This window comes from Microplitis mediator, chromosome 7 (genome assembly GCF_029852145.1).
Source record: "Microplitis mediator isolate UGA2020A chromosome 7, iyMicMedi2.1, whole genome shotgun sequence".
In the NCBI taxonomy this organism is placed as follows: domain Eukaryota; kingdom Metazoa; phylum Arthropoda; class Insecta; order Hymenoptera; family Braconidae; genus Microplitis; species Microplitis mediator.
In genome coordinates this window covers 245074-346203 of record NC_079975.1, presented here as the reverse complement: position 1 = coordinate 346203, position 101130 = coordinate 245074, and the positions used below count along the sequence as shown (strand labels likewise).

The 101130-nt window shown below is 30.2% G+C and overlaps 1 protein-coding gene and 1 long non-coding RNA gene across 4 annotated transcripts; one reads left to right on the top strand and one right to left on the bottom strand.

Annotated features, from left to right (window-relative positions):
• Nucleotides 1–11922: 11922 nt before the first annotated feature.
• On the bottom strand, nucleotides 11923–100443 carry LOC130671671 (acetylcholine receptor subunit alpha-like 1). 2 transcript variants are annotated; one of them, XM_057475718.1, is made up of 7 exons: nucleotides 98742–100443; nucleotides 69788–70063; nucleotides 50756–50800; nucleotides 43817–43926; nucleotides 28750–28930; nucleotides 20961–22004; nucleotides 11923–18633 (listed from the first exon to the last, which is right to left on the bottom strand). In XM_057475718.1, the coding sequence occupies exons 2-7, from the start codon at nucleotides 70043–70045 to the stop codon at nucleotides 18427–18429; spliced, it is 1845 nt and encodes a 614-aa protein (XP_057331701.1). In that variant the 5' UTR covers nucleotides 70046–70063; nucleotides 98742–100443; the 3' UTR covers nucleotides 11923–18426. The 2 variants fall into 2 exon arrangements, with proteins under 2 accessions (XP_057331701.1, XP_057331702.1); XM_057475719.1 differs by lacking the exon at nucleotides 98742–100443 and adding an exon at nucleotides 78541–78822.
• Nucleotides 50918–51934, top strand: LOC130671684 (uncharacterized). 2 transcript variants are annotated; one of them, XR_008990555.1, is made up of 4 exons: nucleotides 50918–51096; nucleotides 51204–51289; nucleotides 51472–51615; nucleotides 51738–51934. It is a non-coding gene; the product is annotated as an uncharacterized LOC130671684 (long non-coding RNA). The 2 variants fall into 2 exon arrangements; XR_008990554.1 differs by having other exon boundaries at nucleotides 51472–51934.
• Nucleotides 100444–101130: the final 687 nt, after the last annotated feature.

Sequence of the window (101130 nt, the reverse complement as noted above, 5' to 3'; positions counted from 1 at the left end):
TGTGTGTGTGTGTGTGTGTGTGTGTGTGTGTGTGTGTGTGTGTGTGTGTGTGTGTGTGTGTGTGTGAAATTAATCACTTCCCCAGTTAATCAAATTAATAGTATATATATATATATATATATAAAATGGTGTATTACCGTAAGAAGGACGGTGTGGCTCAATAAGTTATAGATCAAATTGAACGGAATATAGTATAGGGCCGGATAGCTCAACTGGTAGAGCACTCGGCGCGTTACCGAATTGGTCTGGGTTCGATTCCCAGTTCGGGCTATCTATATTTTTCTCAATTTATCTATAAATTGTCTTATTAAGAGGTTTGCATGTTTTAGGTTTCCACTATATAAAATGGTGTATTACCGTAAGAAGGACGGTGTGGCTCAATAAGTTATAGATCAAATTGAACGGAATATAGTATAGGGCCGGATAGCTCAACTGGTAGAGCACTCGGCGCGTTACCGAATTGGTCTGGGTTCGATTCCCAGTTCGGGCTATCTATATTTTTCTCATAGTAATACCATATAAATTATATATAAAATCTATACCCTGAGTAATACCATATAAATTATATATAAAATCTATACCCTGAGTAATACCATATAAATTATATATAAAATCTATACCCTGAGTAATACCATATAAATTATATATAAAATCTATACCCTGAGTAATACCATATAAATTATATATAAAATCTATACCCTGAGTAATACCATATAAATTATATATAAAATCTATACCCTGAGTAATACCATATAAATTATATATAAAATCTATACCCTGAGTAATACCATATAAATTATATATAAAATCTATACCCTGAGTAATACCATATAAATTATATATAAAATCTATACCCTGAGTAATACCATATAAATTATATATAAAATCTATACCCTGAGTAATACCATATAAATTATATATAAAATCTATACCCTGAGTAATACCATATAAATTATATATAAAATCTATACCCTGAGTAATACCATATAAATTATATATAAAATCTATACCCTGAGTAATACCATATAAATTATATATAAAATCTATACCCTGAGTAATACCATATAAATTATATATAAAATCTATACCCTGAGTAATACCATATAAATTATATATAAAATCTATACCCTGAGTAATACCATATAAATTATATATAAAATCTATACCCTGAGTAATACCATATAAATTATATATAAAATCTATACCCTGAGTAATACCATATAAATTATATATAAAATCTATACCCTGAGTAATACCATATAAATTATATATAAAATCTATACCCTGAGTAATACCATATAAATTATATATAAAATCTATACCCTGAGTAATACCATATAAATTATATATAAAATCTATACCCTGAGTAATACCATATAAATTATATATAAAATCTATACCCTGAGTAATACCATATAAATTATATATAAAATCTATACCCTGAGTAATACCATATAAATTATATATAAAATCTATACCCTGAGTAATACCATATAAATTATATATAAAATCTATACCCTGAGTAATACCATATAAATTATATATAAAATCTATACCCTGAGTAATACCATATAAATTATATATAAAATCTATACCCTGAGTAATACCATATAAATTATATATAAAATCTATACCCTGAGTAATACCATATAAATTATATATAAAATCTATACCCTGAGTAATACCATATAAATTATATATAAAATCTATACCCTGAGTAATACCATATAAATTATATATAAAATCTATACCCTGAGTAATACCATATAAATTATATATAAAATCTATACCCTGAGTAATACCATATAAATTATATATAAAATCTATACCCTGAGTAATACCATATAAATTATATATAAAATCTATACCCTGAGTAATACCATATAAATTATATATAAAATCTATACCCTGAGTAATACCATATAAATTATATATAAAATCTATACCCTGAGTAATACCATATAAATTATATATAAAATCTATACCCTGAGTAATACCATATAAATTATATATAAAATCTATACCCTGAGTAATACCATATAAATTATATATAAAATCTATACCCTGAGTAATACCATATAAATTATATATAAAATCTATACCCTGAGTAATACCATATAAATTATATATAAAATCTATACCCTGAGTAATACCATATAAATTATATATAAAATCTATACCCTGAGTAATACCATATAAATTATATATAAAATCTATACCCTGAGTAATACCATATAAATTATATATAAAATCTATACCCTGAGTAATACCATATAAATTATATATAAAATCTATACCCTGAGTAATACCATATAAATTATATATAAAATCTATACCCTGAGTAATACCATATAAATTATATATAAAATCTATACCCTGAGTAATACCATATAAATTATATATAAAATCTATACCCTGAGTAATACCATATAAATTATATATAAAATCTATACCCTGAGTAATACCATATAAATTATATATAAAATCTATACCCTGAGTAATACCATATAAATTATATATAAAATCTATACCCTGAGTAATACCATATAAATTATATATAAAATCTATACCCTGAGTAATACCATATAAATTATATATAAAATCTATACCCTGAGTAATACCATATAAATTATATATAAAATCTATACCCTGAGTAATACCATATAAATTATATATAAAATCTATACCCTGAGTAATACCATATAAATTATATATAAAATCTATACCCTGAGTAATACCATATAAATTATATATAAAATCTATACCCTGAGTAATACCATATAAATTATATATAAAATCTATACCCTGAGTAATACCATATAAATTATATATAAAATCTATACCCTGAGTAATACCATATAAATTATATATAAAATCTATACCCTGAGTAATACCATATAAATTATATATAAAATCTATACCCTGAGTAATACCATATAAATTATATATAAAATCTATACCCTGAGTAATACCATATAAATTATATATAAAATCTATACCCTGAGTAATACCATATAAATTATATATAAAATCTATACCCTGAGTAATACCATATAAATTATATATAAAATCTATACCCTGAGTAATACCATATAAATTATATATAAAATCTATACCCTGAGTAATACCATATAAATTATATATAAAATCTATACCCTGAGTAATACCATATAAATTATATATAAAATCTATACCCTGAGTAATACCATATAAATTATATATAAAATCTATACCCTGAGTAATACCATATAAATTATATATAAAATCTATACCCTGAGTAATACCATATAAATTATATATAAAATCTATACCCTGAGTAATACCATATAAATTATATATAAAATCTATACCCTGAGTAATACCATATAAATTATATATAAAATCTATACCCTGAGTAATACCATATAAATTATATATAAAATCTATACCCTGAGTAATACCATATAAATTATATATAAAATCTATACCCTGAGTAATACCATATAAATTATATATAAAATCTATACCCTGAGTAATACCATATAAATTATATATAAAATCTATACCCTGAGTAATACCATATAAATTATATATAAAATCTATACCCTGAGTAATACCATATAAATTATATATAAAATCTATACCCTGAGTAATACCATATAAATTATATATAAAATCTATACCCTGAGTAATACCATATAAATTATATATAAAATCTATACCCTGAGTAATACCATATAAATTATATATAAAATCTATACCCTGAGTAATACCATATAAATTATATATAAAATCTATACCCTGAGTAATACCATATAAATTATATATAAAATCTATACCCTGAGTAATACCATATAAATTATATATAAAATCTATACCCTGAGTAATACCATATAAATTATATATAAAATCTATACCCTGAGTAATACCATATAAATTATATATAAAATCTATACCCTGAGTAATACCATATAAATTATATATAAAATCTATACCCTGAGTAATACCATATAAATTATATATAAAATCTATACCCTGAGTAATACCATATAAATTATATATAAAATCTATACCCTGAGTAATACCATATAAATTATATATAAAATCTATACCCTGAGTAATACCATATAAATTATATATAAAATCTATACCCTGAGTAATACCATATAAATTATATATAAAATCTATACCCTGAGTAATACCATATAAATTATATATAAAATCTATACCCTGAGTAATACCATATAAATTATATATAAAATCTATACCCTGAGTAATACCATATAAATTATATATAAAATCTATACCCTGAGTAATACCATATAAATTATATATAAAATCTATACCCTGAGTAATACCATATAAATTATATATAAAATCTATACCCTGAGTAATACCATATAAATTATATATAAAATCTATACCCTGAGTAATATCATATAAATTATATATAAAATCTATACCCTGAGTAATATCATATAAATTATATATAAAATCTATACCCTGAGTAATACCATATAAATTATATATAAAATCTATACCCTGAGTAATATCATATAAATTATATATAAAATCTATACCCTGAGTAATATCATATAAATTATATATAAAATCTATACCCTGAGTAATACCATATAAATTATATATAAAATCTATACCCTGAGTAATACCATATAAATTATATATAAAATCTATACCCTGAGTAATATCATATAAATTATATATAAAATCTATACCCTGAGTAATATCATATAAATTATATATAAAATCTATACCCTGAGTAATACCATATAAATTATATATAAAATCTATACCCTGAGTAATACCATATAAATTATATATAAAATCTATACCCTGAGTAATACCATATAAATTATATATAAAATCTATACCCTGAGTAATATCATATAAATTATATATAAAATCTATACCCTGAGTAATATCATATAAATTATATATAAAATCTATACCCTGAGTAATACCATATAAATTATATATAAAATCTATACCCTGAGTAATATCATATAAATTATATATAAAATCTATACCCTGAGTAATATCATATAAATTATATATAAAATCTATACCCTGAGTAATATCATATAAATTATATATAAAATCTATACCCTGAGTAATACCATATAAATTATATATAAAATCTATACCCTGAGTAATATCATATAAATTATATATAAAATCTATACCCTGAGTAATACCATATAAATTATATATAAAATCTATACCCTGAGTAATACCATATAAATTATATATAAAATCTATACCCTGAGTAATATCATATAAATTATATATAAAATCTATACCCTGAGTAATACCATATAAATTATATATAAAATCTATACCCTGAGTAATACCATATAAATTATATATAAAATCTATACCCTGAGTAATACCATATAAATTATATATAAAATCTATACCCTGAGTAATACCATATAAATTATATATAAAATCTATACCCTGAGTAATACCATATAAATTATATATAAAATCTATACCCTGAGTAATACCATATAAATTATATATAAAATCTATACCCTGAGTAATACCATATAAATTATATATAAAATCTATACCCTGAGTAATACCATATAAATTATATATAAAATCTATACCCTGAGTAATACCATATAAATTATATATAAAATCTATACCCTGAGTAATACCATATAAATTATATATAAAATCTATACCCTGAGTAATACCATATAAATTATATATAAAATCTATACCCTGAGTAATACCATATAAATTATATATAAAATCTATACCCTGAGTAATACCATATAAATTATATATAAAATCTATACCCTGAGTAATACCATATAAATTATATATAAAATCTATACCCTGAGTAATATCATATAAATTATATATAAAATCTATACCCTGAGTAATATCATATAAATTATATATAAAATCTATACCCTGAGTAATATCATATAAATTATATATAAAATCTATACCCTGAGTAATATCATATAAATTATATATAAAATCTATACCCTGAGTAATACCATATAAATTATATATAAAATCTATACCCTGAGTAATACCATATAAATTATATATAAAATCTATACCCTGAGTAATACCATATAAATTATATATAAAATCTATACCCTGAGTAATATCATATAAATTATATATAAAATCTATACCCTGAGTAATATCATATAAATTATATATAAAATCTATACCCTGAGTAATACCATATAAATTATATATAAAATCTATACCCTGAGTAATATCATATAAATTATATATAAAATCTATACCCTGAGTAATATCATATAAATTATATATAAAATCTATACCCTGAGTAATACCATATAAATTATATATAAAATCTATACCCTGAGTAATACCATATAAATTATATATAAAATCTATACCCTGAGTAATACCATATAAATTATATATAAAATCTATACCCTGAGTAATACCATATAAATTATATATAAAATCTATACCCTGAGTAATATCATATAAATTATATATAAAATCTATACCCTGAGTAATACCATATAAATTATATATAAAATCTATACCCTGAGTAATATCATATAAATTATATATAAAATCTATACCCTGAGTAATACCATATAAATTATATATAAAATCTATACCCTGAGTAATACCATATAAATTATATATAAAATCTATACCCTGAGTAATACCATATAAATTATATATAAAATCTATACCCTGAGTAATACCATATAAATTATATATAAAATCTATACCCTGAGTAATACCATATAAATTATATATAAAATCTATACCCTGAGTAATACCATATAAATTATATATAAAATCTATACCCTGAGTAATACCATATAAATTATATATAAAATCTATACCCTGAGTAATACCATATAAATTATATATAAAATCTATACCCTGAGTAATACCATATAAATTATATATAAAATCTATACCCTGAGTAATACCATATAAATTATATATAAAATCTATACCCTGAGTAATACCATATAAATTATATATAAAATCTATACCCTGAGTAATACCATATAAATTATATATAAAATCTATACCCTGAGTAATACCATATAAATTATATATAAAATCTATACCCTGAGTAATACCATATAAATTATATATAAAATCTATACCCTGAGTAATACCATATAAATTATATATAAAATCTATACCCTGAGTAATACCATATAAATTATATATAAAATCTATACCCTGAGTAATACCATATAAATTATATATAAAATCTATACCCTGAGTAATACCATATAAATTATATATAAAATCTATACCCTGAGTAATACCATATAAATTATATATAAAATCTATACCCTGAGTAATACCATATAAATTATATATAAAATCTATACCCTGAGTAATACCATATAAATTATATATAAAATCTATACCCTGAGTAATACCATATAAATTATATATAAAATCTATACCCTGAGTAATACCATATAAATTATATATAAAATCTATACCCTGAGTAATACCATATAAATTATATATAAAATCTATACCCTGAGTAATACCATATAAATTATATATAAAATCTATACCCTGAGTAATACCATATAAATTATATATAAAATCTATACCCTGAGTAATACCATATAAATTATATATAAAATCTATACCCTGAGTAATACCATATAAATTATATATAAAATCTATACCCTGAGTAATACCATATAAATTATATATAAAATCTATACCCTGAGTAATACCATATAAATTATATATAAAATCTATACCCTGAGTAATACCATATAAATTATATATAAAATCTATACCCTGAGTAATACCATATAAATTATATATAAAATCTATACCCTGAGATGGTAGACACTACCATTCAGATTGTTTATTTAATAATTTAAATGATATTATCAATCATATAATTCCTTTAAAAAATTGTACTATAACTTGATGGTAACTTTTACCATAAAATTTTCTCCGTGTAGATACCGTAATAAAAGAAATGGATATATGTCTAAAGATCTGTTTATTTTTTTTTTTTTTTTTTTTTTTTCTTCATTAGAAAATGAGTAAAAAGCGGCAAAGTGAATTTAAAATTAACGAATCGTTCGTTTTTTAATTTTTTAGCAACACAAAGCCTGCTAGTCTATAGGTTTATCTAGATATACATATACATATGTCTATCTATCTATCTATCTATCCAGAGAAAATGTATATTCGCGTATTATACGATAGAGAATAGAATATAAAGGTTTTTATTAAAATTTCCTCTCGTTTTTACGGTACACCCAGACGAAAGAAATATTCAAATAAATTCTCTTGTGACCGGTGCAACCGATGCAAATACATTTGGAACCGTGAACTCGCTCTGCTGGCCATTTTTTTTATTTTTTAACTGTATACAAATTTTTTTCCTATTTTTGTTTCAACCCTGCGCCATATGTCGCTCCAATGTTCCTCTTCTCACTCTCACTGCGTGTCGACTTTTTGTTTTCACATTTTTTTTTTTATTCTCAGTTATCTCTGTTACTAAACTATTATTTTTTTATTTTTTTATTTTGATTCTTTTTTTGAAATTTATATTTTCTAGGCCGCACTCGAGTGTGCTTGCGGGTCACAACGTATATGGAGATTGCGGGCGACTGTGTTTGGGCAAACGGTTTTAATCAAGTGAGCTGCGTAAACGATCGAAATTTAATTGATCAAACGGTTCGAGATTTTCGTCCCGCCGTCGAAATACAAATAATATATATATATAGTTTTATAAAAGACTTTTGTGGTTATGAAAATAAATTGCTTTCACAATAATATTATTGTTATTATTAACATTTTGAGATAAAAGTTTTTATGGATAAAATTAAAAAAAAAGTATGGACTACTGTGAAAGAATACACGTGAATTTAATCATACCGTTCATAGCTATTCTTAAAATCAAATTTTTTTAATTTCCACGGTAGATTTTCATACTTACGCATTGTTATAGCACGACAATGGACTCACCAGCAAGTAGTTCTCGGTTAGTCTCAGGACTTTAATTCCTTTTCTAGCTTCAGCTCTAGCTCCTTTTAAATTTTTTCCAATCTCTTCGTACCTTTACACTCTTATCACTCTTTTGCTCCCTCAATGCCCGAGAAAGAGAGAAAATAAAAGTTGTAATCGTCGACGCAAGGGAGCGATGAAGTGGGGACAATGCTAGAAAAAAAGTATAAGTAAAAAAGGAAAATAATGGAAGAAAAAAGTATAAAATGTCTTTCGAGCTCTTTTTCTTCTCTTTATTCTCCATATTTTTCATTCTCAATCCGCGTACATACATACACCAATGAACACTCCTCAGTGTTTATTCTCGTCTCGTATTTTAAATCATCGGGAGCTAAATCAAAAGGTTGAGATGTTTGTCAATGAATACGTTTTTTTTATTCAGATTTTCTTTATTGTTTTGGATACTTAAATATCAGTGTGGGATCTCTGGGAACAAATAAAAGATGACAATAACAAAAAAAGGATATTGATTTTGATATTTTTTTTCCTATTTTGTCTATAGATCAACTAATTAATAAATTTACTAATGAATGAAATAAAAAAAAATTAGCAGTGAGGGTTTAAATAAAACAGCGAGTAAAATAGATATACTTTTTTAAACAATATTTTTAACCACTCGTTTATTTGTTTGTTTTTCAAATTGTTTTACATACGATGGATAATTGCGTGTAGAATGTGTAGACGTTAGCTTATAAATATGTTTATTTTAAATTTATCTTTATCTCATGTTATTTTTATCCATACACAATATATTGTTGTCGTTTATTTTTTTAGTCGTTAATTATTGTTGTCTGTCCTCAATTTAATAAATGTCTCAATATCGTTTCTCCTCGTGTACTCCTGAAATTATTTATTTAATTCAATAATACATATATAAGTAATTAATACTTTACAAATGGCACATACTAGTGCTACAATTCAATTTAATTAGTTAATCTGCCGATTAATCCTCACCATTACCAATATCATTATTATTATTATTCAATTATACATTATTAATATTAGGTTTATAATTAATTATTATATTATTATTTATTATTTTTTTCTTTCTCTATTATTTTCAACACTTCACGGCAGATCTTATTCACATTGGGAGCGGAATCACGTGTGAGGAATAGACGGATTTAGGTGATGTCCGCCGTCTGATTTTTTATATTATATTATTATACTTTAATTGACTTAATTAATTTATATATCAAATAAATAATATTATATTATTGATAAAAAATTATATTAATAAGTATAAAAAGTTTCAGATGAATAATATGTTTTATGTAATATTTTATAATAATCGAAGGCTGACATCACTTGTTCGGGCTTTCCTCAATTTTTTTTTTTCTTTTTAATGTTTTCTTTTATTATTATTATTAGTAGTTTATTGTTATTATTATTATTATTACTAATATTATTATTAAATCTCATGAGACACGACAGCGGACAACAGATACATTCTCACTCATACAAACAGACAATTGGGTCAGATAAACGAATAGTTGTTGAGATACAGAGGGCGACGTAATATAAATCAAGAGTATACAGAAATAGTAAGAGATCGATACTTTGTTCTTGTATAATTATTATTATTATTGTTATTGTTATTATTATTATTATTATATAAATAATGCTCCACGATTATTTCGTTGTTTAGTACAAAGAATTTTTTTTAAAAGTAAAGTTGGAAATTTTTTTTTTCTAATCTTGTCACTAGTTGAAATGGGATTGAGATGGGCTGTAGTTTGTCTCATTGATTTATCGTATTTATTGTGTCAATATTATTAGAGACACTGAAATCGACCCAAGACAATATTTCATTTGTTTTTTTGTATTATCAATCTCTTTTTATTTACAATATTTATAATAAATTTAACCAGTTGTCTGAATGGAAATTAATTGGATGAAAATTATTATAAAAAAAAAAAAAAAAAAAAAATCGATAATTTATGTGGTTAAATAAATTAACCAGCTGACCTTATTTTAATATAACTAATTTAATTATTTATTTCATATCAAATTAATTTCCAATTAGACAATATAATTGTGGTTAAAATCAACATGCATACAATTAACGAACTCGAGAGGGACAAATTTATTTTATTTATAATTATTGCTACTAATTAATTTAATTACAAGAGGAGTAAAAATAAGGGCGCATTTATAACGATGATGAGTATAAATATTACATAAATAATTAACAGGCTATTTTTTAACAAATTGTGAAAATCAATAAAATATTATAAAATTTGATCGACCAACTAAATATTCCAGATGTACGTTAATATTTCAGAGACATGTTACGAGTGTGGATAATTTAAAAAATATAATTATGTCACTTAGAATTTTTTGTCAGTAAATTAACAAAAAAAAAACAAAGACTCATTTATCTAAAAATAAATAGCCCAGCGACTATTTAAATTTTATTCAAATTTTCATTTCAATTTATTTTTACTTTACCCAGTTTATTTTCCTTTGTGTTAATTTTATATTTTACCTTTTACTGTTATATTTAAATTCATTTTCACGCGGTAAATTATCACGGTAAGGGATATATCGAATTAATTTAAATGAATTTTTCAGAGGCATTGGGTTTTATGTAATTTTTATTTTTATTTATACTTTTTTTAATTACAATATTTTTAGCACATCAATGAGTCACTATTCATCGGATCTCTGTTTACTCGATGTCAATAAATCTGTAGTACCATCTATTGGAATCCGATTAATATTTTAAATAATTTATCAACAGCGACACTCGTTTTGTTGCTTTACAGTAATTAAATATTTATTAAAAAAATAACCACCAACAAAAAGACCTGAATTATTAGTGATAATTTCCATAAAAATAATTACAAGTTAAATAATAAAATATAATTTTTTAGTCAAAGGATTTATTTAAAATTACAAAATTTTTATTCCCTCTCCAGTTTGTTTGAATGCCTTAGGTCGTTATTATATACTTATGTCTACGAGTCCACTCTTAATAATAATAATAACAATTAATAACAATAATAATAATAATGATAATAAATTGATTAGTTAGAAAAATTCTAATTTCTTAATAATTACCCGTAATTTTATATCGTAAACATTTAAACTGTATACATTTCGATACCGATTTATTTTAATTAATTATAATTATTATTAATATTTAATCAATTTATTACTGCACTTTAAACTAATTATTAATTCTATATTTATAATTTTTTATTTCATTATTTTATTGATGTCCTTTTCCATTTGCAGGATAACAAAACACTCATTAATGTTTTTTTATATATATGTCATTATCGTTAATTACTTATAATTACATATATGTATATATATAATTATGATTATAAATATTTATCAACACACTTTCACCCAATTTTTAAAATTATATTATTTTCTATTAAATATCATCTAAGAGCGTGCTATTTTTATTATTTCTTGAGCTTGCCTTTATTTTTATTCATATGACTTTATTTTTCACTACTTGTTTTTTTTTATTTATTAAATTTACTTCAAATCCTGTTTATTTATCGATGATTATCGACTAAGTATGTTTAAATATGTGGATTTTGAATGTAGAAAAAATTAGGCGTACAAAAAATTTTGCCGTCATTTTTTTTTTCCTTTTATCATTATTATTATTATTTTATTAATAATAATTTATTATATTTTACATCATTTTTACGTATTTTCTGAATTCTACTGAATAATTTATGTGTTTATTTATTATTCGGCTTTTTGTTAAAAGATCGCGGGGGCGAAGACTCGGGGATTTTTAATTTAAAAGAAAACAAAAAGAAATTTCTGTCATTTATTTAATTTCTAAGGGATTTTATCTATGAGCCAGATATATTATCAGTTAATCAATTAACAGCGATGGTGCTAATTTTTGCGGTAATCTATAAGTCAACGTTATCTGATAATTTTTTTTTTTTTATTTATTAATAAACGATGACCAGGAGCAATAAAAGTCTGATTGTCTTAACAATACTATCAGTTTTATGTGAATTTATTTTTTAATTGTCAACAAAATCATCAATGTTTTTTTTTTTTAATTATTAATTTAGTTATTACGGTAATTAATTTGAATATTATGCAATTAATATCTGTCAATTTCGTCCTTGAACTTTTCCGTCTATGCACAAAAATTTATTTATTCAAATTGAATTTTTTTTAACCTTACGTTCAAAGAATGCCTTCGGTAAGATTATTAGAGCATATTCTTTGAGCATTTAATACAAAAACTATTAATACGTCTAATAGGAATATTAGGAATGAGTTCAAAAGCATGTTGGTTCACAAGCCGGAGGCTCGGGCAGCAAACACGACACCTATTGTCATCCCACGAAAAGAATGCACCTCGGGTGTCGTCGGTTTTTACTCCCACTCTAGATGTTTTATGTGCTAAATGTTCTCCCACTTTTCTGTGCGCATGCGCAGTTCATAAATGTTTGGTAGTGGGAGCAATTTCCGAAGTGCATTCTCTTACTGGGACCACTTTAGAACTTACACTCAATCAAGATGTTTTGTCACTATGAAAAAGTTATTTCTGAGCATAAAAATCTGGAATTTTTTTTTTAAATAATTAAAAATTTTTGATGGGTTATTTATTTATGGTATGATTTCTATGGTTGAAAAATAGGTCATAAGGGCGTGTACGCGTAAACAGACGTGTATAGGAGAGGTTAGAAAAGCTCAGTTGTAAAAGGGCGGGCTAATAAATCCCTCGCTCGATCCGTCGGTTTTGTCGACTCGCTCAGTTTATTTAAGAGGAACGAGCGTCAAGTCTTACGACGTAGGCTACTCCCAGGAAGACATGCGATAGTTTCTTGTTTCTGTTTATTTTAATTTTAAATTTTAAATTTCCTCTTTTTATTATTATTATTATTACATTTTTATTTAAATAATTATCATTTTCACTTGAATCAAATTTACATTTGACCTTTGACTCGATTGATTGGCTTTTATTTTACATTTGTATCAAATTTAACTCAATAATTTAATTTATTATATAATTGCTACAATAATTAAAGCCTCCGGTTATAAATAAGTAGAACAAAAATAATAACAACTCAATTATTACGAACGTTGAATTTTTTATTTTGAAATTTTCATTTAAATTGAGCTTTGAGTTTGTCTGTTGAGCTTTTTTATTTTTTATAAAAAATTTATTTATCGTTTATTAAATACTATATCGAACAGTATTTTAATATTATTAATTAAAAAATTTTTAAATTAAATAAACTACAGGAAAATTCATTTTTATTTTTTTTTGTTATAAAATTTTTTAATTTGAACTTATGTAAGTATCTATTTATTTATTTTCATTTGGCTTTGTCGTTTTGTTTAACTGACAAGATGATCGATCGACCTGAAGTACTCGCCGAGTTGGAAAGGATAAACAGTAAACACTTGACTATCAGTTAAATACGTACAAACGCGGTTTATATACTAGTATATATCTATATATCTGAACGACGATTTCCGCAATTGAAACAAACAAGTGAGAAAAAGTTTTGTTACGTAAAAAAAAAATTAAACGTTCATATTTTAAAATTGAGCGTTGGTGTCTTTTAAATAAAAGTCGATCAATCGATAGTCAAAATTAAATCAACAACACAATTAATTTTTAACAATGATTAATTATTGTAAATTAAAATTATTTAATTACACGCGTTCAAATTTAAATTTATTACATAATTACATATGTGTGTTATATATTTTTTAAACATAGGTACACTTTATAATCCATTTATTTATCATTTCCAAATACTATATTACTGCTTATTATATTATTACGACAATAATAATATTATTTAAATAACTAATGTATTAATTTATTATTGTTGCAGTTGCTGTCACGATGAGTTTTACTTAACGTTACTCTATACATTCATGCACTCATTCGCTCTGTCGCGTCTATTTTTTCATAATTTCCAACAAATAATCTATTTAAATCCAATTTTATTTATTTTTTACTTTTATTTACTTATAATTATTATTTAATAGAATTTTAATTACAATTAAATAAATTATAATTATATTTTTACAATAAAAAATTTTTATATACACTTTAATTAATTGTAATTAATAATTTTAAATAATTTAATAATATTGTTATTATGATTATTATATTAAAATTATCAATAAATGTTAACATTATATATATTTATATGTTATTAAGCAGTTAAAAAATTTATTTTTATGTTTAACTAGTGCTCTATACAATTGAAAAATTTTTTTGCTTCAATTTATCTAACGGAATTAGTTTTATGTGAAAAAAATTTTTTTTATAGTTTAATTATATCTGATACAAATTTCTGTTACTCAAAATTTGGATCTATTTAAAACTATAAACTATTAAAAATTAGCAGAGTGAACGTGGAGTAAATCCGGAGTGAATGCAGATTTAAATAACATCCAGATCACCCTGAAATTAGTCAGCTAAAAAAATAAACTCCCTATTTACTCTGTATGCAGTGATTTTTTTGAAACTTCGGAACTCACGGAACTTAAATTATGATTTTTTATCTGATCATTAGTGGCCCTTAATTTATATAAGAGCAAAATAAATTTATTTTCAAGTTTTAGCTGATTTTATAGTAAAAACAAAAATTTGTCTAGCTTCGATTTAAAAAAAGCCTGTATCAGATATCATCAATAAATATAACTAATGATTCTTAGACTAAAATCAAATACTATAGTTAGATAATTTAAAAAAAATACCAATGCCCTCTCATAATTCAAAATCATCTACTAAACATACCGAGTAATAATAACAATAATAATAAATTTTATCTACTAATTAATTTTGTTTAATTTCACATAGTTATTCAAATAACCAATTCCTGATTAGCCAATCACTGTATCAATAATAATAATAATAATTACTATTACCATACAACTTTCTATTCAAGTTATACTTTATCGTTATAATTATCATTACATAATATATATATATATGCACATTAACATTAATAATTAATCATTATCATTAGATGAGCAAACAAATTGATTATTAAAACCGCAGCGAGGGGGTAGGGGGTTGGAAGCACCGTAGTCCACCAATTGTTAATTTTATGTTTATTTTTCTTTTTTTTATAATAAAAACTTAATAAACAACTCTCGTAAGTTCCCAAAAACGATATTATATTAAACTTGTATCTATTTATTTATACATATAGATATACAATTGATAATAAAACATTGAAATCTATAATTTTGTTTAAAGAAATTAATTTATCTCTGAATCCCCTCGCGCAAATAACTACTCGTATATTTTTCAATACCAAGTCTAAAATAAAATATCAAGTATCTCGAGCACGATATCAAGGTCCAAAGTATGCAGTTTTGGCTTCTGTTCGTCGATATCGCACTTCGAACACCACAAGAAATTCATTTTAACCTTTCAATCTTTTCCTCAGTTGGTTCCGCTTCCTCTATATCATTTTTTATTCTTTTAAGTTGGTGTCTGTGTGCTTATATATATAAAACAACTCTGTCTCTTCTATTTTACCGTCATAAGAATCAAGACTTTGGCACGGTCATGCGACATCTCGAAGACCGAATTTTTTGGTAACGCTCCAAAGAGTTTTCTCTCGGTCAAACTCGAATATCCACGCCCTGCTATATATTTTTTATTTTTTCATTCCTTTTACCTCTTTCTCATCTCTTTTATCCCTTTTACAGTCAACTCCGTTCTATCGCCAGCTCCTTTTCTCAACCCCGGCCTTCCGTCCCCGTTATATACCCTATATATATATATATATATATATGAATACATAGCCCCTCACCCTTTTCCTCGACCCTAGTGGGTTTTCTCGCCTCCCAACTACGATGGAATAAGAGGCCATTTTTAAATTGGCAGTTGTTTTTACAAGCGATGTATTTGTCTAATTTTTTTTATTTTTATACAATTTTCCGATAGTTATTATTTACATCATCAGATATAATCAGATATCATTATTATTGTAACTATTTTCAAGCCATAGATAATTTTTTCACAAACTAATTGTGTGACCACATAAAATCATAGGCAAGGGCAGTTTTCAAATAGTCGTTTTTTTAACGACATCTGTTTCTGTGATCACTGTATTTGACAAGAAAATACAATTATTCATTGAAATTTCATGATTTTCTGATACTTAATTATGATTTGATAAGCGAATAATGCAAATTCTATATTTACTATACATGACTATTTCGTGATCACATATAACGATATTAGAAAATAATTTGAAAAAAATTGAAATAAAGATATCATAATTATGCCTGATAATTTAACCTCAGGACTCGATCTTCTCGTCCTTATTTATTTATTTTTGACGAAGAGAAGAGCGAGGGTGACTACCCCCCATATTGTGCGTGTACTAATGCTGTGTCTTAGGTGAAAGTTATTCGTCATTCTTAATTTTAATTATGCAAATAATTAATTATCAATTATTATTATTATTATTATTTTATCATTAACTTATTATTTATTACTAATATTACATATTTGTTTAAGATAACTCATTCAATTATAAAATGCGGCAGTTCGGCAAGTCTCCCGACAAAATCGCTCGTCGCGGTGGCTCTAGCCTTTACGTATGAAACCTGGTTTTACAAAAATACGGCTCACTTATCATTTTTTATTTTTATTATTTATTATTTGGATAATTGGCACTTTCTTTATTACCACCGCCGTCGTCGCCCCAAGTCTTTCAATCATCATAATTCTTTATTTTTTACCCTCTTTTTTGTTTTCATTTCTTCAAATTCAATTAATCATCAATCAATTAACGTGATTATGATTATCATTTATTTATTTTTAATTTTTAATTTTTTTTTTTTTTTATTAAAGAACAATGGACGGCAACGACGCAGTCGTTTTTTTTTTTTTTATTATTTTCGTTCGTGATTTATCACGCGAACGTGCCGTTCTCCAAGTGTCTGTTCACGATTTTCACGACTCACCATTGTATTATAATTATAAATTATTTTTTAAACAATTATTATTATTATTATTAATTGTCTTTTTTAGTATAATTTTTAAAACTGTTATTTGGCGGTTTTTCAGCAGTAGTAATAATAGTAATAAAATTAATGATGAAACTGGATCGAGATGTCTGTTGAATTATGTAAGAACCGTTGGATCTCGAGACGTGAACTTTGGTGCACAAGGAGTGACGACAGTCGACGACGACACTGCCTCGTGCCTGCGTGCAAGAATTTATAAGAGTGGGTATAGTAACGTGTGTTATTATTTCAATATTTATTAATTTTTTTCGTTAAATGGATGTTTATGTGTGTGGTACCACAGTTAATACTTGACCACGAGGCACGAGTGTGATTTCATTATTATTTAAATTTATTAATTATTAATAATATTAATTCAATAATTATAAAAACCACGGCACTGTGGCCGGGTGTTATCGTCGACTAGTCGTCCTCCTCAGGACCCATGTTCTTCAGCATCATCTTCCTCTGGGCGATTTTGCTATAAATAATGTCAATCGGTTTGGTCTCGTCGTACAGGCTCGGGGCCCGTAGGATTATGAGTCCCGTACCGATAACACAAGCAATCGTAAATATCCAGAGGAAAATTCTGTCAAGAACCATTGCTACGTACTTCCAGTCTTCTTCCACCTGAAAGAAAAAAAAACATACATCTAAATTGTTTTACTTCCCATGATTTAATATTTTCGCACTAAAAATAAACTAGAAATGGGTAAAAAACAAATTTTCTGACCACTTTATCCCATCTTCTTTTAACATAAATTAAATTCCATCGTAAAAATAAGCATAGAGAAGCACGAGTTTGTAAAATAAAATTTAGTGAAAAAAAAAAAAAAAAACTAAACAGAATCTATTTCACAAATCTAATTCGGTCTTTGCCAAGAACTTGCTCCAGCAACCCAACTGTACTATACACTCCTATACAATCCCGAGCAGCCTCCAGCTTCTGAAGGCTTCGAGACTCGAAGAAACTTAATCCGAGACATCTTAGACTTAACTTGAAGATGTTATCTAGGATCGCCATTTCCAACTCAACTAAATTTTCTCATTCTTCATTTCATTTTTTTATCTTCTACTGGAACTATTTTTCCCCGTGGCCTCCCTAGCTTCCCACAGATGTTAGCTAACTCTCTATGAGCGCTAGTTCTGAGGCCAAATTACAAGTTTGCCTTAAGGCCAACTAACCTTGCTGCAAATAATATCACGTGCATTTCAATGTGAAAACAAGATCTACCAAAGACAATGCAAATTATGTATATATGTATATAGAGAAGAAACTTATACACGAAACATTTAATCCCAATGTCTAAAGCGAACCAAAAGATGCATTCACCAAGTTGGCAAAATGCAAATAGCCGTTCTCTACACTGTCTAAGTAATAATATGATACTATATAACAACAACAATAGCAACAACAACAACAACAACAACAACAACAACAACAATATATAAAGTATAGAAGAACAAGTACACAGAATAAGTATTCGCGTATGACATGATACTTTCAAAGATGAGTTTACTTGGCAACCTGGTAAAGTGTTGCCTTGCCGCAGTGCGTTACTTCTTCTACTACTCCACCACTACCGATATTATATACATATACATTTTTATATACTTCGTCCACGGTAATTTATTCCTATACTGTATTACATTATTCCAGTACTACCAAGACCACCAACCAACAGAGAGCCCCGTACAGGGAATAGATAAAACGAATACTGCTTCCGTAAAGCTCTCAGTCACTTCTCTGATCCAACGACACTTTCGGTAAATCGAAAAAATGAATAGCATATTTTTTTTAAATTTATTTCTCGAGGTAATATTTTGTCCGTATGCAATATCATATTTTCTATAAATTTTACGAAATTTTTCATCTCTGACTTTGTTTGAAATTGATCAAGTCGTCACTTATTTATTTTCTAATAATACCACAACAATTAAGAGCAATTAGCTTTTGTTAAAGAGAGAACGTTAATTTAAAAAAGAATATAACAAAAAAATAGTATATATCAAGTAGAATGAACAGAGTACAAGTATAGAAGTAAAAATCGTTAGTGAACTGTAAACTAGTACCTACTGCTATTGCCGGTAGACGGCAATGAATGCATTGAATTTGATCTAGGCTGAAAGCCAATTGGAATCAGCCAAGCATAAACCTACGGTTAAATTTGTGAGCGAAAATTTTTATATGAAAAATAATAATGAATTTGCATAAAGTAAAGTGTGTTCTATGGAAATTTAATAAAAATTTGTTCGAAACAATTATGAGAAACGATTTAAACGAAATATGGGATTTCCAGTCGCTAAACTTGTTAATTTACGAGAAAACTTTCGAGCTTATCAAATGTGCATCAATGGATCTTTGATCATTAATCATCTATTATAAGAATGCTTCTTCTCTTTTAGAGCAATGCATTCAGCGGCGATATTATATATTAGCTATTAGCTTATAACATAAAGGTTATCGTTATCAAAGAACCTGTCAAGCAGTGTATTCTCAAAAGATTGATGCTCTTTCACTTTAACCTTCAGCACAAGACGTTTTAAGCTGACAGTCTCCATATATATGCATAGATATAGACTGCCATAGACTGCCAGAGTCAGAGATAAACTATTACAAACTATGACATCGTCTGAAGCATCGTCACAACTGGAACACAAATTCGCATACATAATCACAAAGGATTATAATCGGTCTAATAATACGTGCAAAGGCTTTGAGAAGCCTACGTCACGTTCTGTCAAGAGGGCTTTGTCTTGTGTATCTGTAATAACCCTTGTGAATAATTGGTGGCTGTGATTTGTCAGCAAGTGAATACTGACAAAGTCTCGAAATTATAACGCTTTAAACAGTCAACTGTAAAATCGTAAATAGTCAACAGAAAAAAATCGGTTTACAGTAACGATAAACTTTTCTACTACCTAATAACAGAATCTCAATAAAAAACGATACTTACGCTTTCGAACTTATCCTTGTTCTTGGCGTGTTGAGCAATAAAACGTGCGTCTTCAATGGTTTTCTCGATTTCCCGTGCAAGTGGCCTCTCAAACGTCGGACTAGCATCTTCATGAACGTAACCCGGACTGGCGGGTACAAATAGTTCATCATCGCCACCGCCAGGTAGCGGTAGAGGTGGCAATGCAGATTCATCAAAACGTGGTGCCACAACAGGAATGGGTAAATCACCGTACCTCGAATTAGGTATTGTTGTAACTGATGGTGGAACTGGTACTGGTGGTATTGTTACTGGTAAACCAGGTAAATCTGTTATTTCATAATCCTCACTATACCTTTTACCGCCATAGGGCAATTCATACTTGTCAGTCTCATTAACATTTGGGAACACATCGGTGAGTATGAGCTCGGGCGCCTTGTCGTCGTCATCCTCGTCCTTATCGTCATCATTATTATTATCATTATCATTATTATCATTATCATCATCGTTGTCCTTTTTTGGTCTTTCGATGCGCAAAAATGGAGGTAATACTTGAATAAATACAACACGAACCCATTTAGCCATACGATGTGTTACCGGAGAACGAAAATTAACATTTAAAACGGCGATTGTCACCACCACGGATAATGTTACCAGCACCATAGTAAATAATAAATATTTACCTAAAAGCGGCACCGTTATTGATGTAGGAGGGATTATTTCGGCAAGCAATAGAAAGAATACTGTTAATGATAGTAATATTGAAATTGACAATGACACTTTTTCACCACTATCGCTTGGCAGGTAAAACACCAGCACTGATAAAAATGATATACCCACGCATGGTATTATTAAATTTACTGTGTAGAATAACGTTTTACGGCGTAAAGTTATGTAAAATATTATGTCGGGATAGGGCTCTTCACAGCAACTGTAAAATTTTTCGTTTCTCTTCGCAAGCACTTTTAATATGTCCCACTCGACGGAGATGTAGTAATCGGCCAAGTCGATTCCTACGTCTATTTCGTTCGAGTCTTCTGTTTGGCTCAAGTGACGCAGATCCACCTGAAATACAAAAAACACAAATTGCACAATTATTAGCAGAATAAATTTTTTTTTTTGAGATCATGATAAAAAAAGGTATTTTTTCTGCAGCTTTTTGCCAGCCCCTGTGGCAGTTACTTATTTTTTTTTGAATAGTATTTGTATGAAATCTTTCGAAATTTACTGTCTCTAACAATTGATAATGGAAGTAGTATGAAGCTCGTAAGCGCACTGAATCATAATTAGACTTTATTGTGGCAGCTACTATAGTGATTCAAATTTAAGAGGGGGAAATTAATTCAAGTATTTGCAAGATAATGGTGCGTTTGATAATAAAATGCAATTAAGTGGAATATTAATGCATAGGATACTTTTTGGTCTATAATTTGTGATAGTTAATTTAATTATTATTTTGAAATTAATTAAAAAATGTTCGAACTTATAGATAATTAGTAGAATAAATCAAGGAAAAATAGGCTTAAGATATATAAAATTACGACTCCATGACCACTTAAATTAATAAATAATAATAATAATAATAATAATAATAATAATAATAATAATAATAATAAAATATTAACAAACAAACAAAAAACTATCAGATAATTTTAAAAATTTTTATTTTTAATACAAAACTTATTTTATTTTTACATTTTTTTTGACAACATCAATATTATAAAATTTGTTGAGATTATTTTAATTTTTTAGTTGGTATTTACAGACTGTCAATAACAAAATGTTAGTTTAAAAACTTTTATAACCTTGGTGCACTTTTAAAAGTAATTTATATTACAGAAATGACATATAACAGTTTTATTTTTAATGCATCTACAATATGTATATTTTTCTTAATGGTATAATAATTTTCCCAAATTATCATTATCTAAATGAGTAAATAATTTCTGCACATTATTTCTTCGATTTTTAATGATTCTATCTTTAGTTGGATTTTCCACAAACGGTTATGAAGAATACCATGATACATTGGAAAACTGCGCCACAAAGATGTTGAGTAAAGATAATTTATAATTTCTGTACAAAATTTTAAGTCTAACGTCAATTGATCAATATTTTGGTGCAGAAGCATATAAAAAGTTACATCAGTGTTGCCCAGTTTAAGAGCCTTCAAAAATTCTAATTCTTGTTTGCACTGAACTCGCACATTATCAAACTCTTGGCCCATAACAGCTTCAATATTTTTTTCACAAACATAAAAACACTCAGCTTCGACTAATTTAACAATATGTCGCTTTATCAATGCAATTGATTTGTTAGAATTGATGCTGTTATCAAAATTTATTGCTAGTTTTCCATCGTGATTAACTACATTAACATCAACCCCAGCATTCAACAAACTTATGATAATCGTTGCATTGTGGAGATAACTTTTCACAGCGGTATGAAGAGCCGTCTCATTATTCTTCGTAACCGCGTTGACATTTATTTCTTCGTGGTTCAACAAACATAGAAAAACATGGCAATTTTTAAGTTGCGACGCGATGTGCAAAGGCGTCATGCCTTCATCAACTCCTTCCTTGATTGTGCTGTTGATGTCAGCTCCACAGCAGAGAAGTAATTTCATAACCATGATATTTTCTCTGGCAGTCGCGGCCATCAAAGGTGTCCCCATTGATACTTCGTAAGCATTAACGTTCATTTTACAGCCTATCAATAGTCTAACCATATCAAAGTTAGATCTCCATGCGGCGATGTGCAATAGAGTCCGACCGTTATTACTCTTACTGTGTAATTCTGCGCCCCTGACGATCAAAAATTGTGCAATTTCTTGATTGTTCATGTCAACAGCAGCATGCAGAGGACTCAATCCATATGGTCCGAGATCAATATTTATATCTGAGCCGTGAGGCAGCAATAACATCAGCATCATCAAATTTCCGGTCTTAATAGCTTCGAAGATTGACTTTTGTTGTAATTTTATTGACAAAATTTTGAAGCTTGCTTTCAAAATATTCATTCCTTCTTCATTATTATCGGGTGAAGTTTCGTTATGTGTTTTTGTTGAAAGGATTTTCTTGAGATACCAATATCCTACTTTGTTTATTCCTTTTACCAAAACTCGTTGGTCTTTTAATTTCAAAACACTATCAACATATTTTAGATTTTTCAACGGCTTACAAGACTTCTTCAAATATTCCATTGTATACTGGAGGCTGGTATTAATGTGCACGTCACTACACTGTGTTAATTCAGTTTCAATCCAAACACTCATTGTGAAAATGTTCAATTTTTTTTACTTTTCACTACTAAGAGAAACTACGATGTGTTCAACAAGACACTCAAGTGCTCACTGAGACTGAAGACAATTTTAAATTAGGACAGGACTCCAAATATTTAACTACAGAATGAAGAATATTTCTCCTACCCGCATAACTCTAATGTACGTAGGTAATTATATTGGGTCTATGGTGTTGGAGGCGTCATAAAATAGTCATTAAGTAATTATATATTATATAGAAAATGGATTCGATTATCCTTGGTTTTACCTGAGGCTCTATAGAAATTTGTTTTTAATTTTAAGTACTTGGACTCGTAATTAAGGGTAGATACTTATAAACACTCTTTTCTTAGGCTATTCAAAATTCTCACATTTAAAACTAATGTTAGTCCAAAAGGCGTTAAGTGAATAATGAGTGCAGGTAACAACTTCAATTATAATTTAAAATTTGTTCTTATTCATTTCAAAGGAATTATACTAAATGAGATAATGAATTATATTTTATTCATAGATTGGTTCATTAGTTAATGAGTTATTACAAAATATTATTTTGAAAGATAGTAGTTTCAGAGATCAATGAATAACAATAGCGTGAGAGATATCAAAATAAATAATATAAAATCAATAGTTTAAATAAGAGAATATCTCTTGTATAATTTTTTCTTTTTGCGTTTTCACTTTTCTTCACCACCCGACGTTTCACTTGAATCATGACGCAGCTGTTTTTTTTTTCTTTCTTTTTTTTTTTTTTATAAAAGCTTAGAAATGAATACCCGAACACGAACTCGGTACTATCATACCGCGAAAAAACGTCAAGAGCTCCAGATAATCGTCTATCTCTGAAAAAAGTCAGCAACGATTCACATCTACAATAATGCATAACTTCTTGCATGAATCAACTCGTCCTCCATACTCGTCGATCGATTTCACTCTTTCGCCATGATATCAGCGGCAAACCCTTCCCCGGTTTCTTCCTCTTCCATGTACATTTAGCTTGACTCTCAACTCTACCACTTGAAGTATCATTTAGTAAAGTCGACGTATGATAATGTATCACGATCATCATGCTGGAAAAGTACTTGCGCACATAAAAAAAATATATATATGCATATATACAGGAAAATATATTGAAAAACTCTACGTCTTATCTTTTTTTCTGAACCCAATACACAGGTTGCTATTTGATAAGTCGACATGCCAACGTTAAAAAAAAAGTTTTGTGGTACTGATAAGTTAGATGTTACGACGGTTTGTAACCATCCTTCATGAGCTTGTGACCTGCTTTCAGTTTATCACCTTCTTCGCTTTTTTTATCCTTCGGAAGTTGCAAAAAAGTAATGATAATAAACATCAGTAATAGTGATAAAACAAAATAATTATTCGTGTTGCAAAATATAGCGTATGAAAATAAAATAATTGTAAGATTAAATGACCAATGACTAAAATGAGATGAGATGAAGTATAGGGGAGGGTGGGGCAGAGCGGCCCCCCTGAAATTTTGACCAAAAAAAAAATTTTTTTTTTTTTCGACTAATTACTATAAATCCGATATGTTTGCGCATTTTTACCCCTACGCATGACATTTGGGGCAAAATGGACAAGCCCAAAATTTTGAAAAAGTGATTTTTTCATATTTTTATCGTCAAATTAAAAAAAAATGATTATAATTCCACATTTTTAGCCCTACGCATAACACCTGGGGCAAAATGGACCAGCCGAAACTTCCGAAAAAATTATTTTTTCATATTTTTCGGCCGTTTCTTTATGTAAGAGGCAAATTTGGTCACTAAAAATTTATAAAAATTAAATTTTTTTTTTTAGTTGATAAATTTTTGAAATAAAGTAAAATTATAGAATTGATTTTTTTTTTTATTAAATAACAATTAGTAATTAAGGTAATCGAGAGTGAACGATTTTTTACGCTTTAAAAAATTTTTTTCGAGTAATATAAAACCAAAAATAGTTGTCAAGAGAAAGAAATACATTCTTAATGATGAAAACAATTTAAAAAAAAAAGAAAACGAAAAAAAAAATTTTTTTTATCACTTTTTGAAGGGGGTCGCTCTGCCCCACAAAAAAAAAAAATTTTTTTCAGAATTTTGGCAAAATGTCCATAAGTTTGTTCGAAATAGGACAAAAGTAAAGTGATCTTATGGTTGAAAGCCACAAAAAATAATAATTGGCTTAGGGGGGCCGCTCTGCCCCACCCTCCCCTAGTAATTATCTCAGTTTTTTACCTTACATGTACAAAAATAAATTACTGCAATCACAGTTCTGATGAAAATGTTATAAAAAAATAATTTGAATGTTACTGAACTAGAAAAAAAAAGTTGACACGAGGAAAGAAAATTTTTTAATTTTTAATAAAGACAGCAGATAAGATATTGCAGGTATCCCAAGTGTATTTTATTACTATTTAATGTTTTAAGCAACAAATTTTAATAATTAATAGTTGAAATTATAATTTGCGTCATATTTTTATTTTAAAAATATTCAAAAACTTGAAATTTAAGTTCTTATAACTCGGTATATATACGTTAAAAAATATACTTATATATGGATACAGTGTAAGAGCCTTTAGCAAGTACGAGCAAGGAGTCGAGACAATTTAAAGTAAAATACTTTAGAAGGGTACACAAAGTAAAATGACGTTGACACAAAGCGAATAAAAGAGCCAACAGTTTTCTCTTTAGTGCACACCACCACTGCTATTATTAAATATATATATATATAAAAGAGGTACAACAAAACTATACTCCATGACCTACCTCGATGACCCGTAACTCTGTTTCCAAATGATGAAATATGCAAGTAAATCGAGAGTTCAATTATGCATTCGTGGCGGAGGCTCACTGAAGAGGACAAAGGATCCTTCTCTCTACTTGCTCGTAGTTGTCGTTACTCTCCTATCCTGTTTTCTCGTTCCCTCTTATATTACTATATAGTATATAAAATATATTCGCACACTTTTGATAGCCCGCACTGAGGCTACAATGTTGCCCATGAATATTCGAACCTTCGAAACTTTAGCGATTGTATTCACAATCTCTTTTGTCTTGATACCAGTTTCGAGAAAAAAAAAAAATGCTTTAAATTTTCCTTGGAAAGATAAAAAAGTTTTTCTAGTTTAACACAAATTCTTATGTCAACGACATTAAAAGACACACAAAACTACCATCCCAGTATGATAAGTAACTTGTTTTATAGACAATAAGGTTTACTGTGATGTATAACAATGACATCTGCGGTTATTTTTGTCCAACTTTCCTGAGAAAAGGTTCATTTGTATGCTCAAGATGTTTGAATTTTTAGTTCGCCAAGAATAAGAATTCTAGACTGGAAAAATGGAGTTGAGGTGGGAGAGTTACAGCACTCCTTAAAATCAATGTTATTTTAAATTATTGTTATCAAACGCTGACTTTTCCTTCCCTACGAAAATATTCTAATCAATTTTCAAACTCATTTCAGCAATTTTTTTTTTTTTTAATGCATGTTCACGGAATCGTTATACAAAATAATATCGTTTTCATTTTCACATTCGAAAACAAAACAAATATTGTTACTAATAATAATAATGTAACTACATTGTTGGCCAATGCGTAATCTCGTCATAGCTTAAAGGAAATTCATCATTTTTAAATGCATACTAAAAAAAACGGCGTTTTTTTTTGGTCCGGATTCGGAAATCGAGTTTTCATCGGTTGTCAAAATTTTGAGGTGTTAGAAAGCTATTCTGTATATTTTAAGAGTGATGTCTGTATGTGATAAAAATGAATGTTAACAACTGCGATTTTCACCTCAATAGTTTGATGGATAAAACCAATTTGAATGACTTTTTTTCTGTTTGCTAGATTTTAGTTAGAATGTGACTCTGATGGATTATTTAAGACTGGTTGAGCATTGTGTAGAGAGATAAAATGATGTTGAGATAAAATAAAAAGATCGAGCAATGTGTTTCGTGTAAAATTTATCCTTTAGACTTTAGAGTGTAGTATTGTATAGGGAGCAGCAGTGTATCTGTAGGTTACGGGCAGACAGGCGGATTTGTCTGGCAAGAACAAATCCGCCCTCGCTGCGAGCTCTCTTTATATATCAAGACACAGATGCATGAATGAGGAAAGGAGCTGAAAAGAGTTGGAAAGGTTAGAGAGAAGAGACTAAACTTATTTTTTTTTTACTTTCACAAATTCGCTTGGAATATTTTTCTTGTGCTTAGAAATGGAATAAGAACTGATGAATCGTAGGCAACATTGTATCGACAGTATTATTTACGGTCTATGAGCAAAACTCTTGAATTTTTGACGTCCCTCAGTTTACTCTCCTACTTATCAATTTATATGTTTAATATTTGTATTTGTATTTGTTTTTTTTCTTTCTTTAAATTCTTCAAGTGATTTGTTTTGTATAAATATTTCAATGGAACCATTAAGTGGGTGGTGTATGGTAATAAATTATAAAGACACTTCTGTTTATGAGGGGGAGGAGTTTATATAGAGAGCAGTAAACAACTATAAAGCATTATTAACTCACCGTATAACCGTCGTATGTCCACGAGCCGAACTTCATAAAGCAGGTTTGTTCGTCGAAGGGAAAATACTCGACGTTAATCTCACAAAAAGACTTGTAAATTGCCGGCGGTTTCCACTTTACCTTACCGGTATAATGCAGTATCGCTTTGGTCATTATCGTTACCTCGTAATTGCCGTCGGCACTGCAACAAAAAAGTAACAATAACAATAAAAGTAACAGTTACAGCAATACTTTACAAAATAAAAAAATATTTTCAAGTCTTTTTTATTTAAATTAAATTTTTATTAATTTTCGTACAATTCATTTTCAAGTTCCTTATAATAATCATTAGGGGAGGGTGGGGCAGAGCGGCCCCCCTGAAATTTTGATCAAAAAAAAAATTTTTTTTTTTTCGTCTGATTACTATAAATCCGATATAATTGCACATTTTTAGCCCTACGCATGACATTTGGGGCAAAATGGACAAGCCCAAAATTTTGAAAAAGTGATTTTTTCATATTTTTATTGTCAAATTAAAAAAAAATTATTATAATTCCACATTTCTAGCCCTACGCATAACACATGGGGCAAAATGGACCAGCCGAAACTTCCGAAAAAATTATTTTTTCATATTTTTCGGCCGTTTCTTTATGTAAGAGGCAAATTTGGTCACTAAAATTTATAAAAATAAAATTTTTTTTTTTAGTTGATAAATTTTTGAAATAAAGTAAAACTATAGAATTGTTTTTTTTTTTTTATTAAATAACAATTTGTAATTAAGGTAATCGAGGGTGAACGATTTATTACATCTTAAAAAATTTTTTTCGAGTAATATAAAACCAAAAATAGTTGTCAAGAGAAAGAAATACATTCTTAATGATGAAAACAATTTAAAAAAAAAAAAAAAACGAAAAAAAAAATTTTTTATTATTTTTTGGACGGGGGTCGCTCTGCCCCACAAAAAAAATTTTTTTTTTTTCAGAATTTTGGCAAAATGTCCATAAATTCGTTCGAAATAGGACAAAAGTAAAGTGATCTTATGGTTGAAAGCCACAAAAAATAATAATTGGCTTAGGGGGGCCGCTCTGCCCCACCCTCCCCTATATATTTTTTTCAATCTACAAATAGACTTTAGTAGCTGTTCCAAGTCAAAGATTATATTTTTTGAAATTGACTATGCTGTTAGGAGACATACATTTATAATCAATGTATTACACTATCTTTTTGAAACCTGCACAGTAAATAAAATCCATAAAATAACATGACCTTTAAAGAAAATTATCGGATAATGTTTACATGGTTGAAATTATTTATTTATTTTTTTTTTTTTTCATCAATTCGCATATGAGTGGATGCAATTTGTGAAAATAAATTTGAAAGAATGTTTATTTATTATTTATTTCCCAGGTTCTGTGCCTTTTATTTAATATATTTAAAAGTTATTTATTTTTTTAGTTATCGTATGTAGGTAGAGCGAGGATAAGGCGAGTAATATATCAATGTGAATGAGTAAAAGCAAAAAGAAAATAAAAAAGAAGGAGAAGCGGGTTAGATCGGTTGAAAGTTGTAAAATTTAGCGGCGTCGCCGTTGGAGAGAGTGAGGACTGGAAAGGGGTAAAAACCTGGGGTGTATGTACATATGTATATATAACCCATATAGAGTATAGTAACGGGGGTTCATGCTCCCTTAAAGCCCGTAGATTTAGTCTGGCATAGTTGTGTGTGACCCTGGGGTGGAGTCGTCGGGTGTGTCGCGTGGAAAGGGATGCGGCTGGCGCTTGGGCTGGATGGCTGGATGGCTGGCTGGTTGCCGACGGGAGTGCACGATCGATATAGAACACGAATGTGCTGCGATATGATTCCTCAAAAAGCTCCAACGCAAAGCTTTTTAGTTGCTCACTCTAATTGTCATTATTTTGAGCTTATGCGTCTCACAATTGAAATATATTTTATATATTAATGTTGCATTTCGTACTACGAATTACGTTTTTTTTTGCGAGATGAATATTAGTGGGTGAAAATGAGGATTTTTTTTACTGAGAAATATGAGTCAAAGTTTCGTGGTTCTTTTTATAACTTTAAATACCGTAGATATATGACGATTGCTGGTGATTTAGATTAATTTTATGAGGATTTAAATTGTAAAGGATTAATGGGGTCATTTTTTTTTAATTTATTACATTTGGGTAGATAATTTTGCGCAATATCACCGACTTTTGAAAAATTTTTCCTGCTTTATTTATATTTTTTTTAAACTAACAAGATCGCAGGGAACCTTTTGACATGGCGTCAAATCGGCTTATAGTTCAAAAAATATTTTTGTTAATTTGATGATTCCATTACACTTTAATGCAGCTGCTAAAATATTTCTTCATTTCAATCGTAAAATTAATACATGATACATTATTCAGCAGGCTCATTTGAAACTCATGTACATCGCTCAACATACTACCTCTTCCTTCATTTTATCACTATATCTATCAACAATACTCACACATATCAACTAACGAAATTCATCGCTACCTAACTTATCTAATAATCTCATTTATTAAACATTACATTAGACTATCTAGTTGAATTACAAATTATCAACTAACCCATGTTGAAAATTACACATCAAAACTTTTCGTTCCTACAAATAATTCAATTCCAAACAACATCTTAAACAGTAGCAGTAACATTTACAATAATTATAATAATAACTATAATTATAACCATGACTACAAACAATTCATACATATTTATCGCTTTCGTGATAAAGTAAACTTTTAAAAGTATGATTACATATAAAAGTTAGCACCGTTTGAAATTAGCATCGCTTGCGTGATAAAAGACAATGAGGTAAATAGCTCTCCCCAAACATAATATGCAAACATCCATCTAGTTTGTATATACTCCTCCTCACTATGTTTTACTTTACATCCTAAAAGTCCTTACACACATATATATATATCTATATATAGACATATATAAATAGTAACGTTGTCATGAGTGGTATCTTTGTGAGTGTACGGCGCCGCGACGCATCCGCATGGCAATGCCTTTATACATTGATTTCTCCTGGTTGCTGTTACTTCCTCATCTACTCTCTTCCTTTTTCACGGCCCCCTAACCACCCATTTCATTGCGCACTTTCCCTTGCCCCCTTTAACCCTTCTTCTATCCTTACGGCACATAACATTGGTTTAATATTCTCTGCATCCAACGTTCGTTGGTATTTCCGCCCTCCACATATAATATGTTACTACTCTACTCTCTTATACTCTACTGACTAATCTTCACTACTGTCTATGAAAACGTATAAATATATTTTTAAATTACTATTACATAGGTTATTGATATCAGCTAAAGCACTCGCCGTTAAAACTTGAATGATATTTAAAATTTTATAAAACTTGTCAGCATTTAAATTTAATTATTACGATTATTAGTTTGTTGACTACGTGCTCTAATACTTTGAGAAGGGGGTTATACTTGACGGTCAATTAATTTTTATAGCTTTTAATAACTCTTATTAATTAATTATTTATACCTCGATAATTATAATTGGATATTTTATATGATTTATTCAGAGTTAATATTTTAAGTGTAAACGTCATAAGATAAAATATAATTTCTAAACAATACTAAAAAAAAAATCGGTCTGTCAGTTGACCCTGCGGGCCAGCCCCAAAACTTCCCGCTGTTTTCGAGCTCGTTAAGCTCGAAAACATTATTGTGAATACATTTTTGAGCTCTTCGAGCTCGCAAATACTTTTGTATGCCATTGTTTTGTAAAAAACCATTTTTTAGCATTTCCTTCTCCCACGATATCTCGCGAACGAATTAACCGATTTTGATGGTTGAGGTGGTAATCGACGCGTTTTATCAAGTTCTGAAGCTGATCAAATTTTGAAATTGATTTATTTAGCCGTTTTTGAGAAATTTCAAAAAAACCAAGGAAAAAATTTTTTTTGAATTCTTTCGTCAACGGTTTCTCTTGAACGAATGAACCGATTTTGATGGTTGAGGTGGCATTCGACGCGGCTTATAAAGCTCTAGAGCCCAGTCCATTTTGGAATCAATCCATCGAGCACATTAGAAGTTATCCAAATAAAACATTTTCGAAAAAATTTTATTTTTGAAATATCTCTGAACGCACCCTACCGATTAAGTTCAAATTTTTACGGCTTCAAGACATTAACAAGCCGCGTCGAATGACACCTCAACGATCAAAATCGGTTCATCCGTTCAAGAGTTATGAATATTTACATACATACATACGTACGTACACACATACATACACTCGGACATCATCGTGAAATTAGTCACGATAGCTTCCTAGGACCTCGAAACATCGACATCTGATGGAAATTCGATTTTCGTAAATCGGACCGAAACCAATAACTTCCCGAATTTTTGAAAATTTACAATTTTCTTAGCGGGAAGTTAAAAAATGTTGATAGTAATTAAGTTCTATTTTTAATGGAAGTATTAATAAAAACCGTTTAATTTCCGGGCAAGTAAAGATTATCATCATCTTTATAAAACTTGATTTCCATGTAATGAATTAGTTAGTAGAGCAGCATTATTTAGAAGTAAAAATGAACAATGTGGTTGGGGTATTGGATGGATGATAATATTAGCTTGTACAACTCGATGAGCTAAGGGTTAGTTTGTGATCGTGATCATAAATGCCAGAGAGACAATATTATTTAGCTTACAGCCCCTTGAGAATTGGATTATTAATGGATCGGTAGATGGTCACATTACTACGACAGTTTGTACACTTCTCGACAGTTATATGTCACAATTCATTTATTTACCATCCCAAACCTTTCATCAAATAACTAAACAAATTACTTATCTCATTTAATAATACTCGCCGGTCTCATAAATCCATTAGTTACTTAAATATTAATCATTGAGATCTCCAAAGACCATGTCAGCATATCATCTCTGATAAAAACTATTAATCGTTTTATCAACCCGTTTTATCATTCACTAAAAATTCTCCATTATCGCGATACTCGTTTCAAAAAATTAAAAAATATTATTCAAATAATGTACAAGGGTTTTATTAAAATTTATAGAGCTTATGATCTTTTATGTGGAGCGTGGATTTTTAACCAAAAGCTGTCAATCTTTATATAATACTAGTACCTACATAAATATATATCAAGTATCTGAAAACACGAGTATAGAAAATGTGTATAGTACTTGGATTCTCGTGTTATCTGGCCCGTTTTCACCTTCACCGATAACCCTTTCAATGTAAACTCACAAATACATTTTTGTAAATGAACGCTGTTGACTTTTTCGTACAGAGATCGTGTGGTAGTTGAAGAAAAATATGTACGTTCGTGATGGTAAAATAAGTAAGAGTAAACGAATGAAGGTGTAAATGTAAAATGAAAATAGAGATATGCATTTTGTTTTTTTTTTTATTTTTTTCTAATGCCAGCCAGCTGTTGGAGTTTTAGTGCTCCATATTTTTCTTGCTTGTGAAATATATGCCGACGATGGAGAAGAGTGCATCGGGAGTGGGATTGATAGAGTAGGGAATATCTATATGCATAGACATTTTACATTTACATTTAGATGTATATATGTATTAACATATACATATTTATATATTTACATGTTAGTATGGATAAATAAATAGTGAGGCAGAAAAAAAGTTCTTTAATCCTAGTCGAACTGATCTCGCTAAAAATGGGAGTGGTCGCGTGGCTTTAAGACAGAGAAGGAAACTCATTTTTTTTTTTTTTTCTTTGTTGATGGCAAAAAACTTTTGAATATCACGCAGTTGTCTACCGTTTATACTTTGTTGTTTATTATTTTTTTTTTTTAGTTCATTGTTGGTGTGTGTGTGTGTGTGTGTGTGTGTGTAGTTATTTTTATGCTAACAGATACCAGAGGCATGCACGTACGCGCTCGTTTTACTTTATTTTCTTTATGATTATAGAGCTGTTTTTGTTTAGTAGTTTTTTTTTATGTAGATGGTTTAGTTTAGTTTAGTTGAGTTGGGCTTGGTTCGTATGTGTTCGCTGGGTAAAGAATTAACGAGAAATATTTTGGTATTTTCGCCAATGAATAAAAGTTATTTTTATGCTCATGGAATGGTTTAAAGTTTTATGAGAAAATTAAAAATTGATAAACGATAGTGTTAATATTTTAATTTACTTCAAACGTATTTTTTTTTTATTCGTTTACGAGAATTTTAACAGCTATGTTTTGCTAAAAATTACAAGTTTATTTCAGTCTACTCAAAGATTATTTTTATACCCGTTTTAAATTGCGGAATTTTATTAAAATTAATTATTATTACATATGATGATAATGTACAGTTTAGTAAACAAATTACTTTTATTATTATAGGAATTGCTGATTTTTAATGTTTTTAACAACTTCTACTGATAATAATAAAGATGTTAAATTCAATAAAGTTAAAAAAAAAACAGATTCAAAAGCAAACCGGTTTTTTTTGGTAATTACTCTAGGCTTGTATGAATTCAGGTTAGCTGTATCTATCTCATAGCTGAATGGATTTTTAAGATTTTTTTATTAGTGTGTTAAAAGTAAGAAGAAAAAATAAAAAATAAAAGTAAAAAAGCTTTCAAACTCTTTACCGCAAACAAGAAATGAAGCTAAGCCACATTCTCCGTGAATGCTTGGTTGCACATAGTAGCAGTGGTAGTAGTAAACGTAGAGGTAGTCACGGTAGTTGTGCCAGTGGTCGTTGTCAAACGCGAGTTAGTGTAGGATTCCAACGACCGCATGGAATTCTCTTACCACATCTATACACAAAGATGCGGAGACGAGACGAGGAAGATAAACCAGAGCTAGGGATAGCAAGACGAAAGGAATAACGGAATGGAAAGAAGAAAAAAGAAAGAAGAAAGAAAATAAGAGTATAAACGATAAAGAAAAGACTGGTTAGAGTTTGGATAGCGCGGGCATTTCGCCAGCCATCCATCTTTAAGGCGCGCCATCGCTTTATTACCGTGACGCGCTTTGGCTGCTTGTAAGTTCACCGACTTTAGTTTTCCGAGCTACAGACTACACTAGGCTAGATAGATACACAGTAACTGATGTAGAAAGCTAAGTACTGTACCTAGTACCACTACCCGGTGCCTGGTACCTTGTGCCAGCACCGAGGGTATGTACAACAATAACGACATGTATAAAGTTAAACAGTTACAGGAAGATACATATATCTTTCTACTGGTTAAAGAAATACGGCTACGAGATACAATATATTATATATATAGGGGAGGGTGGGGCAGAGCGGCCCCCCTGAAATTTTGACCAAAAAAAAATTTTTTTTTTTTCGACTAATTACTATAAATCCGATATGTTTGCGCATTTTTACCCCTACGCATGACATTTAGGGCAAAATGGACAAGCCCAAAATTTTGAAAAAGTGATTGTTTCATATTTTTATCGTCAAATTGAAAAAAAAATTATTATAATTCCACATTTCTAGCCCTACGCATAACACCTGGGGCAAAATGGACCAGCCGAAACTTCCGAAAAAATTATTTTTTCATATTTTTCGGCCGTTTCTTTATGTAAGAGGCAAATTTGGTCACTAAAAATTTATAAAAATTAAATTTTTTTTTTTAGTTGATAAATTTTTGAAATAAAGTAAAATTATAGAATTGATTTTTTTTTTTATTAAATAACAATTAGTAATTAAGGTAATCGAGAGTGAACGATTTTTTACGCTTTAAAAAATTTTTTTCGAGTAATATAAAACCAAAAATAGTTGTCAAGAGAAAGAAATACATTCTTAATAATGAAAACAATTTAAAAAAAAAAAAAAACGAAAAAAAAAATTTTTTTTATCACTTTTTGAAGGGAGGCCGCTCTGCCCCACAAAAAAAAAAAAATTTTTCAGAATTTTGGCAAAATGTCCATAAATTTGTTCGAAATAGGTCAAAAGTAAAGTGATCTTATGGTTGAAAGCCACAAAAAATAATAATTGGCTTAGGGGGGCCGCTCTGCCCCACCCTCCCCTATATCTTTCGACTGGTTAAAGAAATACGGCTACGAGATACAATATATTATATATATAATAATAATAATAATAATAACACTAAAGGAAAATTTAGGTTTTTTTTCTTTGTCTTGGGGTAGTTGAGTCTCTGTTGGGTTTTGTATGTATATCCTTGGATGGTGAATCGATTTTATGTGGAGAATAATATCTTGTGAGGGGCTACGGGCTATTGTACATAGAGATGCTACTGGATTCTATTTTAGAATTGATGCGCTGAGGAAATGAACAGTCAACGGATATAGGAAATGTTCAGTAGCTCAAGATAGTTAGCGACAACGACTTAGGAAGTTGTAACCAAGCTAATGGGGAACTCGATTGTTATACTTTTATGTATATAATATGTTTGTTTTATCTTTGTGTCTTTATAGATTGTTAAGTTTGAATTTTCCAAAATCTTTTAAGATATCTAAAAAACCTGAGCTACATTGCGGTTATTGAAATGAAAAAAGAGGTTGAAATAATAATTTTAGTAGAAGCAGCACGTAATTTACGTCAAAAGAGACTTATATCCAAACGAAATACAATATCCGGCGGTTGGTCTCGGAGCAATAGCCCCAGACCATATTTCATTGAACATTATTAAACCGTTTAATCAACGAGATCAAATTCCTCAGACAGATTATTCCAGTACACATCATTAATTAATTAAATAACATTCAAGTTAAATTAAAATCATGCATGACTTGTTTCTCTTGGCAGGTTTGACGACTTTGGTTGTTACGATGGACCGTCAGCAACTCGGAAGGAGGATGGAGGAAAGAGGGAGCAGGAGGGTTAATTATAACGCCTTTTGGTTGATGCCAACCGATAGATGAGAGCAAGGGCGTGTCGTGTCCACAAGAGGATGGCAGAAGACCCTCGAGTTCTCTAACACAAATACATATATGTATAGAAAAGCGTACGCGCACTACGGGGTTTATAACTGCACAGAGGTGCCAGGTGACCTAAAATATACCGAGTGCGCGGATCTCTTTCTCTCACTCACTCTCTCTCTGGCTGTATATCACAAAGTATACAGCAGGCTACAGAGTACTCACTTTCTACTATATATGAAAACCCTTTTATGAAAACTCCCTACACCAAACTCCAGCCTTCTCAGCCTCATTCTCATCATCTCTGCACGAGCATAAGCATACTGCATATTCAATATACATACATTAATATGTATCACGCGTATGAGTGGATCCAGCAACCAGATGACTCTAGATTATATATATATCCGTCTACTCTCGACATGTCTGGTCGTGAAACTTACACTTGGACCTCACTCTTGTCGAGGAGTCTGACTCTTTTTTTTCCCTTTTGTTTTTATAAATAAAAAAAAAAAAAAAACCCTTTTACGCTTTCACACATTTTAGGTCGGACTTGTGTGTACCAACTGGAACCATTTTTCGTTTTCTTTCATCCTGTATACGACACTATGTCCAATTTAACCCACACGATCCTTTTCACTACATACTTTATATATGAAATTACTTTGTTGTTGGTTCTTTGGAGATTATAATGGATAATGGATAATGGACGATGGATTCCCTAAAAGAATTTTTCGAGATAACTACTATTTTTTATCTCGAGAAATGAGCTTTTTTTTCTATAGTAAACAAAAATAAAATGAGAAATAGTGTTGAGAAAGTCTAATTGGTTGCAAGATAACTCCAGGTACATCAGACTAATATATATAAATCATATTAATGAATTATTTATTAGTTATTAAAATTTGCATATAAATAATGTTATGTGTGTTTACGTGATTAATCAGTTGTATCCATAAATCTTTGGGTACTTTTGTAAGCTTGTTGATAGAATAAAGGTTAGTGTAGATAAATTTATTTGTTGATTGATGATATATGAATAATATTAAGTTTATTATTATCAGCAGGATGGACAAATATTTGAGGTAGAAAATAATGGTCGGACAGTATTTTTAAATAATTATACTGAGTAAAGTCACTGAAATTTGTAATAATTCCTGTGATTAGAGGATATTTGTCTACGAAGCCATTGGAAGGAAAAAAAAAAACCTAGAACAACTTCCGACGACAATTTACTCTGTTTCTAAACAGAGGAAAGGAAATTTCAGCGGGTTTTTATCTCTGTTGTATTATGTTGTCAGTTCAGCAAGAGCAGAAGCAGCAACCGTTGAATTTCATACTCTCCTACGATCTATTTCTTTTATACAGTTTTGTTCACTAGTGAGTTAGTGCTTTTGAATTGCACGAAGAAGAAGAAGAAGAAGAAGATGAGGAGGAGAATGATGATCATGGTGATGGCAACAATCAAGAAGACGAAAACAAAGATGAGAACGAGAATGATAGATAGCAAGTTTCGGGAAATCAATCAAATGTCGTAAACTTTCCTGATGTCATTCTCTAGTTTTAAAGACAAAACATCCCATGATAAAAGTCTCAATCGCTTTCTACTTAAAGACTCTTCCTTTAACTCAGATATATTTTTTCTTCCCAACGGATTTTCACTTTTCTCCTTTATTCCCTTTCTCGCTTTTGTGGTCTGACGAAAAACTTGTGCGGACTCTAAAGAGTATAGAGAAACCTTTTTTATCGAGCGGTAAATTGCATTTCAAAATATATTTCCTTCCCCATTCGAGTTAAAATTTCATAATCGATCAAGTATATTTTATTTCCGATCAATCAGAATGTTAATTCCGTATATTTACTTACGTTTGACCAATTTAAATATTTATCATGTTAATAATTAATTATTACCAATAAACCACGTGCATAGTAAATTGCTTGACCAATAAAATTTTAAATATTTAATCAATATTAAAATGAGGTAATCTGTAAAAAATTCAAGTATTATTATTATTATTAAAGCTTTACAAGCACTTGAGCGCAACAACGATCCATATCTGCTAAAGAGTCTGATCATCCTCTTTTGTCACCGCGATTTAATTGTGTATGCAATTTAGTGGTAAACGTTGGTAAAGTGGCATGATGTTATACAGTACAAATATATATATATATATATTTATGAAGCGTGTTGATAGCAGGTGAGGAGGGTTGTTTTATACAGAATAATAATACTACAAGAAGAGACAAGTCTGTAAAAGGGTAGAGAAGGTATAAGGCTGAAGGATGCAGTTGTAGATGTAGTTGTAGTTATAAATGTATTGTTATGCATGTGTGAGTGGTTTTATGTGTGTGTAGTGAGGGTTGTATACAATGGATTGGTACGATCTAGGACAAGCTGCAGGTGCGGTAATCCAGTGATAATGGAGTAACGAGATTCTCGCGCACGTACTTACGTTCTTGGCATATTTTAACGTTGAATTTTATCCCACAAAGGATATGTGCTGAGGAAAGGGGCAAAGTGGGCGCTGAAAGTAGAGAGTGAAGTGGGCCATAGAGCCCGATGGGTGAAATTGTGTAAAGAATGAGAATAGAAATGGGTAAAGGACCCAAGAGAATAAAGGACGATGTGAAGCTGAAACTATGCAGCTTATTATTTTTTCCTATAGGGTTTGTTAAATGTTATACATGAAAATGTCTTTGCTTTCTGGGCATTCTTTTAATATCACGGAGTATTTTTTGTTTACATTTTCTGGCGCGGTGCGATAAGGAAGAAATTTTTAATTTCACCATCGGCTAATAACGTATGATTCATTACGTTTCAGAACTGATTTTGCTAAAAATGTTTATTTTTTTTATCAAATTAACGGAGTTGTAGACACTAAAAATTTATATAACGCTTTTTGTAAATTATCCAAATAATAAAATTATAAATCAAAACTTTTATAATTTTAATTTTATTTTAAATATAATTAACTAGTTTCACAATTAATAAAAATTTTTTTTTTTATTTATTTGCATACGAATTTAATTAATTTTCATACAGTTTTAATTAAAGAACCAAGTTATTATTTTAACATGAAAAAAGTTTGAGTATTTTATTGTTGTTAACGAATCAATGAATAATACAGTGAGTTATTAAATTAAATTGATATATTATTTTAATATATAAATATATACTTTCATTACAATCTAAAATTATTTCTCCGAGCTAACAAGTCTATTATAAATTATAATTAAAATAGTAGTAAAAATGACAGAAATAATGGCAACGTTAATTATTATTGTGACAATGATAGTAAGTTTTTTAACAAGAGTTTTCCAAAAAAAAAAAAAAAAAAATCCAGCTACATTGAAATTTTCGGTAAACGATTCTATTGTATTTAACTTAATTCATTCCTTTTCATACTTTTAATTATGTTTAACAAAAAAAACTGTTTTTTTGCTGTGTTGAATGACAGATTTTAAATAACCTGCTCAAAGCTTCTTTATTTGTATGCACACAGTTTTTTTTTAATTCTTACATACACATCTTACTATAGAATCTGAGTCTACTTAAACCAGCAGGATATTACTTGAATAAAAAATTTAAATACTTGTTTGATATCTACTCATAAATTTGTGGCTTTGACACTCAATTCTAAAATTAAAATTTTTTAGTCATCTACAGATTTCGCGTGCCAAATGCCAAAAGGGCGTATAATTTTTTTGTTTTTGGTGCCAATCGTTTTGTTAACATGTTCTAAGCCTAAAAATCAAAAAAAAAATTCCAAAGCCAAAAGGGCATATATCTTTAGATACCCCCCTTTGGCGTTAGTACGTCAAAAATTTTTTTTGCAGATCTTTACGTTTCGAGCGATTCTAAAAAGAATGGCAAAAAAAATTTTTTTATACGCCCTTTTGGCATGGAACCCTATCTAACTGCTGTAATACGCCCTTTTGGCATTTGGCACGCGATTTACTATTGACTGATAATTATTGCAATGATGGTAACAGGAAATAATCTTCGAGAAATAGATTCTTTGAATGAATAATGAATACAACAAGACTTGTTGACAAATTACCGTAAAATTACATGCTTGATAGCTTCTATTTAACTACTTTTTATTGATAAATAAATGAATATATGTACATAGGATAGACATGAAAACTGAGGGCCGATGAAAAAAAAAATAAAATAATAATAATGATCGTAGAATATAATCGACATTGAGCAGCGAATTCGATTTTACGTGCATCTGTATTGCAGTATTGGTAATAAAATACGGCGAGGGTTACACTGAGGATATGGATGAGGGGTTGGATGGGAGGAATGAGATACTAGTGGATGAATAGCGTTGCATCGCTATCGTTTTTCAATGCTATACGGGCACTGCTGTTGGTGCTATGCTCGTATGCTTTTCTACTACTACTAGCACAACTATTGCTGACTCTGAGCGCAGTAGAAACCGAGACATGTCGCTTTGTCCAATACACTATTGCAAACTAAAAATGTACCCGTACTGTGCTCAATATCATAACCTTTTACGTGCGCCTGCGTATTAGTTTTATATAATAATAATAATAATAAACTGTTGAGTAAATATGAATAATTTTAAAAATTTAATTTTTAATAAAAACTAATGGGAGGAATTTAATTATTTCTAGAGGCTCAATATGCATTGGAAATTTTTTTTTTTTTACCCATTTCAATATATTTTTCCTAAAAGCTTATTTTTTTAGTTTCATTCCCCAATTTTTTCTAGTCATTTATTTTTGTTTTAGTGAACAACCAGGCGAAAGAAATTTTCGATAAAAATTTTTAGAGCTCGATGAGAAAAATTGTCATAAATTTGAGCAGCATTTCTTATTCCGTGACGTACAAGCCGAAATAAATTAAATAATTCAACAATTTTCTTGTTGTTATAGATAAATTTTTGTTCATATTGATATGATAAATTAATCAAGAGCTACAGTCTTTGATTTGAAAAATGTGAAAATTGCCATTTTTATGAAAGGAAATTAATTTTTTTTTCTTTTTAATGCATGAAAAATTTTGTTAAAAAATTTTTCATTAAAAAATAAAATAGATAAAAGTGGAATTACTTTATTTTAATAAAAAAAAATGTGAATTTCGTTGATAAAATATTTTATCCAACGATATTACATTGTGTTGACAGGACAATTCGATTTTTTCAATTCGTCTTATCTAAAGTTAAAAAACATAAAAAGTATATAAAATAATCCAAGAAATAAAATACTAAAAAATAAAAAAACAAAAAATAGATGCAATATCATTCTTTATTTCTTTCCTTTACTCGGATTACCAAAACTCGATTGTCGCTGAGACGTCGACATGGCAACTGCGCGACCTCTTTTACTCTATTTTTTTTTCTCACGGCTTTCATCCCCTTATATTTTTATGTCTTTTTCTCCCTTAACATTTTCTCCACTTCGCCTTTATTTTTCTTTTTCTCTTTATATTTTTATCTCGTGTTTCAACCTGCATCTACTTTTTCGATGATGCACTTTTCTCTCCTGGTTAAAGAAAACTAATGCAAGAGACAAAGATGCCAGATTTTAAAATACTAAATGAGGATGTAAAGTGAGTTTGAACAACCTATAGATATACGCACCTAGTACAATGTAGAGTAGAGGATAAAAAGGATAAAAAAATAACTAAAACGAGAGTATTAGCCAATCCGACATGGCAAACGATTCATTTTCAAGTGCTACTAGATTCGCCGTCAAAATTTACCCCATAATATTATTCCAAGCCAGAGTACATAGATCGTAGATTTCTGAAATAGTTATGACCGAGTCTGCGATAAGAACGTCTGGAGTAGTCAAAAAAAAAAAAAAAAAAAAAAATCACGATAAATTTTTTGTGCTTTAGAAAAGTTGTAAGTGAATAAATTTAGCAAAAAAAACCGAGTGAACGTTGCTGTTGAAAGAAAAAAAAATTCTGGCGCTATTGGTGAATATACGAGATTAATTTAAATTGAGCGGATTGGCTCTAGCACAAGCTATCAACATGTTTGACGCTTTTAGTATGCCCAGTTTGAAATTATATGAGTAATAAAGGAGGTTTATGGTGATTATGTAGGTGAGTGGTGTTGATAACGGCATTATTAGATTATTAGATAAAGGTGATACTAAATGGAGATAATAAGGAAATTATGGGCGTTCATAGGAGATAATAAGTTTACGACTTTTTATATTAAACTAATTATTGGATAAAATATAATAACAAACTTACTTGTTATAAAGAACAATGTCCGGCAGCCATATGTGTTCAGATGGCACGTGGATTGTCTCGACTCCACCATATTCCTCCGGATTCCATTTGAGCTTATAGTCATTCCACTCCTGGACATAATAAAGAAAAAAAAAGCATGTCAGTGTGATCTGTTCGTCCCTGGCATCGTAACTTTTAAATCGATTAATCAATATTTCCGCTATAAATACGTCGCCGGAGTTGAGGAGACTTAAAGTCGTAGAGACGAGAAAGTGGATTTCCTGCTCGTCCCTTATCAACTCCGACTAATCGCTAGGGATGACTGTTCAAGATGAATCTCTTTTCATACCCTCACGGCCAAGTCTTTCATCCACCCCACGATTTCACTCTCCCTTATCTACCACCCTCTTTTTTTGTCATCCTCTCTCATTTTGTCATCAACTCTACTAAATTCTCAACCCACTTCCACCACCACGACTCTTATTACATTACAATCATTAAAATAATTGCTAATTTGCCTTATCTAAAATCTTACATAATTTATTATCCCGTTTTAACTTCATTTAATTTTATTAATTTTTATTATTATAACTTGAAACTTTTTATTTATCATCTTTTTCATTTTACTTAGATTAATTAAAATAATAAAAATGATTTATTTAAAAACAGTATAAACTACTCGATTGCGCGAAAACTGATAAATAAAAAATCAAACGGAAGGTAAATATCGAAATAGTATAAATTACTGTGGATAAGTGTTTAATGCAAATTTAATAGATTGAGAGTGTAAAAAATGCTAAAGAGCTTTTTGGATGATTTAAATATTTCATTCATTTCTATATAGATTTAAATCTAAAGGTAAACATGTAAATGTAAATATGTATTTTATAGGTGCATCAGACAATTCAACCACGAAATTGGATCTCCATTTGTAAAACAGACATAGAGTAAAAAAATCTCTCACGCGTGCCATCACTGGCATTCTTCTGTCCATCAGAATGCGTTTTTGCGTCAACGCCGACTATCCACTTTAAAATCACTCATCCGCATCTATGTATTTTTATTTTTAAATATTTATTTTATTTGCATATTTATCTAAATATTTTCACAACTAAACTGCCGAGCACGTAATGCACTTTTGTCAACTCACACTGTTCTTTGCGTCACATAATTATTATAGTTTTTTTTTTTATTTTTTTCAGCTCTATATATAATTGTTTGGTACGGGTGTTTTACTAGGCTTCGTCTAAAGCACCCACTGGATACCGCAGTCGTACGAAAAGCTTTCGTGAGCTCAAGCTTCTGTTGATGTACGTGTATGTTGTTTATTTATATTTTTTGCACCGCTTTTGTAGTGGCTTTTTTTTACGGAAAATTATCCAGCACTCGTGTGTTTAAAGATTTTTTATTTTCTTATGATAATAATGTTTACGAAGCTCTTGCTGAAAAATGTGAATTTATTATTATTTTTATACTTCACAGTCATTAGTAGGAATATATATATTTATTTATTTTTAGAGACATCTTTTGTATATTTTTATCTGACTTTTCCCATTCACTGCATAAATTATTTTCATAATATTTTTCGTAGTAATCGCATTAAGTTAATCTTGAGGATACGTTCCATCTAAAAAGTATTTAATTTATAAAGAAGAGCCGAGAAAAATTTTAAAAAATTAACCAAAATTAAAAAGTCAATTTTTTAGGATACCTCATTTCTAATTACAATTAAGATATTAATTGATGATTGAGTAAAATAAAATTAGATTTTGTTTGTAAGAATAAGTTCAAATATCTACTATTAACTAGTGAAAAAATAATAAAATAAGCCTACTCATTAAAACTCATAACTTAATAAAAATCCCAAGTGAAAAACAATAAATCAAGCCACCATTTTTAGTTGTCATTCATTTAATTTAATCTGCCAGGCAGTAAATCACTAAATCAATTAATCATTGTTAATTGCCTAAATAAAATTATACCGTATCAATAAAAATAACGATAAATTATATTTATTTTTTTAATTAAAAAAAATAAGGAAAATAAATAGATGAATTGAAAAATCAGGATTATTGGAAATTAGTAGCTGTGAGTATATTTTATTTTAGTGTGAAGCTGCAAATCAGAGAGCCGATTGTTCAACTGAATATTTCACATTATTTTGTGAGCGTGTCGCAGCCAAAGTGATGGGGTCGCGTGTTGGTAAAGAGGAAAGAGAGATGGGGAGGAGAGAGTAAATGGGGATGGGATGAGACTGGTACCAGTGGCGACTGTCAGATAGTAGATTTGCTATTTAACCAAGCGAAATTTAATTTACGCATTAATCAAGTTTTTCACAAATAAGTATATACGATGTGTGCATCCGAATAAAGTAGACACTCGATACATATTATTTGCAAGCGTGAATGAGCGAGTTGGACAGCCACCGGCAGCAAAAGAGGATGAGGAGTAGAGGGATATATATGTATAAATATATGGATATAGAAAGGGAGAGAAGGAGAGAGTATGTATGAGGGGGTTGACGTGTCGATTCGATTTGGCTGAAGGAAGATTCATTGCAAGCGTACAGGGTGCAGTTGCCCGAGTCACTGCCTCTTGTGTCGGTAACGAGCAGGATAAATGCTGTTCAACGATTTATCACCAAGTGCTTATCGCTCTCGTATCTTCTAACTAGATCTGATGGGTAATCAAGAATAAAATGATAAATTTATATATATATCCAGTAAAAATCTGAGATATTATCTTAATTTTAAAAAAATATAAAGACTGGTCAAGCGTAATGGGATACCCAAAATTTATATACACTGTAAAAAATCACCGAGGTAAGTCCAATCGGTGTAGGTGTTAAAAATTATCGGTGTTAAATTTACCCCCGAAAGCGGTGTAAAAATAACGCCGCTGCCGGTGTAAATATTCTGTACCGGTGTTAAAAAAAATTCTCCGGTGTTAAAATAACACCGCTGCCGGTGTAAATATTCTAGACCGGTGTTAAAATAACGCCGCCGCCGGTGTAGATATTCTTTACTGGTGTTAAAATATTTTACTTTGTGAATATTTTTACTTACTCGATCACTGTACTTGTTAATAAATAATATTCTTTATTCATTTTCATAGAGAACTGACATTTTTTGTGTTTTATAATCTTTAAAGTTAATACTCCAAGCGGATGCAATTTACCCCGCTTTTACACCGGTATTACTCCGCTTTTACACCGGTTACCCCGCTTTTACACCGATTTTACTCCGCTTTTATACCGGTTACCCTGATTTAACACCGGTGGATTACTCCTCCTACACCGGTGTAATTTTATTTTAACATCGGGCGGAGTTAAAATGAGTCCATTTTTAACACCGCTCTTTTTACAGTGTAACAATTAAATATAATTATTTTCCGTACAGTTTAAAATATTGTTATTCCATTTAAACATAATTTCTTAGTATACAACGAGGGCACGAAAAATAATATTGTGAAAGACTTTATTTATTGAAGAAAAATTAAAGTTTTATCAATAATATGAGAAAGAGTATCATAAGAATAGTAAAACGATGAATGTGACGACAACTCCGGCTGGGACTAGGACTTAATTAAATGGCTTGAGTCTATTGTCGCCATAGTACGTAGTGCCTTGACTATGAGGAAATAAGCCATGCCAAGTCTTTGGCTTTTGTACGATCAAGAATTTCCTCTTTCCTATCTATCTTTTCTCTCATTTCACTCATTTCTCTCGTTTCTCTTATTTCTCTTGCTGCTTCAGGAAACCTAATCTTTCCGACAACTTTAACAATTCAATACGCTACACTATAATGTCTCACTTTTTACTAGCACACACACACACTTACATACATACCAAAACACCTATATAAAATCTTCGACGCTTTCAGTGGGTTAATAAAGTCTAAGAATGGACTGTTTCATTTATTCCATTATCCCAACACATACTATTTAACTTTATCCAACTCAAATCCTTTTTTTTTACACCAGCAAAATCTTTTTTCGCAAACAAAATCCTTTTTCTCATTTTCTAAATGTATCCACCACGCTTTCACGCTTTTTTATTCGTTAATCTCTATTTATAACAATAAAAACGAAAAAAAACGACGGTAAAATATTTTTATTTAGACATATTTGTCATCAAGTCAGAACAATATCTTAGTTTATCACTTGAAAGAAACCACAAAATATCTACACAAGTTGACGTAAATGTTGTCTAGGAGTCTAGACCACTGTGGAAAAGTCTACTTACTGTTTAGTGAACACGATGTCCATTTTCCGTCCTTTTATTAAGTCCTCTTTATTTTCATTGTCACATGACATTTTAATACTAACACCGGACAATTTAGCTTTCAGCGCTCGTACATTGTCGTTACAGTCTCAACACTAAATGGGAAATTATATTTACCCTAAATCATCATTTTCATATACTATACTGTACTAAACCAAATCCCTTTGCAAAAATTTAAAATAAAAATAATATTATTTAGTTGTATTTTATTTTATCAATGAGGTTTTTCACCAGGCAGTAATCAGATAATTGAGATCGAGTGGGAAAAAAAATAAATAAAATAGAAAGAAATAAAAACAATATGCGTAATATCTCATGCAGACTTTTTATCTCTTGACTCTTGAGCTTTTTTTTCCTCAAACAAAAAAGTTGACAAAAATAAAAGTTACATTTCCCATCAGACAAAATCCTTTTTATATTCATTCTCAAAAGAATTCTCACTTCCGATTTTTATATCCTATTTTATTTTTTTATATCTGATTTCTTATTCTTTATTTTTATTAGGTATATTTTTCGCGAGAATATAGGGGCCAATGAACGAAGCAAAAATACAAGAGTTTAAGCCCGCAGCGAGAAGAAAAATCACCCGAGCTAAAGTTTTCTGGGCAATCGCCAAGAAATCCTTTTTATTTATTTTATTTTATTTTTTTGCTTCTTATACTTTTTGTCTCTTTCTCTCTCTCGCTCAATCTCAAACTTGAAGAAATATTCTCTGCCTTGAGCCTGGAGCTTCTTTGTCGGGCAAAGTTCTGAATACTCAAGTTAATCCAACAAAGACAATCCTCACCAAGACAGACAACTATTTTACAATTAAAATATTTCTCTAGGGCATTCATCTTGTATTTTTTTTTTTTTTTTTTTTTTTTCTGTAATATTATTAGTATTCGATCCTATGTAAGTTTCCATAAAATATTCTTTTCTCGTCACTTTTTTATTTCCTTTATCTCATCCATGTACTCAATCATTGAATCATTCGCTGTCTTCAATCATTATTATAATTTTTTTTCTTTTTCATTACTTTATTCACTACACCTGGCGTCAATTTTCCATCCTCTACGTTTTATTCAAACTATCCATTATTCAAAGTAGTTAAATGCACTTTTTTTAGCTCTTAAATTCCTTTGTTAAGCCTCAAGTGGTATAGAAAAATAAAATGAAATGAATTGAAAATGAAAATTGTTTAAATTTTTTATAATTTTCCAAAAAAAGAGAACACAGAAATAGTAACAAGAGAAAAAGTGTTAAATTCAGAGCAAAAGCAGGAGCAAGAGAAAGAAATGAAGAAAATAAAGGTGATTAGATGATATTGGGAGCTGGAGAGCCCTCTTGCGGTGGCGTCGGTTAACTCAGACGAGAGTCGATAAAACTAGTGAGTTTTCTTCCTTATTTTACTTTATGCTTTTTATTTTTATTTTATTTCATTTCTTTTTTACTCAGGTCTATTTTAGTGTAGTAAAGCTCTTGAGCTGGCGGGGTTTCATCGCCATTGAGCGTCGTTGCGGCGTTGTTACCCGGTGAATTATGACGGGAAATGGGCAATGACTGTTTCTTTTTAGTAGCTAGTGGTGTTCAGCCCTCTGGATTGCCATGGGATAAACCCACTGGGACTTTGTAGACACTAAGTAGACACTGATTAATCGTAAACTTTTTTTTTCTTGTTTAATCTGCACAGGGGGGAAGATGAAAATTGAAAAGACTGTTGCCTGTTTTCTGAGCGACTAAATTTCCAGTCTATTAATAATTAATTTTTTCTTTTTTTGTTTAATAAAAAATAATGGTTTTAATTTAAAAATAAAGTACCTTTGATGAAAATTTAAAAATGTAAACAAATTGTTGTTAAGAAAAACATTTTTTTGGAATACCCTACTTAATCCCACTCTCGAAGGTCAACATTGAATAACAAAACTAATAAACCTCTTCACTTAAGCTCACTGTCAAGATTGTCGCAGTCGGCATACAGTCCCAACGATAGTGATTTATCATAAAAAAAAAAAAAGTTTTTAGTTGAAATCTTTGAAAATAAAAATAAAAAAACGCGTCGCGTCTCACATAGAGAATAATATATAGAATAGCATGAGCTGACGTGGCATTTCCCAACGCGGCTTTCACACCCCCTGTCACTCATACCAGGGGCTTCTGAACTGTGAAGACCCCCCAACGCCCATTCAACATGCCGTACGTGCTCACACTCTGTGACTGTCCTCTGAATCCTTCTCCAACCACTGGCAAATAAACATATTCGAGTGATCTCTTGAGGCCATTTCAATGCTTTTTTCGATTTACCTCACTGGCAAATACGCTCACACATTCTAGCTTTCAGATTTTTGCCAACCACCCACTACTCAACCCACCACCTTTTCATCCCTCACATCCCCGCGCTCAGTGGGACTCTTTGCCTCTTTGTCCCAGGAATCATTTCTGAACCCCCATTGGTCTCTTTCGGTGTCTCGTCACTCGCAATAACATTCCTGACTATGTCTGCGGATCGTATGGAATAGACATACGTGATAAACCTCGCAGTACCCACGTGTATCATTTACGTCTTCTTCGTGTCAATTTATGATACTTATTATTTTTATTTCACAAATCGAATTTATAATTTCGCATTTAATTACACCATTAATTGCATCGATAGCTTTTTTTGTTTACTTATTTTTTTAATAAAAAACAATGCTTACCTGCTCCACCCAAACATTCGTCGTCATAATTTGATTCTTCAAGTTCTGAAACAAAAATAATATTATTTTGATCAATATATCAATCAATATAAATTTATTAAAAATATCCTTAAAGCTGGAGTGAATATTTAAATAAAAAATTGAATGTTTCAGCATTTCGCAATATAAACTGATGGATACTGATAAATACCCATCATCTGTCAATGTTATAGAACATCATAAATAAATTTTGACGCCAGAGGAACGAGTCGTTAGTTGAATCAGGTTGAAAACGATAAATTATAACCGTCAAGCGATACCTTTACCTTATCTAAGATATTTTTTGACACATCGTTATAACAGTTAAATAATGGCTTAAATAATCCTACATCGTTATTCATAACGAATAAATTTTTTACACGATTAATAATTCTTCTTACCCAAAATAAATAATATTTTATATCGCTAGATACCAACTGTGCAATTAACCGAGTGATAGAGTAATAGAGTCTGCAGTCAATTATAGACAACTGAATTTTAGTAATAGATCCAAAGGTGAGTTATTCGACGATATCGAATATTTTGTAAATTGTGTCTCGACATTCTCCATATATGTATACATACGTATTGCATATATCGATATATCTATGTATTACATGTATACTCTATTATTATATATGGGAGAGTGAATTTCAATCTATGGAATAGCTGATCGTGACGCGTAATGCAATTTACAGAATGGAACAATTTCAAAGTTTGCGATAGCTTCTGCAACATGGTAACTCATCTGGTGTTGGTGTAGTAGATATGGACAACTGAGAGAAGAGGGTTGAAGAGAGAAGAAGGACGTAGGTCGGTTGCTTGTTCCACGTGTAATTGAGGTGATGTTGGGCTTTTACAAAATATATCACTCATCAATCTCCAGTTAAACTAACGCCGATCCTCGTCCAATCAACCGATACTCTATTTTAATCTAAAATATTTAATTAAATATCTATTACAGGATTTAGTTTGTATAAAAATTCAATCATACTTCAGACCAACCATTGCAGTTGATTTTTTTCAAATTCAACATACATATATGTACTTATCGAATTTTCTAGTTCGTCGACTGAAAATTTCAGGATAAAGTGTAAAATGTTTTTTTTTTATTTTATTAAGGTAAATGAAATTAAAAATGGATATATCGTTAAATAACGAACGCGTGTAATAAACTTGAGTATAAATAAAAAAAAAATCGAATGTTAAAAAAAAAAGAGTTTTATTTAATATCGTGGCTGTTAATACTTTTAAACTATCGCTAAAAATATTTTTATCATAAAAAAAATGTATCACAAACGATATTAATTTAAAAAAATTTTTTTTTTGTGTTAAAAGTACACGGAAAATAATTTTAACTACCTGAAGCGTTGAGAATTTTATCGGTAAAAGTTAACCAGGCAATATTACAGTTGTGTCGGAATGTATGTAGGTACACATAAAAATAATGAAACATATAAAACGATTTATATCTAAGAGCACTTGGCACCCGTAGCGTCAGATATTCGGCATAGCGTTTTTTTAACCCCAGTATATCTGCAACACGTTTCTCCTGTTATCGACAAGTATCCAGTCTGCTAGAATTTTTAATGACAACTGACAAACGACGACAATGACTACTACAGTGCCTGTTATAACGATTACGACCGAGGTTTTTCCTGATAACTCTACGATTTTTTAAAATCTGCTTATTCGTTATTTTTTAACCTCATTCCATTATTTGTTTAATTTTTTTTCTTTTCACTGTTGTTGTTTATGGACTTTTTTTAATACTCTAGTTCTAGGTTATATTACTTCAAACAAGCATGAACAATGTCGTGCGCATTTCTCGCGGGGAAATAACACTAAAAATTCTAAAATAAAACGACCGGTACTTTTTGTGCTCTCGAGGGTGCTGTTGAGTCTTATTTCGTTGCAAAATTTTTTTTTCCTTCAACTCACTCGTTTTACACAAAAATCTTAACCCAGATATGAATAACTTAATCAAATATTTTTTTAGATAAAAAAAAAATTCGTTCTCTTTTGAATGGTGTCAATTTTTTTCATGTGTTATGTAATATATTGAATATCCATATTTGTATATTTTCTTGTCTCCAGCAAGACAAAAGAGACTTTACATAAACGTTTTGTAAGGTCTCTTGAAGATCAAACTTTTCAAGAGATAAAGAGAGGGTAAATATCGAAGCAAGAGCACGTTCACGTTTTATCTATTGTCATCGGTTACCACCGCAACTTAAACGGTCATGTCTTTTAACACTATATCTACATCCAAAAACACGCACACACATTTTTATTTTTAGGCGTATAAATTTACAACAAGTTTGTATGTATAATATTTACAAGTGACAGCATTTGAGAAGGAGCAAAGTACATATTGCAGGGCGCCATCTGGCTTGGGCGTGGATGAACTACGTTAAGATCCTCTGGGAAATACGAATCGTCTAAGATGAGACAAGAATCAGGAGTGACCATCGTCCATGAAGATAAAGAGATAAGACATAATAAAGAGTGAAAGAAGAAATAAGAAAAGGACCTGGTTAAGGAATGCTGGCAAACTTTGTTAGTCATAAGTTACCAAAGAACAAGGTTAGCTCAAAGCTTCAAAAAAAGAACAAGAAGAAGAAGAAGGAGAAAAAAAACACATGAAACAGTACGTTTTCTTCTCGTGTATCTCTTCCACTTGTTCTTTACTGGATATAATCCGTAACATTCTTAGTCTGCCTCTCGTCGTAACATCAATAGTTTTTTTTTTTTTACTCACTATTTATTTTGTTTGCTATTTTTTTATGCTCCTTTTCCGCTTTGAGAGATAATGGAAGTTTGGTGACATCGAAAAGTGCTTTCATCGAGTATCGTTATATTACAGAGATAATAATGTTTTGTTTAAAGTTTTCTGTGATAAAATTACATTTTTTTTTTTTAATTAATTCAAATAGTTTTCAGTCCTCTACATACATTTTTCTAAACAACTTTTGTATAAAATTGTTTTTGTTCTGGAAAATGGTAAATAATTTAAAAACTAAAGCTAATTGAAAAGTATAATTTAAAATGAGAACAGTTATAATTAAATAAAATGTATAAAGTAAATACGCATATGTATGAGGAAATAAAATAAAATAATATAAACAAATGTAAGTGCATAAAATAGTTAATAGTATCTGTAATAATCCTCGATAAACCGTTGCGTAGGTCTCGACCTAAATAATTTTCATAGTTGACGTACTAGCATCATTGAATTAATTTTGGGTTTAACGTTGGTAGTTTAATTGCGCCGACGTGGACGCGGCCATTCTAAATATAACATATATCAGAATTCTGTCCACTCGTAAAGGGGTGAGTTGGCGAATAGTTATGTGTATAGAATATGTGTGAGTGTGTGTAAGTGTATAAGCGAATGTGTATTTTCATGTAAAGAGAACGAGCAAAAGGGATATAGAGATAAAGGGATGAAAGCAGACATTACGATGGTCGTTTCCCAACTGCAGCAACACAACGCAATGCACCCCGAAAACGTGGTCGTAGAACAGCACTTCCGTTCCCACTGACAATTAACCAATGTGCGCTAGCTCTTGGCACAACGCGCGTACAAGTGACTAAGTGCGATACAAGACTCAACTCAAACCTATATATATATATATATAAAAGCTACACTTTACTTGAATGATGAAACATGAAACATTAAACTTGATGTTTGAAGCTACACCTTATATTTTATCTGGCCTATAATTACACTGCGTGCACTTAAACTAATACCATTCATTTAATTTACTATACATATAAGTATTTAAATTTATTATATATGCACTTAGCCTTAGGTAATTCCTCCGCATCCTCTGAACAATCTCTAAAAGCTTCGTTTTAATAAGTTACGTACTTGGTACGAAGATCACTTAAAGTATCTCTTAAATCATTCAACCTCGGTTTAAAAATATTTAAATCATAAATGGTTATTTATAGATATTTTTAAAGTCTGTATAAGTATTTGTATCATAAGTCCCAAAAATATTTAATATGTATAATATTTTTTTTGCAATAAGCTTTTGTACTTTGATGAATGAAATCCCTGGAAAAAATACTTTTATCTAACCAATCTGTAGGAAAATCGCTGTCAACATTTCTCAACAAATGCAAAAAATATTAAATCAACAAGTTTTTCTGTGCGATCACCAACAAATATCTCGCATCGATTTATCTTTCCAGAGTATCCAAAAATAATTTCCGATTCTCAACTAAATATATTCCACTTAAAAATAGTGGAATAATTAAATTATTCCGCACCACGATCTCCATTAAGTCTCAAGTAAACAGACCTCAAACTCAGAGTGTACACATAATATTTTATTTTCACAGTATAATCGTCAACTTTATCTAAACCGCATTCTGCAAAGCGATAGATCCTTAATGAGATATTTTTTCAATTCTTCTCTCTTTCATTAATTCATTGATTAATTAATTTATTTTTTGTCTTGTTCTTTTTAGAGCATACAAAATCTGCGGGTTGTGTTCGTACAAAAGGCAAAACTAGTATAATCACACAGTCAGAGGCAACTTGAAGAAGGGGTCGAACTCAAGTTAGCGGCTTTACCACTTTGTCCTCTTCACTGGCCCAATGGAATTGTATCTCGTATAGTTTCCACGTAGACACCAACTGGCGATCCCTCGCGGCACATCGTTAAGCTCCCCATCAAAGTTGTCCGTCCGAGTGATTCAATCGCACACATCCATGAATTTCCTCCTCATATATACATATATACATATACATACACACATATTCAGTGAAGTTGAGCAAGCAAGTAAAGGAACAAGATAGAGATATCGAATTTGCGGTAAACAGGACACGAGTACGTCATCATTGCGACTTGCTACCTACAGTAGCTCAGAATTCACCAAAATAATTTGCTTTCTGTGGATTCAATGACGATTGTTGTTACGATTGTAGTTAGATCAACTTACTGTTCAAATACATTTCACTTGTATACATTTACGACTAACTTATTAACATCTATCTATATATATGTAGAACACTATGACTCTGGGATTATTTTTTTCATTTGAATAGTATAAAAAAAAATAATCAATAAAAGGTTTTTACGAGATAATTTCCATTTGTTGTTAATGCATGGAAAATTATTTTAAAAATTTGAAATATCAAAATTACGATGAGTGATATTGCTAAATTGACGGGCCGTTAAATGATGAACGGCTAGTGTGTATTATATGAAATATTACGAGCGTATGCGTCGACGCGCTCTACAGCACTTTTATTTTATAGCTATACCTGCGTATTATGAACACTTACTTTTATTAGGGTGCGTGATGTATTCGAAAAACAATTCGCTGACTAAAACGTTGGCTATCGGCAGTAAAAAAAACGGCAGTGAAAAATTAATGTCGATGTATGAAATGAGAACAGGGGTGTTAAATATTTCATTGCCGAGATTTAGGAGTATGTAGAAAATATTTCAACTCAGAGAGGTTATATTGAGATTTAATTGTAATAGAGACAAATTATTTTTTATTTGTTTTTTGCTGGAGTTTAACAGAAAATTTATTAAGATTTTTTGTTGATATTTTTTTATGCCGAAAAAGTATGATACTATTATGGAGTATTTTACATAATGTCGAGTTTTTTCAGACGAAAATTGAATAATAATGCGGGTTATTATCAATTTACACTTTCTCCTCTACAAATTATAAAATTAAAAAGTAAAATTGTGTAATAATAAGTAATAGAAGAAAAATAAAACTTGAAAATTACAGACAATTGAATGTTATACTTAATGCGCTGCCATAACCGAAAGTTATGTAAATTCAGAATACAAGTATTTTTATGAGTAATGTACATTCTACACGAGTTATTTATTTATTACAACATGTGTACCTACATAACTTGTGTAAAGATGTGTGCATACAACTATAAGCATTTAGTCTCATGTGCACCTGAGATGAGTGTCTCTCGGCCATTGTCCGCGTGTAAGCTTGAGATGAAGCTCGGGAACCCCTGCGGCACAGATTTTACGCTTCAAGTGTCAAAGAGAAGAGACGCGCCTTCTATATAGACTCCCTCTCTCTTGGACTCTTTCCGTCCCCTAGTCTCTGCATCCGCTTAAACTTTTTTCAACGCAGTGGAACGTCTCTCTTTGAAGCTTTATTTTTTTTTTCCTTCATTTCACTTGGTCTCCTCTCTCCCGACGTTATCTCGTGACTCTTATCCCGCGGAGCTCGTGTTTATCCAGCAATCCAGTAGCCTCCTCAACCCAAGTTTTTCTCATTATCAACATCTCCACAAATCCGCGCTTTTTAAAAACTCAAATTTCCCATGACATTTTAAGAGGTTTATGTTAAAAAATAAATGAAATATTTTTAAACTTTAAGCGGTAAAAAAATATTTATGCTCTAGGGAAAAAGCATTTGAACAAAACGGAAGCAAAGGGGTGAAAAGAGTGGTGAGTGCATGGGTTCAAGAGAAATATTATTCTCTAATGGTATAAAGCATTTAATTTGGCGAGTGTGTTTGTTGAGGAAAAAAACTTGCGAGTAATCTACCTCCATTATGACCTCCCTCTGTTTTGCTCCGACATCCAATTTCCATAACATTACTTCCACGCCTACATTATACTGAGACTCGGGCAGCTCTATACCTCCTCCAAGCTCACCTTAACTCTATTCTTATTCTCTGTCACTCTTTTCATTTTGTAAGCCCAACTATACTGAGGATCTGGATTGCCTCCTTCTATTTTCTTCCAACCCTCTCGTTAAAAATATATAATAGACACAAATATGCTAGGGGAGGATCAGATAAGACAGTCCCAGGGGAAAAATAGCCTACACAAAAATTTATGAATTTTCACCAAGTTGCGGAAATCGATAATTTTTTTTTTTTTTTTTTAACTTCCTGCTATGAAAATTGAAAATTTTCGAAAAAAGGCAAGTTATTGGTTTCGGTCTGATTTTCAAAAATTGAGTTTTCATCGGATCTCAGCAGCGTCAAACATTTTTCAGATTTTTTTTTCTACAATATCCATTTTATTTTATTCCAGAGCTTCCAAAAAATTATAGTTTGCAAATACCAACAACTTGTAGCTTTAAAAAAAAAAATAAAAAAAAAACATCAATATAACATATGATTGAACGAAGAAATGTGTTAACATTATGATAAATGATGTTATAAATAAAATAGTAGATGGAGAAAATATGTGAAAGATATTTCTTTCCTGGTTATTATATTAATCTTTTCTAATTTAGTGAAAAAGTAATAATGATAACTCACAATGTCAGATTTCCCGATAATGATAATTTGTAGTACGCGTGTTTCACCATACTAGAAATCACTATAAGTAGTGTAGGTAAATAAAAATATAAAAATAAATATAAATATAGATACAGATATATGTATGTAGAGGCATAAAGTAATAGAGTATTTATCCTGGAAAAATAACGTTCAGCCGTTACCGGAATACAAACGATCGTTTCCATTAATCCGACACGAAGATGCTTACCATCGCACCTATGCTTTCGTACTCTGCTCTAATACCCTACCCGGCATGCATGTTTGCTGCGGGTTTAATGTTTTCAATGATAATACTACGACGATAACGTCATTAATAATCTTTTTTTTTTTTTATTTAAGCTTTCATTCATTCAATTAAATACGATTAGTTGAGTTAAATAATTTCACTTGAGCTACGGATTGAGTTCTATTATTAAAAATTTCAATTGTTTATGAAACTGAGAGTGGTAATTAAAACAGATAAATTGTGAAACGGAAAATAAAAATTTATCGAAATATAATTGAACGCAGCCGAATAAAGCGTTATACAAAGTAGAAAAGTTTTAATTGCGTCAGCCTTCAAATCAACGGACTTTAGATTACGTTGTAAAAAAAAAAAATCATTCAAACATATGGCAATTTTTAAAAAATAAGTTAATTATTTTAACAAGGTTACTCTATTTAAATAGTAGAAATAAAATTTTAAGAGAATCAATTGAAATAACTTTTTTTTTTCCAATCAAACCTTTTCAAATAACAAAAAAGAATTTATTTAAAAATCACAAAATGTTTGACCCCGTAGACTAATCCCAAACTTCCTGAATAAAAACATAATTTTGATATTTTTCTGGGCTCTCGAAATTAATAACTCTATTTATTTTAAAAATATTAAATTTTTATAGCAGGAAACTAACAAAAATCAATTACTTTCTAAAATAACTATTAAAACTTGGTAGGAGATTAGTTTAGTGATTGAGTTGGCCTTAGGCAAGGTAACATCCAATAATTGAACCCACCAGAGTCTACGTTTTCAGTAGACTTGAAAACTGGACTATCTAAATATCATCAGTACGCTGAGTACACTTTAATGTATGTATATATACATAAGTGACGGATCCAATTCATACAACTACTACAGCTATTACTACAACTACTATTTCTTTCTCTCTCAATATATATAAATATAGTATTACTAGTAGTCTAAAACTACTGCATACCCAATCACATTCTATTTTCGTAGCTAGATTCAGATTTTCTCTCTCAAACCTCGGATCAATTTCATTTTTATTCCTCAATAAACCCTCTCTCAATTTAAATTTTCGATTTGTTCTCACGTGCTTCACAACGAGCGCTCACCCGCCTTTTTATTCTTCTTACCCTACATTACGCGGGCGCATTTATATCTGCAATAGTTTCTGCGAAACCGGTAATATCGTGAACATAAAAAGATTTAAAAAATTTAATGTCGCTATAAACATTTCTAAAACGTGCAAATAATATTTTATTTCAGTTGAAATTTTTTTTTACCTCACACTATCTGGAATTATACGTTTTCAAATATAAGCTGTGATACCTTAACTTTCTGATCAATTGCCTGTGAATAATTTTATCAAATAATATTATCTGCAATTACATTCATTCCATATTTCAAAATTTTTATCAGCACAATTTTACATTTATTCGCCAAATAATCTATTTATAAATACAAAAATGTTTTAAAAGAATAAAAAAATATTTTTCATCTCTCACGAGTTACGAATAGAGTAAATAAAAAAAAAAATTCATTTAATTTGAATGAAGATTAAAAAAAAAATTGAAAGCCAATAGAGAAAAATTTTTAATCTATTTTTTATTACATTCACATTTTTATTTAAATATTGAAATAGAAAAAAAAATATTAATATATATATTTATTTTTATTGTTATTAAATTTCGTCAAGTGGACGTTTATTAAAACGAAAGAAGATAAATCGTTTGATGTAGTAAGATAAATAATATACATAAATAAATATTTGTAAAATGTTGCAATAAAATAACATTAATAATATTTCGTTAGTTGTGTGGGTGTGGGCAGAGAGCTCCACAGAGCTGTAAAATCAACAAACATAATGTTGATAATGTGGGTTATTGAGCGGTTTCAGTGCGTATGTGGTGCAAACTGTATATGCAATTCTACTTACGCAAGCAGAGGCGCCTTGTTGTTTCAATAGAGTTTCACACAACACCCACATTATATATATATATAAATTTATATGTATTCCTGCACCACACCTCATACAATTTTCCTTTTATTCTCTCTACATAAATCTACAACTATGTTAGTTTGTCAATCTATATATTTAAATGCCATCGTGATTCTGTGAACGTAAACATTCAAACTTACTCGTTTCTAACTTCCGTACAATAGACAATATCATTTCCGATTAGATAAACCCAATTTTTATTCTTTTTTATTTCAACCAACTTGTTATTTATTGACTGACCAGAATAGAACAATTAACGAATTGCCAATTTCATAATTGATGAAACATAAATTCACTATGATATTCCATCAGCAAAATTAGTAAATATTTTAAAAATAATGTCAGGAAGATAAATGTATTGCACACCTCAAGCGCGAAAGCTTTACTGTCGGTTCTTCCTCGTTGACAATTTTTCTCATACAAAAACATTTCTACACCCTTTTCATAGCACAAAAAATTATTAAATTGTGTACTCGCATGCATATAATTTATTAAGGAATAATTTAAACTCAACGTTGAGTCGATTTGTTAATTCATTAATTTTAAATTAATTATTTTAATCCAAGAAACTAGCGCTGTCAATTGTTACGTATGAATCTTCGTAAGCACGATAACTCCCGATAGACACCATTAATCGGCCTAACTTTTATTTTGTTGTCTTTGTATTTTTTATCACAAGAACCCTTATGAAAATTACTATATGAATCCTTTTAGTTTAATTGTAATTAATTAACGACGTAAAAGTGATTATTCGTGAAAAATTTAGCTGCTATTTTTACTGTTGTTATTTTTTTTTTCATTGTTTCTCTCTATCAACTACTAGTGGCAGCACTAACGTATTAATATGTTTGAAAAAAAAAAAGTGACATCTAAGACAAAAGGCGGAATATTTAAAAAAAATGTTATTAAAAAAATATTAAACTGAAAATAAGAAATAAAAAATCAAATTGATAATTTGTAAGTAGATAAAAGTTCATAATAAAAAAAAAATACATTTATATTATATAATAAAAGTAATGATTAAAAATAAAATGAGTGATTGAGGTGTGCACTTTTGGATTTTCCAACATTTTTTTTAATATCTTATTTAATTATTCAATATAATTGAGCTCTAAGCTGGTTTCAAAAGTTGTCAAGGTTTATAAAGAGTTCAATCTTTTATATATTCTCAATACTCTTCCTGATGGTAAGTCCGTTCGTTCACCGTTTTAATAGAATACAAGGTGTTTCAAGTTATTTTTAAATAAAGGCGGGTAATTATACCACAGTCTTTAAATACAATCCAGAAACACTAAGAGTAGCGCCTGTCTAGCAGCATCAGCTTTATTGTTTAAGAGAGACAGCGGGTTTGAGATAAGTATTCACAAACTTTTATTTATGATTTAATTCGGCAATGAATAAAAGTTAACTACATTTTTATTTTTAATGTCCTTATGATCTATCAAATGCCATCAAATAATATAAAGAGGAAAAACTAAGTAAATATATACGTTCTGTACAAACATTTATCTGATTAGAAATTAAACAGTAGAATGTATACAAGCCAAAAAAAGAAGATATTGAAAAATAAAATGGTGAGTTTGTGTTTAAATGGAATTTATTTATTTACAAAAGGACAATGGACAAAGCGGAGTAAAATATATATTATTTGTGTAGGTATACGTATAAAGTAAGAGAAAGATGGTGATATATATGTATCGGGTAGTGCAATCACAAGCTCACTTTACGTTCCATAGGTTGGTCTTGATGGCTGCACTAGTGCAATGGTGGTGGGTTTGAGTCGAGACCGAGTCGTCTCTTCCTGTTTCTCAGTTGAATGGTTTCCAGCTGGATGATGACAACACCACGCAACGAAACTTTCTCGTTCACAGTTTGTGAACATAAAAGTATACAGTTGTAACGACATTTCTTCTTATTTTAATATTTTTTGTTTTCGTTTTTTTTCGTTCGTCCATTTATTTATTCATAGCTTTTAAAATGGAATTTTTTCAAGTATTTAAACAAGGATAGTCATGATAGTGTCAAAGAGAAGAAACCGCAAGAGCTGGTATAATGTCCTTAAGAGAAAAGAAATTCGATAGGTAGACTCAAACAATAACTTCTGATGTATCAATTGATCCTACATTACCAAGCAGCTCATAACACAAAATTGCACATTTGAAGGTCCGACTATAGTGGCATATTTGTGGCAGGTTAGGCTACGAAATTTAAGTGATGTGTTGATCAAAATTATTACTGATAGACTGCAGTGGATAGTTCTTTAATTTTTTTTTTTTTACTTAAAATTTCGATGCTTAAGAATAAACTTTCCGATTTTTGAATCATGCCTTAAATTTTTCTAGTTATTAGATCAAAAGCTCAGTGAATAATCAAATTAAAAAACAGAACTCACATAAAATTATTATTTAAAAAATTGTCTAGTTAGAAATAATATTTTAGAGATTCAAATTTTGAAATGGATTTTTTTTCTTTTTTATTATTATTCATGTATAATTTTGTTTGCTAAAATAGAGCGTTTTAAAAATGGATGATAGTATGTTTAAATTTTTTGGTCGATTAATTTTAGTGAATAGCGTATAAAATATATTAAAAGAGCGACAAGTTGCATTTAAGTGTTTGGATGTAGTAAAATAATAATGCATTTAGCGATAAAAATATAGAGTAACACAAAATGTGTTTGCGCTGAATTTAATGATCGATAAAACAGTTGTGAAAAATTGCAGATTACAGGGCTCGTTTGCGATATAAAAAAATGACTTATTCTCTCTCATTGTTGTCGTTAAAAAGATTTATTATGACTCGAGAGTATTTTCCTCAGATCGCTAGACAGTAGGACGTACCAAAGATATAAAAAATAATTTTCATATTTTTTTTTAAAGCTTTATCGACAATTCTTCTCTTCACAATTGAATAAATATTCTCAAATAAATTACTACGTTCCGGACTAAATATATAAAAAAATAATCATAAACCATTATGATAACAACTATAATAATAATAATAATAATGTATCTATTAGCAAGAAATTCAACGTCACGGTAAAAAAAATTGGTATTATTTTTTACATTCTATTTACGTTTATCCAAGAGTACTTTGCGTGCTTTCTTTTCATTTCCGGTTATTTTCTTGGTTTTATTATTGTTATTATTATTATTATTATTTTTTTTTAGCTTCTGGACTGGCGTAATCTTGGCTCCACTACTAGTTTTTCTCAGGTCTCTTGAGAAATAATGCCTCTGTATTCTTTCACATGCTTTTCACTTCCTCTGACGTATTCTTTGGTTTGCTATCTCACTATTTGTCATGAGGATCGCGACAAAAGACACTCTTCCATTGTCTTTACATGCTAAATTTTTATTATTATTTTTTATTTCTAAGTAATTTAGCATAAATCAAAATACATCCAATTAACTTTTCTTTTTTTAAATTTAGTATAAAAAAAAAAAAAATATTCACGATATTTTATTTTCATAACGAAAAAAGGTATAGTTAAAAAAATAAATTTCTGTTTAACATGGATTTTTATTTTTAATAAAATTATCTGTACGCATACAAAGTGAATTTCATTGCAATCTGATGAATTTCAGTTTCAACCGAAAAAAATTAATTTTACGAAATAAAATTTTTTAATTCAATTAAAGTTTTAATTAACTATCAACGGTTTTAACTAAAGCGAAACAATGTTAAAACAAAATAATTTCATATTGTATATTACAGTTTCAAGGTGACAAAACAATTTCCGTAAAAAAATTAATATTTCAATGGGAACGAGTTTGCTTGATATTATTACTATAATTTTTTTTTTTTATAATGTAAATTGAGTAAGCGAATCTACATTATGCTCACGCAGTAAAAAAATGTTCTACATTGCATTAAATTTTTTGATTACTTTATACAATAGATCGTTATAGAAAATAATTGAGTGTAAGTTTGTTTTACGTAAAAATTTAATAAATTATCGAATAATTTTAATTATTCAGTGTGTTATTAAAATTATCATAATAAATTTTAGTTTAAAAGTATTTTCTGATTGAAAGTAAATTTATAAAAAAAGTATTTTATATTTTTTTTTCCTTTACTTTTAGTGCTCGGCAATGGCAATCCCACTTGGAAAGTTTGAAATTTTCTTAGCACAAAGTTTCCGACGAATATCGATTTTATTAGGTCTAGTCATACTCGAAGGCAGCGAGAGAGCTTTGCGAGTGAGTGTCTAGAGAATCGCATACTTATACATAATTTACTAGATTTGTATTACCAACAGACACTTGGGCTCGTAAATAAAATCATGAGACGATGAAATCATTAAATATGTTAACTTTTCCCAAACTAAATTAAATTTAAATTTAAATTACGATATTTTGTGTGTAAATATTTGAATATACTTTTCCATCCAATTTACAATTTTCTTATTACTTCTACAACTACTGCTACGACTTCTGTTACTGCTGCTACTGCTATTACTTTAGTTTAATTTTCGATTCCCAGTTATTGCACTAGTTCGCTAAACTTTTTACCGATTCTCAGTTTATATAACAAATATATTCAATGAATTTAATATAATTATTAGTTATGTTACTAAATTGTTATTTTTTTTCAAAATTTCTACTGCAGTAGTTTTGGTCCGAACATAAAAAAAAATTGAAAAATGAAAAAAAAAAAAAACTACGAAACCTATGAATCTCCCAAAAAATTTCATGTCTGAAAGATGTCTGGGAATGTGTGGAAAAATTCCAAAGTTCTATCAAGATTTGTCTAAAAGTATTTTTTTATCAATCAAATTTAAATTCAATCGGGATTTCGGAAGGATATTTTCGAAAGAATATTTGAAATTTTTATTTTAAAAACAACTTTAGCCGTGCATATACCAAAGTTTTTCTTTCATCCGAAATTGGATTTAAACTTGAGCTCCAACTAGCTTCATCATTATTATAACTCACTCACTTAAGCCCAAACTCGGAAAATTCAATATGTATGTATATATTTATGAGGTTATTGTAAACAGGTGTTTGATCATCAGTGAATGCAAACGAGGTGGGTGTTATAAAGCTACTCTCTGGCCAACAACAGAAACTATCTTAATAACTCGTTAATATATGAACACATGTACCAAAACTTTTATTATTATTATTCTCATTGTTAAAATACTAATAAAAATAATGATATTTATTAAATATAAAAATTGTAAAAAGGAAAATTAAGTAAATTTGGGATATGAAAAAAGTTAAATTTAATATTTTTAAATTTAAAGCGAGAATGCGTAGATTAAAGGTCACTTTTTTCTACTTTTTTCTACTTTTTCCACGTAGCCTGAGGTAATAGAGCTGTGCAGGGCAGAATAAAAGCTCCGGCGAGTATTCTTCGTAAAGTCATTACACACACCAAGAACCCAAGTGGACGGGCTCAACACTGTGCACTCATCGTAAAACTTGGCTAAAACTATTTCTGACGAAACACCTCTCTTTCCTTCTCTTCTCTATTTTTATTTAACCGTGCCCCATTTTCACTCCCGGGGGATTTCCGAGTGACCTGATCAGAGCAGGAAAAGCTTCCAAGCTAAAAGGATAAAGACCAAGTACACAGCTGCTGAAGATGCTTTAGCAAAAGCACAGGCACCAACCACCCACCCACCACAAGTGAGTTATTATTCAAACTCTCGACCCTGAGAACTCACTGGGATTGTTTGCTGACCTGTGAACGCCCGATAGAATGACCTACCGATATATAGATCCATGCATGTTAAACTAAAACTTTATCCAACTACACCAGTTATAATGTTTGAATTTTGTTAAGTGAGTAGTCTTGAATTTACATCGAAAACTTTAATTTTAAATTTTAAATTCAAAACTTGTCCGTCTTGTTCACAAGATTCACTTTAAAAGTTAACAAACATTGACCTATATTGTTAAAACAATTTAAATTGTGTCATACACTCCTTACTTACTCGACCAATCAGGAAATTCAACAGCCGTTAAAGTCACCAGTAGTTTTACCAACAGAAAAAAATATATTACATACACTGTAAAAAATCACCGGGGTAAGTCCAAACGGTGTAGGTGTTAAAATTGGCGGTGTTAAATTTCAACACCGAAAGCGGTGTGAAAATAACGCCTCCGCCGGTGTAAATATTTTATACCGGTGTTAAAATAACGCCGTCGCCGGTGTAAAAATTCTTTACCGGTGTTAAAATATTTTACTTTGAAAATATTTTTACTTACTCGATCACTATACTTGTTAATAAATGATATTCTTTAATTATTTTCATAAAGAACTGACATTTTTTGTGTTTTATAATCTTTAAAGTTAATACTCCAAGCGGACGCAGTTTACCCTGTTTTTACACCGGTATTACTCCGCTTTTACACCTGTTACCCCGCTTTTACACCGATATTACTCCGTTTTTACGCCGGTCACCCTGATTTAACACCGGTATTTTTAACACCGGTGAATTACTCCTCCTACACCGGTGTAATTTTATTTTAACACCAGGCGGAGTTAAAATGAGTCTATTTTTACCACCGCTCTTTTTACAGTGTATATATTTACCGTTGAATATTAATTTATCATAAGTAAGAAATAAAATAAAAGGAATATGATATGATAGCTGATGAAGAGAATAAAGATCCATAAAGTTATATTAAAGTTAGAGATGGTACGTCTGTTAGTAACAAGTTATACAGCAATTGTGGAAACTAAATTCTGCGGAAGGCGGTGGCCCGTGAAAACCACAAGAAACTTAATTACCCGATGTGGTTAAATACTGTCAGAGAATTAGATTGTACGAATGTAGAAGGGTGTTTGAGACGATTATTTGTCCAGGCCCTTGATCCAATTCATTCTCCTTCCAAACAACTACGTTTTGTACTTGGGATAATTGCATAGAACGGTTATTTCCAACCAATCACTTTTTACAACAGTTTCAAACCCATTCTGTCAATGACGCTCGCACTGAGCTATTTAGCTGTTTAGCTCACGACAATAGAACGCTTCACCTTATAATTAACTGATACTTTAATGGCTATTGCCTATTAGACCGTTATTCTCTAAATATCCATCTGGATAATGGAATTCTTTAATCAACACTTACGTCATTGTTATTATTATTATAGAATAAATTACTTAGTTTTATAATTCATGAGGATTAAATCTGTGAGATAAATTGGGCTATTAAAGTTTTCAACTGACTAATAAATTATTAAAGAAAAAGCCTCGTCGTTAATAAAAGTTGCATTAATTTTAAGACGACATTTAACTATAGCAAGTAGAGAATGAATAAATATATGAAAATAAATGGTTCGTAGTGAAAAGCACAAACAACTGAAAAAATATAAAAACAAGTCATGTTAAATGAGTAAAAAGGGCTGATTGCATGAACAAGAGTAGTTTAAACTAAAAAATAAATATAAAAAATAAGGTAATGAAGAAAGAGAATTCTGAGTGGGTGGATGGGTGTGTACGTGGGAAAACCGAAGCTTAACGAGCAAAAATGTCTCTTCGTTATCGCTCGCATCAGAAATACAAACGATAGTACTAGAGGCAATTTGACTCTCTGCTCGCTTGGTGCTTGTAATTCTAGCTTGTTCATTTTCCTGTGGGTAACTGAACGAACAAGATTTATTTTCCATGAGTTTAAGTTACGGATGTCACTGCGGTTGCGCTGCCGGTTTCTGATGCTCTGATGGGAAAAAGAGACAACATTTTCTTCAGTGCTTTAGTTGGAATATTCTCAAGAGAACGACAGACCAAAAGAGCCTCTCTTTAATTGGCTTTTCGAAAGACGGATCATGTCATTTTTTTATTTTTTACTCCGCGCTTTTTCTCTTTGACTTTAGCTCTATAATTCGAAATTTTTTATTTATGATATGTCTGCATATATATATATTTTTTTCCATGTCTTTAATTATTTTTTTCTTTATAATGATAAATTTATTCGTTGAGTTTTTGCTTGTAATATTTAATGTCATGGAGCAAAAAATGTAATTAAACTTGTGACCAAAGTTCCGGTAGGTAATTTAACTAGTTTACATTTAACTCGATCAAGAGAGAGATTGAGAAAGTATAGATATATACATACGTATGGTATAAGTATATAAAAGGACATGGTATGAGAAACAGCGATTGATGTCTCTGTTAATAGCAGACTGCACACTTTGGTGTGCTATTTGAAAAAAGTTTTCCCTGCGGCGCTACTTGGGAAGCGTTCGTTAGTTGGGGTCGCTGCAAAGAGTATCGAGTGGCAATTAGTTTCTGTAAAGATCAAGTTGTCGTTTAATTTTATAATTGCAATCTTTTTAATTTCACGTAAATAAACACACAAACCAATCAACTAAAAAAATATATAATTACAACATTATAAATCAATAATCGAGCTACAATTTATCGATTACTAATTCAAAAACAATAATTAAAAAAAAAAAAGTTCAATATCTTTCAAATAAATCAGTTAATAAAAAATGATTGTTTGATGTTTCTCAAATCTACCTCTCAATATTTCTGACAGTGACAACCATTAATACGATCTCAGTATCCTAAAGCATTTAGCACTCGATCGAAGAGTGACGCGACTCGATTGCGGAAGAGCATCTACTAACCGAAAAAAAAATAAAAAACAAATACGGACAGTAAAAAAAAGCGAGACAAGCGATAGAAGCATTTTAAAGTCGAATACAACTGGATTCACGTCGTTACGACCGCATTCGGACTGTCGATTAAATTTTTTGAGCTTTCACCAGCTAGACTGAATGCTGCTTCAAGTGCAACTTGATATACATACAACATTCCGTTGTTTCCCGCAAATATATTCATGTGCATTTACCCACACAGCTCTTCTGAGCCCGCATAAAAATAAAAAAATATACATCCATACATATATGCATGCCACAAAGTATCGTAATTTCAATTTTATTTTTTTTTTTTGCACTGAAATATCGATTTACTATTTGTATAGACGGCAAGTATTTCACCTAAAATATATCGCTGGACTGTGTTCCAGAAATATATATGTGTATATATGAGTATGTGCATAGGTATGAAAGTGTAAAACCCACTTGGACGAAGCTATAGAGCGTAAGCGTGAAAAGCCGCAACTCCTATATATATAAATATGTATATATGTATGTATGGGTTTACTTGGTATCGCAAAACGAGTACTGTTACCGTTTGAGAGCACTCAGGCTAACCAATTCGTATTGTAACACATTTGTCAGTTTATTGCATCCAAGGTGTATGCAACATACAGATATAAAATTATTATATAGCTTTCAGAAGTTAGTCATCCATGTATGCATGTTACTTTTGCCTAAGCCATTTTACCGTGAAACTTGTATCGCACACCGCAAATCCAAAAGTTTAAGCCTGACCTGCGGTCACATACAACCAGCTGTCACAGCTGTTTCTATTAAAACTTAAACTTAAATTTAAATGTTGCTTCATTTATGGTTAACCATTTATAATATAATCGACAATTATTTCATTATTTTATGGAGAAAAAAAAAAAGTACTTACGACGTCAATGAGCTGGGATAGACGCAGGCCCATTTTAACCGTGAGGCGATCACTGTTGTTGCCAACTGGCCGGATAAGGCGATTGTAATTGGACAGCAGATCCTCGTAAAGACGTTTTGAATCAGGATTTGCGCTTGCACGTGGCAATGACGCAACAATAAGCGACATGACAACCGCCATGGCCAACAATCCGCCCAGCCTGGACCACCGTCGCCACTCGCCTTTCCCACCGTAGTCCGTCCAAGCATCTCTGACCATCGTACGCCGTGTCCACCCCTAAACACACAAATATTCATTCATTTATAAATTAATAGTAACTTACTGTTGGTGACATTTAGAACCTGATTATTAAACCACAAATGACAGTCATTTGACTCATGTGCAAACATAATTATCTTAAATAAGCTACCTGACTACACTAAATCATATGACGATTATTAAAGGAAAATATCACAGATCAGAATATTGGATATTGAAAGCACAAATGAAATTATTCATATCATCATTAGCAGAATTGTAATCTTCTTAACTTTATTTGAATAATATTTTATCAAAAACAAAAATGGGAACTTGGTAGTTTTGCCTGCAATATAACTAATCAAAATAGTCTAACATCTATTACAGCAATTGCCAACAACTAAGTTAAATCAAACAGCAGTTAAGTTAAACTAAAGACCAACAGAACAGCACAGGAACATAACTTAAACTTTGCCCATTCCATCGAAGCTTACTTGCAAGACTTTTGACAATTAAAATTCAGTAATTCGCTCGAATTGCCCAAAAGCTAAAGTACAGCGATGAGCGGTGAGCAGTGGCAAGTGTTTAAGTGCTGGATATTGGCAGGTACCCATCAAGGTTATATAGCTACAATGTCTTAAACAATAGACAGCATTGAAGCCAAAGTCAAGCCTCCAGCGCACTTGATACCTTATGTACCTGGAGCTATGTTCCTTTATCATAATACACAATGTTCTGTAACCTCAATCAATTTGGTAAAGACATGATCTACAAACAACCAGGCTATCCTATTAACTTATACACGATCTCTAAACTGACGGACCAAAACCTGACTCATCTTCCATCAAACCGGATAATCATACAATTGTTTCTTTAATTAAATCAACAATATCTTGATATTCATACTGAAACAGGAATCTCTGTCAATCCGTTCAGTTGACGAATAGTCCAGCTCTTTGTACAATTGTTAAAGTACAAGTACACAAGTATGTACACATTTCTGTGGATTTAGCAATCAATAAGTTTACTTTCGGTTGCGTCCGAGTCAAGAACAGAGAAGATTATTTGATCCTGATACTCAGGATATGATATTATGTAATGTATCTCGCAATCCAAAGGATTGAAGCAGCATCAACGGGATGAGATATGCTTTAAGTATATCTACACACACATATATATCTGCCTGTAATAGCTACAGTAGCTGCAACAGAGTCTGGACTATTGATTATACACTTGAATACCTTGCATCGAATTTATCGCGATTGCTAAACCAATCGATATCTCTGTATTGTAGATACCCCTGTCGACTGTAGATTCCATAATTCAAGTCAGTTCAATACCACTCTGTTGTGTCTGTGTGTTTCTATCTATATCTCTTGGTTGCCTGTCAACGTTAATCGCATTCCACATTCAATGGATCAGAAGTATGGAATTATGTTTTAATTAACAACGTTATTATTATTATTGTCAATTAATTAATAAAAAATATCGAGTCAGGTGAAAATCAAAAAAGCCACTGCACTTTATTTTAATTGATATAATATGTCAATTATTTATCGAATTTAATTATTAAATACATTTTTGATTTAATGATAATTCAAATTCGTTAAATTTAGTGAAGTAGATTATGGGTAATATTTGTAGGTTTTATGTTTTAAATAATGGATTGAAGGGTAAAACCTAAATGCGCTGACAGTAAACCAGCCGCAGAAAACACAAATTTGTTCACACTTGCATGGGCAACTGATCGGGAAACGAGTATCCTATGTATCCTATGTATGTAGATAATCGTGTTTTACGGTGATTTTGGTAAACAACGGTTGATGGTGAGTCAGATAGATCAGTGTGTGTATCTTGTCCAAAAAGAGACATGCTCACTGCGTACACATAAATTAAAACAAACTCGAGGACAAAAAATAAGTCCAATGATTAATTTTAAAAATAAAATATACATTCGGTTCAATTGATTTATCAGTGTATGCATTTGTACTTATGTATGTTTAATGAGCAAACGATGTCACACGCTTTCCGTTCAACGAATCGTGTAATTTAACGCGTAAAAGTGTGAGTTTAAATTCAAAAAATATAATAACAATGATAATGATAATAGACGATGTAAATACAAAATTATGCGGCTGTTTGTGCGAATTGAATGCATGAATAAATATGTCTTTATGAAAATAATTATTTTTCTCATTTTATTTATTGCTGTTGGTTGTTTTATTGTTGCTATTGTTGTTCAGTTCAGAAGAATTTTGTGAATAGAACATGAGAAAAATTTGACTGAACAAGATAGAGAATGTATTGCGCATTGTTTTAAAACATTTTGAGTTATGTTATAAATTACAAACAATGCAGGTGAATAATTAAATGCGGTTTTAAATCACTAAAAAATTAATGAAATTGTATGATAATAAAGTTTTCGATTGGGTCATGTTATGCGGGAATTTGAGTAAGTTTTAACTTTTTATTGTTTGATAAATCAAATGAATATTATACGCGGTTTGTTTAATGTTTATCAATTATTATAATGGATTATTTAGCCTGATAAGGCCTCGAGCCAGTCGACCATTTCGATAAGTATTTAGTTATTAATTTTTATTTTATAACAGAGCAAAAAATAATTATAAAATTATTTAAGAAGATTGCGGTAACTAATTCACGAGGATTATAAAAATTAAGGAAACCCGAGTTTATTATTCAGAAGAGCTCGAGTTTAATATGAAAAAATAGAGGAGCGATGGTAAAGGAATAAAACAATGTTAAAATAAAATAAGATAAAATAAAAAATAAAAGTTGGCATTTTCTCGGTCTCTGTCAATGTCTAGTGTATTCGTGTCACGTAAGAATACTCGACTCTTTAAGTGGTGAAGTACGTGAGCGTGAATTTTTTTTACTGCATCATCTCCATGAACTCTGCGGTTCTGAGGCTCTGGGTCTAAGTTGAGTATGAGCAAAGAATGAGAGAGAATGAGTACTGAGGATTTAGGAAAAGAGATAGCTGAAAAGTCTTATACAGTCTATATTCAGTGTACTCAGTGTGGCTATACTTTGCATTACACTGTAGACTCTATATATGACCACCAGAGAAAAATCCAACGAGACTCGCTGGCAGTTGCCCAGCTGCTAGCCTGACTATACGTTTCCCTTTTCTACTTTTATACTTTTATACTTTTATACTCTTTCCTTTATTTTTACATATTTTTTTTTACTTTGTTTCAACATTTCTCGGCTTCTACTTTTATATTTTTTATTTTTTCGTTTTATCTCGTCGAGATTTATGAAGGGTTGTCCGAAAAAACCCATAAAGATTCTCATTTATGCGCTCACAATGTACCTTTCAGACAACCAACAAACTTTTTCAAAATTAATGTACCTTTTTTTATTATTATTCATCATAAAAAAGTTTAAGAAACTAAGTTACATATAAATTCTTTTAATAACATTTATTTCAATACTTCCTTTCTTTCCTGATTTCCAAAAAAAAAAAAAAAAATTAAATAACAGCAGTTATAACGCATTAAAAGAAAAAACGAAATTTTTCTATTATTAATGCAGTAAATTTTTTAATTTTCACTTAAATTTGAGAAAAAAAAAATGCTCCCTACAATTTTTAGCTGCTCCATTTTGCTCGTATAACCTATTAATAAAGCGTAAGCTCTTACAAGTTATTGATCGAAAAGTGATATGAATAATAGAATAAAATCGTAAAATTAAAACTGAATAAATTCATCACAACTATTCTGTTAAATAAAATTCGATAATTTTGTTTTAAAATGTACGTCTGATGTGTGCACTATTGATTTTATCAACCTATTTTAATTTATTGCCAGAGATAAATTTTATTATAATTAAGACGTTAATTATTAATTACAAAGGTTTATTAAATAATTATTTCTTCTGCCACGAAAAAGTCTTAAATTAATAAATGTAAAAAACTATAACTTTTTAATTAAATTAAATACTCAATAAAATTGAATTTTTTAATAATAAAAAAATGGTTAAAAATTAAACTGCTTGCTCTACTCGATCGATAACAGATAAAAATAATAAACTAATCATGCACTCATCTAAATTAAATAAAATAAATATCAATGGCTTTAAATAAAAGATAAAGACTAGAGGAAAGTTTGCTGACTAACTTTTGATAGACTATTTATCCGTATTAACGAATGAAAAATGGCTGTTGGCCAAATTAACGTGAGCTTGCTGGACCTCGATAGCCACGAGACTTTTTATCGTTTGACCTCTCAAATCTTCTTAAATATATATATACCTACACTGTAAAAAATCACCGGGGTAAGTCCAAGCGGTGTAGGTGTTAAAATTTTCGGTGTTAAATTTACCCCCGAAAGCGGTGTGAAAATAACGCCGCCACCGGTGTAAATATTCTGTACCGGTGTTATAATAATGCCGCCACCGGTGTAAATATTCTAGACCGGTGTTAAAATAACGCCGCCGCCGGTGTAGATATTCTTTACCAGTGTTAAAATATTTTACTTTGTGAATATTTTTACTTACTCGATCACTATACTTGTTAATAAATGATATTTTTTATTAATTTTCATAAAGAACTGACATTTTTTGTGTTTTATAATCTTTAAAGTTAATACTCCAAGCGGACGCAATTTACTCCGCTTTTACACCGGTATTACTCCGTTTTTACACCTGTTACCCCGCTTTTACACCGGTATTACTCCGTTTTTACACCGGTTACCCGGCTTTTACACCGGTTTCACTCCGCTTTTACACCGGTATTTTTAACACCGGTGTATTACTCCTCCTACACCGGTGTAATTTCATTTTAACACCGGGCGGAGTTAAAACGAGCCCATTTTTAACACCGCTTTTTTTACAGTGTAGAGATAAATAAAACTTTTAAGTAACAAATAAGTTTGTGGCATTATTTAATTTTTTATCAGTTCGAGTCGTCTTAAATCCCAGTAATTTTAATTGATTCTATACTTGGATATTTTTAATTAAGCTTGACATCCAGCTAATTACTTGAGGATTTAAGATTCAACAGTTATTATTCGGTTCATTGATCCCCAATTGAATTTTGAAATTACATATAGATTAAAAGCAATAAACCATGATTAAACCATAAAGCTTAATACCCCATTTTATTTTCCATTTTTTTAAAAAGATTTCTTACTTGAACAAACTTTATGCTTCGTCATGACTTTATATTGATAAAAAAATTTTTAATCTAAAATCCATTCGATTTAAAGTTGTAGTAAAAATACTAATTTATTTTTTTATTTTTCAGTGTAAAAAAAATTTTCAATCAAAACTTTTTTGTCTAGATAAAAGTAATTAAATAGAAGGAAGAAAATGACCAATTGTAATTAATGAAAAAGTCGTTTGACGATGAGGATAAAAATAAATTATTTTTTTTTTCTTCTGGCTAATTACAAAGATGATTTTTAATTAAACTGACGGATGATGTCATGGAGCTCATGCAGTTTGTCAAACACACAAAGTCCACCGGATTGAGGAAGCTCGTTATAATGGAAATGATAATGAGGTAAATGCTGTCGCATCCATCAATTGTAAGAGCATATGTCAAATTCATGCTTTTACTTCCATTACTAGAATGTGTGTGGGTGATCACATAATACATTGACTGACTGATACACACACTAGATTAGGAAACAATTATTCAATGTTTGATAATTTAATATGACAGAGTTGACATCGATAATGTTGTATCTTATTCATGTCTGTGATAAACATCCTTCATTGTTATATATTTATTATCACTTATATTTTCCACGCCGATTCATAATAATAATAGAGACGATATCACGAGAATATGTAAAATGTAATGTGACAATTTTTAATTTCACTCTTTCACGGTTACTCTCTCGCCCACTTTCGTTCTGTTTTCGCTATTTAATTAATTGAGGAATTTTAACGCAGTTTCTCGTTCATTCGGGATATTGAAATTCGCTTCAACAAACTCTAAAGAGAATCTCAACTTTTAAAAATTTTCATAAAAAATTAATAATAAATTTTTTTCTTTTTGTTAGTAATCAATTTATATTGTTTTATAAATACACTGTAAAAAGAGCGGTGTTAAAAATGGACTCGTTTTAACTCCGCCCGGTGTAAAAATGAAATTATACCGGTGTAGAAGGGGTAATACACCGGTGTTAAAAATACCGGTGTTAAATCGGGGTAACCGGTGTAAAAGCGGAGTAATACCGGTGTAAAAGCGCAGAAATACTGGTGTAAAAGCGGAGTAATGCCGGTGTAAAAGCAGGGTAAATTGCGTCCGCTTGGAGTATTAACTGTAAAGATTATAAAACACAAAAAATGTCAGTTCTTTATGAAAATTAATAAAAAATATCATTTATCAACAAGTATAGTGATCGAGTAAGTAAAAATATTCACAAAATAAAATATTTTAACACCGGTACAGAATATTTACGCCGGTGGCGGCGTTATTTTAACACCGGTACAGAATATTTACACCGGTGGTGGCGTTATTTTTACACCGCTTTCAGGAGTAAATTTAACACCGATAATTTTAACACCTACACCGCTTGGACTTACCCCGGTGATTTTTTACAGTGTAACTATTGTTACATTGTAGTAAAATTTTTATTTCGTAAAAATGTTTAAAAAAAAAATTATCAACGAAAAAATGATTAAAATTTTGAAACAAATGATGACATTGAAAAATTATACAATCTAACTATCTATGAAAAATATTTTTAAAAAATCTATTCTTCGAAGAATACTTTATAATCTTTTACGAAGTAATATTAGATGAGACAGATGTCTCTTTGGTTTGCATCAATACTTTGAAAACTTATGAAAAATAACGAGGATTTATGTCGTCATATGACATTTATTTTTTTTACATGGGATACGTATGAAAATACGCGATACATAAAACTTCGAGTTACCTCATACATTGAATAAAAAAAAAAAAATAAATAAACTGCGTTAGAAATTATTTAAATTTAATCAAATATATTCTACTTGATTGAATTACTTTAAATAATTTAAAAAATTTAAAAAGTAATAAATTATTCTATTACAATGAAAACTATTAGTGTGTGGTAACAGATGAAATTACCATGAACCAACCAAGTAGTGAAACTCTTCGACTTTAGCATTAATTGTAATTTTGCATATAATAACCCTGCACGAGAGATATATGTAAGGGTAAATTATCATCTTTATTCCGGAACAAGAGGTACATGTATGTGTGTGTATGTGTGAATACCAAAATAGAAGTTATAGAGATCCTTCTAGAGTCATATCTCGCTTATTCATTTCATCTCATCTCATCTCATCTCATCTCATCTAGTTTTTGTTAGATTGGTGTTGGTGAACCTATACACACACATTTCGACTAGCACTGAGTAGTACTGAGTGAAATTAGTTTATCCATATGGATCAGGATTGTCTCAGTCGTAGTTGAATCGCTTCACTGCTCCATAAATCACTTGAATCCGTCTGTGTCGGCTACCACTCATACATTCTCATCTTCATCCTCACATCTTCTACATAACAACTCACACACTCACACACTCACACATCTGAGAATAACACCAACACCAACACTGACATACTACACTACAAACATCCCCATCACCCCCACAAGGTTTGCATATCAATGGAAATGGCGTCGCCAGGCGTCGCTATTAAATTATCAGATGCTATATATACATATTGTCTATAAGCCAACGACCACCACAAATTGTCAACTTGACAATTTCAAAATCACACTCGTGTAATAAAAAATTCATTTAAACATTTTTTATTTATTTGACAATTTCATACTTTGCTCAGATAGTTATTTTTCAAGTCTTAAATTAAAAAAAAAAAAAAGTAAATGGTGTAATTAATAATGATAATAATAATAATAACAATAATAATGTAAGTAACGAACTCGTCAAGTACACCCTACAAAATCTGACAACTTAATTTACCGCAATAACCAACCCCTTAAATTTACACCCTCATCCACCCTTGTCACTCAACTCTCTAAACACGAACTTCAACAACGATCGAAGGTACTTAATTTTTTTTCATTTCTCCACCTCCACCCCCTCTAGTCTCTCTTAATTTTCCTTTTTCTCATCCTCATCCTCATCTTCATCCTTATCCTCTTACTACTTCTTTTTCTCTCTATAAAATTCAACGAAAAATGAAGAGCGTAAAAAATATACTCGAGTAAATTCATTGTCTCACACCTCGCGGAGGAACCTCGTAGATCGTTAATTTCTAACTCACGGAAACGCTATTATAGCTTTATCCAAGTCTAATAAACTTTTTAAATGTCTTGATAAATATTAAATAAAGTTATAAATTATAAAAATGAATAAACTAATTAGGATAGTAATGCTCCATAAAAATACATAATAATCTCGTTAATTAGAGTTAGCTGCAACATAATTTAATTAGTTGTAAGTAAAAGACAAAAAAATAATCTTTCTATTTTTCTTGTTTCAGAACAAAAAAAGAAAAAAAAAACTATGAAATATATAATAAACTCTTACTGCATTACACAGTTTGGCATGGCAGGTGTAACACCACTTCCATGTCCAGTGATTAACTTGATCGTCGCCGGACTTATTTATTTTCCAACCCAAAAATATTATTACAGTTTGGATGTATAAGTCGAAGGCATTAAACCATAAATAATATTTTTTTAATGGGTTAGAGGTCTAGATATAAAATTATAGCGCAGTAACGCTTCAACTATTTAATCATGATTTCTACAACAATGATGTATAGTTATTACTTTCAATATAATATCATTACTAAAGGTATTATATCGAGTATGACAGAGAAATATTGGTGTCAATACTGCTTTCAAATTTTGAATATAAAACTTACTAAATAAGTTTCTTACCAGGAACACTACAATTGGTAGGCGCCATCTAGTGGCGAGCACCGAACTACTCCCGTTACCGTTGTCAGTATTACTGCCAAGACCTTCGATATCGTACAAGATTATATAGAGATTTGCGAATTACATTTCTTTCTAACCAACTAAATTCCATGTTAGCAAATATATATAAAAGTTAAGTTAAAGAAGACAGATATTGCTCGATCTAAAAACATGCGGTACGTGATGACGTGTCAGCTGATTCGAAAATGTCGTTTTCTCCATTTAAAATCTAAATTCTTACAACATATCGACTATTACGTCATAAAATTAATTTTTATCGATCACTTTATTACAAATAAATCGCAAACAGGAGATAAATATTTTTTTTATAGTTATTTTACGATTTCATAAATCATCCACATACATCTCAGTATAATTATACATAAGAGAATAAGTAACAAACGAAAAAAAAAAAGAAATAATGATAATAAATAGAATGGAGTGTCGTTTTGTTTGTATTTAAAAATTTTCTTCATCCACGCGCATCGCACACAAAATAGCAGAAGTAATGGAAAGCAAGAGATGAAAAAGAGGTACACTTAAACATATAGCTCTGACACACTCGTAATGAACCCCCTCGTTCATTAAACTCCCACTCGTTCCACCGCACATTTCAGCTCCCTGGTCTACTGTCTGGTGAACCCTCGAACCCTCGAATCCTCTCGTCTACATACCTACCGCTCACATATTATATTTTATACACACTCAGTGATGATAAATTTGCTTGAGATAATTAAAGAACTAAATGAATTAATGAATTATACGTAATACTATCCATCATACTCTCATACACTCTGCTGATAGATGAGCGACTATATCTATGTACATATATAGCCTCTTTACTTGCATTGTTATATATTTATATTAATCATTAACTGGTATGAGTTTAAAGGTGTATTGCAAGTGAGATTTATTAACAAATCCAATTAAATTATTACACGTTCAACGTTATTAAACTCTCAAGTTTTATATTTTTTTTTTTTTTTATAAGAAATAAAATATAAAAGCTCATTTTCCTTTTAATTTTATTATTACAAACTACGCGCAAAATTTTTTTTTTCAATTTTAATTGGCACCCAAATTTATTGGAGTAAAAATTTTTATATAACACAAATTTTTTCATAAATCGTTCGATAACTTGTTGAAGACAAATAAAGACCGAGTGTTTCTCTAATTATAATAATCTATTGCTAAGAGTAAAAAAAAAAAAAAAAAAATATTTTGTAGGTTTTAAACGAATAAAAGTGAATGTCTAATTTAAGTTGATGTAAATTGCTGAAGGAAAAACACGTGAAGTAGTATGGCAGACCGTTAACTAACGAGTGTAAAGTGCCAGAGGCATTTTTAATCCTTTAAAATTTACTACACAGACATAGACACCACAGTAATACGGATATTACCAGCAGCACATTTAGTGATGTAACGTCGTCTCATTATGACAATTACGCAGCTAACACACACTCCCAAGTGTTTAATTATAATGAAACTTACATACATTTATTCAAATACTTGCTTAAAAAAAACAAAAAAAAACTTGAATAAATAAATTGCTCTCGTGTTAAAGTAAACACCAAGATGCTAAAGTGAATTAATTAATATTTCATACTCTATTCAATTACTTTGTTTGACCAGATACTCTATTGGTGGAAATCATTCAACGCGTTAATAAATCGGTACACTTTAATCGTTCATCATTAAAAACATATGTATACATTTTTTATTACAATAATAATAATATCATGTTAATAATTAATTTAAAATAAGCTTACGTATTTGTATGTAAATTATCACGATAACTAAACACGTGTAGTCTCAATAATATTGTTATTGTTATTATTGTTAAAATAATTTAATGTTGTTTGGCAAACTCAGCGTATGCATATAATTATAAATATTGTAGAATCACCATGAAATAATATAATGAAATTTTAGTAGAGCTTGTTATTGATGCTTTGAATGCACCAGTACCACCAACATGCCTCCATTTTCATCGACGAAATCATATTTAACCCGGATTTTAATATATCTATATATATAACGTTATTAAAGTACAATGCCCGATGAATTTTAACTCGCTATCCCTCTTTGACTCCCTTTGTCTCTTCCCTACGCACACATTTATTGGCTGACTCTATCTCACTTACGAAATTTTTTTTTTAATGTTGAATTGATAGTTGATGAGAATTATTTTGATTTATTTAAACGATATATCCGTATAATTATTTGGCATCGAGAAAAGGGCTGAGGGAGGCGAGATCAAATGCATAAAATATTGTGGACAATATATCGACTCGCATGTACATTTAATTGTCAGTTGGATTTTCAATCTTTTTTTTTTTTTCTGTTTTGTTTTATTCAACTATTTTAAATTTCGTTCGATCAATATACAACACATTTTTTATTGTCATCGAATGAAAATAAAACGTTAACGGAAAATAATAGAAGAAAGAAAAAAAATAATAAAAAAGAGTTGGATGAAATAGAAATTGACAAAGTTAAATAGAATACGGAAATCAATACCAGCAGACATATGGGAAACGCATGCATCAACGAGCATCCCACGCACCAAGTAAACCTACACGAGTTTAAAGTTACAAATCGAGTTTTATGAATAATTCAATTATTACAGTTTTTATGAATTTTAAATTTACAAAATATTTATCGTTTTTTCATAAAATATAAACTTTAGTCGGTTCGGGTTTTTTTTTTATCTGTCTTTCTCATGTTCTCCTTTGACTGACCGACAGATAAAAAGTTTTACATCCAAACTAAAATTAAATGTGATTGTATTTTTCGCCATGTCACGTATCAACACCCAACTATTTTTATTAGAACTCAAGAGGTTTTAAAATATTTTATTTTTCAATCTTTATTGATTAAACAAAAACTCGATGATAAATTTTAAAAACAAATGTCTTTCTTTTAAATTTGTTTTCTTACATTTGGAAAAAAGTACACGCAAAGAAAATTATGGCAGCGGTTCCCATAATTTTGTGAAATTTTTTCCTATACCATCATAGGAATTACGACCATAAATTATGGGAGCGGTTCCTATAATTATAGGAATGTTTCCCATAATTATAGGAATAGTTCCTATAATTATAGGAATGATACCCATAACACTATAGGGATGGTTCCTATAATTTATAGGAATACTTTCTATAATATTATGGGAATCATTCCTATAATTTATGGGAATGGTTCCTATAATTTATAGGAACCGTTCCCATATTATCATGAAAAAATCAATTTAGAGAAGTGTGGTAATCACTTCTACAATACACAGAAATATTATTAAACATAAAAACAAAAATTCAAACATTGAAAAAAAAAATCGTATTTGGCAAAAAAACATTAAAATTTTTAATAAGAATTTTTTGTCAGCACAAAACATTCAAGAAAATTCAAATTTTGGGAAATTTCTACACTATTGTGCAAAAAAAAAATTTTATGATATTATAGAGATGGTTCCCATAACATTATGGGAATAGTTCCCATAATATTATAGGAATAGTTTCTATACCATTATGGGAACCATTCCCATAATGCATAGCAAAAGTTCCCATAATTTTCTTTCCGTGTATATAAATATTGAAGTTTATAAAAAAAAATTTGATAATAATCATAAATGTTATTAAAAGTATAAATAATGTTGATCCGAAAGAATAAATGCAAGCTAGGTATTTTGGAAACAGTATAATGTGTAGGTTGTTTGTTCAGCCTTTTATCTAGACCAAACTGAAGAAGCATTTGCAGCTTCTTGAACTTGGAAGCTTAGCCTTTAATCCCTCATTCTCCTCCGACGTAAGTCTTCTCTTAGTGTAACATTGTGCTGGCGTACTGTCTACTCTACATTTAAGTCTTCCACATAGACTCAATAGGAATAGAATAACCGAACTCACACATAGTCCACAGCACAGCGAGTCCCTCGACCAGTGGAGATCTTCGAGATCTTGAGAGAGTCTACATCGGTTGGGTAAACTATCCCTCTTACAACTCTTTATTTTAATGGGGAAAAAAGCTCCCAGGTAATGCTACTCGAAGGTAACTCTATCTCAAAGTCATACTGTCTACTTTTCAGTTCAATATCACTACTTATGTACACGGAAAAAATGATATGCCTTTTTTTTTTATCTCATAAAAGTTTAAAGATAAAATTCCCAAATAAAAATCGTTTCAATAGTATAAATTTTACAATAACGTTTATATCTAGAAACGTCAGAAGCATTTGCCGAAAACTGGCAGAAGATTCCGCCGAGTTTCAGCATGACGGACGTGGAGATTGCCGGCAATTAACCGGTTTCCGGTGAGTTTCCGCAGCTCAAATGAGTCATTAGGCTGGGTTTCGGTTTGCGGTTCTTAACAGTTAATATAAGATCTCCAATAAAATTATAAGATGCATTTAATTATCATAATTACCCACTAAAGATTATTATTAACTTTTAGATACTTGAGCTTGTAATTAATCTATTTAAATACAAAAATATTGTAATTACTCAACTTGTAAATTCTTGTCTGAAGAACAAAAGTTACAGACGAAAAAAAATAATTTTTTCCTTTGATAAAATTATCACGTTTACACTTTGAAATAGCATGAATGATGTTCCTATGTAATCCGAGAGGTAAAAAAATAAATAAAATCTTCTATAGCTACTAAAATGCCTGAAAGAAATGTTATAATACAGGAATTCATGAATCATTTATAAAAAAAAAAAAAAAGTGCCGATAATAATAATAATAGTTATGAAAAATTTTTTCATAGCAGGTAAGAATAAAAAAAATGTATACGAGAATATAAAAAAAAAAAATATTGGATATTGTGCCTTTGGACTGATGGAAATAGACATCATTTTTTAGTCCACTAAGTTTTATTTATATATTTTTTATCATACATTTGAAATCAATCAATTTATCGTATCAGCTCTGAAAGCCAAAAAAAAGTAATACCTAAATTTGAATAAATAAATAGAGCTATTACTAACGAAAGTAATGATTTAAAGTCACGAAAATGTATTTTATCTCCACTATATGTTTTTTTTTTATTTTTATTTTTTATTTACGTGTCTCGTTTCACTTTAACGTCACACAGACTACCACATAGTTGCCGAATTCTTTGCTTTTTTATAGTCTCTCATTTTTCTCTTTTTTTTATCCTTTATTTGTTTTTTTTTAACATATATGTGTGTTAGTAGTGAGGAAGAATGAAGATGAGATAAAAAATAAAAAATAGGGAAATATAAATAAAATACGTTGGGTAAAAAATGTGCTAGAGCCCTGGCGCTTCTTCTTGCTAAATTGACTGATTTATCGTGTGTAACTTTTGCGAAATAATGAATAAAAATATTTGAATCCTTTGTAAATATTCCTCATAATTTTTTTAGCAAAATTAAAAATTACATAATTACTTTTTTGTTTTTTTTTCTAAATTTATGAAAAAATAATTAGGAAAAATAATAAAAACCTCAAGACTAATTATATTCTTCCACTCATTAGCGTCATTAAAACTGAATAAATTATAATAAAGCGTCAAACAGAAAAAAACTACATATATATTAATTATTTATTTTTGTAAATAAAATAAATATTACTTAGAGTAAAGAGTAAATGTATACATGTAAGTTGGTAGTTATAAGTCTAGAACCCCGAGTGTAGGGCGACGTCGACGTTTTAGTTGGCACAATATTCATGTGGTTGTATTTGACCTGTTGAGGTCACAGTCGCAGCCACGGCGTTGAAAATTATGCAAAGCTCAGCGACCAGACTGTGTAGCACTTGCTCGGACTCAAGAACTTGGGTATTACATACACATTTGTATATTAATCTACACAAACGTCTACATACTTGAATACTAAAAATTTTTAATTAAAAAAATAAAAAAATGTCTTTTTTTTTTTTTTCACTAATGACAGTTTTTGTGTACAGAATTTTAAGAAAAAATTTAAAAATTTCATTTTGTCGAGTAACTTTGTGGTGTAAGGAATAATAGAGCGAATAAAATTTTGACTCTGCCGGAGTTGCGGACTAGTAAGAGCGAAAAAAACGAAAAAAAAAAAAATAATAAGTAAATCGGTTATTGTTCTTTAACATAAAAATAATAGTTTTATTGTTGGGGTGCAGTGGAAGCGAGTAAGCGAGGCAATGCGGTAAAGTATTCTCGAGGCTTTGTGCGTTGCAGAATATTCAAAGGAGGTAAAATGAACTGCTTTGCCACAGTCGAGTATGCAGGATCGATTATCGTACAAGTGCCACCGTTTCCACTCCCTGTGTACACTCTAGTTCTCTCTCTCTTCTCTCTCTCTCTCTTTCTCTCGGTAGATTGCTTATACTATGCATGCTCTCGTCATCCTACAACTCTCCTCTCTTCGATTGCAGCAATAATGGCCCTGTTGGAAATACCTGCGTGGGTATTTAGCTAATCTCAAGTATCAATATCTACTAAGCTCTTTGGACATGACATCATATTGCCTCTCTGTATATTTTTATTATTATTGTTATTATTTAATACTTTGTTTGTTCAAACTGATTTTTTTTTTTTTTATTTATCTTTACTAAAAAAAATAAAAAGCAATTATTAAATTATTTCCACGTAAGTGAAAAATAATAAACGTTTATTGGAATCAATAAAAGTTAAATATTTTAAAAGATATTTCCAGCCCGATAATTGCTAATAATTTAAAAAATAAAATTTTCGATAAAGTAATGAAATAAATTGAGTATCTATCGTCCATTAAGCAGAATACAATTTCAATAAAAAAAAAAAAAAAGAGATAAATTGTTGAAATATATAAGTATATATCACTCAAAAGGAAATAAATTTGATGATGAATTGGTTAGATTTCAGTATGTGAAATACAAGGGGACTGGGAAAGTAGAGAAGGAGATAGAGGTGGAGTGGAGTGGACGGAAGAGGGTGAAACAGCAGAGCAGCAGCTGCAGCTGCAGAATTTCCTCTGGATACCGAGAGTGGTCGTAACATGCCAGAGAACACGTCTAGGTCTTTAGATTGGGGGCCAACTGGGTTCTCTTGGAAAATGGACTGTAATCCTACCGATAAGAGATGAACGCCCACATAAAGTTACCACTGCTACTCGTATTTCCTCGACTCTCAACTCTCGACTCTCGACCCTTCTCTCTTTCTCTATTTCAATCTCTATATATTTTAAATCTCTCTCTTTCTTATTCTCTATCTCGGCTTTTACTGTTATTTCTATTATTTTTTACTATTTGCTACAGACATTTTGACAATGAATAAAAAGACTACGTGCAACGAGAGGTCAGGGGATTTTACGCCAAATTATCGAGCCTTTAAATTTCGACGTATCCAAGTAACGAAAAATTGAATTAAATAAAATAAATAAATGGAAAAGAATTGAAAGGGTATAAGGGTATAGAGGATGCAATAGCAGAGGTGGAGACCATGAGTCTGCGAGGAAGGATTTTTCGACGCGATTTAATCCTTGGTGAATTTCATTCGGGAAATAAATTGCGCGGTAGGCGTGGTGTTGCCTTCCGGACTGTGGAGTGTATGAAAAGAGGGAGAGCAAACGATAGAATAGAGAGTAGAGAAAGACAAGGGGATAAAGGGCCAGTGGAGGGAAAAAAGAGAAGCAAAAGATAATAGAAACTGTGAGGTTGAAAACCTCGAGTTCCTCGTGGATGAAATGAACAACTAGGTTAATCTGAAACGTCAACTATAGGGTTGAGTAAACGAGAGTAGGCTAGATACACTATACACCTATAGCTAAAGTGCAACCGCAAAAAAGGTGGAAAGTTATGCTTACGAGCTGGACTGAGTTAAAGATAAATTTTAAAAATATAAATATTATGCCTCCTGTGTTTAAAATACTTATTTTTTTAATTTTCTATCATTCATTACTTTTTTATTTCAATAATTCGTTATTTAATAAATTTTTTTTTTTTTTTTTTAATTATTAAAATGTGTGTCTTATATAATTTTATCAAGAAAAGTAGATAAATCCATTTATAGTCGGACATAAAATGAATCATCCTTAAAATATAAATATAAATTTTTTTATTACGTCTAGTGACAATAACGCTTAGTGGTACTGATTTTTTTGCAGAAAAAAAATTATATTTATAATAAAAAGTAATAAATAATTTTTATTTGTTAAAATTCAAAGCATAAAAAATTAATAAAATTTTATGGATTATAAAAATCCTCATAAAATTCTTTAAAATCTGAAGTAGCAGAGAAAAAATAAAATAAAATAAAATACAATATTGATTATTTGCTAATACGGACAATTTAATAAAATAGTAGTTAAAATTACGTTTCCTTTGAAGCTGTAGCTGAATGGAGTTTGAATCGACTACAAAATAATAAAATAATACCCGAGTTTCTCTATATTTGACTAAGAATTTTACGAAATTCATTATCGCATATAGAAACGAGATTATTTGATTAATTCTCTTCAATCCACTTTCTTCTTACTTTGTGTATGAGTGTGTGAGTGTAAATAAAGATTAAAGTTTAGCAAGTGAGCCAGGTTATATAAGACATCTCAAAAGGTCTTTAATTAACGTTGATGCTACAATCTGGTGGATTAAGTTACGAGTAAGTCGAAGGGTTCTTCTGATTACTTATTTCAAACTCTGATACTTAAAAAAAAAAATAAATAAATAGAAAGGTAACTATTTAAATTAAAACTTCGAGTTTTAAATTAAATAAGTACTTTTCAAATGACAAATTACGTCAGAAGACAATTTGATAAAATACATATTTTTTAATAGATTAAATTTTTTTTTTCATCAAAAACACTATTCCTAAAATTTTATAGTTATAAATCAACACACAAAAAAAATGAGTTAAAAAAATGATATTGTACACTGAGAAAAAAAAATACTATTTTCCAAACAAGAATTTCTTGGTTCAAGAAATCCGTTCAAAATATTTATTTTATTATTATTAATTATCAATTTCTTGAGAAAAGAGCATCAAATTTATTTTTGTTATTAGGGGAGGGTGGGGCAGAGCGGCCCCCCTAAGCCAATTATTATTTTTTGTGGCTTTCAACCATATGATCACTTTACTTTTGTCCTATTTCGAACAAATTTATGGACATTTTGCCAAAATTCTGAAAACTTTTTTTTTTTTTTTGTGGGGCAGAGCGGCCCCCCTTCAAAAAGTGATAAAAAAAATTTTTTTTTTCGTTTTTTTTTTTTTAAATTGTTTTCATCATTAAGAATGTATTTCTTACTCTTGACAACTATTTTTAGTTTTATATTACTCGAAAAAAATTTTTTAAAGCGTAAAAAATCGTTCACTCTCGATTACCTTAATTACTAATTGTTATTTAATAAAAAAAAATCAATTCTATAATTTTACTTTATTTCAAAAATTTATCAACTAAAAAAAAAATTTAATTGTTATAAATTTTTAGTGACCAAATTTGCCTCTTACATAAAGAAACGGCCGAAAAAAATGAAAAAATAATTTTTTCGGAAGTTTCGGCTTGTCCATTTTGCCCCAGGTGTTATGCGTAGGGCTAGAAATGTGGAATTATAATAATTTTTTTTTAATTTGACGATAAAAATATGAAAAAATCACTTTTCAAAATTTTGGGCTTGTCCATTTTGCCCCAAATGTCATGCGTAGGGGTAAAAATGCGCAAACATATCGGATTTATAGTAATTAATCGAAAAAAAAAAATTTTTTTTTTGGTCAAAATTTCAGGGGGGCCGCTCTGCCCCACCCTCCCCTATTCCTAAAATTTTATGAAATCATAATTCAACACACAAAAAAAATGAGTTAAAAAATTGATTTTGTAATTGAATAAATTGACTATATTATAGACAAGAATGATGTTTAAAAGGATTTTAGCAGAGTAAGAGATTATATATCAGTCTTCAGGGCATTTACGCCTAAAGCTTGTCGTGCATACGCTACTCAGCAAGACGAGGTGGAGCTTGCAGTGTTGGTTTCAGTTGGTTTTAAGGTAGATAGGTCGGTCGGGTGGTTGGTTGGTTGCCTGGTTAGTAGGTAGAATGTTAAGTCTAAAGCTATAGGTAGTAGGTGAATAGGTATATGAGCGTCTGGTAGATGCACTTTGTCTCTCTCTCTCTCTCTACTCGCTGAGTCCACTCTCATCTGCAGCAGCCTTCCGTATTTCTGCGCCTGCCTTCATCCTAACCCGCAGGGGGCACAGTTTTACAAACATTCTAGCTTCGTCGGGAAAATCGTTAATAACCCGCGGGGTGTGCTAGTGTTTTGAAATTAAAATTACCCTGGGAGCTAGTTACGTAACTAGACTTGGCAACTGGAATATGTCGACTTATTAAGACTTTTTGTTCTTTACTCATCTTTTTTTTTTTCTTTCCTCATAATTTAAATAAAATTATAGGCTTTTAATTTAAGTCAACCGATTTAATAGGATTAAAATTATCAACCTTTTATATTAAAATTTTATAAATAGTGCTGTTAAATCATAATATAAAATGAATCATAAATAAATTTAAAATATTTAATTTAATCCCGTCAAAATCAGAAATTCGTTTACATGAAACTTTGTTCAAGTTAAATAGTCATTTACATTATATATTTATATCCAACTCTCTCGATGTAATTTTAAATTACACGAGTCATTTTCTACTATTTTAGCATGACTCAACTCACGCCATTATTTCTTCAGCAGATAGCAAAAAAAATACACACGCTATCATGAGGAAATGAATAATTTAAATGTTGAGAAATAATTATGACTAAATGAGATAATATTATCCAAGCAAACAATTTATTTTTTAAATTATTTACTTAAAAATAAAATAAATTTGAATAATAACAAATTGTTAAATTAACGGTCGTTTGTCAGGTGTAAAATCTCTAGTAATTTGTCTCCCAGCAACTATTCCGTACTGATACAATTAAAAAGTTTAGCTTCGAGAGACAATCCACAGATGGTATATTCAAGAGTTGTTGCTTAGTCGTCGTTTATTTCGACGGTTTCTACTACACTACGCTAGTTTGACGTAAAACTCCTACGTCATGACGTTTTAACAGGAGTAAAAACTCGAACCAGTTAATGTCTGGAGTACCTTAAATCTGTTAAAAGTCTAAATAATTAATAAATAATAACAATTGTTACTATTTAAATTATTTCAACTACAGAATACAATTTACGACATGTGTATTTTACAAGTTATAAAATATGTTGAGGAGTTAAATGATTTGTGTTTAGTTGTTAACCACAAGTGTCTTCCCAATCGCGTAACTAAATTATGAAGCGGCGCTCCCAGAGGGTAATAACATCGAGCACAACTACTTGGGATCCAGAAACAGGAACCAGAACCAGAACCAGAACCAGAACCAGAACTAGAAGTGGAAGCTGAATCACAAATGTAAGTGAGTGAGTGAATGAGTGAATGAGCGAGTGAGTAAGGGAAAATAAAGTATGTATAATAAAAGAGAGTGAGAAAGTTGGAGGTTTTACAAATGTTGGAATATTTACGAGGGCATTTTCTCCTCTTTGCAACGTGTAATAATTTTACTTGTTCTATTTATTTACATTTTCTTTTATGTTTTGTTGTGCTTTATCCTTATTCATACAAGTTTTTACTCTGTACACTACGAATAAACGAATTACCTCAACACTGTCACTCTTTATTCATGTTAATAAATATCTGGGTTATATTTTATAAGCGCTCTCAGTAATTAAGATACCGAAAAAAAATGTGTTGCTGTTTGATGTTAAAATAATAGTTTGGCACTTACACTCTATTACTTGTACACAATTACATTTTATCAATTTATAACGGTAAATTATTTAATATTAGTCATTGAAGTAAACAATTATATAAAAATATTCAACGGGAGTCATTGGGGATAAAATTATAAAATTAGGTTATTATACGCCGAGTATAACTTTTAAATGATAATAATAATAATGGTAATGATAATTTGTATGGATATAGAGGTGATCTGAAAATAAGCTGAGAGAGAGAGAAAAAGAAAGAGAGACTGAGATAAAATAATTGTTAACGCTGTAGATCGATTGAATTTTCACGCCCGACCAACTGAATGATCTCCAATAATTTTGGGATAGCGCAATAGCCGAATAATTACCGGTTAATTGCTAGTGAGCTTTAGTCATCACGCAGTCGTCACTAGAGACCGCGAATAGGCTCATTGGAACACGCTCGAAATAGACAGATTCATATGTACCATAGAAATTCGAAATCCAATCTGATGATGGTTATCATCAACATCATTATTATCACCATCACTACCATCAAGTTTGTTTCATTACGAGAAATCATATTGAATAATAATTGTTGGCACAATATTTTTGTGGTCTGTCATCATTATTATACTCTGTATGTATTGCATTCTATAACAAATAATTATCTCAATAATTGTTTTCAATGAAATTATTATAATTTATTGTATCAATCGTTCATTCTTTTGTGTCCTTTGAGTTATTTGGTAGAAATTTATAAAGATTTACAGATCCTTGAATTACTTTTATAAATTTATATTCCTTGAACGATTTTGAGGATTACGAGCACAGGAACAAAGCAATTTTGGCGTAGCGATGGAAAAAAATTGAATAGATTGGAGAAAAGTTTGAAAAAGTAGTAGATCTATCTGTATGACGTATTTGAGCTAACTTTTATATATTATATATCTATAGATATATATTGTTCTGTTGTAATAGGACAAGCCCGAGTATTTCTATGTGAAATTGTTTCGCTTAAGGAGTGCAAGCTGGCCCTTAAGTCAAGTAATTTAGCACTGCCGAATTGCTGTCTCGAATTCCTGGGGCAATTTTTCTCCAGAAAGTTTACTTTTTATTTTACTGGGTTTAAGAGTCTTATCTTAGAAAATAAATCAGCTAAGCTTTCCTATTCGTACAAACTATTCCTTATAAATAAGACGTAATGGTTAGAGCTACTGGCCAAGTGGAGTGAAAGAGCGGCTGTCAAAAATATTAAATTTGTTATTTAGTTCGTGTCCGTTGGCATTTTCGGAGAAAAAAAAATAACCCTAATAACACCAAAAGCCTTTCTACGGAAATTTTAAAAAAATTTTCTCTGAAAGTATTAAAAATGAAACCATAAAGTAGTTTACACTAGAATGAAAGCCACGAACTTAGCCAGATACAATTTAACAAAATTAATGCCTCACAAATAACTACTTGCACATTTAGAAAAACTAAAAGAAAGCTCAATTTATTATTTCCACAATCTAATGCCATTTAAAAGTTTAAAACTCCTTTAAATTACCCAACCTATAAAACCTATAAAACATTATTAATCTGTCAAAGAAAACATCCCATTTCTTGGATTTAAACCATTTTAAAAAAATAAACTCCTCTGAAAAAACAGTTTTAACCTGATATCTCCGTCTGGATCTCCATTTCTATCTTCATCTCTTGATCCCCTCACATAAAACAAAACAAAAAACCGAGAAATCTTTACGACTCTCGCGAGAAAAATATCGTGAAAAATATGGAAACTCGTAAAGAAAAAAAATAAAAAAAAAAAAGTAAAAACGAGAGTAGTTACAACTGCACAGCCCGTGTGCACGATATTTTAAAAAGATTGAATAGCAAGGGGTGGAATTGAATTATCGGCGATAACGACTCCCATATTACCACTACCTATACTCGACTACTGACTACTACTAACATCAAGAGAACAAAAAGTAAAGGTATAAAGTTGGAAGCACGTGAATTAACCCCCTTGAGTATAACCAACGGGTGTGAGTGGGAAGGAAGGAAAGGATGAAAGAGTCTAAAAGTTGGTAAAGCTCAAAGCTTATGATGAATATAACGTAACATTTATATATAGTGTTAAACTCACTGGCAACAGAAGCAGTAGCAGTTGCAGTAGCAGTTGCAGTTGCAGTAAAGCAGGAGCAAGCTTTGTTGATATCAGCTAGACCATTAATTAGTGACATTTATTAATTAACGCGCGATACAGCCACAAAAAAAAATGCCGCAAGCTCACTTATCTGAATATTTAATAAGTAACATTAAATATTTCTTGCTTTATACTATTCCATACTTGCTCGCTTTTTTAGCTTTATTTTAATTTTTTATTAATTAATTTTTTATAACTAAATATTTTTGTTTTCTTATTTATTTTATTCTAATAAAGTTATGGCCGATGTTTTGTTGGAGACGACGAGTTCGCGGATGGCTGAAGAATTGAAATATAAAACGAATAAAAATAAAAAATAATGACTAGGCGGTGAGGGTGTTTTGAGAGGGTGCTAGTGTAGATGGAAATGGAGGTGAAGTTGGCGATGGAGATAGAGATGGAGTTTTAAAAAGGAGGAGACTGGCTGAAAGGGCTGGAGGGAAAGAAATCTACAGAGACACGCTCATTGTTACGACGTGACCGAGATATAAACGGGTCGTTAATTAACGAGACGATGCGCGAAACTTTTCTTTATTTTTCTTTTCTTTTTGTTAGTTTTACTTTTTTTTTTTTTCTATTCTTTCTCATAGAATCACTGGCACAATTCAAACGACATTTTTATATGTTGACCTTGTGGGAAAAGGTGAAAAATCTAAATTTTTTTTATTATAAACGATAAAATTATACTTTTATTTAATTAGCATATGCAATCAATTTTTTATAAGACATTTCATTTTTATAGTAATTTAATAATATATTCAGTGGGATTTCCATAGTAGCTTAGATATTTAATTAAAAGTTTTTGTAGTTGTGCAGTTGTGCAGCTTTACTTATTTTGTGACAAAAAATATTCGACGTGGCTTTTATTCAATTTTTTTTTTTTTAATCATATTTACTTATTTGCTTGATTAAAAAAAATTAATTGACCGAAAGTTTGAACGTCATACAGGATCCTGAATTACGAAAAAATTTATTTTTTACACCTATCTGGAAGTAAGCACTCACCGTTAAAAATAAAAATAAACTTTTAGTACGTATGAAAAAAAAATCAGATAAAAAATAATTATTATGAATAAAAAGGGGAGTAGATTTAATTAAATTTGACCAAAAGTATAAATGACAAAGAAACTAAAATTGAGCATTTGAAATAAACCGAATTAACGAGATTCACAAAAGTATACTCTTTGATGGTACCAAAGAGTAATGCAAATAGCCAGACATTTCTATTATATTGCATAAAAGCATGCACAAAGTAAACGTACACCATTAACTTTATCTATTTCTCTCTCTTTTTCTCTCCTTCACTCTCTGATGTATTTAATCTCACCGACATCAACTGAACTCGAGCATGGGCTAGGAATTCGATGGCTTTTGAGCTCACCACTGTCAAAGTTATTCAAGGGTGTGATGTGCACAACTTGTGGAAACAGGACGCTTTAAATTTTGTGTGCGGGCATACACAACTCTTGAAATACCGTCTGACTTGTATTACTCTATTTCTCTAATACTTGATGCATGCCCTCATTCACCAGCAGCTCTTGCTGTTACTACTTTAGCCCAAGAAATAGCTGAACCAGAGACAGAATCCGAATCTGTCGCATCACAAGCATGAGAAGCTTATAAACTTAAATCTTGAGCAAGTTCAAAATCACTTTTACCTGCTAAAACTATCATGTAAACCTCGCTCTTGATGAAATACTACTACGACATTTAATACACGCACACATCATACATGTGAGACAACATCTTGTGAGAACTTGCAACCGTAAATTCCCATCATATCCCTTTGATGTTTAAATAACTATTTATGTCAAATAACCCACTCTAAACGTTCCTATATTAAATTAATATACAAGATGCGATACCTTTGTTGTTTTTATTTTAAAATAATTATTAGTTTTATTTTTTTTTTTTTTTACATAAATAAAAATAAAAAATAAAGATAGATGAACGGATGAGTTGATTCTCAAGAGAGCGTGACTTTTAGACCATTCAACATTTCTCATGCAATGTACAGCGTTTGTACTCAGTAGTGTCGGTAGTAGTCGTCATGGTCTGCTAGAAATACGCTAGGTGATAGTAGATTCTAGGTTGTAGACAGTAAGTATGAGCAAAACTAGTAGTAGTAGTAGTAGTAGTAGTAGTAGTAGTATACGCGCTTGTGCGGTCAGCCGCAAATTATCGTTTGGAACACGCACCACTGATCCCAAAGGAGTCTTCGCTCACTCGTCTTCTTCATCTCCTCTGATCCTTCCTATCTCTATTCATTTCTATCACGTAATTCCATTATTAATTTAATACTTAATCATTTTTTTTTCATTAATTATTCATACGCTGATTTACTCATTAACCGTAAATCGTTTATTAAATAACAATATATTTTATTTTGTCTATTATTATTATCATTTTTTTTTTTTTAACATTAAAAAACAAAATTATCCATTAAAGCTTTGAATTACTTTATGTTTTGCCGAATTATTAATAATCAAGGTTAGATGTCTAGACATTTTAATTAATCACAAAATATAGCTATTTATTACGTATTCGATATTCTGATAACGTATATTTTAAAAATATTTTTTTAGTGACCTAATTATTATTTGATAAAATATTGACCGTGAAAATTCATCAGCAATTACTCTTAATAACCTTAAAATATTATTTGTTTATATATATATTTATTAGGATCAACTACTTTTCATTTTACAACAAAGTTCCAAACATCATCACTAATTTTTCTTACTAATAATCAAAGATTTTTAACTTTTCACAATAAAACAAGTAGTATAATTAAAAAAAAAATTTTAATACAAAATAAACGTTATTATTAGAAAAGATTAAAGTATATATGCGGTACATAAATGTGTAAAGATGGAGACTCTCGCGATCGATCGTGTACTTGAAACTACTGCTGCAGTAGTTATCGGTCAAGTTGTTAGGATGACACCTGACTTGAATTATTTCATCTTCACAAAATAGTTGACGATTTACTACAAAACTCTAATAAATCACGTTCAAAAAAAAAAAACCTCTCACTTGAAACGAAAAAATTATAATCATAATTATTATTTCCCAATTATCGCAAAACTTTGGTCATAAAATATCCACACGTAACCTCGATTTTGTCAGACTCATCCTGTGACATTTGGATAAAAGTTTGTGTAAAATCGTTGTGAGTAATTTAAGTTGTTTGATAAAATAAATAAATATGATAAATTTATCTCAAGTACTTTTGTAAATTTGGTGTGAAAGAATGACAAAATATATTAACAATGCTAATAATAATAATAATAATAATAAAAAAGGATAATATTCTCTATCACTCTAGTGGCATGCCCGAGGGGATGAGATCCTGGAGATGCGGCCGCGTCGCTTAAATATACACGGCGATGGAGATGAATATCATGAATATGATGAATAGAATTTTGGTGTTAATTCCGAGCTTATCCAGGAAAGGATAGTTATGTCGTCGCTCCTCTCTTCTTATTTTTCCTCCTGTTCCTTCTTCTACACTGGATCTCTGCCTCCTTGTTCATCATCGCTGGGTCCTTCTGATCCTTATTCGTGGATCCTTTATACTCTCCAGACACTCCCCGGTGTCTGTGTTTAAATACTGCTGAGATAGTTGTAGTTGCAAGGGCTTGTGGTTTATTCCAATTACCAATTGGTCAAGTTTAATTGTGTTGTGGTTCTCAAATAGACTCCAACATATTTTTAATTATTTTGACATAAAGAATAAAAAAAAAAAAATTCACTCATTCAACTAAAATACTTAAAACTAAAAACCACTTGACATGATAATATTTCATCAAATTTTTAAGGAGAAATCATTTTTGTCTGACCAAAAACTCTAATATCCACTTTTTTAGAATAAGGTTTTGTCATTTTAGGTTGAAGGACAATTACTCAACGACGTCGGCCACGTCGACAACCGACAACCGACTCCCACATACACACACACAAAATTCTACTGACATCATCGACCCTCTGGGATGTATCCAATATATATACACTTATACATTTACACAAACACATCTGCCTTGCACATCAAACATCGCAAACTGTTATCTACGATAATGTTTCATTTTGGGGATGTTATACAGCATCCAGACACTGATGATGATGAAGATGATGATGATGATGATGATGACGATGACGATGAGGATGATAAGGAGAAGGGTGGTGATGATGGGATCCCGAAGCACTGTCTGGGCATCCCGGAAGCACTGCCAGTAAGTACAAAACACTTGGGCTCCAAGTACTACCGCTAGTGTACTTCTACTACTACCAACTACTGATACTACTGCTTTTAGACAGTAACAAGGGTCGTGTAAATTACGCTCGAGAAAATTTTATCAATTTACGAACAAGTCTCACGTTACATCAATAAATTCAAATCTTTTGTCTTTAATAAAGTTATTTATTATCATTTTTAATCACCGACTACTTAATATTGATATAATTTTCTCTGATAAATTACCCGTTCTAGGGGTTTACAAAATTTTAATATTTTAATAAGATGAACAGCAGGAAAGAATACTGATAGTAGTGTAAATTTATTATAGTATAGGTCTATTTAATGAGTAATTAATTTTAATTTTAAATAGGAACTCCTAGACTAGTGGGAACAACCAACAGATGATTTATTTTGAATATTTTCCAACTTGTCAGAGATAATTTATTTTAAATTTTCACGATTTATTGCATAATCTTGATAAATTAATTAATTACTCTTTACTGGATAATTTAATAGACAAAAAAATGCCAGGGTAAAATTTTTTTTTCTTTTAATAAAAAAAAAAAACTAGATATATATATTCCACGATATATGAGTACTTTGGCCTGAGAAAAGTAATAAAATAACTATTTGATGGAAACGATCAACATATTCTCACTACCCCAATTCGTATACTTGAACTTTACATAAAAAAAAATAACAGATGCTATAAAAATAAAAAAAAAAAAAAAAGTTATATTATTATTATTACTATTAATCCAATTACATAATTATAATTATATGATAGTATTATTCGGTTTTCCAGTAGAGCATTTATAATTAAACCAACGCATTAGAATTCCAATGTGCTCCATACAACAGCTAGAGCAACTGCCGACTGCCAGTGGTGCTGGTAGTGACTGCACTAGGGTGTGTGCACCCTCGCAGTAGTACGATCGATACACGAAGAAGGGAATACAATTTCCAAGCGGATTCGTGCTGCGTTCTCCCTTCTCTACACCATCGCCTACGTATATTTATCTCTCTTAAACTCAAACTATTCTCTCCTCTCCTCTCTACTCTATTCTATTCTACTCTTTGCGTTCTCATGTGCACCCCAAGTGTAAGTGTAAGTGTCAGAATAACCAACAGCAAAAAAAATAAATAAATAAATAAATATAAAAAAAACAAAACTCTAAAGAACTTCTATATACATTTATATATAGATAAAATAAGAAATAAGAGTATGATTCGAAGCTTTCAAACGGCTTTTCGAGGGTTTTACCCATTGTCTCATGGGCAAACTGTAAAAAGGTTTTGGGTGTGTCATATAATTTATCTGACTAAATATTTCTCTCTCTCAAAGAGCATCTCGAGACTCATATAAATTTAAATATATTCAAGTGCTTTTAAATATAAATAGATAAATAAATAAAAAGCTCTTTATTTTATTTTTATTTATTAATCATTCGATTGTCAAACGATTCTCATTTATTATTAATTTATAGCCGAGCCATAAATATATATTCTATATAATTTATATACACATACTAAATAATGAATAACTACTTGCGCATCAATTAATTTACAATTAATTAGCAACAAGCTAAAAATAACTTTAGCGTTGTTAATAATCAATTAAGAAATGAAATTAATAATTGACGACTAGCAACAGTAATAACAACAATAATAATAATAATAATAAAACTCACGTTGCGTTGCCGGCGGGTGGGCACATTGCCCAGGGGCGTCGATGAGAAAGGACGGACGAGCTACCGGACACCGGATCGCAAATATATGGGATGGTAAAGGACGTGCGACGACGACGTCGACGACGACGACGTCAACGACGACGATGAGGATGAGTATGAGTATAAGCTATTGGTATTTTTAATTGGAGTAAGCCTCGGAGATTCACAACCGGCTTCCGCTTCACACTCGCCACCGTAACCGGTACCGATCCTCAGTCTTTTACACTTTGAGCAGGTTAAAAAAAACATTCCACCGTTTTTTTAATATTTTTTATGATGATTTTTTAATCATTTATCAATTTAAGTTACCTATGCATCCAGTCACGTGACTAATTCATAAAAACACCATTTATTATTATTATTATTTTGTAAATAAAACTAATTGCTACGTCTTGTAAAACACCAACACTCTCACTATATATTTATTTATTTATTTATTCATTTATTACAAGTATTATTATAAATATATTAATTGAATATATATTAAAACACAAAAACAGCACCGTCACAAGATGAAAAAACACTAAATAACAATCACTAATAATATATTATTATTATTATTATTATTTACGAATCGAAACTGTTTGCGCTAGCATTTATTAATCATCATCATAACCATCATAACAATAATTACTGCTGCTGCTGTTGTTGTTGTTGGTGAGCTTAAAAATGTCGTCGTCGTCATCGTAATAAAAAACGTAAGCATAATAATCGTTGTCTTAGATCTCGATTCGTCTTTCAATAACCTCACGACACTTGAAAATAATTCAAAACCCATCCAGAAATAATCAACTCGTTTAATCCAACTCAGTATCGTGTTACTGGGTCTACTTTTGACCCTCTTCATGTCACGACTGCCTGTATTAATCCACGTCATTGTCCTCAACATCATTATCACCGGTTTTTCAATAATAAAACAACCGAAACTCAAATAATAATAATAATAATATCAACAAAATATTACTAACCAGGATAAATTTATTTTAAAAATTTAAATAATTCACCAGCAGAGCTACATTAATATTCTACGCTAGCGCCTCAATCCACCGCGCCCGTATCCTTTTCTTTTTTTTTTTTCAATACATTACTCATTACTATTTTTAACACCCAACAACAAAAAACAAATTCATTGTTGAAAGGTCAAAATATATTAAATTCCAGATTCCTTTGTTCTCTACGTCTCCCAAAATAATTACTCTGACTACTACTCTCACCGCAACTCCAAAATAACTGCCGGTTACCAGCTATCAGTTTAAACAAAAAAAAATTTTAATGAAAATAAATAAAGATCCAATAGTATCCTCTGACACCTTGTTTGCTAAACAAATTAACCAGCACCCATCACTATCACTTGATTCACTATTCAAACAGTCTTATCCCAATTTCCTATTATTTATTTAATTAATAATTTAATTATTTATTTATTCAATTATTTATAAATAACAAACTTATTTCAAAAATCATCGGCCTCGTCGTCGTGATAACGATACCGTTGACGTGCACAACCACCCGCGAGGACACTCCCTGGACATGATCGCGTCTAAAACGTTCAACAACCGCACACCAGAGTCTACCGACGGCCGCCCACCTTAGTACTGACGCTAACCGCCTAGTGCCTTGGTGGGTGTTGTGCCGCCGAGCCGCGCGTCGGTGCTGCTGCTGCTGCTGCTGCTGCTATTGCCAGTGCTGCTGCTGCTGCTGTGATGCTGCTGTATAATGAGAAAAAAGCACAAGAGTAAGCGAGAAACAAGCTTTATTCATTGAATGAGTGAGTGAGTGAGCGAGTGAGTGAATGAGTGAGTGAGTGAGTGAGTGAGTAAAAGCCAAGCAAGCACCAGTACCACTCTACTGGTTCAACTACCACCACCAGTGTTGACTGTTTCCACCACTACCCGGTTTGGCGGTGGTACTGGGAGTGGGTTTAGAAGGGAGTAAAATCCTCGCCCCCAGTCGACACAGACGAAGAGAGTAACCTGCGCCGGCCCCGGGAGCCAATACCAATCCCATGTGCGAATAATCGCCGTGTTCGTTGTTCGTTAAACGTCACGATGTTTCCCGATCTCAAACGAACTTTTACGGAATCTGACGATTCTGTTTTTGGCCCGATCCTAAACGTGGCCATGTGGCAGCACCGACAGGGCGACAGGACAACTATCATGTTTGAGATTCACTGAGTCTGTGTCTGTCGTTGACGTTGTACTGAGTACAATCCATTGTGTATGTGTGTATACATATATGAGAGGAAAATAGAGAATAGAGAGTGAGAATGTTAAGGTCGAAGGGCGTTTCACCATGTGGAAAACAGTCCCACCTTCTTATAAGCGTACTTGGATTCAGTGTCTTTTCAGGT

What these genes read in the sequence shown, in the direction of transcription:
- LOC130671671 (XM_057475718.1), bottom strand. Translation starts at nt 70,045, where the DNA reads ATGGTCAGAGATGCTTGGACGGACTACGGTGGGAAAGGCGAGTGGCGA. An exon ending in TATCCCAGCTCATTGACGTC is followed by an intron (nt 50,801 to 69,787) that starts GTAAGTACTTTT and finishes TTTTTGTTTCAG; the next exon opens with AACTTGAAGAATCAAATTAT. An exon ending in GGACATACGACGGTTATACG is followed by an intron (nt 22,005 to 28,749) that starts GTGAGTTAATAA and finishes TTTGTATTTCAG; the next exon opens with GTGGATCTGCGTCACTTGAG.